This window comes from Hyla sarda, unplaced genomic scaffold (assembly GCF_029499605.1).
Source record: "Hyla sarda isolate aHylSar1 unplaced genomic scaffold, aHylSar1.hap1 scaffold_688, whole genome shotgun sequence".
NCBI classification, from domain to species: Eukaryota; Metazoa; Chordata; class Amphibia; order Anura; family Hylidae; genus Hyla; species Hyla sarda.
This window is the reverse complement of record NW_026610705.1, coordinates 1-139,940: the sequence shown is the minus strand read 5'-3', so window position 1 is coordinate 139,940 and position 139,940 is coordinate 1. Positions and strand designations below refer to the sequence as shown.

Genomic DNA, 139,940 nt, shown 5'->3' with positions numbered 1-139,940 from the left:
TAGTCAGCAGCAGCAGAAGTCCTGTGCCTGGACGCTCCAACAGCGGCCAGACACAAGCAGAAGCAGCAGAAGCAGCAGCAGCAGCACCACCTTTTGTTTTTTGGCTGCAGCAGCAAGGCCCACAGGGCTGGCTAGCTGGCTAGCCAGCAAGCAGGTAGCAATGAAAGTAGGAATCTTTCTTTTTAACCCTGTAAGGGGGTGGTGCACTGTACCCGAAGATACTGCCATATCGGGTCAATGCATAGGGCGACGGAAGCAAGCTTCGAAATCGGCCCCCGTTCTCAAAAATCCATTTAATATATGGTCCCCAGATAGGGGACGTATCAGATATTAAACTGATAAGAACAGATACTACACTTGATCTTAGCCAAAAGGCCGAGAAGCGATAACCGTGAAAGGGGCGGGCCCAACAAGGTCCCCTTCATGGGCACTATCACTGCTTGCTGTCAGGGAGGCTGCCAGACAATTTTCCATGCACACTCTGGGCTGGGCAGTCAACCACCAGTACACACAGCAGAACCTAAACCCATACCATTATTGCTAAGCAGCAAGACAGGGGCCCATTGCACTCCCACGGGGCCTTTTTAAATGCAATCCATAACCCGGATTTGCCAGGAACCCTTCTTACTCCTCCTACTTGCATGTGACACTGGGCTTAGGATCTGCATAGGAAACACACACACAAGCACACACCTACCTTTGTTGCCTGCAGATGCCTCCTTGGCTGTCCCCAAACGGTATCAAACCAACACCCACGGGAAGCTGTAAGCATAGAGGACATGCCTGCACCCCATTGGACTTACCTGTGTGGGTTAAATCCGGGTTATTTGACAACCTATGGCGGTGATGGTTCTGCTCAGGCAGAGCAGTGCTGATGCTCCTCATAAAGCTGTCGCTGCTGTGAAGGTTCTAGGTGACATCACAAATCCCTATGGTTACATACACAACAAAGCTGGGTTGTTGTTGTTTACACTCTGCAAGGCCTGTGGAAGTGAGTGACATCATAGCACTGTAGTTCTGAGGGTTCTAGATGGATGCAACAATCTCCTGTTGCTTCTATGAAGGCCATAATAGACGACATCACCAAACAGCTCCATAGTCACATACACAGCAAAGGAGAGATGTTGTTTACACCTAGTGATGTCAGTGGTATTGAGTGACATCACAGCACAGTGCTAAGGCTCCTGGGCCTGGACACAGCAGCGGCTGCAATATCTCAACGGAGAATACGTTTATATATATGTGTGTGTGTGCGCATATATATATATATATATATATATATATATATATATATATATTTGTCCGCCGAAATCACTTTTAAACCCATTTCCACCTTTTTTTCCCTTCTCTTCCTCTTACTTTTTTTTCACGTTTTTTTACGTTTTTCTCCTTTTCGCCTCTTTTCTGGGCGTATTATTCTTCTTTTTCTTCTTTTTTTTCGTCTAATGCATACCCCATCAGTGCAGCAATGCTTATTCAATACCGCCAGCAGATGGAGACACTGGGGGATAATTTTCTAAGGATTTATACTGATTTTTCCTGTCTGAATTTGTCGCACAGAAAGTTGCAGGCCAAATATGTGTGACATTTCTGCGACTTTAGCTTCTAGAGCATTTTTACAACATTATACATAGGTGCTGAATACATAAAAAGCGACTGTTCAGCGACAGACAAGTCGCATCGGCTGAAAGTAGGCCAGAATGTCAGTCCATGTTGGAGCAGGTTTAGATACAGTCTAAAGTATAGATCTCAAAGTCTGTGCACAGAATTTAGCAAGGGCCTCGCACCTTCTGATGCATCAGGTAGGTGCACAATAGCATAGCCTAACCCTCTGTACTTTGGTCTATATTGATGCGGGACATAGACAGCCAGCTGATGACCAATCCATTAGTGCAATGGATGGCTGGAAGCATTTGTCTTTGCCTTTGCAATACCACAGAAGCAATGCATGGTCAATGTACAGCAATGACACACCTGTGTGAACAGCCAGGAGACCCCCCCCCCCCCCATGTTATGTTACATAGTTACATAGTTAGTACGGTCGAAAAAAGACATATGTCCATCAAGTTCAACCAGGGAATTAAGGGGTAGGGGTGTGGCGCGATATTGGGGAAGGGATGAGATTTTATATTTCTTCATAAGCATTAATCTTATTTTGTCAATTAGGAACATTCAGCACCCACCCGCTATCAAGGCAGCTGCCTATCATGTCATGCCCTACCTGCACAGGTGTGCTGGCTACTCAAATGATTTAATTAAGGAGGCCATTTAGTCAGCAGCAGCAGAAGTCCTGTGCCTGGACGCTCCAACAGCGGCCAGACACAAGCAGAAGCAGCAGAAGCAGCAGCAGCAGCACCACCTTTTGTTTTTTGGCTGCAGCAGCAAGGCCCACAGGGCTGGCTAGCTGGCTAGCCAGCAAGCAGGTAGCAATGAAAGTAGGAATCTTTCTTTTTAACCCTGTAAGGGGGTGGTGCACTGTACCCGAAGATACTGCCATATCGGGTCAATGCATAGGGCGACGGAAGCAAGCTTCGAAATCGGCCCCCGTTCTCAAAAATCCATTTAATATATGGTCCCCAGATAGGGGACGTATCAGATATTAAACTGATAAGAACAGATACTACACTTGATCTTAGCCAAAAGGCCGAGAAGCGATAACCGTGAAAGGGGCGGGCCCAACAAGGTCCCCTTCATGGGCACTATCACTGCTTGCTGTCAGGGAGGCTGCCAGACAATTTTCCATGCACACTCTGGGCTGGGGGGCAGTCAACCACCAGTACACACAGCAGAACCTAAACCCATACCATTATTGCTAAGCAGCAAGACAGGGGCCCATTGCACTCCCACGGGGCCTTTTTAAATGCAATCCATAACCCGGATTTGCCAGGAACCCTTCTTACTCCTCCTACTTGCATGTGACACTGGGCTTAGGATCTGCATAGGAAACACACACACAAGCACACACCTACCTTTGTTGCCTGCAGATGCCTCCTTGGCTGTCCCCAAACGGTATCAAACCAACACCCACGGGAAGCTGTAAGCATAGAGGACATGCCTGCACCCCATTGGACTTACCTGTGTGGGTTAAATCCGGGTTATTTGACAACCTATGGCGGTGATGGTTCTGCTCAGGCAGAGCAGTGCTGATGCTCCTCATAAAGCTGTCGCTGCTGTGAAGGTTCTAGGTGACATCACAAATCCCTATGGTTACATACACAACAAAGCTGGGTTGTTGTTGTTTACACTCTGCAAGGCCTGTGGAAGTGAGTGACATCATAGCACTGTAGTTCTGAGGGTTCTAGATGGATGCAACAATCTCCTGTTGCTTCTATGAAGGCCATAATAGACGACATCACCAAACAGCTCCATAGTCACATACACAGCAAAGGAGAGATGTTGTTTACACCTAGTGATGTCAGTGGTATTGAGTGACATCACAGCACAGTGCTAAGGCTCCTGGGCCTGGACACAGCAGCGGCTGCAATATCTCAACGGAGAATACGTTTATATATATGTGTGTGTGTGCGCGTATATATATATATATATATATATATATATATATATATATATATATATATTTCTCCGCCGAAATCACTTTTAAACCCATTTCCACCTTTTTTTCCCTTCTCTTCCTCTTACTTTTTTTTCACGTTTTTTTACGTTTTTCTCCTTTTCGCCTCTTTTCTGGGCGTATTATTCTTCTTTTTCTTCTTTTTTTTCGTCTAATGCATACCCCATCAGTGCAGCAATGCTTATTCAATACCGCCAGCAGATGGAGACACTGGGGGATAATTTTCTAAGGATTTATACTGATTTTTCCTGTCTGAATTTGTCGCACAGAAAGTTGCAGGCCAAATATGTGTGACATTTCTGCGACTTTAGCTTCTAGAGCATTTTTACAACATTATACATAGGTGCTGAATACATAAAAAGCGACTGTTCAGCGACAGACAAGTCGCATCGGCTGAAAGTAGGCCAGAATGTCAGTCCATGTTGGAGCAGGTTTAGATACAGTCTAAAGTATAGATCTCAAAGTCTGTGCACAGAATTTAGCAAGGGCCTCGCACCTTCTGATGCATCAGGTAGGTGCACAATAGCATAGCCTAACCCTCTGTACTTTGGTCTATATTGATGCGGGACATAGACAGCCAGCTGATGACCAATCCATTAGTGCAATGGATGGCTGGAAGCATTTGTCTTTGCCTTTGCAATACCACAGAAGCAATGCATGGTCAATGTACAGCAATGACACACCTGTGTGAACAGCCAGGAGACCCCCCCCCCCCCCCCCCATGTTATGTTACATAGTTACATAGTTAGTACGGTCGAAAAAAGACATATGTCCATCAAGTTCAACCAGGGAATTAAGGGGTAGGGGTGTGGCGCGATATTGGGGAAGGGATGAGATTTTATATTTCTTCATAAGCATTAATCTTATTTTGTCAATTAGGAACATTCAGCACCCACCCGCTATCAAGGCAGCTGCCTATCATGTCATGCCCTACCTGCACAGGTGTGCTGGCTACTCAAATGATCCAATTAAGGAGGCCATTTAGTCAGCAGCAGCAGAAGTCCTGTGCCTGGACGCTCCAACAGCGGCCAGACACAAGCAGAAGCAGCAGAAGCAGCAGCAGCAGCACCACCTTTTGTTTTTTGGCTGCAGCAGCAAGGCCCACAGGGCTGGCTAGCTGGCTAGCCAGCAAGCAGGTAGCAATGAAAGTAGGAATCTTTCTTTTTAACCCTGTAAGGGGGTGGTGCACTGTACCCGAAGATACTGCCATATCGGGTCAATGCATAGGGCGACGGAAGCAAGCTTCGAAATCGGCCCCCGTTCTCAAAAATCCATTTAATATATGGTCCCCAGATAGGGGACGTATCAGATATTAAACTGATAAGAACAGATACTACACTTGATCTTAGCCAAAAGGCCGAGAAGCGATAACCGTGAAAGGGGCGGGCCCAACAAGGTCCCCTTCATGGGCACTATCACTGCTTGCTGTCAGGGAGGCTGCCAGACAATTTTCCATGCACACTCTGGGCTGGGGGGCAGTCAACCACCAGTACACACAGCAGAACCTAAACCCATACCATTATTGCTAAGCAGCAAGACAGGGGCCCATTGCACTCCCACGGGGCCTTTTTAAATGCAATCCATAACCCGGATTTGCCAGGAACCCTTCTTACTCCTCCTACTTGCATGTGACACTGGGCTTAGGATCTGCATAGGAAACACACACACAAGCACACACCTACCTTTGTTGCCTGCAGATGCCTCCTTGGCTGTCCCCAAACGGTATCAAACCAACACCCACGGGAAGCTGTAAGCATAGAGGACATGCCTGCACCCCATTGGACTTACCTGTGTGGGTTAAATCCGGGTTATTTGACAACCTATGGCGGTGATGGTTCTGCTCAGGCAGAGCAGTGCTGATGCTCCTCATAAAGCTGTCGCTGCTGTGAAGGTTCTAGGTGACATCACAAATCCCTATGGTTACATACACAACAAAGCTGGGTTGTTGTTGTTTACACTCTGCAAGGCCTGTGGAAGTGAGTGACATCATAGCACTGTAGTTCTGAGGGTTCTAGATGGATGCAACAATCTCCTGTTGCTTCTATGAAGGCCATAATAGACGACATCACCAAACAGCTCCATAGTCACATACACAGCAAAGGAGAGATGTTGTTTACACCTAGTGATGTCAGTGGTATTGAGTGACATCACAGCACAGTGCTAAGGCTCCTGGGCCTGGACACAGCAGCGGCTGCAATATCTCAACGGAGAATACGTTTATATATATGTGTGTGTGTGCGCGTATATATATATATATATATATATATATATATATATATATTTCTCCGCCGAAATCACTTTTAAACCCATTTCCACCTTTTTTTCCCTTCTCTTCCTCTTACTTTTTTTTCACGTTTTTTTACGTTTTTCTCCTTTTCGCCTCTTTTCTGGGCGTATTATTCTTCTTTTTCTTCTTTTTTTTCGTCTAATGCATACCCCATCAGTGCAGCAATGCTTATTCAATACCGCCAGCGGATGGAGACACTGGGGGATAATTTTCTAAGGATTTATACTGATTTTTCCTGTCTGAATTTGTCGCACAGAAAGTTGCAGGCCAAATATGTGTGACATTTCTGCGACTTTAGCTTCTAGAGCATTTTTACAACATTATACATAGGTGCTGAATACATAAAAAGCGACTGTTCAGCGACAGACAAGTCGCATCGGCTGAAAGTAGGCCAGAATGTCAGTCCATGTTGGAGCAGGTTTAGATACAGTCTAAAGTATAGATCTCAAAGTCTGTGCACAGAATTTAGCAAGGGCCTCGCACCTTCTGATGCATCAGGTAGGTGCACAATAGCATAGCCTAACCCTCTGTACTTTGGTCTATATTGATGCGGGACATAGACAGCCAGCTGATGACCAATCCATTAGTGCAATGGATGGCTGGAAGCATTTATCTTTGCCTTTGCAGTACCACAGAAGCAATGCATGGTCAATGTACAGCAATGACACACCTGTGTGAACAGCCAGGAGACCCCCCCCCCCCCCCCCCCCATGTTATGTTACATAGTTACATAGTTAGTACGGTCGAAAAAAGACATATGTCCATCAAGTTCAACCAGGGAATTAAGGGGTAGGGGTGTGGCGCGATATTGGGGAAGGGATGAGATTTTATATTTCTTCATAAGCATTAATCTTATTTTGTCAATTAGGAACATTCAGCACCCACCCGCTATCAAGGCAGATGCCTATCATGTCATGCCCTACCTGCACAGGTGTGCTGGCTACTCAAATGATCCAATTAAGGAGGCCATTTAGTCAGCAGCAGCAGAAGTCCTGTGCCTGGACGCTCCAACAGCGGCCAGACACAAGCAGAAGCAGCAGAAGCAGCAGCAGCAGCACCACCTTTTGTTTTTTGGCTGCAGCAGCAAGGCCCACAGGGCTGGCTAGCTGGCTAGCCAGCAAGCAGGTAGCAATGAAAGTAGGAATCTTTCTTTTTAACCCTGTAAGGGGGTGGTGCACTGTACCCGAAGATACTGCCATATCGGGTCAATGCATAGGGCGACGGAAGCAAGCTTCGAAATCGGCCCCCGTTCTCAAAAATCCATTTAATATATGGTCCCCAGATAGGGGACGTATCAGATATTAAACTGATAAGAACAGATACTACACTTGATCTTAGCCAAAAGGCCGAGAAGCGATAACCGTGAAAGGGGCGGGCCCAACAAGGTCCCCTTCATGGGCACTATCACTGCTTGCTGTCAGGGAGGCTGCCAGACAATTTTCCATGCACACTCTGGGCTGGGGGGCAGTCAACCACCAGTACACACAGCAGAACCTAAACCCATACCATTATTGCTAAGCAGCAAGACAGGGGCCCATTGCACTCCCACGGGGCCTTTTTAAATGCAATCCATAACCCGGATTTGCCAGGAACCCTTCTTACTCCTCCTACTTGCATGTGACACTGGGCTTAGGATCTGCATAGGAAACACACACACAAGCACACACCTACCTTTGTTGCCTGCAGATGCCTCCTTGGCTGTCCCCAAACGGTATCAAACCAACACCCACGGGAAGCTGTAAGCATAGAGGACATGCCTGCACCCCATTGGACTTACCTGTGTGGGTTAAATCCGGGTTATTTGACAACCTATGGCGGTGATGGTTCTGCTCAGGCAGAGCAGTGCTGATGCTCCTCATAAAGCTGTCGCTGCTGTGAAGGTTCTAGGTGACATCACAAATCCCTATGGTTACATACACAACAAAGCTGGGTTGTTGTTGTTTACACTCTGCAAGGCCTGTGGAAGTGAGTGACATCATAGCACTGTAGTTCTGAGGGTTCTAGATGGATGCAACAATCTCCTGTTGCTTCTATGAAGGCCATAATAGACGACATCACCAAACAGCTCCATAGTCACATACACAGCAAAGGAGAGATGTTGTTTACACCTAGTGATGTCAGTGGTATTGAGTGACATCACAGCACAGTGCTAAGGCTCCTGGGCCTGGACACAGCAGCGGCTGCAATATCTCAACGGAGAATACGTTTATATATATGTGTGTGTGTGCGCGTATATATATATATATATATATATATATATATATATATATATATATATATTCTCCGCCGAAATCACTTTTAAACCCATTTCCACCTTTTTTTCCCTTCTCTTCCTCTTACTTTTTTTTCACGTTTTTTTACGTTTTTCTCCTTTTCGCCTCTTTTCTGGGCGTATTATTCTTCTTTTTCTTCTTTTTTTTCGTCTAATGCATACCCCATCAGTGCAGCAATGCTTATTCAATACCGCCAGCGGATGGAGACACTGGGGGATAATTTTCTAAGGATTTATACTGATTTTTCCTGTCTGAATTTGTCGCACAGAAAGTTGCAGGCCAAATATGTGTGACATTTCTGCGACTTTAGCTTCTAGAGCATTTTTACAACATTATACATAGGTGCTGAATACATAAAAAGCGACTGTTCAGCGACAGACAAGTCGCATCGGCTGAAAGTAGGCCAGAATGTCAGTCCATGTTGGAGCAGGTTTAGATACAGTCTAAAGTATAGATCTCAAAGTCTGTGCACAGAATTTAGCAAGGGCCTCGCACCTTCTGATGCATCAGGTAGGTGCACAATAGCATAGCCTAACCCTCTGTACTTTGGTCTATATTGATGCGGGACATAGACAGCCAGCTGATGACCAATCCATTAGTGCAATGGATGGCTGGAAGCATTTGTCTTTGCCTTTGCAGTACCACAGAAGCAATGCATGGTCAATGTACAGCAATGACACACCTGTGTGAACAGCCAGGAGACCCCCCCCCCCCCCCCCATGTTATGTTACATAGTTACATAGTTAGTACGGTCGAAAAAAGACATATGTCCATCAAGTTCAACCAGGGAATTAAGGGGTAGGGGTGTGGCGCGATATTGGGGAAGGGATGAGATTTTATATTTCTTCATAAGCATTAATCTTATTTTGTCAATTAGGAACATTCAGCACCCACCCGCTATCAAGGCAGATGCCTATCATGTCATGCCCTACCTGCACAGGTGTGCTGGCTACTCAAATGATCCAATTAAGGAGGCCATTTAGTCAGCAGCAGCAGAAGTCCTGTGCCTGGACGCTCCAACAGCGGCCAGACACAAGCAGAAGCAGCAGAAGCAGCAGCAGCAGCACCACCTTTTGTTTTTTGGCTGCAGCAGCAAGGCCCACAGGGCTGGCTAGCTGGCTAGCCAGCAAGCAGGTAGCAATGAAAGTAGGAATCTTTCTTTTTAACCCTGTAAGGGGGTGGTGCACTGTACCCGAAGATACTGCCATATCGGGTCAATGCATAGGGCGACGGAAGCAAGCTTCGAAATCGGCCCCCGTTCTCAAAAATCCATTTAATATATGGTCCCCAGATAGGGGACGTATCAGATATTAAACTGATAAGAACAGATACTACACTTGATCTTAGCCAAAAGGCCGAGAAGCGATAACCGTGAAAGGGGCGGGCCCAACAAGGTCCCCTTCATGGGCACTATCACTGCTTGCTGTCAGGGAGGCTGCCAGACAATTTTCCATGCACACTCTGGGCTGGGGGGCAGTCAACCACCAGTACACACAGCAGAACCTAAACCCATACCATTATTGCTAAGCAGCAAGACAGGGGCCCATTGCACTCCCACGGGGCCTTTTTAAATGCAATCCATAACCCGGATTTGCCAGGAACCCTTCTTACTCCTCCTACTTGCATGTGACACTGGGCTTAGGATCTGCATAGGAAACACACACACAAGCACACACCTACCTTTGTTGCCTGCAGATGCCTCCTTGGCTGTCCCCAAACGGTATCAAACCAACACCCACGGGAAGCTGTAAGCATAGAGGACATGCCTGCACCCCATTGGACTTACCTGTGTGGGTTAAATCCGGGTTATTTGACAACCTATGGCGGTGATGGTTCTGCTCAGGCAGAGCAGTGCTGATGCTCCTCATAAAGCTGTCGCTGCTGTGAAGGTTCTAGGTGACATCACAAATCCCTATGGTTACATACACAACAAAGCTGGGTTGTTGTTGTTTACACTCTGCAAGGCCTGTGGAAGTGAGTGACATCATAGCACTGTAGTTCTGAGGGTTCTAGATGGATGCAACAATCTCCTGTTGCTTCTATGAAGGCCATAATAGACGACATCACCAAACAGCTCCATAGTCACATACACAGCAAAGGAGAGATGTTGTTTACACCTAGTGATGTCAGTGGTATTGAGTGACATCACAGCACAGTGCTAAGGCTCCTGGGCCTGGACACAGCAGCGGCTGCAATATCTCAACGGAGAATACGTTTATATATATGTGTGTGTGTGCGCGTATATATATATATATATATATATATATATATATATATATATATTTCTCCGCCGAAATCACTTTTAAACCCATTTCCACCTTTTTTTCCCTTCTCTTCCTCTTACTTTTTTTTCACGTTTTTTTACGTTTTTCTCCTTTTCGCCTCTTTTCTGGGCGTATTATTCTTCTTTTTCTTCTTTTTTTTCGTCTAATGCATACCCCATCAGTGCAGCAATGCTTATTCAATACCGCCAGCAGATGGAGACACTGGGGGATAATTTTCTAAGGATTTATACTGATTTTTCCTGTCTGAATTTGTCGCACAGAAAGTTGCAGGCCAAATATGTGTGACATTTCTGCGACTTTAGCTTCTAGAGCATTTTTACAACATTATACATAGGTGCTGAATACATAAAAAGCGACTGTTCAGCGACAGACAAGTCGCATCGGCTGAAAGTAGGCCAGAATGTCAGTCCATGTTGGAGCAGGTTTAGATACAGTCTAAAGTATAGATCTCAAAGTCTGTGCACAGAATTTAGCAAGGGCCTCGCACCTTCTGATGCATCAGGTAGGTGCACAATAGCATAGCCTAACCCTCTGTACTTTGGTCTATATTGATGCGGGACATAGACAGCCAGCTGATGACCAATCCATTAGTGCAATGGATGGCTGGAAGCATTTGTCTTTGCCTTTGCAATACCACAGAAGCAATGCATGGTCAATGTACAGCAATGACACACCTGTGTGAACAGCCAGGAGACCCCCCCCCCCCCCCCCCATGTTATGTTACATAGTTACATAGTTAGTACGGTCGAAAAAAGACATATGTCCATCAAGTTCAACCAGGGAATTAAGGGGTAGGGGTGTGGCGCGATATTGGGGAAGGGATGAGATTTTATATTTCTTCATAAGCATTAATCTTATTTTGTCAATTAGGAACATTCAGCACCCACCCGCTATCAAGGCAGCTGCCTATCATGTCATGCCCTACCTGCACAGGTGTGCTGGCTACTCAAATGATCCAATTAAGGAGGCCATTTAGTCAGCAGCAGCAGAAGTCCTGTGCCTGGACGCTCCAACAGCGGCCAGACACAAGCAGAAGCAGCAGAAGCAGCAGCAGCAGCACCACCTTTTGTTTTTTGGCTGCAGCAGCAAGGCCCACAGGGCTGGCTAGCTGGCTAGCCAGCAAGCAGGTAGCAATGAAAGTAGGAATCTTTTAACCCTGTAAGGGGGTGGTGCACTGTACCCGAAGATACTGCCATATCGGGTCAATGCATAGGGCAACGGAAGCAAGCTTCGAAATCGGCCCCCGTTCTCAAAAATCCATTTAATATATGGTCCCAGATAGGGGACGTATCAGATATTAAACTGATAAGAACAGATACTACACTTGATCTTAGCCAAAAGGCCGAGAAGCGATAACCGTGAAAGGGGCGGGCCCAACAAGGTCCCCTTCATGGGCACTATCACTGCTTGCTGTCAGGGAGGCTGCCAGACAATTTTCCATGCACACTCTGGGCTGGGGGGCAGTCAACCACCAGTACACACAGCAGAACCTAAACCCATACCATATTGCTAAGCAGCAAGACAGGGGCCCATTGCACTCCCACGGGGCCTTTTTTAAATGCAATCCATAACCCGGATTTGCCAGGAACCCTTCTTACTCCTCCTACTTGCATGTGACACTGGGCTTAGGATCTGCATAGGAAACACACACACAAGCACACACCTACCTTTGTTGCCTGCAGATGCCTCCTTGGCTGTCCCCAAACGGTATCAAACCAACACCCACGGGAAGCTGTAAGCATAGAGGACATGCCTGCACCCCATTGGACTTACCTGTGTGGGTTAAATCCGGGTTATTTGACAACCTATGGCGGTGATGGTTCTGCTCAGGCAGAGCAGTGCTGATGCTCCTCATAAAGCTGTCGCTGCTGTGAAGGTTCTAGGTGACATCACAAATCCCTATGGTTACATACACAACAAAGCTGGGTTGTTGTTGTTTACACTCTGCAAGGCCTGTGGAAGTGAGTGACATCATAGCACTGTAGTTCTGAGGGTTCTAGATGGATGCAACAATCTCCTGTTGCTTCTATGAAGGCCATAATAGACGACATCACCAAACAGCTCCATAGTCACATACACAGCAAAGGAGAGATGTTGTTTACACCTAGTGATGTCAGTGGTATTGAGTGACATCACAGCACAGTGCTAAGGCTCCTGGGCCTGGACACAGCAGCGGCTGCAATATCTCAACGGAGAATACGTTTATATATATGTGTGTGTGTGCGCGTATATATATAAATATATATATATATATATATATATATATATATATATATTTCCTCCGCCGAAATCACTTTTAAACCCATTTCCACCTTTTTTTCCCTTCTCTTCCTCTTACTTTTTTTTCACGTTTTTTTTACGTTTTTCTCCTTTTCGCCTCTTTTCTGGGCGTATTATTCTTCTTTTTCTTCTTTTTTTTCGTCTAATGCATACCCCATCAGTGCAGCAATGCTTATTCAATACCGCCAGCAGATGGAGACACTGGGGATAATTTTCTAAGGATTTATACTGATTTTTCCTGTCTGAATTTGTCGCACAGAAAGTTGCAGGCCAATATGTGTGACATTTCTGCGACTTTAGCTTCTAGAGCATTTTTACAACATTATACATAGGTGCTGAATACATAAAAAGCGACTGTTCAGCGACAGACACGTCGCATCGGCTGAAAGTAGGCCAGAATGTCAGTCCATGTTGGAGCAGGTTTAGATACAGTCTAAAGTATAGATTCTCAAAGTCTGTGCACAGAATTTAGCAAGGGCCTCGCACCTTCTGATGCATCAGGTAGGTGCACAATAGCATAGCCTAACCCTCTGTACTTTGGTCTATATTGATGCGGGACATAGACAGCCAGCTGATGACCAATCCATTAGTGCAATGGATGGCTGGAAGCATTTGTCTTTGCCTTTGCAATACCACAGAAGCAATGCATGGTCAATGTACAGCAATGACACACCTGTGTGAACAGCCAGGAGACCCCCCCCCCATGTTATGTTACATAGTTACATAGTTAGTACGGTCGAAAAAAGACATATGTCCATCAAGTTCAACCAGGGAATTAAGGGGTAGGGGTGTGGCGCGATATTGGGGAAGGGATGAGATTTTATATTTCTTCATAAGCATTAATCTTATTTTGTCAATTAGGAACATTCAGCACCCACCCGCTATCAGGCAGCTGCCTATCATGTCATGCCCTACCTGCACAGGTGTGCTGGCTACTCAAATGATCCAATTAAGGAGGCCATTTAGTCAGCAGCAGCAGAAGTCCTGTGCCTGGACGCTCCAACAGCGGCCAGACACAAGCAGAAGCAGCAGAAGCAGCAGCAGCAGCACCACCTTTTGTTTTTTGGCTGCAGCAGCAAGGCCCACAGGGCTGGCTAGCTGGCTAGCCAGCAAGCAGGTAGCAATGAAAGTAGGAATCTTTCTTTTTAACCCTGTAAGGGGGTGGTGCACTGTACCCGAAGATACTGCCATATCGGGTCAATGCATAGGGCGACGGAAGCAAGCTTCGAAATCGGCCCCCGTTCTCAAAATCCATTTAATATATGGTCCCCAGATAGGGGACGTATCAGATATTAAACTGATAAGAACAGATACTACACTTGATCTTAGCCAAAAGGCCGAGAAGCGATAACCGTGAAAGGGGCGGGCCCAACAAGGTCCCCTTCATGGGCACTATCACTGCTTGCTGTCAGGGAGGCTGCCAGACAATTTTCCATGCACACTCTGGGCTGGGGGGCAGTCAACCACCAGTACACACAGCAGAACCTAAACCCATACCATTATTGCTAAGCAGCAAGACAGGGGCCCATTGCACTCCCACGGGGCCTTTTTAAATGCAATCCATAACCCGGATTTGCCAGGAACCCTTCTTACTCCTCCTACTTGCATGTGACACTGGGCTTAGGATCTGCATAGGAAACACACACACAAGCACACACCTACCTTTGTTGCCTGCAGATGCCTCCTTGGCTGTCCCCAAACGGTATCAAACCAACACCCACGGGAAGCTGTAAGCATAGAGGACATGCCTGCACCCCATTGGACTTACCTGTGTGGGTTAAATCCGGGTTATTTGACAACCTATGGCGGTGATGGTTCTGCTCAGGCAGAGCAGTGCTGATGCTCCTCATAAAGCTGTCGCTGCTGTGAAGGTTCTAGGTGGACATCACAAATCCCTATGGTTACATACACAACAAAGCTGGGTTGTTGTTGTTTACACTCTGCAAGGCCTGTGGAAGTGAGTGACATCATAGCACTGTAGTTCTGAGGGTTCTAGATGGATGCAACAATCTCCTGTTGCTTCTATGAAGGCCATAATAGACGACATCACCAAACAGCTCCATAGTCACATACACAGCAAAGGAGAGATGTTGTTTACACCTAGTGATGTCAGTGGTATTGAGTGACATCACAGCACAGTGCTAAGGCTCCTGGGCCTGGACACAGCAGCGGCTGCAATATCTCAACGGAGAATACGTTTATATATATGTGTGTGTGTGCGCGTATATATATATATATATATATATATATATATATATATATATATATATATATTTCTCCGCCGAAATCACTTTTAAACCCATTTCCACCTTTTTTTCCCTCTCTTCCTCTTACTTTTTTTTCACGTTTTTTTAAGTTTTTCTCCTTTTCGCCTCTTTTCTGGGCGTATTATTCTTCTTTTTCTTCTTTTTTTTTCGTCTAATGCATACCCCCATCAGTGCAGCAATGCTTATTCAATACCGCCAGCAGATGGAGACACTGGGGGATAATTTTCTAAGGATTTATACTGATTTTTCCTGTCTGAATTTGTCCGCACAGAAAGTTGCAGGCCAAATATGTGTGACATTTCTGCGACTTTAGCTTCTAGAGCATTTTTACAACATTATACATAGGTGCTGAATACATAAAAAGCGACTGTTCAGCGACAGACAAGTCGCATCGGCTGAAAGTAGGCAGAATGTCAGTCCATGTTGGAGCAGGTTTAGATACAGTCTAAAGTATAGATCTCAAAGTCTGTGCACAGAATTTAGCAAGGGCCTCGCACCTTCTGATGCCTCAGGTAGGTGCACAATAGCATAGCCTAACCCTCTGTACTTTGGTCTATATTGATGCGGGACATAGACAGCCAGCTGATGACCAATCCATTAGTGCAATGGATGGCTGGAAGCATTTGTCTTTGCCTTTGCAATACCACAGAAGCAATGCATGGTCAATGTACAGCAATGACACACCTGTGTGAACAGCCAGGAGACCCCCCCCCCCCCCCATGTTATGTTACATAGTTACATAGTTAGTACGGTCGAAAAAAGACATATGTCCATCAAGTTCAACCAGGGAATTAAGGGGTAGGGGTGTGGCGCGATATTGGGGAAGGGATGAGATTTTATATTTCTTCATAAGCATTAATCTTATTTTGTCAATTAGGAACATTCAGCACCCACCCGCTATCAAGGCAGCTGCCTATCATGTCATGCCCTACCTGCACAGGTGTGCTGGCTACTCAAATGATCCAATTAAGGAGGCCATTTAGTCAGCAGCAGCAGAAGTCCTGTGCCTGGACGCTCCAACAGCGGCCAGACACAAGCAGAAGCAGCAGAAGCAGCAGCAGCAGCACCACCTTTTGTTTTTTGGCTGCAGCAGCAAGGCCCACAGGGCTGGCTAGCTGGCTAGCCAGCAAGCAGGTAGCAATGAAAGTAGGAATCTTTCTTTTTAACCCTGTAAGGGGGTGGTGCACTGTACCCGAAGATACTGCCATATCGGGTCAATGCATAGGGCGACGGAAGCAAGCTTCGAAATCGGCCCCCGTTCTCAAAAATCCATTTAATATATGGTCCCCAGATAGGGGACGTATCAGATATTAAACTGATAAGAACAGATACTACACTTGATCTTAAGCCAAAAGGCGAGAAGCGATAACCCGTGAAAGGGGCGGGCCCAACAAGGTCCCCTTCATGGGCACTATCACTGCTTGCTGTCAGGGAGGCTGCCAGACAATTTTCCATGCACACTCTGGGCTGGGGGGCAGTCAACCACCAGTACAACACAGCAGAACCTAAACCCATACCATTATTGCTAAGCAGCAAGACAGGGGCTCCATTGCACTCCCACGGGGGCCTTTTTAAATGCAATCCATAACCCGGATTTGCCAGGAACCCTTCTTACTCCTCCTACTTGCATGTGACACTGGCTTAGGATCTGCATAGGAAACACACACACAAGCACACACCTACCTTGTTGCCTGCAGATGCCTCCTTGGCTGTCCCCAAACGGTATCAAACCAACACCCACGGGAAGCTGTAAGCATAGAGGACATGCCTGCACCCCATTGGACTTACCTGTGTGGGTTAAATCCGGGTTATTTGACAACCTATGGCGGTGATGGTTCTGCTCAGGCAGAGCAGTGCTGATGCTCCTCATAAAGCTGTCGCTGCTGTGAAGGTTCTAGGTGACATCACAAATCCCTATGGTTACATACACAACAAAGCTGGGTTGTTGTTGTTTACACTCTGCAAGGCCTGTGGAAGTGAGTGACATCATAGCACTGTAGTTCTGAGGGTTCTAGATGGATGCAACAATCTCCTGTTGCTTCTATGAAGGCCATAATAGACGACATCACCAAACAGCTCCATAGTCACATACACAGCAAAGGAGAGATGTTGTTTACACCTAGTGATGTCAGTGGTATTGAGTGACATCACAGCACAGTGCTAAGGCTCCTGGGCCTGGACACAGCAGCGGCTGCAATATCTCAACGGAGAATACGTTTATATATATGTGTGTGTGTGCGCGTATATATATATATATATATATATATATATATATATATATATATATATATATTTCTCCGCCGAAATCACTTTTAAACCCATTTCCACCTTTTTTTCCCTTCTCTTCCTCTTACTTTTTTTTCACGTTTTTTTTACGTTTTTCTCCTTTTCGCCTCTTTTCTGGGCGTATTATTCTTCTTTTTCTTCTTTTTTTTCGTCTAATGCATACCCCATCAGTGCAGCAATGCTTATTCAATACCGCCAGCAGATGGAGACACTGGGGGATAATTTTCTAAGGATTTATACTGATTTTTCCTGTCTGAATTTGTCGCACAGAAAGTTGCAGGCCAAATATGTGTGACATTTCTGCGACTTTAGCTTCTAGAGCATTTTTACAACATTATACATAGGTGCTGAATACATAAAAAGCGACTGTTCAGCGACAGACAAGTCGCATCGGCTGAAAGTAGGCCAGAATGTCAGTCCATGTTGGAGCAGGTTTAGATACAGTCTAAAGTATAGATCTCAAAGTCTGTGCACAGAATTTAGCAAGGGCCTCGCACCTTCTGATGCATCAGGTAGGTGCACAATAGCATAGCCTAACCCCTCTGTACTTTGGTCTATATTGATGCGGGACATAGACAGCCAGCTGATGACCAATCCATTAGTGCAATGGATGGCTGGAAGCATTTGTCTTTGCCTTTGCAATACCACAGAAGCAATGCATGGTCAATGTACAGCAATGACACACCTGTGTGAACAGCCAGGAGACCCCCCCCCCCCCCCCCCATGTTATGTTACATAGTTACATAGTTAGTACGGTCGAAAAAAGACATATGTCCATCAAGTTCAACCAGGGAATTAAGGGGTAGGGGTGTGGCGCGATATTGGGGAAGGGATGAGATTTTATATTTCTTCATAAGCATTAATCTTATTTTGTCAATTAGGAACATTCAGCACCCACCCGCTATCAAGGCAGCTGCCTATCATGTCATGCCCTACCTGCACAGGTGTGCTGGCTACTCAAATGATCCAATTAAGGAGGCCATTTAGTCAGCAGCAGCAGAAGTCCTGTGCCTGGACGCTCCAACAGCGGCCAGACACAAGCAGAAGCAGCAGAAGCAGCAGCAGCAGCACCACCTTTTGTTTTTTGGCTGCAGCAGCAAGGCCCACAGGGCTGGCTAGCTGGCTAGCCAGCAAGCAGGTAGCAATGAAAGTAGGAATCTTTCTTTTTAACCCTGTAAGGGGGTGGTGCACTGTACCCGAAGATACTGCCATATCGGGTCAATGCATAGGGCGACGGAAGCAAGCTTCGAAATCGGCCCCCGTTCTCAAAAATCCATTTAATATATGGTCCCCAGATAGGGGACGTATCAGATATTAAACTGATAAGAACAGATACTACACTTGATCTTAGCCAAAAGGCCGAGAAGCGATAACCGTGAAAGGGGCGGGCCCAACAAGGTCCCCTTCATGGGCACTATCACTGCTTGCTGTCAGGGAGGCTGCCAGACAATTTTCCATGCACACTCTGGGCTGGGGGGCAGTCAACCACCAGTACACACAGCAGAACCTAAACCCATACCATTATTGCTAAGCAGCAAGACAGGGGCCCATTGCACTCCCACGGGGCCTTTTTAAATGCAATCCATAACCCGGATTTGCCAGGAACCCTTCTTACTCCTCCTACTTGCATGTGACACTGGGCTTAGGATCTGCATAGGAAACACACACACAAGCACACACCTACCTTTGTTGCCTGCAGATGCCTCCTTGGCTGTCCCCAAACGGTATCAAACCAACACCCACGGGAAGCTGTAAGCATAGAGGACATGCCTGCACCCCATTGGACTTACCTGTGTGGGTTAAATCCGGGTTATTTGACAACCTATGGCGGTGATGGTTCTGCTCAGGCAGAGCAGTGCTGATGCTCCTCATAAAGCTGTCGCTGCTGTGAAGGTTCTAGGTGACATCACAAATCCCTATGGTTACATACACAACAAAGCTGGGTTGTTGTTGTTTACACTCTGCAAGGCCTGTGGAAGTGAGTGACATCATAGCACTGTAGTTCTGAGGGTTCTAGATGGATGCAACAATCTCCTGTTGCTTCTATGAAGGCCATAATAGACGACATCACCAAACAGCTCCATAGTCACATACACAGCAAAGGAGAGATGTTGTTTACACCTAGTGATGTCAGTGGTATTGAGTGACATCACAGCACAGTGCTAAGGCTCCTGGGCCTGGACACAGCAGCGGCTGCAATATCTCAACGGAGAATACGTTTATATATATGTGTGTGTGTGCGCGTATATATATATATATATATATATATATATATATATATATATATATATATTTCTCCGCCGAAATCACTTTTAAACCCATTTCCACCTTTTTTTCCCTTCTCTTCCTCTTACTTTTTTTTCACGTTTTTTTACGTTTTTCTCCTTTTCGCCTCTTTTCTGGGCGTATTATTCTTCTTTTTCTTCTTTTTTTTCGTCTAATGCATACCCCATCAGTGCAGCAATGCTTATTCAATACCGCCAGCAGATGGAGACACTGGGGGATAATTTTCTAAGGATTTATACTGATTTTTCCTGTCTGAATTTGTCGCACAGAAAGTTGCAGGCCAAATATGTGTGACATTTCTGCGACTTTAGCTTCTAGAGCATTTTTACAACATTATACATAGGTGCTGAATACATAAAAAGCGACTGTTCAGCGACAGACAAGTCGCATCGGCTGAAAGTAGGCCAGAATGTCAGTCCATGTTGGAGCAGGTTTAGATACAGTCTAAAGTATAGATCTCAAAGTCTGTGCACAGAATTTAGCAAGGGCCTCGCACCTTCTGATGCATCAGGTAGGTGCACAATAGCATAGCCTAACCCTCTGTACTTTGGTCTATATTGATGCGGGACATAGACAGCCAGCTGATGACCAATCCATTAGTGCAATGGATGGCTGGAAGCATTTGTCTTTGCCTTTGCAATACCACAGAAGCAATGCATGGTCAATGTACAGCAATGACACACCTGTGTGAACAGCCAGGAGACCCCCCCCCCCCCCCCCCCCCCATGTTATGTTACATAGTTACATAGTTAGTACGGTCGAAAAAAGACATATGTCCATCAAGTTCAACCAGGGAATTAAGGGGTAGGGGTGTGGCGCGATATTGGGGAAGGGATGAGATTTTATATTTCTTCATAAGCATTAATCTTATTTTGTCAATTAGGAACATTCAGCACCCACCCGCTATCAAGGCAGCTGCCTATCATGTCATGCCCTACCTGCACAGGTGTGCTGGCTACTCAAATGATCCAATTAAGGAGGCCATTTAGTCAGCAGCAGCAGAAGTCCTGTGCCTGGACGCTCCAACAGCGGCCAGACACAAGCAGAAGCAGCAGAAGCAGCAGCAGCAGCACCACCTTTTGTTTTTTGGCTGCAGCAGCAAGGCCCACAGGGCTGGCTAGCTGGCTAGCCAGCAAGCAGGTAGCAATGAAAGTAGGAATCTTTCTTTTTAACCCTGTAAGGGGGTGGTGCACTGTACCCGAAGATACTGCCATATCGGGTCAATGCATAGGGCGACGGAAGCAAGCTTCGAAATCGGCCCCCGTTCTCAAAAATCCATTTAATATATGGTCCCCAGATAGGGGACGTATCAGATATTAAACTGATAAGAACAGATACTACACTTGATCTTAGCCAAAAGGCCGAGAAGCGATAACCGTGAAAGGGGCGGGCCCAACAAGGTCCCCTTCATGGGCACTATCACTGCTTGCTGTCAGGGAGGCTGCCAGACAATTTTCCATGCACACTCTGGGCTGGGGGGCAGTCAACCACCAGTACACACAGCAGAACCTAAACCCATACCATTATTGCTAAGCAGCAAGACAGGGGCCCATTGCACTCCCACGGGGCCTTTTTAAATGCAATCCATAACCCGGATTTGCCAGGAACCCTTCTTACTCCTCCTACTTGCATGTGACACTGGGCTTAGGATCTGCATAGGAAACACACACACAAGCACACACCTACCTTTGTTGCCTGCAGATGCCTCCTTGGCTGTCCCCAAACGGTATCAAACCAACACCCACGGGAAGCTGTAAGCATAGAGGACATGCCTGCACCCCATTGGACTTACCTGTGTGGGTTAAATCCGGGTTATTTGACAACCTATGGCGGTGATGGTTCTGCTCAGGCAGAGCAGTGCTGATGCTCCTCATAAAGCTGTCGCTGCTGTGAAGGTTCTAGGTGACATCACAAATCCCTATGGTTACATACACAACAAAGCTGGGTTGTTGTTGTTTACACTCTGCAAGGCCTGTGGAAGTGAGTGACATCATAGCACTGTAGTTCTGAGGGTTCTAGATGGATGCAACAATCTCCTGTTGCTTCTATGAAGGCCATAATAGACGACATCACCAAACAGCTCCATAGTCACATACACAGCAAAGGAGAGATGTTGTTTACACCTAGTGATGTCAGTGGTATTGAGTGACATCACAGCACAGTGCTAAGGCTCCTGGGCCTGGACACAGCAGCGGCTGCAATATCTCAACGGAGAATACGTTTATATATATGTGTGTGTGTGCGCGTATATATATATATATATATATATATATATATATATATATATTTCTCCGCCGAAATCACTTTTAAACCCATTTCCACCTTTTTTTCCCTTCTCTTCCTCTTACTTTTTTTTCACGTTTTTTTACGTTTTTCTCCTTTTCGCCTCTTTTCTGGGCGTATTATTCTTCTTTTTCTTCTTTTTTTTCGTCTAATGCATACCCCATCAGTGCAGCAATGCTTATTCAATACCGCCAGCAGATGGAGACACTGGGGGATAATTTTCTAAGGATTTATACTGATTTTTCCTGTCTGAATTTGTCGCACAGAAAGTTGCAGGCCAAATATGTGTGACATTTCTGCGACTTTAGCTTCTAGAGCATTTTTACAACATTATACATAGGTGCTGAATACATAAAAAGCGACTGTTCAGCGACAGACAAGTCGCATCGGCTGAAAGTAGGCCAGAATGTCAGTCCATGTTGGAGCAGGTTTAGATACAGTCTAAAGTATAGATCTCAAAGTCTGTGCACAGAATTTAGCAAGGGCCTCGCACCTTCTGATGCATCAGGTAGGTGCACAATAGCATAGCCTAACCCTCTGTACTTTGGTCTATATTGATGCGGGACATAGACAGCCAGCTGATGACCAATCCATTAGTGCAATGGATGGCTGGAAGCATTTGTCTTTGCCTTTGCAATACCACAGAAGCAATGCATGGTCAATGTACAGCAATGACACACCTGTGTGAACAGCCAGGAGACCCCCCCCCCCCCCCCCCCCCATGTTATGTTACATAGTTACATAGTTAGTACGGTCGAAAAAAGACATATGTCCATCAAGTTCAACCAGGGAATTAAGGGGTAGGGGTGTGGCGCGATATTGGGGAAGGGATGAGATTTTATATTTCTTCATAAGCATTAATCTTATTTTGTCAATTAGGAACATTCAGCACCCACCCGCTATCAAGGCAGCTGCCTATCATGTCATGCCCTACCTGCACAGGTGTGCTGGCTACTCAAATGATCCAATTAAGGAGGCCATTTAGTCAGCAGCAGCAGAAGTCCTGTGCCTGGACGCTCCAACAGCGGCCAGACACAAGCAGAAGCAGCAGAAGCAGCAGCAGCAGCACCACCTTTTGTTTTTTGGCTGCAGCAGCAAGGCCCACAGGGCTGGCTAGCTGGCTAGCCAGCAAGCAGGTAGCAATGAAAGTAGGAATCTTTCTTTTTAACCCTGTAAGGGGGTGGTGCACTGTACCCGAAGATACTGCCATATCGGGTCAATGCATAGGGCGACGGAAGCAAGCTTCGAAATCGGCCCCCGTTCTCAAAAATCCATTTAATATATGGTCCCCAGATAGGGGACGTATCAGATATTAAACTGATAAGAACAGATACTACACTTGATCTTAGCCAAAAGGCCGAGAAGCGATAACCGTGAAAGGGGCGGGCCCAACAAGGTCCCCTTCATGGGCACTATCACTGCTTGCTGTCAGGGAGGCTGCCAGACAATTTTCCATGCACACTCTGGGCTGGGGGGCAGTCAACCACCAGTACACACAGCAGAACCTAAACCCATACCATTATTGCTAAGCAGCAAGACAGGGGCCCATTGCACTCCCACGGGGCCTTTTTAAATGCAATCCATAACCCGGATTTGCCAGGAACCCTTCTTACTCCTCCTACTTGCATGTGACACTGGGCTTAGGATCTGCATAGGAAACACACACACAAGCACACACCTACCTTTGTTGCCTGCAGATGCCTCCTTGGCTGTCCCCAAACGGTATCAAACCAACACCCACGGGAAGCTGTAAGCATAGAGGACATGCCTGCACCCCATTGGACTTACCTGTGTGGGTTAAATCCGGGTTATTTGACAACCTATGGCGGTGATGGTTCTGCTCAGGCAGAGCAGTGCTGATGCTCCTCATAAAGCTGTCGCTGCTGTGAAGGTTCTAGGTGACATCACAAATCCCTATGGTTACATACACAACAAAGCTGGGTTGTTGTTGTTTACACTCTGCAAGGCCTGTGGAAGTGAGTGACATCATAGCACTGTAGTTCTGAGGGTTCTAGATGGATGCAACAATCTCCTGTTGCTTCTATGAAGGCCATAATAGACGACATCACCAAACAGCTCCATAGTCACATACACAGCAAAGGAGAGATGTTGTTTACACCTAGTGATGTCAGTGGTATTGAGTGACATCACAGCACAGTGCTAAGGCTCCTGGGCCTGGACACAGCAGCGGCTGCAATATCTCAACGGAGAATACTGTCACGATGCCGGCTGGCAGGTAGTGGATCCTCTGTGCCAGAGAGGGATTGGCGTGGACCGTGCTAGAGGATCGGTTCTAAGTCACTACTGGTTTTCACCAGAGCCCGCCGCAAAGCGGGATGGTCTTGCTGCGGCGGTAGTGACCAGGTCGTATCCCCTAGCAACGGCTCAACCTCTCTGGCTGCTGAAGATAGGCGCGGTACAAGGGAGTAGACAGAAGCAAGGTCGGACGTAGCAGAAGGTCGGGGCAGGCAGCAAGGATCGTAGTCAGGGGCAACGGCAGAAGGTCTGGAATCACAGGCAAGGAACACACAAGGAACGCTTTCACTGGCACTAGGGCAACAAGATCCGGCGAGGGAGTGAAGGGGAAGTGAGGTGATATAGGGAAGTGCACAGGTGTAAACACTAATTGGAACCACTGCACCAATCAGCGGTGCAGTGGCCCTTTAAATCGCAAAGACCCGGCGCGCGCGCGCCCTAGGGAGCGGGGCCGCGCGCGCCGGGACAGAACTGACGGGGAGCGAGTAAGGTACGGGAGCCGGGGTGCGCATCGCGAGCGGGCGCTACCCGCATCGCGAATCGCATCCCGGCCGGAGGTGGTAACGCAGCGCCCCGGGTCCGTGGAACCGACCGGGGCGCTGCAGTGAGGGAAGTGTAGCGAGCGCTCCGGGGAGGAGCGGGGACCCGGAGCGCTCGGCGTAACAGTACCCCCCCCCTTGGGTCTCCCCCTCTTCTTGGGGCCTGAGAACCTGAGGATCAGACTTTTGTCCAGGATATTGTCCTCAGGTTCCCAGGACCTCTCTTCTGGACCACAACCCTCCCAATCCACTAAAAAAAAAGTTCTTCCCCTGACCTTTTTAGAGGCCAAAATCTCTTTGACAGAGAAGATGTCCGAGGAGCCGGAAACAGGAGTGGGAGGAACAGATTTAGGAGAAAAACGGTTGAGGATGAGAGGTTTAAGAAGAGAGACGTGAAAGGCATTAGGGATACGAAGAGAAGGAGGAAGAAGAAGTTTGTAAGAGACAGGATTAATTTGACACAAAACTTTAAAAGGACCAAGATAGCGTGGTCCCAACTTATAGCTCGGGACACGGAAACGGACATATTTAGCGGAGAGCCATACCTTGTCTCCAGGGGAAAAAATGGGAGGAGCTCTTCTTTTCTTATCTGCGAATCTCTTCATGCGAGAAGAAGCCTGTAAGAGAGAATTTTGGGTCTCTTTCCATATGGTGGAAAGATCACGAGAAATTTCATCCACAGCGGGCAGACCAGAGGGCAAGGGGGTAGGGAGGGGGGGAAGAGGGTGACGGCCGTACACCACGAAAAACGGAGATTTGGAGGAAGATTCAGAGATTCTGAAATTATACGAGAATTCGGCCCAAGGTAGAAGATCTGCCCAGTCATCCTGGCGGGAGGAAACAAAATGTCGTAAATAGTCACCCAAGATCTGGTTAATTCTCTCTACTTGTCCATTGGATTGAGGATGGTATGCAGAAGAAAAATTTAATTTAATCTTGAGTTGTTTACAGAGAGCCCTCCAGAATTTAGACACAAATTGGACGCCTCTATCCGAGACGATCTGTGTAGGCAACCCGTGAAGACGAAAAATGTGTACAAAAAATTGTTTAGCCAACTGAGGCGCTGAAGGAAGACCAGGAAGAGGGATGAAATGTGCCATTTTGGAGAATCGATCAACGACCACCCAAATAACAGTGTTGCCATGGGATGGGGGTAAGTCAGTAATAAAATCCATACCAATCAGAGACCAAGGTTGTTCGGGGACAGGTAGAGGATGAAGAAAACCAGCGGGCTTCTGGCGAGGAGTCTTATCCCGGGCACAGATAGTGCAGGCTCGCACAAAGTCCACCACATCAGTCTCTAGAGTCGGCCACCAATAGAAGCGAGAGATGAGTTGCACAGATTTCTTGATGCCCGCATGACCTGCGAGATGGGAGGAGTGACCCCATTTGAGGATCCCAAGGCGTTGGCGTGGAGAAACAAAGGTCTTTCCTGGAGGAGTTTGCCTGATGGAGGCTGGAGAAGTGGAAATCAGGCAGTCAGGAGGAATGATGTGTTGAGGAGAGAGTTCAATTTCAGAGGCATCTGAGGAACGAGAGAGAGCATCGGCCCTAATGTTTTTATCAGCAGGCCGAAAGTGAATTTCAAAATTAAATCGGGCAAAGAACAGAGACCACCTGGCCTGACGAGGATTCAGCCGTTGGGCAGACTGGAGGTAGGAGAGGTTCTTGTGATCGGTGTAAATAATAACTGGAAATCTTGATCCCTCCAGCAGATGCCTCCATTCCTCAAGTGCTAATTTAATGGCTAGAAGCTCTCGATCCCCGATGGAGTAGTTCCTCTCCGCCGGAGAGAAGGTCCTGGAAAAAAAACCACAAGTAACAGCATGCCCGGAAGAGTTTTTTTGTAGAAGGACAGCTCCAGCTCCCACTGAGGAGGCATCAACCTCCAATAGGAAGGGTTTAGATGGGTCAGGTCTGGAGAGCACGGGAGCCGAAGAAAAGGCAGACTTGAGTCGTTTAAAGGCGTCTTCCGCTTGAGGAGGCCAAGACTTGGGATCGGCATTTTTTTTTGTTAAAGCCACAATAGGAGCCACAATGGTAGAAAAATGTGGAATAAATTGCCTGTAATAATTGGCGAACCCCAAAAAACGTTGGATGGCACGGAGTCCGGAGGGGCGTGGCCAATCTAAGACGGCAGAGAGTTTATCTGGGTCCATTTGTAGTCCCTGGCCAGAGACCAAGTATCCTAGAAAAGGAAGAGATTGGCATTCAAACAGACATTTCTCTATTTTGGCATAGAGTTGATTATCACGAAGTCTCTGAAGAACCATACGGACATGCTGGCGGTGTTCTTCAAGATTGGCAGAAAAAATCAGGATATCGTCCAGATATACAACAACACAGGAGTATAGTAGATCACGAAAAATTTCATTAACAAAGTCTTGGAAGACGGCAGGGGCGTTGCATAGACCAAAGGGCATGACCAGATACTCAAAGTGTCCATCTCTGGTGTTAAATGCCGTTTTCCATTCATCCCCCTCTCTGATGCGGATGAGATTATAAGCACCTCTTAAGTCCAGTTTGGTAAAAATATGGGCACCTTGGAGACGATCAAAGAGTTCAGAGATGAGGGGTAGGGGGTAGCGGTTCTTAACCGTGATTTTATTAAGACCGCGGTAGTCAATGCAAGGACGTAGAGAGCCATCTTTTTTGGACACAAAGAAAAATCCGGCTCCGGCAGGAGAGGAGGATTTACGGATAAAGCCCTTTTTTAAATTTTCTTGGACGTATTCAGACATGGCAAGAGTCTCTGGGACGGACAGAGGATAGATTCTGCCCCGGGGTGGAGTAGTGCCCGGGAGGAGGTCAATGGGACAATCATAAGGCCTGTGAGGAGGTAGAGTCTCAGCTTGTTTTTTGCAAAAAACGTCCGCAAAGTCCATATAGGCCTTAGGGAGACCGGTTACATGAGGAAGCACAGGGACACGGCAAGGTTTACTGGGAACTGGTTTTAAGCAGTCCTTGGAACAAGAGGGCCCCCAACTCTTGATCTCCCCAGTGGACCAATCCAGGATTGGGGAATGGAGTTGAAGCCAGGGAAGTCCAAGAAGGATTTCAGAAGTGCAATTGGGGAGGACCAACAGTTCAATCCTCTCGTGATGAGATCCGATGCACATTAGAAGGGGCTCCGTGCGGAAACGTATAGTACAGTCCAATCTTTCATTGTTTACACAATTGATGTAGAGGGGTCTGGCGAGACTGGTCACCGGGATGTTGAACCTGTTGACGAGAGAGGCTAAGATGAAATTTCCTGCAGATCCAGAGTCCAAGAAGGCCACAGCAGAGAAGGAGAAGGCAGAGGCAGACATCCGCACAGGCACAGTAAGACGTGGAGAAGCAGAGTAGACATCAAGGACTGTCTCACCATTGTGCGGAGTCAGCGGACGTCTTTCCAGGCGGGGAGGACGGATAGGACAATCCTTCAGGAAGTGTTCGGTACTAGCACAGTACAGGCAGAGATTCTCCATGCGGCGTCGTGTCCTCTCTTGGGGTGTCAGGCGAGACCGGTCGACCTGCATAGCCTCCACGGCGGGAGGCACAGGAACAGATTGCAGGGGACCAGAGGAGAGAGGAGCCGGGGAGAAGAAACGCCTCGTGCGAACAGAGTCCATATCCTGGCGGAGCTCCTGACGCCGTTCGGAAAAACGCATGTCAATGCGAGTGGCAAGATGGATGAGTTCATGTAGGTTAGCAGGGATTTCTCGTGCGGCCAGAACATCTTTAATGTTGCTGGATAGGCCTTTTTTAAAGGTCGCGCAGAGTGCCTCATTATTCCAGGATAATTCTGAAGCAAGGGTACGGAACTGTACGGCATACTCGCCAACGGAAGAATTACCCTGGACCAGGTTCAACAGGGCAGTCTCAGCAGAAGAGGCTCGGGCAGGTTCCTCAAAGACACTTCGAATTTCCGAGAGGAAGGAGTGTACAGAGGCAGTGACGGGGTCATTGCGGTCCCAGAGCGGTGTGGCCCAAGCCAGGGCTTTTCCAGACAGCAGGCTGACTACGAAAGCCACCTTAGACCTTTCAGTGGGGAACTGGTCCGACATCATCTCCAAGTGTAATGAACATTGGGAAAGAAAGCCACGGCAAAACTTAGAGTCCCCATCAAATTTATCCGGCAAGGATAGTCGTATTCCAGAAGCGGCCACTCGCTGCGGAGGAGGTACAGGAGCTGGCGGAGGAGATGATTGCTGGAGCTGTGGTAGTAACTGTTGTAGCATAACAGTCAGTTGAGACAGCTGTTGGCCTTGTTGCGCAATCTGTTGTGACTGCTGGGCGACCACCGTGGTGAGGTCAGCGACAACTGGCAGAGGAACTTCAGCGGGATCCATGGCCGGATCTACTGTCACGATGCCGGCTGGCAGGTAGTGGATCCTCTGTGCCAGAGAGGGATTGGCGTGGACCGTGCTAGAGGATCGGTTCTAAGTCACTACTGGTTTTCACCAGAGCCCGCCGCAAAGCGGGATGGTCTTGCTGCGGCGGTAGTGACCAGGTCGTATCCCCTAGCAACGGCTCAACCTCTCTGGCTGCTGAAGATAGGCGCGGTACAAGGGAGTAGACAGAAGCAAGGTCGGACGTAGCAGAAGGTCGGGGCAGGCAGCAAGGATCGTAGTCAGGGGCAACGGCAGAAGGTCTGGAATCACAGGCAAGGAACACACAAGGAACGCTTTCACTGGCACTAGGGCAACAAGATCCGGCGAGGGAGTGAAGGGGAAGTGAGGTGATATAGGGAAGTGCACAGGTGTAAACACTAATTGGAACCACTGCACCAATCAGCGGTGCAGTGGCCCTTTAAATCGCAAAGACCCGGCGCGCGCGCGCCCTAGGGAGCGGGGCCGCGCGCGCCGGGACAGAACTGACGGGGAGCGAGTAAGGTACGGGAGCCGGGGTGCGCATCGCGAGCGGGCGCTACCCGCATCGCGAATCGCATCCCGGCCGGAGGTGGTAACGCAGCGCCCCGGGTCCGTGGAACCGACCGGGGCGCTGCAGTGAGGGAAGTGTAGCGAGCGCTCCGGGGAGGAGCGGGGACCCGGAGCGCTCGGCGTAACAAATACGTTTATATATATGTGTGTGTGTGCGCGTATATATATATATATATATATATATATATTTCTCCGCCGAAATCACTTTTAAACCCATTTCCACCTTTTTTTCCCTTCTCTTCCTCTTACTTTTTTTTCACGTTTTTTTACGTTTTTCTCCTTTTCGCCTCTTTTCTGGGCGTATTATTCTTCTTTTTCTTCTTTTTTTTTCGTCTAATGCATACCCCATCAGTGCAGCAATGCTTATTCAATACCGCCAGCAGATGGAGACACTGGGGGATAATTTTCTAAGGATTTATACTGATTTTTCCTGTCTGAATTTGTCGCACAGAAAGTTGCAGGCCAAATATGTGTGACATTTCTGCGACTTTAGCTTCTAGAGCATTTTTACAACATTATACATAGGTGCTGAATACATAAAAAGCGACTGTTCAGCGACAGACAAGTCGCATCGGCTGAAAGTAGGCCAGAATGTCAGTCCATGTTGGAGCAGGTTTAGATACAGTCTAAAGTATAGATCTCAAAGTCTGTGCACAGAATTTAGCAAGGGCCTCGCACCTTCTGATGCATCAGGTAGGTGCACAATAGCATAGCCTAACCCTCTGTACTTTGGTCTATATTGATGCGGGACATAGACAGCCAGCTGATGACCAATCCATTAGTGCAATGGATGGCTGGAAGCATTTGTCTTTGCCTTTGCAATACCACAGAAGCAATGCATGGTCAATGTACAGCAATGACACACCTGTGTGAACAGCCAGGAGACCCCCCCCCCCCCCCCCCATGTTATGTTACATAGTTACATAGTTAGTACGGTCGAAAAAAGACATATGTCCATCAAGTTCAACCAGGGAATTAAGGGGTAGGGGTGTGGCGCGATATTGGGGAAGGGATGAGATTTTATATTTCTTCATAAGCATTAATCTTATTTTGTCAATTAGGAACATTCAGCACCCACCCGCTATCAAGGCAGCTGCCTATCATGTCATGCCCTACCTGCACAGGTGTGCTGGCTACTCAAATGATCCAATTAAGGAGGCCATTTAGTCAGCAGCAGCAGAAGTCCTGTGCCTGGACGCTCCAACAGCGGCCAGACACAAGCAGAAGCAGCAGAAGCAGCAGCAGCAGCACCACCTTTTGTTTTTTGGCTGCAGCAGCAAGGCCCACAGGGCTGGCTAGCTGGCTAGCCAGCAAGCAGGTAGCAATGAAAGTAGGAATCTTTCTTTTTAACCCTGTAAGGGGGTGGTGCACTGTACCCGAAGATACTGCCATATCGGGTCAATGCATAGGGCGACGGAAGCAAGCTTCGAAATCGGCCCCCGTTCTCAAAAATCCATTTAATATATGGTCCCCAGATAGGGGACGTATCAGATATTAAACTGATAAGAACAGATACTACACTTGATCTTAGCCAAAAGGCCGAGAAGCGATAACCGTGAAAGGGGCGGGCCCAACAAGGTCCCCTTCATGGGCACTATCACTGCTTGCTGTCAGGGAGGCTGCCAGACAATTTTCCATGCACACTCTGGGCTGGGGGGCAGTCAACCACCAGTACACACAGCAGAACCTAAACCCATACCATTATTGCTAAGCAGCAAGACAGGGGCCCATTGCACTCCCACGGGGCCTTTTTAAATGCAATCCATAACCCGGATTTGCCAGGAACCCTTCTTACTCCTCCTACTTGCATGTGACACTGGGCTTAGGATCTGCATAGGAAACACACACACAAGCACACACCTACCTTTGTTGCCTGCAGATGCCTCCTTGGCTGTCCCCAAACGGTATCAAACCAACACCCACGGGAAGCTGTAAGCATAGAGGACATGCCTGCACCCCATTGGACTTACCTGTGTGGGTTAAATCCGGGTTATTTGACAACCTATGGCGGTGATGGTTCTGCTCAGGCAGAGCAGTGCTGATGCTCCTCATAAAGCTGTCGCTGCTGTGAAGGTTCTAGGTGACATCACAAATCCCTATGGTTACATACACAACAAAGCTGGGTTGTTGTTGTTTACACTCTGCAAGGCCTGTGGAAGTGAGTGACATCATAGCACTGTAGTTCTGAGGGTTCTAGATGGATGCAACAATCTCCTGTTGCTTCTATGAAGGCCATAATAGACGACATCACCAAACAGCTCCATAGTCACATACACAGCAAAGGAGAGATGTTGTTTACACCTAGTGATGTCAGTGGTATTGAGTGACATCACAGCACAGTGCTAAGGCTCCTGGGCCTGGACACAGCAGCGGCTGCAATATCTCAACGGAGAATACGTTTATATATATGTGTGTGTGTGCGCGTATATATATATATATATATATATATATATATATATATATATTCTCCGCCGAAATCACTTTTAAACCCATTTCCACCTTTTTTTCCCTTCTCTTCCTCTTACTTTTTTTTCACGTTTTTTTACGTTTTTCTCCTTTTCGCCTCTTTTCTGGGCGTATTATTCTTCTTTTTCTTCTTTTTTTTTCGTCTAATGCATACCCCATCAGTGCAGCAATGCTTATTCAATACCGCCAGCAGATGGAGACACTGGGGGATAATTTTCTAAGGATTTATACTGATTTTTCCTGTCTGAATTTGTCGCACAGAAAGTTGCAGGCCAAATATGTGTGACATTTCTGCGACTTTAGCTTCTAGAGCATTTTTACAACATTATACATAGGTGCTGAATACATAAAAAGCGACTGTTCAGCGACAGACAAGTCGCATCGGCTGAAAGTAGGCCAGAATGTCAGTCCATGTTGGAGCAGGTTTAGATACAGTCTAAAGTATAGATCTCAAAGTCTGTGCACAGAATTTAGCAAGGGCCTCGCACCTTCTGATGCATCAGGTAGGTGCACAATAGCATAGCCTAACCCTCTGTACTTTGGTCTATATTGATGCGGGACATAGACAGCCAGCTGATGACCAATCCATTAGTGCAATGGATGGCTGGAAGCATTTGTCTTTGCCTTTACAATACCACAGAAGCAATGCATGGTCAATGTACAGCAATGACACACCTGTGTGAACAGCCAGGAGACCCCCCCCCCCCCCCCCATGTTATGTTACATAGTTACATAGTTAGTACGGTCGAAAAAAGACATATGTCCATCAAGTTCAACCAGGGAATTAAGGGGTAGGGGTGTGGCGCGATATTGGGGAAGGGATGAGATTTTATATTTCTTCATAAGCATTAATCTTATTTTGTCAATTAGGAACATTCAGCACCCACCCGCTATCAAGGCAGCTGCCTATCATGTCATGCCCTACCTGCACAGGTGTGCTGGCTACTCAAATGATCCAATTAAGGAGGCCATTTAGTCAGCAGCAGCAGAAGTCCTGTGCCTGGACGCTCCAACAGCGGCCAGACACAAGCAGAAGCAGCAGAAGCAGCAGCAGCAGCACCACCTTTTGTTTTTTGGCTGCAGCAGCAAGGCCCACAGGGCTGGCTAGCTGGCTAGCCAGCAAGCAGGTAGCAATGAAAGTAGGAATCTTTCTTTTTAACCCTGTAAGGGGGTGGTGCACTGTACCCGAAGATACTGCCATATCGGGTCAATGCATAGGGCGACGGAAGCAAGCTTCGAAATCGGCCCCCGTTCTCAAAAATCCATTTAATATATGGTCCCCAGATAGGGGACGTATCAGATATTAAACTGATAAGAACAGATACTACACTTGATCTTAGCCAAAAGGCCGAGAAGCGATAACCGTGAAAGGGGCGGGCCCAACAAGGTCCCCTTCATGGGCACTATCACTGCTTGCTGTCAGGGAGGCTGCCAGACAATTTTCCATGCACACTCTGGGCTGGGGGGCAGTCAACCACCAGTACACACAGCAGAACCTAAACCCATACCATTATTGCTAAGCAGCAAGACAGGGGCCCATTGCACTCCCACGGGGCCTTTTTAAATGCAATCCATAACCCGGATTTGCCAGGAACCCTTCTTACTCCTCCTACTTGCATGTGACACTGGGCTTAGGATCTGCATAGGAAACACACACACAAGCACACACCTACCTTTGTTGCCTGCAGATGCCTCCTTGGCTGTCCCCAAACGGTATCAAACCAACACCCACGGGAAGCTGTAAGCATAGAGGACATGCCTGCACCCCATTGGACTTACCTGTGTGGGTTAAATCCGGGTTATTTGACAACCTATGGCGGTGATGGTTCTGCTCAGGCAGAGCAGTGCTGATGCTCCTCATAAAGCTGTCGCTGCTGTGAAGGTTCTAGGTGACATCACAAATCCCTATGGTTACATACACAACAAAGCTGGGTTGTTGTTGTTTACACTCTGCAAGGCCTGTGGAAGTGAGTGACATCATAGCACTGTAGTTCTGAGGGTTCTAGATGGATGCAACAATCTCCTGTTGCTTCTATGAAGGCCATAATAGACGACATCACCAAACAGCTCCATAGTCACATACACAGCAAAGGAGAGATGTTGTTTACACCTAGTGATGTCAGTGGTATTGAGTGACATCACAGCACAGTGCTAAGGCTCCTGGGCCTGGACACAGCAGCGGCTGCAATATCTCAACGGAGAATACGTTTATATATATGTGTGTGTGTGCGCGTATATATATATATATATATATATATATATATATATATATATATATATTTCTCCGCCGAAATCACTTTTAAACCCATTTCCACCTTTTTTTCCCTTCTCTTCCTCTTACTTTTTTTTCACGTTTTTTTACGTTTTTCTCCTTTTCGCCTCTTTTCTGGGCGTATTATTCTTCTTTTTCTTCTTTTTTTTCGTCTAATGCATACCCCATCAGTGCAGCAATGCTTATTCAATACCGCCAGCAGATGGAGACACTGGGGGATAATTTTCTAAGGATTTATACTGATTTTTCCTGTCTGAATTTGTCGCACAGAAAGTTGCAGGCCAAATATGTGTGACATTTCTGCGACTTTAGCTTCTAGAGCATTTTTACAACATTATACATAGGTGCTGAATACATAAAAAGCGACTGTTCAGCGACAGACAAGTCGCATCGGCTGAAAGTAGGCCAGAATGTCAGTCCATGTTGGAGCAGGTTTAGATACAGTCTAAAGTATAGATCTCAAAGTCTGTGCACAGAATTTAGCAAGGGCCTCGCACCTTCTGATGCATCAGGTAGGTGCACAATAGCATAGCCTAACCCTCTGTACTTTGGTCTATATTGATGCGGGACATAGACAGCCAGCTGATGACCAATCCATTAGTGCAATGGATGGCTGGAAGCATTTGTCTTTGCCTTTGCAATACCACAGAAGCAATGCATGGTCAATGTACAGCAATGACACACCTGTGTGAACAGCCAGGAGACCCCCCCCCCCCCCCCCCCCATGTTATGTTACATAGTTACATAGTTAGTACGGTCGAAAAAAGACATATGTCCATCAAGTTCAACCAGGGAATTAAGGGGTAGGGGTGTGGCGCGATATTGGGGAAGGGATGAGATTTTATATTTCTTCATAAGCATTAATCTTATTTTGTCAATTAGGAACATTCAGCACCCACCCGCTATCAAGGCAGCTGCCTATCATGTCATGCCCTACCTGCACAGGTGTGCTGGCTACTCAAATGATCCAATTAAGGAGGCCATTTAGTCAGCAGCAGCAGAAGTCCTGTGCCTGGACGCTCCAACAGCGGCCAGACACAAGCAGAAGCAGCAGAAGCAGCAGCAGCAGCACCACCTTTTGTTTTTTGGCTGCAGCAGCAAGGCCCACAGGGCTGGCTAGCTGGCTAGCCAGCAAGCAGGTAGCAATGAAAGTAGGAATCTTTCTTTTTAACCCTGTAAGGGGGTGGTGCACTGTACCCGAAGATACTGCCATATCGGGTCAATGCATAGGGCGACGGAAGCAAGCTTCGAAATCGGCCCCCGTTCTCAAAAATCCATTTAATATATGGTCCCCAGATAGGGGACGTATCAGATATTAAACTGATAAGAACAGATACTACACTTGATCTTAGCCAAAAGGCCGAGAAGCGATAACCGTGAAAGGGGCGGGCCCAACAAGGTCCCCTTCATGGGCACTATCACTGCTTGCTGTCAGGGAGGCTGCCAGACAATTTTCCATGCACACTCTGGGCTGGGGGGCAGTCAACCACCAGTACACACAGCAGAACCTAAACCCATACCATTATTGCTAAGCAGCAAGACAGGGGCCCATTGCACTCCCACGGGGCCTTTTTAAATGCAATCCATAACCCGGATTTGCCAGGAACCCTTCTTACTCCTCCTACTTGCATGTGACACTGGGCTTAGGATCTGCATAGGAAACACACACACAAGCACACACCTACCTTTGTTGCCTGCAGATGCCTCCTTGGCTGTCCCCAAACGGTATCAAACCAACACCCACGGGAAGCTGTAAGCATAGAGGACATGCCTGCACCCCATTGGACTTACCTGTGTGGGTTAAATCCGGGTTATTTGACAACCTATGGCGGTGATGGTTCTGCTCAGGCAGAGCAGTGCTGATGCTCCTCATAAAGCTGTCGCTGCTGTGAAGGTTCTAGGTGACATCACAAATCCCTATGGTTACATACACAACAAAGCTGGGTTGTTGTTGTTTACACTCTGCAAGGCCTGTGGAAGTGAGTGACATCATAGCACTGTAGTTCTGAGGGTTCTAGATGGATGCAACAATCTCCTGTTGCTTCTATGAAGGCCATAATAGACGACATCACCAAACAGCTCCATAGTCACATACACAGCAAAGGAGAGATGTTGTTTACACCTAGTGATGTCAGTGGTATTGAGTGACATCACAGCACAGTGCTAAGGCTCCTGGGCCTGGACACAGCAGCGGCTGCAATATCTCAACGGAGAATACGTTTATATATATGTGTGTGTGTGCGCGTATATATATATATATATATATATATATATATATATATATATATATATATATATATATTTCTCCGCCGAAATCACTTTTAAACCCATTTCCACCTTTTTTTCCCTTCTCTTCCTCTTACTTTTTTTTCACGTTTTTTTACGTTTTTCTCCTTTTCGCCTCTTTTCTGGGCGTATTATTCTTCTTTTTCTTCTTTTTTTTCGTCTAATGCATACCCCATCAGTGCAGCAATGCTTATTCAATACCGCCAGCAGATGGAGACACTGGGGGATAATTTTCTAAGGATTTATACTGATTTTTCCTGTCTGAATTTGTTGCACAGAAAGTTGCAGGCCAAATATGTGTGACATTTCTGCGACTTTAGCTTCTAGAGCATTTTTACAACATTATACATAGGTGCTGAATACATAAAAAGCGACTGTTCAGCGACAGACAAGTCGCATCGGCTGAAAGTAGGCCAGAATGTCAGTCCATGTTGGAGCAGGTTTAGATACAGTCTAAAGTATAGATCTCAAAGTCTGTGCACAGAATTTAGCAAGGGCCTCGCACCTTCTGATGCATCAGGTAGGTGCACAATAGCATAGCCTAACCCTCTGTACTTTGGTCTATATTGATGCGGGACATAGACAGCCAGCTGATGACCAATCCATTAGTGCAATGGATGGCTGGAAGCATTTGTCTTTGCCTTTGCAATACCACAGAAGCAATGCATGGTCAATGTACAGCAATGACACACCTGTGTGAACAGCCAGGAGACCCCCCCCCCCATGTTATGTTACATAGTTACATAGTTAGTACGGTCGAAAAAAGACATATGTCCATCAAGTTCAACCAGGGAATTAAGGGGTAGGGGTGTGGCGCGATATTGGGGAAGGGATGAGATTTTATATTTCTTCATAAGCATTAATCTTATTTTGTCAATTAGGAACATTCAGCACCCACCCGCTATCAAGGCAGCTGCCTATCATGTCATGCCCTACCTGCACAGGTGTGCTGGCTACTCAAATGATCCAATTAAGGAGGCCATTTAGTCAGCAGCAGCAGAAGTCCTGTGCCTGGACGCTCCAACAGCGGCCAGACACAAGCAGAAGCAGCAGAAGCAGCAGCAGCAGCACCACCTTTTGTTTTTTGGCTGCAGCAGCAAGGCCCACAGGGCTGGCTAGCTGGCTAGCCAGCAAGCAGGTAGCAATGAAAGTAGGAATCTTTCTTTTTAACCCTGTAAGGGGGTGGTGCACTGTACCCGAAGATACTGCCATATCGGGTCAATGCATAGGGCGACGGAAGCAAGCTTCGAAATCGGCCCCCGTTCTCAAAAATCCATTTAATATATGGTCCCCAGATAGGGGACGTATCAGATATTAAACTGATAAGAACAGATTTTTTTGATTGAAAGAGCTTTATTTACCGTTCAGTCATTACAAGTCGTACAATAAATTACAGTCACACAAAGCATGATAGTACAATACACAGCAAAGGTTCCCTAAGCTATACATCGCACACCATGCTACTCTAACATTCAGCTCAATCCTGCAATATAAAGGCACAAGAGATCAAACAAAAACCAAATAATACAATCTGTGATCGGGGTAGGGGTGTGGGCGACTATGTGGGGGTAGGGAGGGGGCGGATCACAGGGCCAAACTGTTGGGCTGTATCTTCAGGGAGACATGGGAGAAGGAGAGGGGTCTTCACTCCTCTTCTTCCTCATCAACGGCCGAGCTGTCCAAGATGGAATAGTCTCTAAGCAGGTTCTTGATGAACCTGCGGCAGTCCCGGACGGACATGTTTTCCCTGTTGATCACGAGGCGGTTCCTGGCAAGCCACACTGCGTCCTTAAAACAGTTCATAAGGCGCCAGGCCTCCTGGATGGCCTCCACGTCGTGGGTCCCAGGGAACAGGCCGTAAAGCACCGAATGGTACGATAGGCAGCTCCTGGGCACTGAGTCTCTGAGTTCCTGTTCTAGGGCGTCCAACAGACCCTGTGCAAAGGGGCACTGCCAAAACACGTGGAAAGATGTTTCCTCCACGTAGGGGCAACGGGGGCAGTACCGGGTCTTGCACAGGTTGCGGGCATGCATGAATGACCTGAGAGAGAGACCTCCCATGACGGCCATCCACGACAAGTCCTTGTGTCCATTGGTAAGCCGCTTTGAGGCCACATTGTTCCAAACTGTCTCTGCAGTGGCTGCGGGGAGTCCCGGAACCAGCTCGGTCGAGTCCTTAGCTCGGATGAGCTTGTGGATTGTCTTTGGCTTCCATAGGTCTGGTTTCAGTCCTTCCAGCTGGTGCTCCCTCACAAACCGGACAACATCCCCATAGAACCAGGGAGTGTTCCAGTTGTAAGGGATGGAGCTGTCCCACTTGTCCCAGCCCAGCTGTCTCCAGAGGGGCATGAGAAGCAAGCGAGACATGGACCTGCCCGCTGAGCCAGTCTTTTCTACAAGAGTCCGCTGCACCGTGACACATGCAAAGGAGGCCCTCAGCAGAGCGGGGATGTCGGGTATTCCCTTCCCACCCTTGCGGGGTTCCTTGTACATCACGGTCCTCTTGACTCTGTCCATTTTGCCCCAGACGAAGCCAAACACTGTCCGGGTGATGGCCTTGCAAACGGTGGTATGGGGAGGCCAGGCCTGTGCGGTATATTGGAGCACAGGCAAAACTTCACTCCGCAGGACAAGTGCCTTGCCTTCCATCGTGAGCTTTCTGGAGCTCCACAGTCCGATCTTCGAGTTTATCCTTCCTAGTCGGTCTTGCCAAGACTTAAGGGCCGCTCCTTCCTTCCCGAACCAGACTCCAAGAATTTGAATGAAGTCCGGCTTAACGGTAAAGGGGAAGGGGGCGGAAGAAGCCAGGTGCCATTCCCCGAAGAGCATGGCCTCCGACTTCCCGCAGTTGACTTTTGCCCCCGAAGCTCTGCCGAAGTCCTCGCAGGTCTGGACGAGTGCAGTCACCGAACGCTGGTCAGCGCAGAAGACGGTCACGTCGTCCATGTAGAGCGAGCACTTGACCTCGTGGCGATCTGGTCCTGGTGCGGTGATCCCTCTGATCTCTCCATTCTGCCGGATAGTCTCAGCGAAGAGCTCTATAACACAAACAAAAAGGAGAGGTGAAAGAGGGCAGCCTTGTCTAACCCCTGAAAGAATGGAAAAGGGGTCAGTCTTCCAGCCGTTCACCAACACCGTGCTGTAAATGTCAAAATACATAACGTTAACAAAAGAGCAAAACATCTTCCCCAGACCCAGCCTGCGCAAAACCCTGTCCATGAATGCGTGGGAGACACGGTCGAACGCCTTCTCCTGATCTAAGCTGACCAGGGCGGCGCGGCCCCCGCGGTCCTGGATGTAATGGACCGTGTCTCTCACAAGGGCAAGGCTGTCGGCAATCCTGCGGCCAGGAATGCTGCAGGTCTGGTCCGGATGGACGATCTGCCCCATGACAGGTTTCAGCCTGTTGGCCAGCACCTTGGCGAGGATCTTGTAGTCCACGTTCAGGAGAGAGATGGGACGCCAGTTTTTCAGGTCACATCTCTCCCCCTTCCGCTTATACAAGATCGTGATCATCCCTTCCCTCAACGACGGAGGCATTCTGCCCCCCACCACCATCTCCTCGTACACCTCCAACAGGTCCGGACAGATCAGGTCACCCAGCGCTACGTAGAGCTCGGCCGGGAGACCGTCACTGCCCGGGGTCCTGCCGGGCTTAAAGGATCTAGCGGCAGAGAGCAGCTCCCCCACCGTCAAGGGATCGTCCATAGCCGCCGCACCTGCGGGATCAACAACGTTAGTGACACCTGACAGGAACCTCTCGGCGGCTTCGGGGTCGGATGACTTGGGGGCGTAGAGGTTGCTGTAGAAGTCGTGGACGACCCCCATCACTTCCTCCTTGCCGCTCCTCATGTGTCCGGTCTCATCTCGTAGCTCAGTCAGGGGCGTGTGGCCGGCATGGAGCTTCCTGAAAAAGAAAGAGTTACATTTCTCACCCTTCTCCAGGTTCTCCACCTTGGAACGAAAGACGATTCGCTTGGATTCCTCCTCAAAGTGCCTTTTCAAGCTCTTTTTGGTCTCCTCCAGCTCCTCCCTGACGTCCCAGCCACACTGGAGCAGGTCCTGCAGGGACCGCAGCTCGCGCTGCAGTTTCCTCAAGTCCCACTTCTTCGCACACGCCTGTTGTCTGCCTTTTGCCTGAAAGAAACAACGGAATTCGACTTTAACATATTCCCACCAATCGCTGATGCACTTGAACAGACATTTGTCATTTTGCCATACAAGGTACGCATCCCTAAGTTCCTCCATGACCTCCCTCTGCTCCAACAGGGCACAATTCAACTTCCAGGAGCCTGGGCCAGGTGGGAATCCATGGCCCAGAGTCCCCCGGAATCGAATGGCCCTGTGGTCAGAGAAGAAGCAGGGGACCATAGAGTACGACACCTTTCTGACTGCTCTCGAAGTGAAGATGAAGTCTATCCGAGAACGGAGCGAGCCATCGGGGCGGCTCCACGTATAGTTTACGGAGCCGTTCCCGATGGACCCGACAACGTCCTGCAAGGATGCCTCCGTCACCATCTCAATCAGCAGTTTAGACGTCACGTCCAGGTTGGCGGATGTGCCAGAACTGCGCCCGTCCACCTCAATGGGGCAGTTGAAGTCACCACCCAACACTACTGCCCTAGTGGTGGCGAGTTCAGCCCGCAGGGCCTGGAGAACCTCCAGTCGGACATCCCTCTCAGGGGAGGCGTACACGTTGATGAGCCGCACGGGCTCACCCGCCCAGGAACCGTCTGCGACAAGAAGTCTGCCACAGACGAGCTCCCGGACGGAATCAAGTGCAAAGTTACCTCCCCTGATCAGGATGGCCACCCCCGCAGACCTATTGTCGCCCCCACCAGACCAGTAGGAAGGGCCGTGAGGCCACTGCCTGGCCAGATGGTTGTAAGACCTAGAAGCAGACAAAGCACATTCCTGCAACATGTAAACATCACACCTCTGGGAATCTAAGAACGTAAGAACAGTCTGGAATCTAAACCAAGCTCTAATACTCCTCACATTAATGCAGAAGATGTTGAGATCAGCCATGGGAATAAAAAAAAAGAGAGGTTAGTTCTGATACTAGTTACCAGTCTGGTCGGACGGGTCCTCTTCTCTGGCGCCTGTCGGCTCGTGTGGCTTCTCGTAGCGCCCTTCCAAGAACTCGTCGTAGACCGTGTTGGACGGAGTGTCCAGGATTTTCTTAACCTCTGGGTCCTGCAGCAGCTCCTCCATAGATTGAGCTTGGACTGGCTCTGCTTGGACCTGCTCCACTTGGGCCTGCTCCATCACCTCCTCTCCTTCTGAAGCCTCAGGGCTCTCGCAGACCTGCTCCATCTCCTCCTCCTCATCTGAAGCTTGAGGGGTTTCGCAGGTCTCGATTATCTTTCTTTTGTGGGACTCTTCTGATACGTTGTCCCTTCCTTTCCTCTTCCTCTGTATGGTACCTGGGGGAGGAAGCACAGGAAAGTCCTCCGAAGGGCGGGCACCAGCAGCTGGAGGGGGGTTAGGTGCTGCTGGGCCAGGAGAGAAAGGAGGCTGGGTGGGGCGGGGGGCAGGAGAGAGTGCCCGGGCAGGGGAGGACGGGGCAGGGGTGGGCCGGGCAGGGGAGGACGGGGCAGGGGTGAGCCGGGCAGGGGAGGACGGGGCAGGGGTGGGCCGGGGTGGGGTACGGGGGGCAGGGGTGGGCCGGGGTGGGGTACGGGGGGCAGGGGTGGGGCGGGATGGGGCAGGAGGGGCGGGGGTGGGACGGGATGGGGCAGGAGGGGCAGGGGTGGGACGGGATGGGGCAGGAGGGGCAGGGGTGGGACGGGATGGGGCAGGGGTGGGGCGGGATGGGGCAGGAGATGGGGCGGGAGGGGCAGGGGATGGGGCGGGAGGGGCAGGGGAGGGGGGGGGGCGGGGCAGGGGTGGTGGCTTTCGCCTTCTTACCCTCCTTGGCCATCCGTGGTGTTGGCTCCGGAGCTGGGGCTGGCTTCGGTGCTCTCGCTGCCACAGATGCCCATGTTCTCTCCCTCTGGGGGCAGTCCTTGTAGCTGTGGGCTGCCAGTCCGCAGAGGTTGCAGGTCTTGCTCTTGGGGCAGTCCTTGGTCGTGTGACCTGTCACACGGCAATACCTGCAGGCATCCTCCGTACAGTCCTTGCCCTCGTGGCCCATCTTGCCACATCTCCTGCAGGTCTGCGGCATGTCCGGGTAGAAGACAAGTCCTGTGGAGTTGCCCAAGGAAAATGTCGTTGGCAGGTGCTGTAGTCCGTCTGGAGAAGCAGGGTTCTTGTTGAGTCTGACGACCACAGACCACTTGCAGGTCCAGTATCCGAGTGAGTTCAGGATGCGGGTGGGCTCCCTCACCACGGTGCAGAAGCGCTTCAGGAAGGTCGAGATGTCCGTGCCTGGGGTGTGTGGGTTCCGCATTGAGACCGTCACCCGCCTCTCCTCTCTTTGAATAAGGCAGTTGCCCACAAAGCGAGAGAAAGGGGATTCGGGACTCGCCGCTTTCACCACCTCCCAGTATCTTCTACAGGTCCCAATGGTGGCAAAGGTGATGTAGAAGATTCCCGAAAAGAAGGTTGCTATTCCCAGGGTGTCAGCCGTGGGGAAGCCTTGATCCGCCAGCATCTTCTTGCAGAACACGTCGTGGGACATGTCCGGCACCCTTCCGTCCACGGGCTTGAGCTTCAAGGCAACAGTCTGCCTCATCCAGGGCTCCAGGGTTGGAGCTTCCAGGTTAGGAATTCTGCCGCCCTTCTGCCTTGCCGTGGTGGAGGTTGAAGCTTGCTGTGGTTGGGGCTGGACCTCCAGGCCTTGCCCTGCAGCCTCCTGGGTGGACTTGCTGGTTGAGGCCATGGCTTCTTCCAGCAGGCTCTTTTCCGCTTCCTTGCTTGCTTGTGGAGAGAGGCTTCGCAAAGTCTTCTTTCCCGGGTGGGAGGAGCTATGCAGATCCGGTCCCGGTGGGAGGAGCTATGCAAATCCTTCTCCAGAGGCAGCGAGTTTCTTCGAAAAGATTCTGCGCCGCCTTCCTCTTCGCCGCTGTTCCGGAATTCACCGCCGATTCCCTTCTTCCAGGTTCTTCGTCGGCTTCTTCCGGAGCTGCAGTCTTCAAGATCTTCTCCTTCTTCAGATGTTCCGAGGCAGGCAGGAGACGATCTTCAGGTGGTATGCTCTAGAGAAATGCGGTTCTAATAAGAACGAAAAGTACTGCAATCGTACTACGCAAAATCTCTACCACAATGCTTGGAGTTCTTCAGACCGTAGCGATCATGGTATCTCCCCTGCCAGGTACTACACTTGATCTTAGCCAAAAGGCCGAGAAGCGATAACCGTGAAAGGGGCGGGCCCAACAAGGTGCCCTTCATGGGCACTATCACTGCTTGCTGTCAGGGAGGCTGCCAGACAATTTTCCATGCACACTCTGGGCTGGGGGGCAGTCAACCACCAGTACACACAGCAGAACCTAAACCCATACCATTATTGCTAAGCAGCAAGACAGGGGCCCATTGCACTCCCACGGGGCCTTTTTAAATGCAATCCATAACCCGGATTTGCCAGGAACCCTTCTTACTCCTCCTACTTGCATGTGACACTGGGCTTAGGATCTGCATAGGAAACACACACACAAGCACACACCTACCTTTGTTGCCTGCAGATGCCTCCTTGGCTGTCCCCAAACGGTATCAAACCAACACCCACGGGAAGCTGTAAGCATAGAGGACATGCCTGCACCCCATTGGACTTACCTGTGTGGGTTAAACCCGGGTTATTTGACAACCTATGGCGGTGATGGTTCTGCTCAGGCAGAGCAGTGCTGATGCTCCTCATAAAGCTGTCGCTGCTGTGAAGGTTCTAGGTGACATCACAAATCCCTATGGTTACATACACAACAAAGCTGGGTTGTTGTTGTTTACACTCTGCAAGGCCTGTGGAAGTGAGTGACATCATAGCACTGTAGTTCTGAGGGTTCTAGATGGATGCAACAATCTCCTGTTGCTTCTATGAAGGCCATAATAGACGACATCACCAAACAGCTCCATAGTCACATACACAGCAAAGGAGAGATGTTGTTTACACCTAGTGATGTCAGTGGTATTGAGTGACATCACAGCACAGTGCTAAGGCTCCTGGGCCTGGACACAGCAGCGGCTGCAATATCTCAACGGAGAATACGTTTATATATATGTGTGTGTGTGCGCGTATATATATATATATATATATATATATATATATATATATATTTCTCCGCCGAAATCACTTTTAAACCCATTTCCACCTTTTTTTCCCTTCTCTTCCTCTTACTTTTTTTTCACGTTTTTTTACGTTTTTCTCCTTTTCGCCTCTTTTCTGGGCGTATTATTCTTCTTTTTCTTCTTTTTTTTCGTCTAATGCATACCCCATCAGTGCAGCAATGCTTATTCAATACCGCCAGCAGATGGAGACACTGGGGGATAATTTTCTAAGGATTTATACTGATTTTTCCTGTCTGAATTTGTCGCACAGAAAGTTGCAGGCCAAATATGTGTGACATTTCTGCGACTTTAGCTTCTAGAGCATTTTTACAACATTATACATAGGTGCTGAATACATAAAAAGCGACTGTTCAGCGACAGACAAGTCGCATCGGCTGAAAGTAGGCCAGAATGTCAGTCCATGTTGGAGCAGGTTTAGATACAGTCTAAAGTATAGATCTCAAAGTCTGTGCACAGAATTTAGCAAGGGCCTCGCACCTTCTGATGCATCAGGTAGGTGCACAATAGCATAGCCTAACCCTCTGTACTTTGGTCTATATTGATGCGGGACATAGACAGCCAGCTGATGACCAATCCATTAGTGCAATGGATGGCTGGAAGCATTTGTCTTTGCCTTTGCAATACCACAGAAGCAATGCATGGTCAATGTACAGCAATGACACACCTGTGTGAACAGCCAGGAGACCCCCCCCCCCCCCCCCCCATGTTATGTTACATAGTTACATAGTTAGTACGGTCGAAAAAAGACATATGTCCATCAAGTTCAACCAGGGAATTAAGGGGTAGGGGTGTGGCGCGATATTGGGGAAGGGATGAGATTTTATATTTCTTCATAAGCATTAATCTTATTTTGTCAATTAGGAACATTCAGCACCCACCCGCTATCAAGGCAGCTGCCTATCATGTCATGCCCTACCTGCACAGGTGTGCTGGCTACTCAAATGATCCAATTAAGGAGGCCATTTAGTCAGCAGCAGCAGAAGTCCTGTGCCTGGACGCTCCAACAGCGGCCAGACACAAGCAGAAGCAGCAGAAGCAGCAGCAGCAGCACCACCTTTTGTTTTTTGGCTGCAGCAGCAAGGCCCACAGGGCTGGCTAGCTGGCTAGCCAGCAAGCAGGTAGCAATGAAAGTAGGAATCTTTCTTTTTAACCCTGTAAGGGGGTGGTGCACTGTACCCGAAGATACTGCCATATCGGGTCAATGCATAGGGCGACGGAAGCAAGCTTCGAAATCGGCCCCCGTTCTCAAAAATCCATTTAATATATGGTCCCCAGATAGGGGACGTATCAGATATTAAACTGATAAGAACAGATACTACACTTGATCTTAGCCAAAAGGCCGAGAAGCGATAACCGTGAAAGGGGCGGGCCCAACAAGGTCCCCTTCATGGGCACTATCACTGCTTGCTGTCAGGGAGGCTGCCAGACAATTTTCCATGCACACTCTGGGCTGGGGGGCAGTCAACCACCAGTACACACAGCAGAACCTAAACCCATACCATTATTGCTAAGCAGCAAGACAGGGGCCCATTGCACTCCCACGGGGCCTTTTTAAATGCAATCCATAACCCGGATTTGCCAGGAACCCTTCTTACTCCTCCTACTTGCATGTGACACTGGGCTTAGGATCTGCATAGGAAACACACACACAAGCACACACCTACCTTTGTTGCCTGCAGATGCCTCCTTGGCTGTCCCCAAACGGTATCAAACCAACACCCACGGGAAGCTGTAAGCATAGAGGACATGCCTGCACCCCATTGGACTTACCTGTGTGGGTTAAATCCGGGTTATTTGACAACCTATGGCGGTGATGGTTCTGCTCAGGCAGAGCAGTGCTGATGCTCCTCATAAAGCTGTCGCTGCTGTGAAGGTTCTAGGTGACATCACAAATCCCTATGGTTACATACACAACAAAGCTGGGTTGTTGTTGTTTACACTCTGCAAGGCCTGTGGAAGTGAGTGACATCATAGCACTGTAGTTCTGAGGGTTCTAGATGGATGCAACAATCTCCTGTTGCTTCTATGAAGGCCATAATAGACGACATCACCAAACAGCTCCATAGTCACATACACAGCAAAGGAGAGATGTTGTTTACACCTAGTGATGTCAGTGGTATTGAGTGACATCACAGCACAGTGCTAAGGCTCCTGGGCCTGGACACAGCAGCGGCTGCAATATCTCAACGGAGAATACGTTTATATATATGTGTGTGTGTGCGCGTATATATATATATATATATATATATATATATATATATATATATATTTCTCCGCCGAAATCACTTTTAAACCCATTTCCACCTTTTTTTCCCTTCTCTTCCTCTTACTTTTTTTTCACGTTTTTTTACGTTTTTCTCCTTTTCGCCTCTTTTCTGGGCGTATTATTCTTCTTTTTCTTCTTTTTTTCCGTCTAATGCATACCCCATCAGTGCAGCAATGCTTATTCAATACCGCCAGCAGATGGAGACACTGGGGGATAATTTTCTAAGGATTTATACTGATTTTTCCTGTCTGAATTTGTCGCACAGAAAGTTGCAGGCCAAATATGTGTGACATTTCTGCGACTTTAGCTTCTAGAGCATTTTTACAACATTATACATAGGTGCTGAATACATAAAAAGCGACTGTTCAGCGACAGACAAGTCGCATCGGCTGAAAGTAGGCCAGAATGTCAGTCCATGTTGGAGCAGGTTTAGATACAGTCTAAAGTATAGATCTCAAAGTCTGTGCACAGAATTTAGCAAGGGCCTCGCACCTTCTGATGCATCAGGTAGGTGCACAATAGCATAGCCTAACCCTCTGTACTTTGGTCTATATTGATGCGGGACATAGACAGCCAGCTGATGACCAATCCATTAGTGCAATGGATGGCTGGAAGCATTTGTCTTTGCCTTTGCAATACCACAGAAGCAATGCATGGTCAATGTACAGCAATGACACACCTGTGTGAACAGCCAGGAGACCCCCCCCCCCCCATGTTATGTTACATAGTTACATAGTTAGTACGGTCGAAAAAAGACATATGTCCATCAAGTTCAACCAGGGAATTAAGGGGTAGGGGTGTGGCGCGATATTGGGGAAGGGATGAGATTTTATATTTCTTCATAAGCATTAATCTTATTTTGTCAATTAGGAACATTCAGCACCCACCCGCTATCAAGGCAGCTGCCTATCATGTCATGCCCTACCTGCACAGGTGTGCTGGCTACTCAAATGATCCAATTAAGGAGGCCATTTAGTCAGCAGCAGCAGAAGTCCTGTGCCTGGACGCTCCAACAGCGGCCAGACACAAGCAGAAGCAGCAGAAGCAGCAGCAGCAGCACCACCTTTTGTTTTTTGGCTGCAGCAGCAAGGCCCACAGGGCTGGCTAGCTGGCTAGCCAGCAAGCAGGTAGCAATGAAAGTAGGAATCTTTCTTTTTAACCCTGTAAGGGGGTGGTGCACTGTACCCGAAGATACTGCCATATCGGGTCAATGCATAGGGCGACGGAAGCAAGCTTCGAAATCGGCCCCCGTTCTCAAAAATCCATTTAATATATGGTCCCCAGATAGGGGACGTATCAGATATTAAACTGATAAGAACAGATACTACACTTGATCTTAGCCAAAAGGCCGAGAAGCGATAACCGTGAAAGGGGCGGGCCCAACAAGGTCCCCTTCATGGGCACTATCACTGCTTGCTGTCAGGGAGGCTGCCAGACAATTTTCCATGCACACTCTGGGCTGGGGGGCAGTCAACCACCAGTACACACAGCAGAACCTAAACCCATACCATTATTGCTAAGCAGCAAGACAGGGGCCCATTGCACTCCCACGGGGCCTTTTTAAATGCAATCCATAACCCGGATTTGCCAGGAACCCTTCTTACTCCTCCTACTTGCATGTGACACTGGGCTTAGGATCTGCATAGGAAACACACACACAAGCACACACCTACCTTTGTTGCCTGCAGATGCCTCCTTGGCTGTCCCCAAACGGTATCAAACCAACACCCACGGGAAGCTGTAAGCATAGAGGACATGCCTGCACCCCATTGGACTTACCTGTGTGGGTTAAATCCGGGTTATTTGACAACCTATGGCGGTGATGGTTCTGCTCAGGCAGAGCAGTGCTGATGCTCCTCATAAAGCTGTCGCTGCTGTGAAGGTTCTAGGTGACATCACAAATCCCTATGGTTACATACACAACAAAGCTGGGTTGTTGTTGTTTACACTCTGCAAGGCCTGTGGAAGTGAGTGACATCATAGCACTGTAGTTCTGAGGGTTCTAGATGGATGCAACAATCTCCTGTTGCTTCTATGAAGGCCATAATAGACGACATCACCAAACAGCTCCATAGTCACATACACAGCAAAGGAGAGATGTTGTTTACACCTAGTGATGTCAGTGGTATTGAGTGACATCACAGCACAGTGCTAAGGCTCCTGGGCCTGGACACAGCAGCGGCTGCAATATCTCAACGGAGAATACGTTTATATATATGTGTGTGTGTGCGCGTATATATATATATATATATATATATATATATATATATATATATATTTCTCCGCCGAAATCACTTTTAAACCCATTTCCACCTTTTTTTCCCTTCTCTTCCTCTTACTTTTTTTTCACGTTTTTTTACGTTTTTCTCCTTTTCGCCTCTTTTCTGGGCGTATTATTCTTCTTTTTCTTCTTTTTTTTCGTCTAATGCATACCCCATCAGTGCAGCAATGCTTATTCAATACCGCCAGCAGATGGAGACACTGGGGGATAATTTTCTAAGGATTTATACTGATTTTTCCTGTCTGAATTTGTCGCACAGAAAGTTGCAGGCCAAATATGTGTGACATTTCTGCGACTTTAGCTTCTAGAGCATTTTTACAACATTATACATAGGTGCTGAATACATAAAAAGCGACTGTTCAGCGACAGACAAGTCGCATCGGCTGAAAGTAGGCCAGAATGTCAGTCCATGTTGGAGCAGGTTTAGATACAGTCTAAAGTATAGATCTCAAAGTCTGTGCACAGAATTTAGCAAGGGCCTCGCACCTTCTGATGCATCAGGTAGGTGCACAATAGCATAGCCTAACCCTCTGTACTTTGGTCTATATTGATGCGGGACATAGACAGCCAGCTGATGACCAATCCATTAGTGCAATGGATGGCTGGAAGCATTTGTCTTTGCCTTTGCAATACCACAGAAGCAATGCATGGTCAATGTACAGCAATGACACACCTGTGTGAACAGCCAGGAGACCCCCCCCCCCCCCCCATGTTATGTTACATAGTTACATAGTTAGTACGGTCGAAAAAAGACATATGTCCATCAAGTTCAACCAGGGAATTAAGGGGTAGGGGTGTGGCGCGATATTGGGGAAGGGCTGAGATTTTATATTTCTTCATAAGCATTAATCTTATTTTGTCAATTAGGAACATTCAGCACCCACCCGCTATCAAGGCAGCTGCCTATCATGTCATGCCCTACCTGCACAGGTGTGCTGGCTACTCAAATGATCCAATTAAGGAGGCCATTTAGTCAGCAGCAGCAGAAGTCCTGTGCCTGGACGCTCCAACAGCGGCCAGACACAAGCAGAAGCAGCAGAAGCAGAAGCAGCAGCAGCAGCACCACCTTTTGTTTTTTGGCTGCAGCAGCAAGGCCCACAGGGCTGGCTAGCTGGCTAGCCAGCAAGCAGGTAGCAATGAAAGTAGGAATCTTTCTTTTTAACCCTGTAAGGGGGTGGTGCACTGTACCCGAAGATACTGCCATATCGGGTCAATGCATAGGGCGACGGAAGCAAGCTTCGAAATCGGCCCCCGTTCTCAAAAATCCATTTAATATATGGTCCCCAGATAGGGGACGTATCAGATATTAAACTGATAAGAACAGATACTACACTTGATCTTAGCCAAAAGGCCGAGAAGCGATAACCGTGAAAGGGGCGGGCCCAACAAGGTCCCCTTCATGGGCACTATCACTGCTTGCTGTCAGGGAGGCTGCCAGACAATTTTCCATGCACACTCTGGGCTGGGGGGCAGTCAACCACCAGTACACACAGCAGAACCTAAACCCATACCATTATTGCTAAGCAGCAAGACAGGGGCCCATTGCACTCCCACGGGGCCTTTTTAAATGCAATCCATAACCCGGATTTGCCAGGAACCCTTCTTACTCCTCCTACTTGCATGTGACACTGGGCTTAGGATCTGCATAGGAAACACACACACAAGCACACACCTACCTTTGTTGCCTGCAGATGCCTCCTTGGCTGTCCCCAAACGGTATCAAACCAACACCCACGGGAAGCTGTAAGCATAGAGGACATGCCTGCACCCCATTGGACTTACCTGTGTGGGTTAAATCCGGGTTATTTGACAACCTATGGCGGTGATGGTTCTGCTCAGGCAGAGCAGTGCTGATGCTCCTCATAAAGCTGTCGCTGCTGTGAAGGTTCTAGGTGACATCACAAATCCCTATGGTTACATACACAACAAAGCTGGGTTGTTGTTGTTTACACTCTGCAAGGCCTGTGGAAGTGAGTGACATCATAGCACTGTAGTTCTGAGGGTTCTAGATGGATGCAACAATCTCCTGTTGCTTCTATGAAGGCCATAATAGACGACATCACCAAACAGCTCCATAGTCACATACACAGCAAAGGAGAGATGTTGTTTACACCTAGTGATGTCAGTGGTATTGAGTGACATCACAGCACAGTGCTAAGGCTCCTGGGCCTGGACACAGCAGCGGCTGCAATATCTCAACGGAGAATACGTTTATATATATGTGTGTGTGTGCGCGTATATATATATATATATATATATATATATATATATATCTCCGCCGAAATCACTTTTAAACCCATTTCCACCTTTTTTTCCCTTCTCTTCCTCTTACTTTTTTTTCACGTTTTTTTACGTTTTTCTCCTTTTCGCCTCTTTTCTGGGCGTATTATTCTTCTTTTTCTTCTTTTTTTCCGTCTAATGCATACCCCATCAGTGCAGCAATGCTTATTCAATACCGCCAGCAGATGGAGACACTGGGGGATAATTTTCTAAGGATTTATACTGATTTTTCCTGTCTGAATTTGTCGCACAGAAAGTTGCAGGCCAAATATGTGTGACATTTCTGCGACTTTAGCTTCTAGAGCATTTTTACAACATTATACATAGGTGCTGAATACATAAAAAGCGACTGTTCAGCGACAGACAAGTCGCATCGGCTGAAAGTAGGCCAGAATGTCAGTCCATGTTGGAGCAGGTTTAGATACAGTCTAAAGTATAGATCTCAAAGTCTGTGCACAGAATTTAGCAAGGGCCTCGCACCTTCTGATGCATCAGGTAGGTGCACAATAGCATAGCCTAACCCTCTGTACTTTGGTCTATATTGATGCGGGACATAGACAGCCAGCTGATGACCAATCCATTAGTGCAATGGATGGCTGGAAGCATTTGTCTTTGCCTTTGCAATACCACAGAAGCAATGCATGGTCAATGTACAGCAATGACACACCTGTGTGAACAGCCAGGAGACCCCCCCCCCCCCATGTTATGTTACATAGTTACATAGTTAGTACGGTCGAAAAAAGACATATGTCCATCAAGTTCAACCAGGGAATTAAGGGGTAGGGGTGTGGCGCGATATTGGGGAAGGGATGAGATTTTATATTTCTTCATAAGCATTAATCTTATTTTGTCAATTAGGAACATTCAGCACCCACCCGCTATCAAGGCAGCTGCCTATCATGTCATGCCCTACCTGCACAGGTGTGCTGGCTACTCAAATGATCCAATTAAGGAGGCCATTTAGTCAGCAGCAGCAGAAGTCCTGTGCCTGGACGCTCCAACAGCGGCCAGACACAAGCAGAAGCAGCAGAAGCAGCAGCAGCAGCACCACCTTTTGTTTTTTGGCTGCAGCAGCAAGGCCCACAGGGCTGGCTAGCTGGCTAGCCAGCAAGCAGGTAGCAATGAAAGTAGGAATCTTTCTTTTTAACCCTGTAAGGGGGTGGTGCACTGTACCCGAAGATACTGCCATATCGGGTCAATGCATAGGGCGACGGAAGCAAGCTTCGAAATCGGCCCCCGTTCTCAAAAATCCATTTAATATATGGTCCCCAGATAGGGGACGTATCAGATATTAAACTGATAAGAACAGATACTACACTTGATCTTAGCCAAAAGGCCGAGAAGCGATAACCGTGAAAGGGGCGGGCCCAACAAGGTCCCCTTCATGGGCACTATCACTGCTTGCTGTCAGGGAGGCTGCCAGACAATTTTCCATGCACACTCTGGGCTGGGGGGCAGTCAACCACCAGTACACACAGCAGAACCTAAACCCATACCATTATTGCTAAGCAGCAAGACAGGGGCCCATTGCACTCCCACGGGGCCTTTTTAAATGCAATCCATAACCCGGATTTGCCAGGAACCCTTCTTACTCCTCCTACTTGCATGTGACACTGGGCTTAGGATCTGCATAGGAAACACACACACAAGCACACACCTACCTTTGTTGCCTGCAGATGCCTCCTTGGCTGTCCCCAAACGGTATCAAACCAACACCCACGGGAAGCTGTAAGCATAGAGGACATGCCTGCACCCCATTGGACTTACCTGTGTGGGTTAAATCCGGGTTATTTGACAACCTATGGCGGTGATGGTTCTGCTCAGGCAGAGCAGTGCTGATGCTCCTCATAAAGCTGTCGCTGCTGTGAAGGTTCTAGGTGACATCACAAATCCCTATGGTTACATACACAACAAAGCTGGGTTGTTGTTGTTTACACTCTGCAAGGCCTGTGGAAGTGAGTGACATCATAGCACTGTAGTTCTGAGGGTTCTAGATGGATGCAACAATCTCCTGTTGCTTCTATGAAGGCCATAATAGACGACATCACCAAACAGCTCCATAGTCACATACACAGCAAAGGAGAGATGTTGTTTACACCTAGTGATGTCAGTGGTATTGAGTGACATCACAGCACAGTGCTAAGGCTCCTGGGCCTGGACACAGCAGCGGCTGCAATATCTCAACGGAGAATACGTTTATATATATGTGTGTGTGTGCGCGTATATATATATATATATATATATATATATATATATATATATATATTTCTCCGCCGAAATCACTTTTAAACCCATTTCCACCTTTTTTTCCCTTCTCTTCCTCTTACTTTTTTTTCACGTTTTTTTACGTTTTTCTCCTTTTCGCCTCTTTTCTGGGCGTATTATTCTTCTTTTTCTTCTTTTTTTTCGTCTAATGCATACCCCATCAGTGCAGCAATGCTTATTCAATACCGCCAGCAGATGGAGACACTGGGGGATAATTTTCTAAGGATTTATACTGATTTTTCCTGTCTGAATTTGTCGCACAGAAAGTTGCAGGCCAAATATGTGTGACATTTCTGCGACTTTAGCTTCTAGAGCATTTTTACAACATTATACATAGGTGCTGAATACATAAAAAGCGACTGTTCAGCGACAGACAAGTCGCATCGGCTGAAAGTAGGCCAGAATGTCAGTCCATGTTGGAGCAGGTTTAGATACAGTCTAAAGTATAGATCTCAAAGTCTGTGCACAGAATTTAGCAAGGGCCTCGCACCTTCTGATGCATCAGGTAGGTGCACAATAGCATAGCCTAACCCTCTGTACTTTGGTCTATATTGATGCGGGACATAGACAGCCAGCTGATGACCAATCCATTAGTGCAATGGATGGCTGGAAGCATTTGTCTTTGCCTTTGCAATACCACAGAAGCAATGCATGGTCAATGTACAGCAATGACACACCTGTGTGAACAGCCAGGAGACCCCCCCCCCCCCCCCCCCCCATGTTATGTTACATAGTTACATAGTTAGTACGGTCGAAAAAAGACATATGTCCATCAAGTTCAACCAGGGAATTAAGGGGTAGGGGTGTGGCGCGATATTGGGGAAGGGATGAGATTTTATATTTCTTCATAAGCATTAATCTTATTTTGTCAATTAGGAACATTCAGCACCCACCCGCTATCAAGGCAGCTGCCTATCATGTCATGCCCTACCTGCACAGGTGTGCTGGCTACTCAAATGATCCAATTAAGGAGGCCATTTAGTCAGCAGCAGCAGAAGTCCTGTGCCTGGACGCTCCAACAGCGGCCAGACACAAGCAGAAGCAGCAGAAGCAGAAGCAGCAGCAGCAGCACCACCTTTTGTTTTTTGGCTGCAGCAGCAAGGCCCACAGGGCTGGCTAGCTGGCTAGCCAGCAAGCAGGTAGCAATGAAAGTAGGAATCTTTCTTTTTAACCCTGTAAGGGGGTGGTGCACTGTACCCGAAGATACTGCCATATCGGGTCAATGCATAGGGCGACGGAAGCAAGCTTCGAAATCGGCCCCCGTTCTCAAAAATCCATTTAATATATGGTCCCCAGATAGGGGACGTATCAGATATTAAACTGATAAGAACAGATACTACACTTGATCTTAGCCAAAAGGCCGAGAAGCGATAACCGTGAAAGGGGCGGGCCCAACAAGGTCCCCTTCATGGGCACTATCACTGCTTGCTGTCAGGGAGGCTGCCAGACAATTTTCCATGCACACTCTGGGCTGGGGGGCAGTCAACCACCAGTACACACAGCAGAACCTAAACCCATACCATTATTGCTAAGCAGCAAGACAGGGGCCCATTGCACTCCCACGGGGCCTTTTTAAATGCAATCCATAACCCGGATTTGCCAGGAACCCTTCTTACTCCTCCTACTTGCATGTGACACTGGGCTTAGGATCTGCATAGGAAACACACACACAAGCACACACCTACCTTTGTTGCCTGCAGATGCCTCCTTGGCTGTCCCCAAACGGTATCAAACCAACACCCACGGGAAGCTGTAAGCATAGAGGACATGCCTGCACCCCATTGGACTTACCTGTGTGGGTTAAATCCGGGTTATTTGACAACCTATGGCGGTGATGGTTCTGCTCAGGCAGAGCAGTGCTGATGCTCCTCATAAAGCTGTCGCTGCTGTGAAGGTTCTAGGTGACATCACAAATCCCTATGGTTACATACACAACAAAGCTGGGTTGTTGTTGTTTACACTCTGCAAGGCCTGTGGAAGTGAGTGACATCATAGCACTGTAGTTCTGAGGGTTCTAGATGGATGCAACAATCTCCTGTTGCTTCTATGAAGGCCATAATAGACGACATCACCAAACAGCTCCATAGTCACATACACAGCAAAGGAGAGATGTTGTTTACACCTAGTGATGTCAGTGGTATTGAGTGACATCACAGCACAGTGCTAAGGCTCCTGGGCCTGGACACAGCAGCGGCTGCAATATCTCAACGGAGAATACGTTTATATATATGTGTGTGTGTGCGCGTATATATATATATATATATATATATATATATATATATATATATTTCTCCGCCGAAATCACTTTTAAACCCATTTCCACCTTTTTTTCCCTTCTCTTCCTCTTACTTTTTTTTCACGTTTTTTTACGTTTTTCTCCTTTTCGCCTCTTTTCTGGGCGTATTATTCTTCTTTTTCTTCTTTTTTTCCGTCTAATGCATACCCCATCAGTGCAGCAATGCTTATTCAATACCGCCAGCAGATGGAGACACTGGGGGATAATTTTCTAAGGATTTATACTGATTTTTCCTGTCTGAATTTGTCGCACAGAAAGTTGCAGGCCAAATATGTGTGACATTTCTGCGACTTTAGCTTCTAGAGCATTTTTACAACATTATACATAGGTGCTGAATACATAAAAAGCGACTGTTCAGCGACAGACAAGTCGCATCGGCTGAAAGTAGGCCAGAATGTCAGTCCATGTTGGAGCAGGTTTAGATACAGTCTAAAGTATAGATCTCAAAGTCTGTGCACAGAATTTAGCAAGGGCCTCGCACCTTCTGATGCATCAGGTAGGTGCACAATAGCATAGCCTAACCCTCTGTACTTTGGTCTATATTGATGCGGGACATAGACAGCCAGCTGATGACCAATCCATTAGTGCAATGGATGGCTGGAAGCATTTGTCTTTGCCTTTGCAATACCACAGAAGCAATGCATGGTCAATGTACAGCAATGACACACCTGTGTGAACAGCCAGGAGACCCCCCCCCCCCCATGTTATGTTACATAGTTACATAGTTAGTACGGTCGAAAAAAGACATATGTCCATCAAGTTCAACCAGGGAATTAAGGGGTAGGGGTGTGGCGCGATATTGGGGAAGGGATGAGATTTTATATTTCTTCATAAGCATTAATCTTATTTTGTCAATTAGGAACATTCAGCACCCACCCGCTATCAAGGCAGCTGCCTATCATGTCATGCCCTACCTGCACAGGTGTGCTGGCTACTCAAATGATCCAATTAAGGAGGCCATTTAGTCAGCAGCAGCAGAAGTCCTGTGCCTGGACGCTCCAACAGCGGCCAGACACAAGCAGAAGCAGCAGAAGCAGCAGCAGCAGCACCACCTTTTGTTTTTTGGCTGCAGCAGCAAGGCCCACAGGGCTGGCTAGCTGGCTAGCCAGCAAGCAGGTAGCAATGAAAGTAGGAATCTTTCTTTTTAACCCTGTAAGGGGGTGGTGCACTGTACCCGAAGATACTGCCATATCGGGTCAATGCATAGGGCGACGGAAGCAAGCTTCGAAATCGGCCCCCGTTCTCAAAAATCCATTTAATATATGGTCCCCAGATAGGGGACGTATCAGATATTAAACTGATAAGAACAGATACTACACTTGATCTTAGCCAAAAGGCCGAGAAGCGATAACCGTGAAAGGGGCGGGCCCAACAAGGTCCCCTTCATGGGCACTATCACTGCTTGCTGTCAGGGAGGCTGCCAGACAATTTTCCATGCACACTCTGGGCTGGGGGGCAGTCAACCACCAGTACACACAGCAGAACCTAAACCCATACCATTATTGCTAAGCAGCAAGACAGGGGCCCATTGCACTCCCACGGGGCCTTTTTAAATGCAATCCATAACCCGGATTTGCCAGGAACCCTTCTTACTCCTCCTACTTGCATGTGACACTGGGCTTAGGATCTGCATAGGAAACACACACACAAGCACACACCTACCTTTGTTGCCTGCAGATGCCTCCTTGGCTGTCCCCAAACGGTATCAAACCAACACCCACGGGAAGCTGTAAGCATAGAGGACATGCCTGCACCCCATTGGACTTACCTGTGTGGGTTAAATCCGGGTTATTTGACAACCTATGGCGGTGATGGTTCTGCTCAGGCAGAGCAGTGCTGATGCTCCTGATAAAGCTGTCGCTGCTGTGAAGGTTCTAGGTGACATCACAAATCCCTATGGTTACATACACAACAAAGCTGGGTTGTTGTTGTTTACACTCTGCAAGGCCTGTGGAAGTGAGTGACATCATAGCACTGTAGTTCTGAGGGTTCTAGATGGATGCAACAATCTCCTGTTGCTTCTATGAAGGCCATAATAGACGACATCACCAAACAGCTCCATAGTCACATACACAGCAAAGGAGAGATGTTGTTTACACCTAGTGATGTCAGTGGTATTGAGTGACATCACAGCACAGTGCTAAGGCTCCTGGGCCTGGACACAGCAGCGGCTGCAATATCTCAACGGAGAATACGTTTATATATATGTGTGTGTGTGCGCGTATATATATATATATATATATATATATATATATATATATATATATATATATATTTCTCCGCCGAAATCACTTTTAAACCCATTTCCACCTTTTTTTCCCTTCTCTTCCTCTTACTTTTTTTTCACGTTTTTTTACGTTTTTCTCCTTTTCGCCTCTTTTCTGGGCGTATTATTCTTCTTTTTCTTCTTTTTTTTCGTCTAATGCATACCCCATCAGTGCAGCAATGCTTATTCAATACCGCCAGCAGATGGAGACACTGGGGGATAATTTTCTAAGGATTTATACTGATTTTTCCTGTCTGAATTTGTCGCACAGAAAGTTGCAGGCCAAATATGTGTGACATTTCTGCGACTTTAGCTTCTAGAGCATTTTTACAACATTATACATAGGTGCTGAATACATAAAAAGCGACTGTTCAGCGACAGACAAGTCGCATCGGCTGAAAGTAGGCCAGAATGTCAGTCCATGTTGGAGCAGGTTTAGATACAGTCTAAAGTATAGATCTCAAAGTCTGTGCACAGAATTTAGCAAGGGCCTCGCACCTTCTGATGCATCAGGTAGGTGCACAATAGCATAGCCTAACCCTCTGTACTTTGGTCTATATTGATGCGGGACATAGACAGCCAGCTGATGACCAATCCATTAGTGCAATGGATGGCTGGAAGCATTTGTCTTTGCCTTTGCAATACCACAGAAGCAATGCATGGTCAATGTACAGCAATGACACACCTGTGTGAACAGCCAGGAGACCCCCCCCCCCCCCCATGTTATGTTACATAGTTACATAGTTAGTACGGTCGAAAAAAGACATATGTCCATCAAGTTCAACCAGGGAATTAAGGGGTAGGGGTGTGGCGCGATATTGGGGAAGGGATGAGATTTTATATTTCTTCATAAGCATTAATCTTATTTTGTCAATTAGGAACATTCAGCACCCACCCGCTATCAAGGCAGCTGCCTATCATGTCATGCCCTACCTGCACAGGTGTGCTGGCTACTCAAATGATCCAATTAAGGAGGCCATTTAGTCAGCAGCAGCAGAAGTCCTGTGCCTGGACGCTCCAACAGCGGCCAGACACAAGCAGAAGCAGCAGAAGCAGCAGCAGCAGCACCACCTTTTGTTTTTTGGCTGCAGCAGCAAGGCCCACAGGGCTGGCTAGCTGGCTAGCCAGCAAGCAGGTAGCAATGAAAGTAGGAATCTTTCTTTTTAACCCTGTAAGGGGGTGGTGCACTGTACCCGAAGATACTGCCATATCGGGTCAATGCATAGGGCGACGGAAGCAAGCTTCGAAATCGGCCCCCGTTCTCAAAAATCCATTTAATATATGGTCCCCAGATAGGGGACGTATCAGATATTAAACTGATAAGAACAGATACTACACTTGATCTTAGCCAAAAGGCCGAGAAGCGATAACCGTGAAAGGGGCGGGCCCAACAAGGTCCCCTTCATGGGCACTATCACTGCTTGCTGTCAGGGAGGCTGCCAGACAATTTTCCATGCACACTCTGGGCTGGGGGGCAGTCAACCACCAGTACACACAGCAGAACCTAAACCCATACCATTATTGCTAAGCAGCAAGACAGGGGCCCATTGCACTCCCACGGGGCCTTTTTAAATGCAATCCATAACCCGGATTTGCCAGGAACCCTTCTTACTCCTCCTACTTGCATGTGACACTGGGCTTAGGATCTGCATAGGAAACACACACACAAGCACACACCTACCTTTGTTGCCTGCAGATGCCTCCTTGGCTGTCCCCAAACGGTATCAAACCAACACCCACGGGAAGCTGTAAGCATAGAGGACATGCCTGTACCCCATTGGACTTACCTGTGTGGGTTAAATCCGGGTTATTTGACAACCTATGGCGGTGATGGTTCTGCTCAGGCAGAGCAGTGCTGATGCTCCTCATAAAGCTGTCGCTGCTGTGAAGGTTCTAGGTGACATCACAAATCCCTATGGTTACATACACAACAAAGCTGGGTTGTTGTTGTTTACACTCTGCAAGGCCTGTGGAAGTGAGTGACATCATAGCACTGTAGTTCTGAGGGTTCTAGATGGATGCAACAATCTCCTGTTGCTTCTATGAAGGCCATAATAGACGACATCACCAAACAGCTCCATAGTCACATACACAGCAAAGGAGAGATGTTGTTTACACCTAGTGATGTCAGTGGTATTGAGTGACATCACAGCACAGTGCTAAGGCTCCTGGGCCTGGACACAGCAGCGGCTGCAATATCTCAACGGAGAATACGTTTATATATATGTGTGTGTGTGCGCGTATATATATATATATATATATATATATATATATATTTCTCCGCCGAAATCACTTTTAAACCCATTTCCACCTTTTATTCCCTTCTCTTCCTCTTACTTTTTTTTCACGTTTTTTTACGTTTTTCTCCTTTTCGCCTCTTTTCTGGGCGTATTATTCTTCTTTTTCTTCTTTTTTTTCGTCTAATGCATACCCCATCAGTGCAGCAATGCTTATTCAATACCGCCAGCAGATGGAGACACTGGGGGATAATTTTCTAAGGATTTATACTGATTTTTCCTGTCTGAATTTGTCGCACAGAAAGTTGCAGGCCAAATATGTGTGACATTTCTGCGACTTTAGCTTCTAGAGCATTTTTACAACATTATACATAGGTGCTGAATACATAAAAAGCGACTGTTCAGCGACAGACAAGTCGCATCGGCTGAAAGTAGGCCAGAATGTCAGTCCATGTTGGAGCAGGTTTAGATACAGTCTAAAGTATAGATCTCAAAGTCTGTGCACAGAATTTAGCAAGGGCCTCGCACCTTCTGATGCATCAGGTAGGTGCACAATAGCATAGCCTAACCCTCTGTACTTTGGTCTATATTGATGCGGGACATAGACAGCCAGCTGATGACCAATCCATTAGTGCAATGGATGGCTGGAAGCATTTGTCTTTGCCTTTGCAATACCACAGAAGCAATGCATGGTCAATGTACAGCAATGACACACCTGTGTGAACAGCCAGGAGACCCCCCCCCCCCCCCCCATGTTATGTTACATAGTTACATAGTTAGTACGGTCGAAAAAAGACATATGTCCATCAAGTTCAACCAGGGAATTAAGGGGTAGGGGTGTGGCGCGATATTGGGGAAGGGATGAGATTTTATATTTCTTCATAAGCATTAATCTTATTTTGTCAATTAGGAACATTCAGCACCCACCCGCTATCAAGGCAGCTGCCTATCATGTCATGCCCTACCTGCACAGGTGTGCTGGCTACTCAAATGATCCAATTAAGGAGGCCATTTAGTCAGCAGCAGCAGAAGTCCTGTGCCTGGACGCTCCAACAGCGGCCAGACACAAGCAGAAGCAGCAGAAGCAGCAGCAGCAGCACCACCTTTTGTTTTTTGGCTGCAGCAGCAAGGCCCACAGGGCTGGCTAGCTGGCTAGCCAGCAAGCAGGTAGCAATGAAAGTAGGAATCTTTCTTTTTAACCCTGTAAGGGGGTGGTGCACTGTACCCGAAGATACTGCCATATCGGGTCAATGCATAGGGCGACGGAAGCAAGCTTCGAAATCGGCCCCCGTTCTCAAAAATCCATTTAATATATGGTCCCCAGATAGGGGACGTATCAGATATTAAACTGATAAGAACAGATACTACACTTGATCTTAGCCAAAAGGCCAAGAAGCGATAACCGTGAAAGGGGCGGGCCCAACAAGGTCCCCTTCATGGGCACTATCACTGCTTGCTGTCAGGGAGGCTGCCAGACAATTTTCCATGCACACTCTGGGCTGGGGGGCAGTCAACCACCAGTACACACAGCAGAACCTAAACCCATACCATTATTGCTAAGCAGCAAGACAGGGGCCCATTGCACTCCCACGGGGCCTTTTTAAATGCAATCCATAACCCGGATTTGCCAGGAACCCTTCTTACTCCTCCTACTTGCATGTGACACTGGGCTTAGGATCTGCATAGGAAACACACACACAAGCACACACCTACCTTTGTTGCCTGCAGATGCCTCCTTGGCTGTCCCCAAACGGTATCAAACCAACACCCACGGGAAGCTGTAAGCATAGAGGACATGCCTGCACCCCATTGGACTTACCTGTGTGGGTTAAATCCGGGTTATTTGACAACCTATGGCGGTGATGGTTCTGCTCAGGCAGAGCAGTGCTGATGCTCCTCATAAAGCTGTCGCTGCTGTGAAGGTTCTAGGTGACATCACAAATCCCTATGGTTACATACACAACAAAGCTGGGTTGTTGTTGTTTACACTCTGCAAGGCCTGTGGAAGTGAGTGACATCATAGCACTGTAGTTCTGAGGGTTCTAGATGGATGCAACAATCTCCTGTTGCTTCTATGAAGGCCATAATAGACGACATCACCAAACAGCTCCATAGTCACATACACAGCAAAGGAGAGATGTTGTTTACACCTAGTGATGTCAGTGGTATTGAGTGACATCACAGCACAGTGCTAAGGCTCCTGGGCCTGGACACAGCAGCGGCTGCAATATCTCAACGGAGAATACGTTTATATATATGTGTGTGTGTGCGCGTATATATATATATATATATATATATATATATATTTCTCCGCCGAAATCACTTTTAAACCCATTTCCACCTTTTTTTCCCTTCTCTTCCTCTTACTTTTTTTTCAAGTTTTTTTACGTTTTTCTCCTTTTCGCCTCTTTTCTGGGCGTATTATTCTTCTTTTTCTTCTTTTTTTTCGTCTAATGCATACCCCATCAGTGCAGCAATGCTTATTCAATACCGCCAGCAGATGGAGACACTGGGGGATAATTTTCTAAGGATTTATACTGATTTTTCCTGTCTGAATTTGTCGCACAGAAAGTTGCAGGCCAAATATGTGTGACATTTCTGCGACTTTAGCTTCTAGAGAATTTTTACAACATTATACATAGGTGCTGAATACATAAAAAGCGACTGTTCAGCGACAGACAAGTCGCATCGGCTGAAAGTAGGCCAGAATGTCAGTCCATGTTGGAGCAGGTTTAGATACAGTCTAAAGTATAGATCTCAAAGTCTGTGCACAGAATTTAGCAAGGGCCTCGCACCTTCTGATGCATCAGGTAGGTGCACAATAGCATAGCCTAACCCTCTGTACTTTGGTCTATATTGATGCGGGACATAGACAGCCAGCTGATGACCAATCCATTAGTGCAATGGATGGCTGGAAGCATTTGGCTTTGCCTTTGCAATACCACAGAAGCAATGCATGGTCAATGTACAGCAATGACACACCTGTGTGAACAGCCAGGAGACCCCCCCCCCCCCCCCCCCCCATGTTATGTTACATAGTTACATAGTTAGTACGGTCGAAAAAAGACATATGTCCATCAAGTTCAACCAGGGAATTAAGGGGTAGGGGTGTGGCGCGATATTGGGGAAGGGATGAGATTTTATATTTCTTCATAAGCATTAATCTTATTTTGTCAATTAGGAACATTCAGCACCCACCCGCTATCAAGGCAGCTGCCTATCATGTCATGCCCTACCTGCACAGGTGTGCTGGCTACTCAAATGATCCAATTAAGGAGGCCATTTAGTCAGCAGCAGCAGAAGTCCTGTGCCTGGACGCTCCAACAGCGGCCAGACACAAGCAGAAGCAGCAGAAGCAGCAGCAGCAGCACCACCTTTTGTTTTTTGGCTGCAGCAGCAAGGCCCACAGGGCTGGCTAGCTGGCTAGCCAGCAAGCAGGTAGCAATGAAAGTAGGAATCTTTCTTTTTAACCCTGTAAGGGGGTGGTGCACTGTACCCGAAGATACTGCCATATCGGGTCAATGCATAGGGCGACGGAAGCAAGCTTCGAAATCGGCCCCCGTTCTCAAAAATCCATTTAATATATGGTCCCCAGATAGGGGACGTATCAGATATTAAACTGATAAGAACAGATACTACACTTGATCTTAGCCAAAAGGCCGAGAAGCGATAACCGTGAAAGGGGCGGGCCCAACAAGGTCCCCTTCATGGGCACTATCACTGCTTGCTGTCAGGGAGGCTGCCATTCAATTTTCCATGCACACTCTGGGCTGGGGGGCAGTCAACCACCAGTACACACAGCAGAACCTAAACCCATACCATTATTGCTAAGCAGCAAGACAGGGGCCCATTGCACTCCCACGGGGCCTTTTTAAATGCAATCCATAACCCGGATTTGCCAGGAACCCTTCTTACTCCTCCTACTTGCATGTGACACTGGGCTTAGGATCTGCATAGGAAACACACACACAAGCACACACCTACCTTTGTTGCCTGCAGATGCCTCCTTGGCTGTCCCCAAACGGTATCAAACCAACACCCACGGGAAGCTGTAAGCATAGAGGACATGCCTGCACCCCATTGGACTTACCTGTGTGGGTTAAATCCGGGTTATTTGACAACCTATGGCGGTGATGGTTCTGCTCAGGCAGAGCAGTGCTGATGCTCCTCATAAAGCTGTCGCTGCTGTGAAGGTTCTAGGTGACATCACAAATCCCTATGGTTACATACACAACAAAGCTGGGTTGTTGTTGTTTACACTCTGCAAGGCCTGTGGAAGTGAGTGACATCATAGCACTGTAGTTCTGAGGGTTCTAGATGGATGCAACAATCTCCTGTTGCTTCTATGAAGGCCATAATAGACGACATCACCAAACAGCTCCATAGTCACATACACAGCAAAGGAGAGATGTTGTTTACACCTAGTGATGTCAGTGGTATTGAGTGACATCACAGCACAGTGCTAAGGCTCCTGGGCCTGGACACAGCAGCGGCTGCAATATCTCAACGGAGAATACGTTTATATATATGTGTGTGTGTGCGCGTATATATATATATATATATATATATATATATATATATATATATATATATATATCTCCGCCGAAATCACTTTTAAACCCATTTCCACCTTTTTTTCCCTTCTCTTCCTCTTACTTTTTTTTCACGTTTTTTTACGTTTTTCTCCTTTTCGCCTCTTTTCTGGGCGTATTATTCTTCTTTTTCTTCTTTTTTTTCGTCTAATGCATACGCCATCAGTGCAGCAATGCTTATTTAATACCGCCAGCAGATGGAGACACTGGGGGATAATTTTCTAAGGATTTATACTGATTTTTCCTGTCTGAATTTGTCGCACAGAAAGTTGCAGGCCAAATATGTGTGACATTTCTGCGACTTTAGCTTCTAGAGCATTTTTACAACATTATACATAGGTGCTGAATACATAAAAAGCGACTGTTCAGCGACAGACAAGTCGCATCGGCTGAAAGTAGGCCAGAATGTCAGTCCATGTTGGAGCAGGTTTAGATACAGTCTAAAGTATAGATCTCAAAGTCTGTGCACAGAATTTAGCAAGGGCCTCGCACCTTCTGATGCATCAGGTAGGTGCACAATAGCATAGCCTAACCCTCTGTACTTTGGTCTATATTGATGCGGGACATAGACAGCCAGCTGATGACCAATCCATTAGTGCAATGGATGTCTGGAAGCATTTGTCTTTGCCTTTGCAATACCACAGAAGCAATGCATGGTCAATGTACAGCAATGACACACCTGTGTGAACAGCCAGGAGACCCCCCCCCCCCCCCCCCCATGTTATGTTACATAGTTACATAGTTAGTACGGTCGAAAAAAGACATATGTCCATCAAGTTCAACCAGGGAATTAAGGGGTAGGGGTGTGGCGCGATATTGGGGAAGGGATGAGATTTTATATTTCTTCATAAGCATTAATCTTATTTTGTCAATTAGGAACATTCAGCACCCACCCGCTATCAAGGCAGCTGCCTATCATGTCATGCCCTACCTGCACAGGTGTGCTGGCTACTCAAATGATCCAATTAAGGAGGCCATTTAGTCAGCAGCAGCAGAAGTCCTGTGCCTGGACGCTCCAACAGCGGCCAGACACAAGCAGAAGCAGCAGAAGCAGCAGCAGCAGCACCACCTTTTGTTTTTTGGCTGCAGCAGCAAGGCCCACAGGGCTGGCTAGCTGGCTAGCCAGCAAGCAGGTAGCAATGAAAGTAGGAATCTTTCTTTTTAACCCTGTAAGGGGGTGGTGCACTGTACCCGAAGATACTGCCATATCGGGTCAATGCATAGGGCGACGGAAGCAAGCTTCGAAATCGGCCCCCGTTCTCAAAAATCCATTTAATATATGGTCCCCAGATAGGGGACGTATCAGATATTAAACTGATAAGAACAGATACTACACTTGATCTTAGCCAAAAGGCCGAGAAGCGATAACCGTGAAAGGGGCGGGCCCAACAAGGTCCCCTTCATGGGCACTATCACTGCTTGCTGTCAGGGAGGCTGCCAGACAATTTTCCATGCACACTCTGGGCTGGGGGGCAGTCAACCACCAGTACACACAGCAGAACCTAAACCCATACCATTATTGCTAAGCAGCAAGACAGGGGCCCATTGCACTCCCACGGGGCCTTTTTAAATGCAATCCATAACCCGGATTTGCCAGGAACCCTTCTTACTCCTCCTACTTGCATGTGACACTGGGCTTAGGATCTGCATAGGAAACACACACACAAGCACACACCTACCTTTGTTGCCTGCAGATGCCTCCTTGGCTGTCCCCAAACGGTATCAAACCAACACCCACGGGAAGCTGTAAGCATAGAGGACATGCCTGCACCCCATTGGACTTACCTGTGTGGGTTAAATCCGGGTTATTTGACAACCTATGGCGGTGATGGTTCTGCTCAGGCAGAGCAGTGCTGATGCTCCTCATAAAGCTGTCGCTGCTGTGAAGGTTCTAGGTGACATCACAAATCCCTATGGTTACATACACAACAAAGCTGGGTTGTTGTTGTTTACACTCTGCAAGGCCTGTGGAAGTGAGTGACATCATAGCACTGTAGTTCTGAGGGTTCTAGATGGATGCAACAATCTCCTGTTGCTTCTATGAAGGCCATAATAGACGACATCACCAAACAGCTCCATAGTCACATACACAGCAAAGGAGAGATGTTGTTTACACCTAGTGATGTCAGTGGTATTGAGTGACATCACAGCACAGTGCTAAGGCTCCTGGGCCTGGACACAGCAGCGGCTGCAATATCTCAACGGAGAATACGTTTATATATATGTGTGTGTGTGCGCGTATATATATATATATATATATATATATATATATATATATATATTTCTCCGCCGAAATCACTTTTAAACCCATTTCCACCTTTTTTTCCCTTCTCTTCCTCTTACTTTTTTTTCACGTTTTTTTACGTTTTTCTCCTTTTCGCCTCTTTTCTGGGCGTATTATTCTTCTTTTTCTTCTTTTTTTTCGTCTAATGCATACCCCATCAGTGCAGCAATGCTTATTCAATACCGCCAGCAGATGGAGACACTGGGGGATAATTTTCTAAGGATTTATACTGATTTTTCCTGTCTGAATTTGTCGCACAGAAAGTTGCAGGCCAAATATGTGTGACATTTCTGCGACTTTAGCTTCTAGAGCATTTTTACAACATTATACATAGGTGCTGAATACATAAAAAGCGACTGTTCAGCGACAGACAAGTCGCATCGGCTGAAAGTAGGCCAGAATGTCAGTCCATGTTGGAGCAGGTTTAGATACAGTCTAAAGTATAGATCTCAAAGTCTGTGCACAGAATTTAGCAAGGGCCTCGCACCTTCTGATGCATCAGGTAGGTGCACAATAGCATAGCCTAACCCTCTGTACTTTGGTCTATATTGATGCGGGACATAGACAGCCAGCTGATGACCAATCCATTAGTGCAATGGATGGCTGGAAGCATTTGTCTTTGCCTTTGCAATACCACAGAAGCAATGCATGGTCAATGTACAGCAATGACACACCTGTGTGAACAGCCAGGAGACCCCCCCCCCCCCCCCCCCCCATGTTATGTTACATAGTTACATAGTTAGTACGGTCGAAAAAAGACATATGTCCATCAAGTTCAACCAGGGAATTAAGGGGTAGGGGTGTGGCGCGATATTGGGGAAGGGATGAGATTTTATATTTCTTCATAAGCATTAATCTTATTTTGTCAATTAGGAACATTCAGCACCCACCCGCTATCAAGGCAGCTGCCTATCATGTCATGCCCTACCTGCACAGGTGTGCTGGCTACTCAAATGATCCAATTAAGGAGGCCATTTAGTCAGCAGCAGCAGAAGTCCTGTGCCTGGACGCTCCAACAGCGGCCAGACACAAGCAGAAGCAGCAGAAGCAGCAGCAGCAGCACCACCTTTTGTTTTTTGGCTGCAGCAGCAAGGCCCACAGGGCTGGCTAGCTGGCTAGCCAGCAAGCAGGTAGCAATGAAAGTAGGAATCTTTCTTTTTAACCCTGTAAGGGGGTGGTGCACTGTACCCGAAGATACTGCCATATCGGGTCAATGCATAGGGCGACGGAAGCAAGCTTCGAAATCGGCCCCCGTTCTCAAAAATCCATTTAATATATGGTCCCCAGATAGGGGACGTATCAGATATTAAACTGATAAGAACAGATACTACACTTGATATTAGCCAAAAGGCCGAGAAGCGATAACCGTGAAAGGGGCGGGCCCAACAAGGTCCCCTTCATGGGCACTATCACTGCTTGCTGTCAGGGAGGCTGCCAGACAATTTTCCATGCACACTCTGGGCTGGGGGGCAGTCAACCACCAGTACACACAGCAGAACCTAAACCCATACCATTATTGCTAAGCAGCAAGACAGGGGCCCATTGCACTCCCACGGGGCCTTTTTAAATGCAATCCATAACCCGGATTTGCCAGGAACCCTTCTTACTCCTCCTACTTGCATGTGACACTGGGCTTAGGATCTGCATAGGAAACACACACACAAGCACACACCTACCTTTGTTGCCTGCAGATGCCTCCTTGGCTGTCCCCAAACGGTATCAAACCAACACCCACGGGAAGCTGTAAGCATAGAGGACATGCCTGCACCCCATTGGACTTACCTGTGTGGGTTAAATCCGGGTTATTTGACAACCTATGGCGGTGATGGTTCTGCTCAGGCAGAGCAGTGCTGATGCTCCTCATAAAGCTGTCGCTGCTGTGAAGGTTCTAGGTGACATCACAAATCCCTATGGTTACATACACAACAAAGCTGGGTTGTTGTTGTTTACACTCTGCAAGGCCTGTGGAAGTGAGTGACATCATAGCACTGTAGTTCTGAGGGTTCTAGATGGATGCAACAATCTCCTGTTGCTTCTATGAAGGCCATAATAGACGACATCACCAAACAGCTCCATAGTCACATACACAGCAAAGGAGAGATGTTGTTTACACCTAGTGATGTCAGTGGTATTGAGTGACATCACAGCACAGTGCTAAGGCTCCTGGGCCTGGACACAGCAGCGGCTGCAATATCTCAACGGAGAATACGTTTATATATATGTGTGTGTGTGCGCGTATATATATATATATAATATATATATATATATATATATATTTCTCCGCCGAAATCACTTTTAAACCCATTTCCACCTTTTTTTCCCTTCTCTTCCTCTTACTTTTTTTTCACGTTTTTTTACGTTTTTCTCCTTTTCGCCTCTTTTCTGGGCGTATTATTCTTCTTTTTCTTCTTTTTTTTCGTCTAATGCATACCCCATCAGTGCAGCAATGCTTATTCAATACCGCCAGCAGATGGAGACACTGGGGGATAATTTTCTAAGGATTTATACTGATTTTTCCTGTCTGAATTTGTCGCACAGAAAGTTGCAGGCCAAATATGTGTGACATTTCTGCGACTTTAGCTTCTAGAGCATTTTTACAACATTATACATAGGTGCTGAATACATAAAAAGCGACTGTTCAGCGACAGACAAGTCGCATCGGCTGAAAGTAGGCCAGAATGTCAGTCCATGTTGGAGCAGGTTTAGATACAGTCTAAAGTATAGATCTCAAAGTCTGTGCACAGAATTTAGCAAGGGCCTCGCACCTTCTGATGCATCAGGTAGGTGCACAATAGCATAGCCTAACCCTCTGTACTTTGGTCTATATTGATGCGGGACATAGACAGCCAGCTGATGACCAATCCATTAGTGCAATGGATGGCTGGAAGCATTTGTCTTTGCCTTTGCAATACCACAGAAGCAATGCATGGTCAATGTACAGCAATGACACACCTGTGTGAACAGCCAGGAGACCCCCCCCATGTTATGTTACATAGTTACATAGTTAGTACGGTCGAAAAAAGACATATGTCCATCAAGTTCAACCAGGGAATTAAGGGGTAGGGGTGTGGCGCGATATTGGGGAAGGGATGAGATTTTATATTTCTTCATAAGCATTAATCTTATTTTGTCAATTAGGAACATTCAGCACCCACCCGCTATCAAGGCAGCTGCCTATCATGTCATGCCCTACCTGCACAGGTGTGCTGGCTACTCAAATGATCCAATTAAGGAGGCCATTTAGTCAGCAGCAGCAGAAGTCCTGTGCCTGGACGCTCCAACAGCGGCCAGACACAAGCAGAAGCAGCAGAAGCAGCAGCAGCAGCACCACCTTTTGTTTTTTGGCTGCAGCAGCAAGGCCCACAGGGCTGGCTAGCTGGCTAGCCAGCAAGCAGGTAGCAATGAAAGTAGGAATCTTTCTTTTTAACCCTGTAAGGGGGTGGTGCACTGTACCCGAAGATACTGCCATATCGGGTCAATGCATAGGGCGACGGAAGCAAGCTTCGAAATCGGCCCCCGTTCTCAAAAATCCATTTAATATATGGTCCCCAGATAGGGGACGTATCAGATATTAAACTGATAAGAACAGATACTACACTTGATCTTAGCCAAAAGGCCGAGAAGCGATAACCGTGAAAGGGGCGGGCCCAACAAGGTCCCCTTCATGGGCACTATCACTGCTTGCTGTCAGGGAGGCTGCCAGACAATTTTCCATGCACACTCTGGGCTGGGGGGCAGTCAACCACCAGTACACACAGCAGAACCTAAACCCATACCATTATTGCTAAGCAGCAAGACAGGGGCCCATTGCACTCCCACGGGGCCTTTTTAAATGCAATCCATAACCCGGATTTGCCAGGAACCCTTCTTACTCCTCCTACTTGCATGTGACACTGGGCTTAGGATCTGCATAGGAAACACACACACAAGCACACACCTACCTTTGTTGCCTGCAGATGCCTCCTTGGCTGTCCCCAAACGGTATCAAACCAACACCCACGGGAAGCTGTAAGCATAGAGGACATGCCTGCACCCCATTGGACTTACCTGTGTGGGTTAAATCCGGGTTATTTGACAACCTATGGCGGTGATGGTTCTGCTCAGGCAGAGCAGTGCTGATGCTCCTCATAAAGCTGTCGCTGCTGTGAAGGTTCTAGGTGACATCACAAATCCCTATGGTTACATACACAACAAAGCTGGGTTGTTGTTGTTTACACTCTGCAAGGCCTGTGGAAGTGAGTGACATCATAGCACTGTAGTTCTGAGGGTTCTAGATGGATGCAACAATCTCCTGTTGCTTCTATGAAGGCCATAATAGACGACATCACCAAACAGCTCCATAGTCACATACACAGCAAAGGAGAGATGTTGTTTACACCTAGTGATGTCAGTGGTATTGAGTGACATCACAGCACAGTGCTAAGGCTCCTGGGCCTGGACACAGCAGCGGCTGCAATATCTCAACGGAGAATACGTTTATATATATGTGTGTGTGTGCGCGTATATATATATATATATATATATATATATATATATATATATATATATTCTCCGCCGAAATCACTTTTAAACCCATTTCCACCTTTTTTTCCCTTCTCTTCCTCTTACTTTTTTTTCACGTTTTTTTACGTTTTTCTCCTTTTCGCCTCTTTTCTGGGCGTATTATTCTTCTTTTTCTTCTTTTTTTTCGTCTAATGCATACGCCATCAGTGCAGCAATGCTTATTTAATACCGCCAGCAGATGGAGACACTGGGGGATAATTTTCTAAGGATTTATACTGATTTTTCCTGTCTGAATTTGTCGCACAGAAAGTTGCAGGCCAAATATGTGTGACATTTCTGCGACTTTAGCTTCTAGAGCATTTTTACAACATTATACATAGGTGCTGAATACATAAAAAGCGACTGTTCAGCGACAGACAAGTCGCATCGGCTGAAAGTAGGCCAGAATGTCAGTCCATGTTGGAGCAGGTTTAGATACAGTCTAAAGTATAGATCTCAAAGTCTGTGCACAGAATTTAGCAAGGGCCTCGCACCTTCTGATGCATCAGGTAGGTGCACAATAGCATAGCCTAACCCTCTGTACTTTGGTCTATATTGATGCGGGACATAGACAGCCAGCTGATGACCAATCCATTAGTGCAATGGATGGCTGGAAGCATTTGTCTTTGCCTTTGCAATACCACAGAAGCAATGCATGGTCAATGTACAGCAATGACACACCTGTGTGAACAGCCAGGAGACCCCCCCCCCCCCCCCATGTTATGTTACATAGTTACATAGTTAGTACGGTCGAAAAAAGACATATGTCCATCAAGTTCAACCAGGGAATTAAGGGGTAGGGGTGTGGCGCGATATTGGGGAAGGGATGAGATTTTATATTTCTTCATAAGCATTAATCTTATTTTGTCAATTAGGAACATTCAGCACCCACCCGCTATCAAGGCAGCTGCCTATCATGTCATGCCCTACCTGCACAGGTGTGCTGGCTACTCAAATGATCCAATTAAGGAGGCCATTTAGTCAGCAGCAGCAGAAGTCCTGTGCCTGGACGCTCCAACAGCGGCCAGACACAAGCAGAAGCAGCAGAAGCAGCAGCAGCAGCACCACCTTTTGTTTTTTGGCTGCAGCAGCAAGGCCCACAGGGCTGGCTAGCTGGCTAGCCAGCAAGCAGGTAGCAATGAAAGTAGGAATCTTTCTTTTTAACCCTGTAAGGGGGTGGTGCACTGTACCCGAAGATACTGCCATATCGGGTCAATGCATAGGGCGACGGAAGCAAGCTTCGAAATCGGCCCCCGTTCTCAAAAATCCATTTAATATATGGTCCCCAGATAGGGGACGTATCAGATATTAAACTGATAAGAACAGATACTACACTTGATCTTAGCCAAAAGGCCGAGAAGCGATAACCGTGAAAGGGGCGGGCCCAACAAGGTCCCCTTCATGGGCACTATCACTGCTTGCTGTCAGGGAGGCTGCCAGACAATTTTCCATGCACACTCTGGGCTGGGGGGCAGTCAACCACCAGTACACACAGCAGAACCTAAACCCATACCATTATTGCTAAGCAGCAAGACAGGGGCCCATTGCACTCCCACGGGGCCTTTTTAAATGCAATCCATAACCCGGATTTGCCAGGAACCCTTCTTACTCCTCCTACTTGCATGTGACACTGGGCTTAGGATCTGCATAGGAAACACACACACAAGCACACACCTACCTTTGTTGCCTGCAGATGCCTCCTTGGCTGTCCCCAAACGGTATCAAACCAACACCCACGGGAAGCTGTAAGCATAGAGGACATGCCTGCACCCCATTGGACTTACCTGTGTGGGTTAAATCCGGGTTATTTGACAACCTATGGCGGTGATGGTTCTGCTCAGGCAGAGCAGTGCTGATGCTCCTCATAAAGCTGTCGCTGCTGTGAAGGTTCTAGGTGACATCACAAATCCCTATGGTTACATACACAACAAAGCTGGGTTGTTGTTGTTTACACTCTGCAAGGCCTGTGGAAGTGAGTGACATCATAGCACTGTAGTTCTGAGGGTTCTAGATGGATGCAACAATCTCCTGTTGCTTCTATGAAGGCCATAATAGACGACATCACCAAACAGCTCCATAGTCACATACACAGCAAAGGAGAGATGTTGTTTACACCTAGTGATGTCAGTGGTATTGAGTGACATCACAGCACAGTGCTAAGGCTCCTGGGCCTGGACACAGCAGCGGCTGCAATATCTCAACGGAGAATACGTTTATATATATGTGTGTGTGTGCGCGTATATATATATATATATATATATATATATATATATATATATATATATTCTCCGCCGAAATCACTTTTAAACCCATTTCCACCTTTTTTTCCCTTCTCTTCCTCTTACTTTTTTTTCACGTTTTTTTACGTTTTTCTCCTTTTCGCCTCTTTTCTGGGCGTATTATTCTTCTTTTTCTTCTTTTTTTTCGTCTAATGCATACCCCATCAGTGCAGCAATGCTTATTCAATACCGCCAGCAGATGGAGACACTGGGGGATAATTTTCTAAGGATTTATACTGATTTTTCCTGTCTGAATTTGTCGCACAGAAAGTTGCAGGCCAAATATGTGTGACATTTCTGCGACTTTAGCTTCTAGAGCATTTTTACAACATTATACATAGGTGCTGAATACATAAAAAGCGACTGTTCAGCGACAGACAAGTCGCATCGGCTGAAAGTAGGCCAGAATGTCAGTCCATGTTGGAGCAGGTTTAGATACAGTCTAAAGTATAGATCTCAAAGTCTGTGCACAGAATTTAGCAAGGGCCTCGCACCTTCTGATGCATCAGGTAGGTGCACAATAGCATAGCCTAACCCTCTGTACTTTGGTCTATATTGATGCGGGACATAGACAGCCAGCTGATGACCAATCCATTAGTGCAATGGATGGCTGGAAGCATTTGTCTTTGCCTTTGCAATACCACAGAAGCAATGCATGGTCAATGTACAGCAATGACACACCTGTGTGAACAGCCAGGAGACCCCCCCCCCCCCCCCCATGTTATGTTACATAGTTACATAGTTAGTACGGTCGAAAAAAGACATATGTCCATCAAGTTCAACCAGGGAATTAAGGGGTAGGGGTGTGGCGCGATATTGGGGAAGGGATGAGATTTTATATTTCTTCATAAGCATTAATCTTATTTTGTCAATTAGGAACATTCAGCACCCACCCGCTATCAAGGCAGCTGCCTATCATGTCATGCCCTACCTGCACAGGTGTGCTGGCTACTCAAATGATCCAATTAAGGAGGCCATTTAGTCAGCAGCAGCAGAAGTCCTGTGCCTGGACGCTCCAACAGCGGCCAGACACAAGCAGAAGCAGCAGAAGCAGCAGCAGCAGCACCACCTTTTGTTTTTTGGCTGCAGCAGCAAGGCCCACAGGGCTGGCTAGCTGGCTAGCCAGCAAGCAGGTAGCAATGAAAGTAGGAATCTTTCTTTTTAACCCTGTAAGGGGGTGGTGCACTGTACCCGAAGATACTGCCATATCGGGTCAATGCATAGGGCGACGGAAGCAAGCTTCGAAATCGGCCCCCGTTCTCAAAAATCCATTTAATATATGGTCCCCAGATAGGGGACGTATCAGATATTAAACTGATAAGAACAGATACTACACTTGATCTTAGCCAAAAGGCCGAGAAGCGATAACCGTGAAAGGGGCGGGCCCAACAAGGTCCCCTTCATGGGCACTATCACTGCTTGCTGTCAGGGAGGCTGCCAGACAATTTTCCATGCACACTCTGGGCTGGGGGGCAGTCAACCACCAGTACACACAGCAGAACCTAAACCCATACCATTATTGCTAAGCAGCAAGACAGGGGCCCATTGCACTCCCACGGGGCCTTTTTAAATGCAATCCATAACCCGGATTTGCCAGGAACCCTTCTTACTCCTCCTACTTGCATGTGACACTGGGCTTAGGATCTGCATAGGAAACACACACACAAGCACACACCTACCTTTGTTGCCTGCAGATGCCTCCTTGGCTGTCCCCAAACGGTATCAAACCAACACCCACGGGAAGCTGTAAGCATAGAGGACATGCCTGCACCCCATTGGACTTACCTGTGTGGGTTAAATCCGGGTTATTTGACAACCTATGGCGGTGATGGTTCTGCTCAGGCAGAGCAGTGCTGATGCTCCTCATAAAGCTGTCGCTGCTGTGAAGGTTCTAGGTGACATCACAAATCCCTATGGTTACATACACAACAAAGCTGGGTTGTTGTTGTTTACACTCTGCAAGGCCTGTGGAAGTGAGTGACATCATAGCACTGTAGTTCTGAGGGTTCTAGATGGATGCAACAATCTCCTGTTGCTTCTATGAAGGCCATAATAGACGACATCACCAAACAGCTCCATAGTCACATACACAGCAAAGGAGAGATGTTGTTTACACCTAGTGATGTCAGTGGTATTGAGTGACATCACAGCACAGTGCTAAGGCTCCTGGGCCTGGACACAGCAGCGGCTGCAATATCTCAACGGAGAATACGTTTATATATATGTGTGTGTGTGCGCGTATATATATATATATATATATATATATATATATATTTCTCCGCCGAAATCACTTTTAAACCCATTTCCACCTTTTTTTCCCTTCTCTTCCTCTTACTTTTTTTTCACGTTTTTTTACGTTTTTCTCCTTTTCGCCTCTTTTCTGGGCGTATTATTCTTCTTTTTCTTCTTTTTTTTCGTCTAATGCATACCCCATCAGTGCAGCAATGCTTATTCAATACCGCCAGCAGATGGAGACACTGGGGGATAATTTTCTAAGGATTTATACTGATTTTTCCTGTCTGAATTTGTCGCACAGAAAGTTGCAGGCCAAATATGTGTGACATTTCTGCGACTTTAGCTTCTAGAGCATTTTTACAACATTATACATAGGTGCTGAATACATAAAAAGCGACTGTTCAGCGACAGACAAGTCGCATCGGCTGAAAGTAGGCCAGAATGTCAGTCCATGTTGGAGCAGGTTTAGATACAGTCTAAAGTATAGATCTCAAAGTCTGTGCACAGAATTTAGCAAGGGCCTCGCACCTTCTGATGCATCAGGTAGGTGCACAATAGCATAGCCTAACCCTCTGTACTTTGGTCTATATTGATGCGGGACATAGACAGCCAGCTGATGACCAATCCATTAGTGCAATGGATGGCTGGAAGCATTTGTCTTTGCCTTTGCAATACCACAGAAGCAATGCATGGTCAATGTACAGCAATGACACACCTGTGTGAACAGCCAGGAGACCCCCCCCCCCCATGTTATGTTACATAGTTACATAGTTAGTACGGTCGAAAAAAGACATATGTCCATCAAGTTCAACCAGGGAATTAAGGGGTAGGGGTGTGGCGCGATATTGGGGAAGGGATGAGATTTTATATTTCTTCATAAGCATTAATCTTATTTTGTCAATTAGGAACATTCAGCACCCACCCGCTATCAAGGCGGCTGCCTATCATGTCATGCCCTACCTGCACAGGTGTGCTGGCTACTCAAATGATCCAATTAAGGAGGCCATTTAGTCAGCAGCAGCAGAAGTCCTGTGCCTGGACGCTCCAACAGCGGCCAGACACAAGCAGAAGCAGCAGAAGCAGCAGCAGCAGCACCACCTTTTGTTTTTTGGCTGCAGCAGCAAGGCCCACAGGGCTGGCTAGCTGGCTAGCCAGCAAGCAGGTAGCAATGAAAGTAGGAATCTTTCTTTTTAACCCTGTAAGGGGGTGGTGCACTGTACCCGAAGATACTGCCATATCGGGTCAATGCATAGGGCGACGGAAGCAAGCTTCGAAATCGGCCCCCGTTCTCAAAAATCCATTTAATATATGGTCCCCAGATAGGGGACGTATCAGATATTAAACTGATAAGAACAGATACTACACTTGATCTTAGCCAAAAGGCCGAGAAGCGATAACCGTGAAAGGGGCGGGCCCAACAAGGTCCCCTTCATGGGCACTATCACTGCTTGCTGTCAGGGAGGCTGCCAGACAATTTTCCATGCACACTCTGGGCTGGGGGGCAGTCAACCACCAGTACACACAGCAGAACCTAAACCCATACCATTATTGCTAAGCAGCAAGACAGGGGCCCATTGCACTCCCACGGGGCCTTTTTAAATGCAATCCATAACCCGGATTTGCCAGGAACCCTTCTTACTCCTCCTACTTGCATGTGACACTGGGCTTAGGATCTGCATAGGAAACACACACACAAGCACACACCTACCTTTGTTGCCTGCAGATGCCTCCTTGGCTGTCCCCAAACGGTATCAAACCAACACCCACGGGAAGCTGTAAGCATAGAGGACATGCCTGCACCCCATTGGACTTACCTGTGTGGGTTAAATCCGGGTTATTTGACAACCTATGGCGGTGATGGTTCTGCTCAGGCAGAGCAGTGTTGATGCTCCTCATAAAGCTGTCGCTGCTGTGAAGGTTCTAGGTGACATCACAAATCCCTATGGTTACATACACAACAAAGCTGGGTTGTTGTTGTTTACACTCTGCAAGGCCTGTGGAAGTGAGTGACATCATAGCACTGTAGTTCTGAGGGTTCTAGATGGATGCAACAATCTCCTGTTGCTTCTATGAAGGCCATAATAGACGACATCACCAAACAGCTCCATAGTCACATACACAGCAAAGGAGAGATGTTGTTTACACCTAGTGATGTCAGTGGTATTGAGTGACATCACAGCACAGTGCTAAGGCTCCTGGGCCTGGACACAGCAGCGGCTGCAATATCTCAACGGAGAATACGTTTATATATATGTGTGTGTGTGCGCGTATATATATATATATATATATATATATATATATATATATATATTTCTCCGCCGAAATCACTTTTAAACCCATTTCCACCTTTTTTTCCCTTCTCTTCCTCTTACTTTTTTTTCACGTTTTTTTACGTTTTTCTCCTTTTCGCCTCTTTTCTGGGCGTATTATTCTTCTTTTTCTTCTTTTTTTTCGTCTAATGCATACCCCATCAGTGCAGCAATGCTTATTCAATACCGCCAGCAGATGGAGACACTGGGGGATAATTTTCTAAGGATTTATACTGATTTTTCCTGTCTGAATTTGTCGCACAGAAAGTTGCAGGCCAAATATGTGTGACATTTCTGCGACTTTAGCTTCTAGAGCATTTTTACAACATTATACATAGGTGCTGAATACATAAAAAGCGACTGTTCAGCGACAGACAAGTCGCATCGGCTGAAAGTAGGCCAGAATGTCAGTCCATGTTGGAGCAGGTTTAGATACAGTCTAAAGTATAGATCTCAAAGTCTGTGCACAGAATTTAGCAAGGGCCTCGCACCTTCTGATGCATCAGGTAGGTGCACAATAGCATAGCCTAACCCTCTGTACTTTGGTCTATATTGATGCGGGACATAGACAGCCAGCTGTCCATTAGTGCAATGGATGGCTGGAAGCATTTGTCTTTGCCTTTGCAATACCACAGAAGCAATGCATGGTCAATGTACAGCAATGACACACCTGTGTGAACAGCCAGGAGACCCCCCCCCCCCCCCCCATGTTATGTTACATAGTTACATAGTTAGTACGGTCGAAAAAAGACATATGTCCATCAAGTTCAACCAGGGAATTAAGGGGTAGGGGTGTGGCGCGATATTGGGGAAGGGATGAGATTTTATATTTCTTCATAAGCATTAATCTTATTTTGTCAATTAGGAACATTCAGCACCCACCCGCTATCAAGGCAGCTGCCTATCATGTCATGCCCTACCTGCACAGGTGTGCTGGCTACTCAAATGATCCAATTAAGGAGGCCATTTAGTCAGCAGCAGCAGAAGTCCTGTGCCTGGACGCTCCAACAGCGGCCAGACACAAGCAGAAGCAGCAGAAGCAGCAGCAGCAGCACCACCTTTTGTTTTTTGGCTGCAGCAGCAAGGCCCACAGGGCTGGCTAGCTGGCTAGCCAGCAAGCAGGTAGCAATGAAAGTAGGAATCTTTCTTTTTAACCCTGTAAGGGGGTGGTGCACTGTACCCGAAGATACTGCCATATCGGGTCAATGCATAGGGCGACGGAAGCAAGCTTCGAAATCGGCCCCCGTTCTCAAAAATCCATTTAATATATGGTCCCCAGATAGGGGACGTATCAGATATTAAACTGATAAGAACAGATACTACACTTGATCTTAGCCAAAAGGCCGAGAAGCGATAACCGTGAAAGGGGCGGGCCCAACAAGGTCCCCTTCATGGGCACTATCACTGCTTGCTGTCAGGGAGGCTGCCAGACAATTTTCCATGCACACTCTGGGCTGGGGGGCAGTCAACCACCAGTACACACAGCAGAACCTAAACCCATACCATTATTGCTAAGCAGCAAGACAGGGGCCCATTGCACTCCCACGGGGCCTTTTTAAATGCAATCCATAACCCGGATTTGCCAGGAACCCTTCTTACTCCTCCTACTTGCATGTGACACTGGGCTTAGGATCTGCATAGGAAACACACACACAAGCACACACCTACCTTTGTTGCCTGCAGATGCCTCCTTGGCTGTCCCCAAACGGTATCAAACCAACACCCACGGGAAGCTGTAAGCATAGAGGACATGCCTGCACCCCATTGGACTTACCTGTGTGGGTTAAATCCGGGTTATTTGACAACCTATGGCGGTGATGGTTCTGCTCAGGCAGAGCAGTGCTGATGCTCCTCATAAAGCTGTCGCTGCTGTGAAGGTTCTAGGTGACATCACAAATCCCTATGGTTACATACACAACAAAGCTGGGTTGTTGTTGTTTACACTCTGCAAGGCCTGTGGAAGTGAGTGACATCATAGCACTGTAGTTCTGAGGGTTCTAGATGGATGCAACAATCTCCTGTTGCTTCTATGAAGGCCATAATAGACGACATCACCAAACAGCTCCATAGTCACATACACAGCAAAGGAGAGATGTTGTTTACACCTAGTGATGTCAGTGGTATTGAGTGACATCACAGCACAGTGCTAAGGCTCCTGGGCCTGGACACAGCAGCGGCTGCAATATCTCAACGGAGAATACGTTTATATATATGTGTGTGTGCGCGTATATATATATATATATATATATATATATATATATATATATATTTCTCCGCCGAAATCACTTTTAAACCCATTTCCACCTTTTTTTCCCTTCTCTTCCTCTTACTTTTTTTTCACGTTTTTTTACGTTTTTCTCCTTTTCGCCTCTTTTCTGGGCGTATTATTCTTCTTTTTCTTCTTTTTTTTCGTCTAATGCATACCCCATCAGTGCAGCAATGCTTATTCAATACCGCCAGCAGATGGAGACACTGGGGGATAATTTTCTAAGGATTTATACTGATTTTTCCTGTCTGAATTTGTCGCACAGAAAGTTGCAGGCCAAATATGTGTGACATTTCTGCGACTTTAGCTTCTAGAGCATTTTTACAACATTATACATAAGTGCTGAATACATAAAAAGCGACTGTTCAGCGACAGACAAGTCGCATCGGCTGAAAGTAGGCCAGAATGTCAGTCCATGTTGGAGCAGGTTTAGATACAGTCTAAAGTATAGATCTCAAAGTCTGTGCACAGAATTTAGCAAGGGCCTCGCACCTTCTGATGCATCAGGTAGGTGCACAATAGCATAGCCTAACCCTCTGTACTTTGGTCTATATTGATGCGGGACATAGACAGCCAGCTGATGACCAATCCATTAGTGCAATGGATGGCTGGAAGCATTTGTCTTTGCCTTTGCAATACCACAGAAGCAATGCATGGTCAATGTACAGCAATGACACACCTGTGTGAACAGCCAGGAGACCCCCCCCCCCCCCCATGTTATGTTACATAGTTACATAGTTAGTACGGTCGAAAAAAGACATATGTCCATCAAGTTCAACCAGGGAATTAAGGGGTAGGGGTGTGGCGCGATATTGGGGAAGGGATGAGATTTTATATTTCTTCATAAGCATTAATCTTATTTTGTCAATTAGGAACATTCAGCACCCACCCGCTATCAAGGCAGCTGCCTATCATGTCATGCCCTACCTGCACAGGTGTGCTGGCTACTCAAATGATCCAATTAAGGAGGCCATTTAGTCAGCAGCAGCAGAAGTCCTGTGCCTGGACGCTCCAACAGCGGCCAGACACAAGCAGAAGCAGCAGAAGCAGCAGCAGCAGCACCACCTTTTGTTTTTTGGCTGCAGCAGCAAGGCCCACAGGGCTGGCTAGCTGGCTAGCCAGCAAGCAGGTAGCAATGAAAGTAGGAATCTTTCTTTTTAACCCTGTAAGGGGGTGGTGCACTGTACCCGAAGATACTGCCATATCGGGTCAATGCATAGGGCGACGGAAGCAAGCTTCGAAATCGGCCCCCGTTCTCAAAAATCCATTTAATATATGGTCCCCAGATAGGGGACGTATCAGATATTAAACTGATAAGAACAGATACTACACTTGATCTTAGCCAAAAGGCCGAGAAGCGATAACCGTGAAAGGGGCGGGCCCAACAAGGTCCCCTTCATGGGCACTATCACTGCTTGCTGTCAGGGAGGCTGCCAGACAATTTTCCATGCACACTCTGGGCTGGGGGGCAGTCAACCACCAGTACACACAGCAGAACCTAAACCCATACCATTATTGCTAAGCAGCAAGACAGGGGCCCATTGCACTCCCACGGGGCCTTTTTAAATGCAATCCATAACCCGGATTTGCCAGGAACCCTTCTTACTCCTCCTACTTGCATGTGACACTGGGCTTAGGATCTGCATAGGAAACACACACACAAGCACACACCTACCTTTGTTGCCTGCAGATGCCTCCTTGGCTGTCCCCAAACGGTATCAAACCAACACCCACGGGAAGCTGTAAGCATAGAGGACATGCCTGCACCCCATTGGACTTACCTGTGTGGGTTAAATCCGGGTTATTTGACAACCTATGGCGGTGATGGTTCTGCTCAGGCAGAGCAGTGCTGATGCTCCTCATAAAGCTGTCGCTGCTGTGAAGGTTCTAGGTGACATCACAAATCCCTATGGTTACATACACAACAAAGCTGGGTTGTTGTTGTTTACACTCTGCAAGGCCTGTGGAAGTGAGTGACATCATAGCACTGTAGTTCTGAGGGTTCTAGATGGATGCAACAATCTCCTGTTGCTTCTATGAAGGCCATAATAGACAACATCACCAAACAGCTCCATAGTCACATACACAGCAAAGGAGAGATGTTGTTTACACCTAGTGATGTCAGTGGTATTGAGTGACATCACAGCACAGTGCTAAGGCTCCTGGGCCTGGACACAGCAGCGGCTGCAATATCTCAACGGAGAATACGTTTATATATATGTGTGTGTGTGCGCGTATATATATATATATATATATATATATATATATATATATATATATATATTTCTCCGCCGAAATCACTTTTAAACCCATTTCCACCTTTTTTTCCCTTCTCTTCCTCTTACTTTTTTTTCACGTTTTTTTACGTTTTTCTCCTTTTCGCCTCTTTTCTGGGCGTATTATTCTTCTTTTTCTTCTTTTTTTTCGTCTAATGCATACCCCATCAGTGCAGCAATGCTTATTCAATACCGCCAGCAGATGGAGACACTGGGGGATAATTTTCTAAGGATTTATACTGATTTTTCCTGTCTGAATTTGTCGCACAGAAAGTTGCAGGCCAAATATGTGTGACATTTCTGCGACTTTAGCTTCTAGAGCATTTTTACAACATTATACATAGGTGCTGAATACATAAAAAGCGACTGTTCAGCGACAGACAAGTCGCATCGGCTGAAAGTAGGCCAGAATGTCAGTCCATGTTGGAGCAGGTTTAGATACAGTCTAAAGTATAGATCTCAAAGTCTGTGCACAGAATTTAGCAAGGGCCTCGCACCTTCTGATGCATCAGGTAGGTGCACAATAGCATAGCCTAACCCTCTGTACTTTGGTCTATATTGATGCGGGACATAGACAGCCAGCTGATGACCAATCCATTAGTGCAATGGATGGCTGGAAGCATTTGTCTTTGCCTTTGCAATACCACAGAAGCAATGCATGGTCAATGTACAGCAATGACACACCTGTGTGAACAGCCAGGAGACCCCCCCCCCCCCCCCCCCATGTTATGTTACATAGTTACATAGTTAGTACGGTCGAAAAAAGACATATGTCCATCAAGTTCAACCAGGGAATTAAGGGGTAGGGGTGTGGCGCGATATTGGGGAAGGGATGAGATTTTATATTTCTTCATAAGCATTAATCTTATTTTGTCAATTAGGAACATTCAGCACCCACCCGCTATCAAGGCAGCTGCCTATCATGTCATGCCCTACCTGCACAGGTGTGCTGGCTACTCAAATGATCCAATTAAGGAGGCCATTTAGTCAGCAGCAGCAGAAGTCCTGTGCCTGGACGCTCCAACAGCGGCCAGACACAAGCAGAAGCAGCAGAAGCAGCAGCAGCAGCACCACCTTTTGTTTTTTGGCTGCAGCAGCAAGGCCCACAGGGCTGGCTAGCTGGCTAGCCAGCAAGCAGGTAGCAATGAAAGTAGGAATCTTTCTTTTTAACCCTGTAAGGGGGTGGTGCACTGTACCCGAAGATACTGCCATATCGGGTCAATGCATAGGGCGACGGAAGCAAGCTTCGAAATCGGCCCCCGTTCTCAAAAATCCATTTAATATATGGTCCCCAGATAGGGGACGTATCAGATATTAAACTGATAAGAACAGATACTACACTTGATCTTAGCCAAAAGGCCGAGAAGCGATAACCGTGAAAGGGGCGGGCCCAACAAGGTCCCCTTCATGGGCACTATCACTGCTTGCTGTCAGGGAGGCTGCCAGACAATTTTCCATGCACACTCTGGGCTGGGGGGCAGTCAACCACCAGTACACACAGCAGAACCTAAACCCATACCATTATTGCTAAGCAGCAAGACAGGGGCCCATTGCACTCCCACGGGGCCTTTTTAAATGCAATCCATAACCCGGATTTGCCAGGAACCCTTCTTACTCCTCCTACTTGCATGTGACACTGGGCTTAGGATCTGCATAGGAAACACACACACAAGCACACACCTACCTTTGTTGCCTGCAGATGCCTCCTTGGCTGTCCCCAAACGGTATCAAACCAACACCCACGGGAAGCTGTAAGCATAGAGGACATGCCTGCACCCCATTGGACTTACCTGTGTGGGTTAAATCCGGGTTATTTGACAACCTATGGCGGTGATGGTTCTGCTCAGGCAGAGCAGTGCTGATGCTCCTCATAAAGCTGTCGCTGCTGTGAAGGTTCTAGGTGACATCACAAATCCCTATGGTTACATACACAACAAAGCTGGGTTGTTGTTGTTTACACTCTGCAAGGCCTGTGGAAGTGAGTGACATCATAGCACTGTAGTTCTGAGGGTTCTAGATGGATGCAACAATCTCCTGTTGCTTCTATGAAGGCCATAATAGACGACATCACCAAACAGCTCCATAGTCACATACACAGCAAAGGAGAGATGTTGTTTACACCTAGTGATGTCAGTGGTATTGAGTGACATCACAGCACAGTGCTAAGGCTCCTGGGCCTGGACACAGCAGCGGCTGCAATATCTCAACGGAGAATACGTTTATATATATGTGTGTGTGTGCGCGTATATATATATATATATATATATATATATATATATATATATATATTTCTCCGCCGAAATCACTTTTAAACCCATTTCCACCTTTTTTTCCCTTCTCTTCCTCTTACTTTTTTTTCACGTTTTTTTACGTTTTTCTCCTTTTCGCCTCTTTTCTGGGCGTATTATTCTTCTTTTTCTTCTTTTTTTTCGTCTAATGCATACCCCATCAGTGCAGCAATGCTTATTCAATACCGCCAGCAGATGGAGACACTGGGAGATAATTTTCTAAGGATTTATACTGATTTTTCCTGTCTGAATTTGTCGCACAGAAAGTTGCAGGCCAAATATGTGTGACATTTCTGCGACTTTAGCTTCTAGAGCATTTTTACAACATTATACATAGGTGCTGAATACATAAAAAGCGACTGTTCAGCGACAGACAAGTCGCATCGGCTGAAAGTAGGCCAGAATGTCAGTCCATGTTGGAGCAGGTTTAGATACAGTCTAAAGTATAGATCTCAAAGTCTGTGCACAGAATTTAGCAAGGGCCTCGCACCTTCTGATGCATCAGGTAGGTGCACAATAGCATAGCCTAACCCTCTGTACTTTGGTCTATATTGATGCGGGACATAGACAGCCAGCTGATGACCAATCCATTAGTGCAATGGATGGCTGGAAGCATTTGTCTTTGCCTTTGCAATACCACAGAAGCAATGCATGGTCAATGTACAGCAATGACACACCTGTGTGAACAGCCAGGAGACCCCCCCCCCCCCCCCCCCATGTTATGTTACATAGTTACATAGTTAGTACGGTCGAAAAAAGACATATGTCCATCAAGTTCAACCAGGGAATTAAGGGGTAGGGGTGTGGCGCGATATTGGGGAAGGGATGAGATTTTATATTTCTTCATAAGCATTAATCTTATTTTGTCAATTAGGAACATTCAGCACCCACCCGCTATCAAGGCAGCTGCCTATCATGTCATGCCCTACCTGCACAGGTGTGCTGGCTACTCAAATGATCCAATTAAGGAGGCCATTTAGTCAGCAGCAGCAGAAGTCCTGTGCCTGGACGCTCCAACAGCGGCCAGACACAAGCAGAAGCAGCAGAAGCAGCAGCAGCAGCACCACCTTTTGTTTTTTGGCTGCAGCAGCAAGGCCCACAGGGCTGGCTAGCTGGCTAGCCAGCAAGCAGGTAGCAATGAAAGTAGGAATCTTTCTTTTTAACCCTGTAAGGGGGTGGTGCACTGTACCCGAAGATACTGCCATATCGGGTCAATGCATAGGGCGACGGAAGCAAGCTTCGAAATCGGCCCCCGTTCTCAAAAATCCATTTAATATATGGTCCCCAGATAGGGGACGTATCAGATATTAAACTGATAAGAACAGATACTACACTTGATCTTAGCCAAAAGGCCGAGAAGCGATAACCGTGAAAGGGGCGGGCCCAACAAGGTCCCCTTCATGGGCACTATCACTGCTTGCTGTCAGGGAGGCTGCCAGACAATTTTCCATGCACACTCTGGGCTGGGGGGCAGTCAACCACCAGTACACACAGCAGAACCTAAACCCATACCATTATTGCTAAGCAGCAAGACAGGGGCCCATTGCACTCCCACGGGGCCTTTTTAAATGCAATCCATAACCCGGATTTGCCAGGAACCCTTCTTACTCCTCCTACTTGCATGTGACACTGGGCTTAGGATCTGCATAGGAAACACACACACAAGCACACACCTACCTTTGTTGCCTGCAGATGCCTCCTTGGCTGTCCCCAAACGGTATCAAACCAACACCCACGGGAAGCTGTAAGCATAGAGGACATGCCTGCACCCCATTGGACTTACCTGTGTGGGTTAAATCCGGGTTATTTGACAACCTATGGCGGTGATGGTTCTGCTCAGGCAGAGCAGTGCTGATGCTCCTCATAAAGCTGTCGCTGCTGTGAAGGTTCTAGGTGACATCACAAATCCCTATGGTTACATACACAACAAAGCTGGGTTGTTGTTGTTTACACTCTGCAAGGCCTGTGGAAGTGAGTGACATCATAGCACTGTAGTTCTGAGGGTTCTAGATGGATGCAACAATCTCCTGTTGCTTCTATGAAGGCCATAATAGACGACATCACCAAACAGCTCCATAGTCACATACACAGCAAAGGAGAGATGTTGTTTACACCTAGTGATGTCAGTGGTATTGAGTGACATCACAGCACAGTGCTAAGGCTCCTGGGCCTGGACACAGCAGCGGCTGCAATATCTCAACGGAGAATACGTTTATATATATGTGTGTGTGTGCGCGTATATATACATATATATATATATATATATATATATATATATATATATATATTCTCCGCCGAAATCACTTTTAAACCCATTTCCACCTTTTTTTCCCTTCTCTTCCTCTTACTTTTTTTTCACGTTTTTTTACGTTTTTCTCCTTTTCGCCTCTTTTCTGGGCGTATTATTCTTCTTTTTCTTCTTTTTTTTCGTCTAATGCATACCCCATCAGTGCAGCAATGCTTATTCAATACCGCCAGCAGATGGAGACACTGGGGGATAATTTTCTAAGGATTTATACTGATTTTTCCTGTCTGAATTTGTCGCACAGAAAGTTGCAGGCCAAATATGTGTGACATTTCTGCGACTTTAGCTTCTAGAGCATTTTTACAACATTATACATAGGTGCTGAATACATAAAAAGCGACTGTTCAGCGACAGACAAGTCGCATCGGCTGAAAGTAGGCCAGAATGTCAGTCCATGTTGGAGCAGGTTTAGATACAGTCTAAAGTATAGATCTCAAAGTCTGTGCACAGAATTTAGCAAGGGCCTCGCACCTTCTGATGCATCAGGTAGGTGCACAATAGCATAGCCTAACCCTCTGTACTTTGGTCTATATTGATGCGGGACATAGACAGCCAGCTGATGACCAATCCATTAGTGCAATGGATGGCTGGAAGCATTTGTCTTTGCCTTTGCAATACCACAGAAGCAATGCATGGTCAATGTACAGCAATGACACACCTGTGTGAACAGCCAGGAGACCCCCCCCCCCCCCCCATGTTATGTTACATAGTTACATAGTTAGTACGGTCGAAAAAAGACATATGTCCATCAAGTTCAACCAGGGAATTAAGGGGTAGGGGTGTGGCGCGATATTGGGGAAGGGATGAGATTTTATATTTCTTCATAAGCATTAATCTTATTTTGTCAATTAGGAACATTCAGCACCCACCCGCTATCAAGGCAGCTGCCTATCATGTCATGCCCTACCTGCACAGGTGTGCTGGCTACTCAAATGATCCAATTAAGGAGGCCATTTAGTCAGCAGCAGCAGAAGTCCTGTGCCTGGACGCTCCAACAGCGGCCAGACACAAGCAGAAGCAGCAGAAGCAGCAGCAGCAGCACCACCTTTTGTTTTTTGGCTGCAGCAGCAAGGCCCACAGGGCTGGCTAGCTGGCTAGCCAGCAAGCAGGTAGCAATGAAAGTAGGAATCTTTCTTTTTAACCCTGTAAGGGGGTGGTGCACTGTACCCGAAGATACTGCCATATCGGGTCAATGCATAGGGCGACGGAAGCAAGCTTCGAAATCGGCCCCCGTTCTCAAAAATCCATTTAATATATGGTCCCCAGATAGGGGACGTATCAGATATTAAACTGATAAGAACAGATACTACACTTGATCTTAGCCAAAAGGCCGAGAAGCGATAACCGTGAAAGGGGCGGGCCCAACAAGGTCCCCTTCATGGGCACTATCACTGCTTGCTGTCAGGGAGGCTGCCAGACAATTTTCCATGCACACTCTGGGCTGGGGGGCAGTCAACCACCAGTACACACAGCAGAACCTAAACCCATACCATTATTGCTAAGCAGCAAGACAGGGGCCCATTGCACTCCCACGGGGCCTTTTTAAATGCAATCCATAACCCGGATTTGCCAGGAACCCTTCTTACTCCTCCTACTTGCATGTGACACTGGGCTTAGGATCTGCATAGGAAACACACACACAAGCACACACCTACCTTTGTTGCCTGCAGATGCCTCCTTGGCTGTCCCCAAACGGTATCAAACCAACACCCACGGGAAGCTGTAAGCATAGAGGACATGCCTGCACCCCATTGGACTTACCTGTGTGGGTTAAATCCGGGTTATTTGACAACCTATGGCGGTGATGGTTCTGCTCAGGCAGAGCAGTGCTGATGCTCCTCATAAAGCTGTCGCTGCTGTGAAGGTTCTAGGTGACATCACAAATCCCTATGGTTACATACACAACAAAGCTGGGTTGTTGTTGTTTACACTCTGCAAGGCCTGTGGAAGTGAGTGACATCATAGCACTGTAGTTCTGAGGGTTCTAGATGGATGCAACAATCTCCTGTTGCTTCTATGAAGGCCATAATAGACGACATCACCAAACAGCTCCATAGTCACATACACAGCAAAGGAGAGATGTTGTTTACACCTAGTGATGTCAGTGGTATTGAGTGACATCACAGCACAGTGCTAAGGCTCCTGGGCCTGGACACAGCAGCGGCTGCAATATCTCAACGGAGAATACGTTTATATATATGTGTGTGTGTGCGCGTATATATATATATATATATATATATATATATATATATATATATATATATATCTCCGCCGAAATCACTTTTAAACCCATTTCCACCTTTTTTTCCCTTCTCTTCCTCTTACTTTTTTTTCACGTTTTTTTACGTTTTTCTCCTTTTCGCCTCTTTTCTGGGCGTATTATTCTTCTTTTTCTTCTTTTTTTTCGTCTAATGCATACCCCATCAGTGCAGCAATGCTTATTCAATACCGCCAGCAGATGGAGACACTGGGGGATAATTTTCTAAGGATTTATACTGATTTTTCCTGTCTGAATTTGTCGCACAGAAAGTTGCAGGCCAAATATGTGTGACATTTCTGCGACTTTAGCTTCTAGAGCATTTTTACAACATTATACATAGGTGCTGAATACATAAAAAGCGACTGTTCAGCGACAGACAAGTCGCATCGGCTGAAAGTAGGCCAGAATGTCAGTCCATGTTGGAGCAGGTTTAGATACAGTCTAAAGTATAGATCTCAAAGTCTGTGCACAGAATTTAGCAAGGGCCTCGCACCTTCTGATGCATCAGGTAGGTGCACAATAGCATAGCCTAACCCTCTGTACTTTGGTCTATATTGATGCGGGACATAGACAGCCAGCTGATGACCAATCCATTAGTGCAATGGATGGCTGGAAGCATTTGTCTTTGCCTTTGCAATACCACAGAAGCAATGCATGGTCAATGTACAGCAATGACACACCTGTGTGAACAGCCAGGAGACCCCCCCCCCCCCCCCCCCATGTTATGTTACATAGTTACATAGTTAGTACGGTCGAAAAAAGACATATGTCCATCAAGTTCAACCAGGGAATTAAGGGGTAGGGGTGTGGCGCGATATTGGGGAAGGGATGAGATTTTATATTTCTTCATAAGCATTAATCTTATTTTGTCAATTAGGAACATTCAGCACCCACCCGCTATCAAGGCAGCTGCCTATCATGTCATGCCCTACCTGCACAGGTGTGCTGGCTACTCAAATGATCCAATTAAGGAGGCCATTTAGTCAGCAGCAGCAGAAGTCCTGTGCCTGGACGCTCCAACAGCGGCCAGACACAAGCAGAAGCAGCAGAAGCAGCAGCAGCAGCACCACCTTTTGTTTTTTGGCTGCAGCAGCAAGGCCCACAGGGCTGGCTAGCTGGCTAGCCAGCAAGCAGGTAGCAATGAAAGTAGGAATCTTTCTTTTTAACCCTGTAAGGGGGTGGTGCACTGTACCCGAAGATACTGCCATATCGGGTCAATGCATAGGGCGACGGAAGCAAGCTTCGAAATCGGCCCCCGTTCTCAAAAATCCATTTAATATATGGTCCCCAGATAGGGGACGTATCAGATATTAAACTGATAAGAACAGATACTACACTTGATCTTAGCCAAAAGGCCGAGAAGCGATAACCGTGAAAGGGGCGGGCCCAACAAGGTCCCCTTCATGGGCACTATCACTGCTTGCTGTCAGGGAGGCTGCCAGACAATTTTCCATGCACACTCTGGGCTGGGGGGCAGTCAACCACCAGTACACACAGCAGAACCTAAACCCATACCATTATTGCTAAGCAGCAAGACAGGGGCCCATTGCACTCCCACGGGGCCTTTTTAAATGCAATCCATAACCCGGATTTGCCAGGAACCCTTCTTACTCCTCCTACTTGCATGTGACACTGGGCTTAGGATCTGCATAGGAAACACACACACAAGCACACACCTACCTTTGTTGCCTGCAGATGCCTCCTTGGCTGTCCCCAAACGGTATCAAACCAACACCCACGGGAAGCTGTAAGCATAGAGGACATGCCTGCACCCCATTGGACTTACCTGTGTGGGTTAAATCCGGGTTATTTGACAACCTATGGCGGTGATGGTTCTGCTCAGGCAGAGCAGTGCTGATGCTCCTCATAAAGCTGTCGCTGCTGTGAAGGTTCTAGGTGACATCACAAATCCCTATGGTTACATACACAACAAAGCTGGGTTGTTGTTGTTTACACTCTGCAAGGCCTGTGGAAGTGAGTGACATCATAGCACTGTAGTTCTGAGGGTTCTAGATGGATGCAACAATCTCCTGTTGCTTCTATGAAGGCCATAATAGACGACATCACCAAACAGCTCCATAGTCACATACACAGCAAAGGAGAGATGTTGTTTACACCTAGTGATGTCAGTGGTATTGAGTGACATCACAGCACAGTGCTAAGGCTCCTGGGCCTGGACACAGCAGCGGCTGCAATATCTCAACGGAGAATACGTTTATATATATGTGTGTGTGTGCGCGTATATATATATATATATATATATATATATATATATATATATATATTTCTCCGCCGAAATCACTTTTAAACCCATTTCCACCTTTTTTTCCCTTCTCTTCCTCTTACTTTTTTTTCACGTTTTTTTACGTTTTTCTCCTTTTCGCCTCTTTTCTGGGCGTATTATTCTTCTTTTTCTTCTTTTTTTTCGTCTAATGCATACCCCATCAGTGCAGCAATGCTTATTCAATACCGCCAGCAGATGGAGACACTGGGGGATAATTTTCTAAGGATTTATACTGATTTTTCCTGTCTGAATTTGTCGCACAGAAAGTTGCAGGCCAAATATGTGTGACATTTCTGCGACTTTAGCTTCTAGAGCATTTTTACAACATTATACATAGGTGCTGAATACATAAAAAGCGACTGTTCAGCGACAGACAAGTCGCATCGGCTGAAAGTAGGCCAGAATGTCAGTCCATGTTGGAGCAGGTTTAGATACAGTCTAAAGTATAGATCTCAAAGTCTGTGCACAGAATTTAGCAAGGGCCTCGCACCTTCTGATGCATCAGGTAGGTGCACAATAGCATAGCCTAACCCTCTGTACTTTGGTCTATATTGATGCGGGACATAGACAGCCAGCTGATGACCAATCCATTAGTGCAATGGATGGCTGGAAGCATTTGTTTTTGCCTTTGCAATACCACAGAAGCAATGCATGGTCAATGTACAGCAATGACACACCTGTGTGAACAGCCAGGAGACCCCCCCCCCCCCCCATGTTATGTTACATAGTTACATAGTTAGTACGGTCGAAAAAAGACATATGTCCATCAAGTTCAACCAGGGAATTAAGGGGTAGGGGTGTGGCGCGATATTGGGGAAGGGATGAGATTTTATATTTCTTCATAAGCATTAATCTTATTTTGTCAATTAGGAACATTCAGCACCCACCCGCTATCAAGGCAGCTGCCTATCATGTCATGCCCTACCTGCACAGGTGTGCTGGCTACTCAAATGATCCAATTAAGGAGGCCATTTAGTCAGCAGCAGCAGAAGTCCTGTGCCTGGACGCTCCAACAGCGGCCAGACACAAGCAGAAGCAGCAGAAGCAGCAGCAGCAGCACCACCTTTTGTTTTTTGGCTGCAGCAGCAAGGCCCACAGGGCTGGCTAGCTGGCTAGCCAGCAAGCAGGTAGCAATGAAAGTAGGAATCTTTCTTTTTAACCCTGTAAGGGGGTGGTGCACTGTACCCGAAGATACTGCCATATCGGGTCAATGCATAGGGCGACGGAAGCAAGCTTCGAAATCGGCCCCCGTTCTCAAAAATCCATTTAATATATGGTCCCCAGATAGGGGACGTATCAGATATTAAACTGATAAGAACAGATACTACACTTGATCTTAGCCAAAAGGCCGAGAAGCGATAACCGTGAAAGGGGCGGGCCCAACAAGGTCCCCTTCATGGGCACTATCACTGCTTGCTGTCAGGGAGGCTGCCAGACAATTTTCCATGCACACTCTGGGCTGGGGGGCAGTCAACCACCAGTACACACAGCAGAACCTAAACCCATACCATTATTGCTAAGCAGCAAGACAGGGGCCCATTGCACTCCCACGGGGCCTTTTTAAATGCAATCCATAACCCGGATTTGCCAGGAACCCTTCTTACTCCTCCTACTTGCATGTGACACTGGGCTTAGGATCTGCATAGGAAACACACACACAAGCACACACCTACCTTTGTTGCCTGCAGATGCCTCCTTGGCTGTCCCCAAACGGTATCAAACCAACACCCACGGGAAGCTGTAAGCATAGAGGACATGCCTGCACCCCATTGGACTTACCTGTGTGGGTTAAATCCGGGTTATTTGACAACCTATGGCGGTGATGGTTCTGCTCAGGCAGAGCAGTGCTGATGCTCCTCATAAAGCTGTCGCTGCTGTGAAGGTTCTAGGTGACATCACAAATCCCTATGGTTACATACACAACAAAGCTGGGTTGTTGTTGTTTACACTCTGCAAGGCCTGTGGAAGTGAGTGACATCATAGCACTGTAGTTCTGAGGGTTCTAGATGGATGCAACAATCTCCTGTTGCTTCTATGAAGGCCATAATAGACGACATCACCAAACAGCTCCATAGTCACATACACAGCAAAGGAGAGATGTTGTTTACACCTAGTGATGTCAGTGGTATTGAGTGACATCACAGCACAGTGCTAAGGCTCCTGGGCCTGGACACAGCAGCGGCTGCAATATCTCAACGGAGAATACGTTTATATATATGTGTGTGTGTGCGCGTATATATATATATATATATATATATATATATATATATATATATATTTCTCCGCCGAAATCACTTTTAAACCCATTTCCACCTTTTTTTCCCTTCTCTTCCTCTTACTTTTTTTTCACGTTTTTTTACGTTTTTCTCCTTTTCGCCTCTTTTCTGGGCGTATTATTCTTCTTTTTCTTCTTTTTTTTCGTCTAATGCATACCCCATCAGTGCAGCAATGCTTATTCAATACCGCCAGCAGATGGAGACACTGGGGGATAATTTTCTAAGGATTTATACTGATTTTTCCTGTCTGAATTTGTCGCACAGAAAGTTGCAGGCCAAATATGTGTGACATTTCTGCGACTTTAGCTTCTAGAGCATTTTTACAACATTATACATAGGTGCTGAATACATAAAAAGCGACTGTTCAGCGACAGACAAGTCGCATCGGCTGAAAGTAGGCCAGAATGTCAGTCCATGTTGGAGCAGGTTTAGATACAGTCTAAAGTATAGATCTCAAAGTCTGTGCACAGAATTTAGCAAGGGCCTCGCACCTTCTGATGCATCAGGTAGGTGCACAATAGCATAGCCTAACCCTCTGTACTTTGGTCTATATTGATGCGGGACATAGACAGCCAGCTGATGACCAATCCATTAGTGCAATGGATGGCTGGAAGCATTTGTCTTTGCCTTTGCAATACCACAGAAGCAATGCATGGTCAATGTACAGCAATGACACACCTGTGTGAACAGCCAGGAGACCCCCCCCCCCCCCCCCCCCCCATGTTATGTTACATAGTTACATAGTTAGTACGGTCGAAAAAAGACATATGTCCATCAAGTTCAACCAGGGAATTAAGGGGTAGGGGTGTGGCGCGATATTGGGGAAGGGATGAGATTTTATATTTCTTCATAAGCATTAATCTTATTTTGTCAATTAGGAACATTCAGCACCCACCCGCTATCAAGGCAGCTGCCTATCATGTCATGCCCTACCTGCACAGGTGTGCTGGCTACTCAAATGATCCAATTAAGGAGGCCATTTAGTCAGCAGCAGCAGAAGTCCTGTGCCTGGACGCTCCAACAGCGGCCAGACACAAGCAGAAGCAGCAGAAGCAGCAGCAGCAGCACCACCTTTTGTTTTTTGGCTGCAGCAGCAAGGCCCACAGGGCTGGCTAGCTGGCTAGCCAGCAAGCAGGTAGCAATGAAAGTAGGAATCTTTCTTTTTAACCCTGTAAGGGGGTGGTGCACTGTACCCGAAGATACTGCCATATCGGGTCAATGCATAGGGCGACGGAAGCAAGCTTCGAAATCGGCCCCCGTTCTCAAAAATCCATTTAATATATGGTCCCCAGATAGGGGACGTATCAGATATTAAACTGATAAGAACAGATACTACACTTGATCTTAGCCAAAAGGCCGAGAAGCGATAACCGTGAAAGGGGCGGGCCCAACAAGGTCCCCTTCATGGGCACTATCACTGCTTGCTGTCAGGGAGGCTGCCAGACAATTTTCCATGCACACTCTGGGCTGGGGGGCAGTCAACCACCAGTACACACAGCAGAACCTAAACCCATACCATTATTGCTAAGCAGCAAGACAGGGGCCCATTGCACTCCCACGGGGCCTTTTTAAATGCAATCCATAACCCGGATTTGCCAGGAACCCTTCTTACTCCTCCTACTTGCATGTGACACTGGGCTTAGGATCTGCATAGGAAACACACACACAAGCACACACCTACCTTTGTTGCCTGCAGATGCCTCCTTGGCTGTCCCCAAACGGTATCAAACCAACACCCACGGGAAGCTGTAAGCATAGAGGACATGCCTGCACCCCATTGGACTTACCTGTGTGGGTTAAATCCGGGTTATTTGACAACCTATGGCGGTGATGGTTCTGCTCAGGCAGAGCAGTGCTGATGCTCCTCATAAAGCTGTCGCTGCTGTGAAGGTTCTAGGTGACATCACAAATCCCTATGGTTACATACACAACAAAGCTGGGTTGTTGTTGTTTACACTCTGCAAGGCCTGTGGAAGTGAGTGACATCATAGCACTGTAGTTCTGAGGGTTCTAGATGGATGCAACAATCTCCTGTTGCTTCTATGAAGGCCATAATAGACGACATCACCAAACAGCTCCATAGTCACATACACAGCAAAGGAGAGATGTTGTTTACACCTAGTGATGTCAGTGGTATTGAGTGACATCACAGCACAGTGCTAAGGCTCCTGGGCCTGGACACAGCAGCGGCTGCAATATCTCAACGGAGAATACGTTTATATATATGTGTGTGTGTGCGCGTATATATATATATATATATATATATATATATATATATATATATATTTCTCCGCCGAAATCACTTTTAAACCCATTTCCACCTTTTTTTCCCTTCTCTTCCTCTTACTTTTTTTTCACGTTTTTTTACGTTTTTCTCCTTTTCGCCTCTTTTCTGGGCGTATTATTCTTCTTTTTCTTCTTTTTTTTCGTCTAATGCATACCCCATCAGTGCAGCAATGCTTATTCAATACCGCCAGCAGATGGAGACACTGGGGGATAATTTTCTAAGGATTTATACTGATTTTTCCTGTCTGAATTTGTCGCACAGAAAGTTGCAGGCCAAATATGTGTGACATTTCTGCGACTTTAGCTTCTAGAGCATTTTTACAACATTATACATAGGTGCTGAATACATAAAAAGCGACTGTTCAGCGACAGACAAGTCGCATCGGCTGAAAGTAGGCCAGAATGTCAGTCCATGTTGGAGCAGGTTTAGATACAGTCTAAAGTATAGATCTCAAAGTCTGTGCACAGAATTTAGCAAGGGCCTCGCACCTTCTGATGCATCAGGTAGGTGCACAATAGCATAGCCTAACCCTCTGTACTTTGGTCTATATTGATGCGGGACATAGACAGCCAGCTGATGACCAATCCATTAGTGCAATGGATGGCTGGAAGCATTTGTCTTTGCCTTTGCAATACCACAGAAGCAATGCATGGTCAATGTACAGCAATGACACACCTGTGTGAACAGCCAGGAGACCCCCCCCCCCCCCCCCCCATGTTATGTTACATAGTTACATAGTTAGTACGGTCGAAAAAAGACATATGTCCATCAAGTTCAACCAGGGAATTAAGGGGTAGGGGTGTGGCGCGATATTGGGGAAGGGATGAGATTTTATATTTCTTCATAAGCATTAATCTTATTTTGTCAATTAGGAACATTCAGCACCCACCCGCTATCAAGGCAGCTGCCTATCATGTCATGCCCTACCTGCACAGGTGTGCTGGCTACTCAAATGATCCAATTAAGGAGGCCATTTAGTCAGCAGCAGCAGAAGTCCTGTGCCTGGACGCTCCAACAGCGGCCAGACACAAGCAGAAGCAGCAGAAGCAGCAGCAGCAGCACCACCTTTTGTTTTTTGGCTGCAGCAGCAAGGCCCACAGGGCTGGCTAGCTGGCTAGCCAGCAAGCAGGTAGCAATGAAAGTAGGAATCTTTCTTTTTAACCCTGTAAGGGGGTGGTGCACTGTACCCGAAGATACTGCCATATCGGGTCAATGCATAGGGCGACGGAAGCAAGCTTCGAAATCGGCCCCCGTTCTCAAAAATCCATTTAATATATGGTCCCCAGATAGGGGACGTATCAGATATTAAACTGATAAGAACAGATACTACACTTGATCTTAGCCAAAAGGCCGAGAAGCGATAACCGTGAAAGGGGCGGGCCCAACAAGGTCCCCTTCATGGGCACTATCACTGCTTGCTGTCAGGGAGGCTGCCAGACAATTTTCCATGCACACTCTGGGCTGGGGGGCAGTCAACCACCAGTACACACAGCAGAACCTAAACCCATACCATTATTGCTAAGCAGCAAGACAGGGGCCCATTGCACTCCCACGGGGCCTTTTTAAATGCAATCCATAACCCGGATTTGCCAGGAACCCTTCTTACTCCTCCTACTTGCATGTGACACTGGGCTTAGGATCTGCATAGGAAACACACACACAAGCACACACCTACCTTTGTTGCCTGCAGATGCCTCCTTGGCTGTCCCCAAACGGTATCAAACCAACACCCACGGGAAGCTGTAAGCATAGAGGACATGCCTGCACCCCATTGGACTTACCTGTGTGGGTTAAATCCGGGTTATTTGACAACCTATGGCGGTGATGGTTCTGCTCAGGCAGAGCAGTGCTGATGCTCCTCATAAAGCTGTCGCTGCTGTGAAGGTTCTAGGTGACATCACAAATCCCTATGGTTACATACACAACAAAGCTGGGTTGTTGTTGTTTACACTCTGCAAGGCCTGTGGAAGTGAGTGACATCATAGCACTGTAGTTCTGAGGGTTCTAGATGGATGCAACAATCTCCTGTTGCTTCTATGAAGGCCATAATAGACGACATCACCAAACAGCTCCATAGTCACATACACAGCAAAGGAGAGATGTTGTTTACACCTAGTGATGTCAGTGGTATTGAGTGACATCACAGCACAGTGCTAAGGCTCCTGGGCCTGGACACAGCAGCGGCTGCAATATCTCAACGGAGAATACGTTTATATATATGTGTGTGTGTGCGCGTATATATATATATATATATATATATATATATATATATATATATTTCTCCGCCGAAATCACTTTTAAACCCATTTCCACCTTTTTTTCCCTTCTCTTCCTCTTACTTTTTTTTCACGTTTTTTTACGTTTTTCTCCTTTTCGCCTCTTTTCTGGGCGTATTATTCTTCTTTTTCTTCTTTTTTTTCGTCTAATGCATACCCCATCAGTGCAGCAATGCTTATTCAATACCGCCAGCAGATGGAGACACTGGGGGATAATTTTCTAAGGATTTATACTGATTTTTCCTGTCTGAATTTGTCGCACAGAAAGTTGCAGGCCAAATATGTGTGACATTTCTGCGACTTTAGCTTCTAGAGCATTTTTACAACATTATACATAGGTGCTGAATACATAAAAAGCGACTGTTCAGCGACAGACAAGTCGCATCGGCTGAAAGTAGGCCAGAATGTCAGTCCATGTTGGAGCAGGTTTAGATACAGTCTAAAGTATAGATCTCAAAGTCTGTGCACAGAATTTAGCAAGGGCCTCGCACCTTCTGATGCATCAGGTAGGTGCACAATAGCATAGCCTAACCCTCTGTACTTTGGTCTATATTGATGCGGGACATAGACAGCCAGCTGATGACCAATCCATTAGTGCAATGGATGGCTGGAAGCATTTGTCTTTGCCTTTGCAATACCACAGAAGCAATGCATGGTCAATGTACAGCAATGACACACCTGTGTGAACAGCCAGGAGACCCCCCCCCCCCCCCCCCCCATGTTATGTTACATAGTTACATAGTTAGTACGGTCGAAAAAAGACATATGTCCATCAAGTTCAACCAGGGAATTAAGGGGTAGGGGTGTGGCGCGATATTGGGGAAGGGATGAGATTTTATATTTCTTCATAAGCATTAATCTTATTTTGTCAATTAGGAACATTCAGCACCCACCCGCTATCAAGGCAGCTGCCTATCATGTCATGCCCTACCTGCACAGGTGTGCTGGCTACTCAAATGATCCAATTAAGGAGGCCATTTAGTCAGCAGCAGCAGAAGTCCTGTGCCTGGACGCTCCAACAGCGGCCAGACACAAGCAGAAGCAGCAGAAGCAGCAGCAGCAGCACCACCTTTTGTTTTTTGGCTGCAGCAGCAAGGCCCACAGGGCTGGCTAGCTGGCTAGCCAGCAAGCAGGTAGCAATGAAAGTAGGAATCTTTCTTTTTAACCCTGTAAGGGGGTGGTGCACTGTACCCGAAGATACTGCCATATCGGGTCAATGCATAGGGCGACGGAAGCAAGCTTCGAAATCGGCCCCCGTTCTCAAAAATCCATTTAATATATGGTCCCCAGATAGGGGACGTATCAGATATTAAACTGATAAGAACAGATACTACACTTGATCTTAGCCAAAAGGCCGAGAAGCGATAACCGTGAAAGGGGCGGGCCCAACAAGGTCCCCTTCATGGGCACTATCACTGCTTGCTGTCAGGGAGGCTGCCAGACAATTTTCCATGCACACTCTGGGCTGGGGGGCAGTCAACCACCAGTACACACAGCAGAACCTAAACCCATACCATTATTGCTAAGCAGCAAGACAGGGGCCCATTGCACTCCCACGGGGCCTTTTTAAATGCAATCCATAACCCGGATTTGCCAGGAACCCTTCTTACTCCTCCTACTTGCATGTGACACTGGGCTTAGGATCTGCATAGGAAACACACACACAAGCACACACCTACCTTTGTTGCCTGCAGATGCCTCCTTGGCTGTCCCCAAACGGTATCAAACCAACACCCACGGGAAGCTGTAAGCATAGAGGACATGCCTGCACCCCATTGGACTTACCTGTGTGGGTTAAATCCGGGTTATTTGACAACCTATGGCGGTGATGGTTCTGCTCAGGCAGAGCAGTGCTGATGCTCCTCATAAAGCTGTCGCTGCTGTGAAGGTTCTAGGTGACATCACAAATCCCTATGGTTACATACACAACAAAGCTGGGTTGTTGTTGTTTACACTCTGCAAGGCCTGTGGAAGTGAGTGACATCATAGCACTGTAGTTCTGAGGGTTCTAGATGGATGCAACAATCTCCTGTTGCTTCTATGAAGGCCATAATAGACGACATCACCAAACAGCTCCATAGTCACATACACAGCAAAGGAGAGATGTTGTTTACACCTAGTGATGTCAGTGGTATTGAGTGACATCACAGCACAGTGCTAAGGCTCCTGGGCCTGGACACAGCAGCGGCTGCAATATCTCAACGGAGAATACGTTTATATATATGTGTGTGTGTGCGCGTATATATATATATATATATATATATATATATATATATATATATTTCTCCGCCGAAATCACTTTTAAACCCATTTCCACCTTTTTTTCCCTTCTCTTCCTCTTACTTTTTTTTCACGTTTTTTTACGTTTTTCTCCTTTTCGCCTCTTTTCTGGGCGTATTATTCTTCTTTTTCTTCTTTTTTTTCGTCTAATGCATACCCCATCAGTGCAGCAATGCTTATTCAATACCGCCAGCAGATGGAGACACTGGGGGATAATTTTCTAAGGATTTATACTGATTTTTCCTGTCTGAATTTGTCGCACAGAAAGTTGCAGGCCAAATATGTGTGACATTTCTGCGACTTTAGCTTCTAGAGCATTTTTACAACATTATACATAGGTGCTGAATACATAAAAAGCGACTGTTCAGCGACAGACAAGTCGCATCGGCTGAAAGTAGGCCAGAATGTCAGTCCATGTTGGAGCAGGTTTAGATACAGTCTAAAGTATAGATCTCAAAGTCTGTGCACAGAATTTAGCAAGGGCCTCGCACCTTCTGATGCATCAGGTAGGTGCACAATAGCATAGCCTAACCCTCTGTACTTTGGTCTATATTGATGCGGGACATAGACAGCCAGCTGATGACCAATCCATTAGTGCAATGGATGGCTGGAAGCATTTGTCTTTGCCTTTGCAATACCACAGAAGCAATGCATGGTCAATGTACAGCAATGACACACCTGTGTGAACAGCCAGGAGACCCCCCCCCCCCCCATGTTATGTTACATAGTTACATAGTTAGTACGGTCGAAAAAAGACATATGTCCATCAAGTTCAACCAGGGAATTAAGGGGTAGGGGTGTGGCGCGATATTGGGGAAGGGATGAGATTTTATATTTCTTCATAAGCATTAATCTTATTTTGTCAATTAGGAACATTCAGCACCCACCCGCTATCAAGGCAGCTGCCTATCATGTCATGCCCTACCTGCACAGGTGTGCTGGCTACTAAAATGATCCAATTAAGGAGGCCATTTAGTCAGCAGCAGCAGAAGTCCTGTGCCTGGACGCTCCAACAGCGGCCAGACACAAGCAGAAGCAGCAGAAGCAGCAGCAGCAGCACCACCTTTTGTTTTTTGGCTGCAGCAGCAAGGCCCACAGGGCTGGCTAGCTGGCTAGCCAGCAAGCAGGTAGCAATGAAAGTAGGAATCTTTCTTTTTAACCCTGTAAGGGGGTGGTGCACTGTACCCGAAGATACTGCCATATCGGGTCAATGCATAGGGCGACGGAAGCAAGCTTCGAAATCGGCCCCCGTTCTCAAAAATCCATTTAATATATGGTCCCCAGATAGGGGACGTATCAGATATTAAACTGATAAGAACAGATACTACACTTGATCTTAGCCAAAAGGCCGAGAAGCGATAACCGTGAAAGGGGCGGGCCCAACAAGGTCCCCTTCATGGGCACTATCACTGCTTGCTGTCAGGGAGGCTGCCAGACAATTTTCCATGCACACTCTGGGCTGGGGGGCAGTCAACCACCAGTACACACAGCAGAACCTAAACCCATACCATTATTGCTAAGCAGCAAGACAGGGGCCCATTGCACTCCCACGGGGGCTTTTTAAATGCAATCCATAACCCGGATTTGCCAGGAACCCTTCTTACTCCTCCTACTTGCATGTGACACTGGGCTTAGGATCTGCATAGGAAACACACACACAAGCACACACCTACCTTTGTTGCCTGCAGATGCCTCCTTGGCTGTCCCCAAACGGTATCAAACCAACACCCACGGGAAGCTGTAAGCATAGAGGACATGCCTGCACCCCATTGGACTTACCTGTGTGGGTTAAATCCGGGTTATTTGACAACCTATGGCGGTGATGGTTCTGCTCAGGCAGAGCAGTGCTGATGCTCCTCATAAAGCTGTCGCTGCTGTGAAGGTTCTAGGTGACATCACAAATCCCTATGGTTACATACACAACAAAGCTGGGTTGTTGTTGTTTACACTCTGCAAGGCCTGTGGAAGTGAGTGACATCATAGCACTGTAGTTCTGAGGGTTCTAGATGGATGCAACAATCTCCTGTTGCTTCTATGAAGGCCATAATAGACGACATCACCAAACAGCTCCATAGTCACATACACAGCAAAGGAGAGATGTTGTTTACACCTAGTGATGTCAGTGGTATTGAGTGACATCACAGCACAGTGCTAAGGCTCCTGGGCCTGGACACAGCAGCGGCTGCAATATCTCAACGGAGAATACGTTTATATATATGTGTGTGTGTGCGCGTATATATATATATATATATATATATATATATATATATATATTTCTCCGCCGAAATCACTTTTAAACCCATTTCCACCTTTTTTTCCCTTCTCTTCCTCTTACTTTTTTTTCACGTTTTTTTACGTTTTTCTCCTTTTCGCCTCTTTTCTGGGCGTATTATTCTTCTTTTTCTTCTTTTTTTTCGTCTAATGCATACCCCATCAGTGCAGCAATGCTTATTCAATACCGCCAGCAGATGGAGACACTGGGGGATAATTTTCTAAGGATTTATACTGATTTTTCCTGTCTGAATTTGTCGCACAGAAAGTTGCAGGCCAAATATGTGTGACATTTCTGCGACTTTAGCTTCTAGAGCATTTTTACAACATTATACATAGGTGCTGAATACATAAAAAGCGACTGTTCAGCGACAGACAAGTCGCATCGGCTGAAAGTAGGCCAGAATGTCAGTCCATGTTGGAGCAGGTTTAGATACAGTCTAAAGTATAGATCTCAAAGTCTGTGCACAGAATTTAGCAAGGGCCTCGCACCTTCTGATGCATCAGGTAGGTGCACAATAGCATAGCCTAACCCTCTGTACTTTGGTCTATATTGATGCGGGACATAGACAGCCAGCTGATGACCAATCCATTAGTGCAATGGATGGCTGGAAGCATTTGTCTTTGCCTTTGCAATACCACAGAAGCAATGCATGGTCAATGTACAGCAATGACACACCTGTGTGAACAGCCAGGAGACCCCCCCCCCCCCATGTTATGTTACATAGTTACATAGTTAGTACGGTCGAAAAAAGACATATGTCCATCAAGTTCAACCAGGGAATTAAGGGGTAGGGGTGTGGCGCGATATTGGGGAAGGGATGAGATTTTATATTTCTTCATAAGCATTAATCTTATTTTGTCAATTAGGAACATTCAGCACCCACCCGCTATCAAGGCAGCTGCCTATCATGTCATGCCCTACCTGCACAGGTGTGCTGGCTACTAAAATGATCCAATTAAGGAGGCCATTTAGTCAGCAGCAGCAGAAGTCCTGTGCCTGGACGCTCCAACAGCGGCCAGACACAAGCAGAAGCAGCAGAAGCAGCAGCAGCAGCACCACCTTTTGTTTTTTGGCTGCAGCAGCAAGGCCCACAGGGCTGGCTAGCTGGCTAGCCAGCAAGCAGGTAGCAATGAAAGTAGGAATCTTTCTTTTTAACCCTGTAAGGGGGTGGTGCACTGTACCCGAAGATACTGCCATATCGGGTCAATGCATAGGGCGACGGAAGCAAGCTTCGAAATCGGCCCCCGTTCTCAAAAATCCATTTAATATATGGTCCCCAGATAGGGGACGTATCAGATATTAAACTGATAAGAACAGATACTACACTTGATCTTAGCCAAAAGGCCGAGAAGCGATAACCGTGAAAGGGGCGGGCCCAACAAGGTCCCCTTCATGGGCACTATCACTGCTTGCTGTCAGGGAGGCTGCCAGACAATTTTCCATGCACACTCTGGGCTGGGGGGCAGTCAACCACCAGTACACACAGCAGAACCTAAACCCATACCATTATTGCTAAGCAGCAAGACAGGGGCCCATTGCACTCCCACGGGGGCTTTTTAAATGCAATCCATAACCCGGATTTGCCAGGAACCCTTCTTACTCCTCCTACTTGCATGTGACACTGGGCTTAGGATCTGCATAGGAAACACACACACAAGCACACACCTACCTTTGTTGCCTGCAGATGCCTCCTTGGCTGTCCCCAAACGGTATCAAACCAACACCCACGGGAAGCTGTAAGCATAGAGGACATGCCTGCACCCCATTGGACTTACCTGTGTGGGTTAAATCCGGGTTATTTGACAACCTATGGCGGTGATGGTTCTGCTCAGGCAGAGCAGTGCTGATGCTCCTCATAAAGCTGTCGCTGCTGTGAAGGTTCTAGGTGACATCACAAATCCCTATGGTTACATACACAACAAAGCTGGGTTGTTGTTGTTTACACTCTGCAAGGCCTGTGGAAGTGAGTGACATCATAGCACTGTAGTTCTGAGGGTTCTAGATGGATGCAACAATCTCCTGTTGCTTCTATGAAGGCCATAATAGACGACATCACCAAACAGCTCCATAGTCACATACACAGCAAAGGAGAGATGTTGTTTACACCTAGTGATGTCAGTGGTATTGAGTGACATCACAGCACAGTGCTAAGGCTCCTGGGCCTGGACACAGCAGCGGCTGCAATATCTCAACGGAGAATACGTTTATATATATGTGTGTGTGTGCGCGTATATATATATATATATATATATATATATATATATATATATATATATATATATATTTCTCCGCCGAAATCACTTTTAAACCCATTTCCACCTTTTTTTCCCTTCTCTTCCTCTTACTTTTTTTTCACGTTTTTTTACGTTTTTCTCCTTTTCGCCTCTTTTCTGGGCGTATTATTCTTCTTTTTCTTCTTTTTTTTCGTCTAATGCATACCCCATCAGTGCAGCAATGCTTATTCAATACCGCCAGCAGATGGAGACACTGGGGGATAATTTTCTAAGGATTTATACTGATTTTTCCTGTCTGAATTTGTCGCACAGAAAGTTGCAGGCCAAATATGTGTGACATTTCTGCGACTTTAGCTTCTAGAGCATTTTTACAACATTATACATAGGTGCTGAATACATAAAAAGCGACTGTTCAGCGACAGACAAGTCGCATCGGCTGAAAGTAGGCCAGAATGTCAGTCCATGTTGGAGCAGGTTTAGATACAGTCTAAAGTATAGATCTCAAAGTCTGTGCACAGAATTTAGCAAGGGCCTCGCACCTTCTGATGCATCAGGTAGGTGCACAATAGCATAGCCTAACCCTCTGTACTTTGGTCTATATTGATGCGGGACATAGACAGCCAGCTGATGACCAATCCATTAGTGCAATGGATGGCTGGAAGCATTTGTCTTTGCCTTTGCAATACCACAGAAGCAATGCATGGTCAATGTACAGCAATGACACACCTGTGTGAACAGCCAGGAGACCCCCCCATGTTATGTTACATAGTTACATAGTTAGTACGGTCGAAAAAAGACATATGTCCATCAAGTTCAACCAGGGAATTAAGGGGTAGGGGTGTGGCGCGATATTGGGGAAGGGATGAGATTTTATATTTCTTCATAAGCATTAATCTTATTTTGTCAATTAGGAACATTCAGCACCCACCCGCTATCAAGGCAGCTGCCTATCATGTCATGCCCTACCTGCACAGGTGTGCTGGCTACTCAAATGATCCAATTAAGGAGGCCATTTATTCAGCAGCAGCAGAAGTCCTGTGCCTGGACGCTCCAACAGCGGCCAGACACAAGCAGAAGCAGCAGAAGCAGCAGCAGCAGCACCACCTTTTGTTTTTTGGCTGCAGCAGCAAGGCCCACAGGGCTGGCTAGCTGGCTAGCCAGCAAGCAGGTAGCAATGAAAGTAGGAATCTTTCTTTTTAACCCTGTAAGGGGGTGGTGCACTGTACCCGAAGATACTGCCATATCGGGTCAATGCATAGGGCGACGGAAGCAAGCTTCGAAATCGGCCCCCGTTCTCAAAAATCCATTTAATATATGGTCCCCAGATAGGGGACGTATCAGATATTAAACTGATAAGAACAGATACTACACTTGATCTTAGCCAAAAGGCCGAGAAGCGATAACCGTGAAAGGGGCGGGCCCAACAAGGTCCCCTTCATGGGCACTATCACTGCTTGCTGTCAGGGAGGCTGCCAGACAATTTTCCATGCACACTCTGGGCTGGGGGGCAGTCAACCACCAGTACACACAGCAGAACCTAAACCCATACCATTATTGCTAAGCAGCAAGACAGGGGCCCATTGCACTCCCACGGGGCCTTTTTAAATGCAATCCATAACCCGGATTTGCCAGGAACCCTTCTTACTCCTCCTACTTGCATGTGACACTGGGCTTAGGATCTGCATAGGAAACACACACACAAGCACACACCTACCTTTGTTGCCTGCAGATGCCTCCTTGGCTGTCCCCAAACGGTATCAAACCAACACCCACGGGAAGCTGTAAGCATAGAGGACATGCCTGCACCCCATTGGACTTACCTGTGTGGGTTAAATCCGGGTTATTTGACAACCTATGGCGGTGATGGTTCTGCTCAGGCAGAGCAGTGCTGATGCTCCTCATAAAGCTGTCGCTGCTGTGAAGGTTCTAGGTGACATCACAAATCCCTATGGTTACATACACAACAAAGCTGGGTTGTTGTTGTTTACACTCTGCAAGGCCTGTGGAAGTGAGTGACATCATAGCACTGTAGTTCTGAGGGTTCTAGATGGATGCAACAATCTCCTGTTGCTTCTATGAAGGCCATAATAGACGACATCACCAAACAGCTCCATAGTCACATACACAGCAAAGGAGAGATGTTGTTTACACCTAGTGATGTCAGTGGTATTGAGTGACATCACAGCACAGTGCTAAGGCTCCTGGGCCTGGACACAGCAGCGGCTGCAATATCTCAACGGAGAATACGTTTATATATATGTGTGTGTGTGCGCGTACATATATATATATATATATATATATATATATATATATATATATTTCTCCGCCGAAATCACTTTTAAACCCATTTCCACCTTTTTTTCCCTTCTCTTCCTCTTACTTTTTTTTCACGTTTTTTTACGTTTTTCTCCTTTTCGCCTCTTTTCTGGGCGTATTATTCTTCTTTTTCTTCTTTTTTTTCGTCTAATGCATACCCCATCAGTGCAGCAATGCTTATTCAATACCGCCAGCAGATGGAGACACTGGGGGATAATTTTCTAAGGATTTATACTGATTTTTCCTGTCTGAATTTGTCGCACAGAAAGTTGCAGGCCAAATATGTGTGACATTTCTGCGACTTTAGCTTCTAGAGCATTTTTACAACATTATACATAGGTGCTGAATACATAAAAAGCGACTGTTCAGCGACAGACAAGTCGCATCGGCTGAAAGTAGGCCAGAATGTCAGTCCATGTTGGAGCAGGTTTAGATACAGTCTAAAGTATAGATCTCAAAGTCTGTGCACAGAATTTAGCAAGGGCCTCGCACCTTGTGATGCATCAGGTAGGTGCACAATAGCATAGCCTAACCCTCTGTACTTTGGTCTATATTGATGCGGGACATAGACAGCCAGCTGATGACCAATCCATTAGTGCAATGGATGGCTGGAAGCATTTGTCTTTGCCTTTGCAATACCACAGAAGCAATGCATGGTCAATGTACAGCAATGACACACCTGTGTGAACAGCCAGGAGACCCCCCCCCCCCCCCCATGTTATGTGTTACATAGTTACATAGTTAGTACGGTCGAAAAAAGACATATGTCCATCAAGTTCAACCAGGGAATTAAGGGGTAGGGGTGTGGCGCGATATTGGGGAAGGGATGAGATTTTATATTTCTTCATAAGCATTAATCTTATTTTGTCAATTAGGAACATTCAGCACCCACCCGCTATCAAGGCAGCTGCCTATCATGTCATGCCCTACCTGCACAGGTGTGCTGGCTACTCAAATGATCCAATTAAGGAGGCCATTTAGTCAGCAGCAGCAGAAGTCCTGTGCCTGGACGCTCCAACAGCGGCCAGACACAAGCAGAAGCAGCAGAAGCAGCAGCAGCAGCACCACCTTTTGTTTTTTGGCTGCAGCAGCAAGGCCCACAGGGCTGGCTAGCTGGCTAGCCAGCAAGCAGGTAGCAATGAAAGTAGGAATCTTTCTTTTTAACCCTGTAAGGGGGTGGTGCACTGTACCCGAAGATACTGCCATATCGGGTCAATGCATAGGGCGACGGAAGCAAGCTTCGAAATCGGCCCCCGTTCTCAAAAATCCATTTAATATATGGTCCCCAGATAGGGGACGTATCAGATATTAAACTGATAAGAACAGATACTACACTTGATCTTAGCCAAAAGGCCGAGAAGCGATAACCGTGAAAGGGGCGGGCCCAACAAGGTCCCCTTCATGGGCACTATCACTGCTTGCTGTCAGGGAGGCTGCCAGACAATTTTCCATGCACACTCTGGGCTGGGGGGCAGTCAACCACCAGTACACACAGCAGAACCTAAACCCATACCATTATTGCTAAGCAGCAAGACAGGGGCCCATTGCACTCCCACGGGGCCTTTTTAAATGCAATCCATAACCCGGATTTGCCAGGAACCCTTCTTACTCCTCCTACTTGCATGTGACACTGGGCTTAGGATCTGCATAGGAAACACACACACAAGCACACACCTACCTTTGTTGCCTGCAGATGCCTCCTTGGCTGTCCCCAAACGGTATCAAACCAACACCCACGGGAAGCTGTAAGCATAGAGGACATGCCTGCACCCCATTGGACTTACCTGTGTGGGTTAAATCCGGGTTATTTGACAACCTATGGCGGTGATGGTTCTGCTCAGGCAGAGCAGTGCTGATGCTCCTCATAAAGCTGTCGCTGCTGTGAAGGTTCTAGGTGACATCACAAATCCCTATGGTTACATACACAACAAAGCTGGGTTGTTGTTGTTTACACTCTGCAAGGCCTGTGGAAGTGAGTGACATCATAGCACTGTAGTTCTGAGGGTTCTAGATGGATGCAACAATCTCCTGTTGCTTCTATGAAGGCCATAATAGACGACATCACCAAACAGCTCCATAGTCACATACACAGCAAAGGAGAGATGTTGTTTACACCTAGTGATGTCAGTGGTATTGAGTGACATCACAGCACAGTGCTAAGGCTCCTGGGCCTGGACACAGCAGCGGCTGCAATATCTCAACGGAGAATACGTTTATATATATGTGTGTGTGTGCGCGTATATATATATATATATATATATATATATATATATATATATATATTCTCCGCCGAAATCACTTTTAAACCCATTTCCACCTTTTTTTCCCTTCTCTTCCTCTTACTTTTTTTTCACGTTTTTTTACGTTTTTCTCCTTTTCGCCTCTTTTCTGGGCGTATTATTCTTCTTTTTCTTCTTTTTTTTCGTCTAATGCATACCCCATCAGTGCAGCAATGCTTATTCAATACCGCCAGCAGATGGAGACACTGGGGGATAATTTTCTAAGGATTTATACTGATTTTTCCTGTCTGAATTTGTCGCACAGAAAGTTGCAGGCCAAATATGTGTGACATTTCTGCGACTTTAGCTTCTAGAGCATTTTTACAACATTATACATAGGTGCTGAATACATAAAAAGCGACTGTTCAGCGACAGACAAGTCGCATCGGCTGAAAGTAGGCCAGAATGTCAGTCCATGTTGGAGCAGGTTTAGATACAGTCTAAAGTATAGATCTCAAAGTCTGTGCACAGAATTTAGCAAGGGCCTCGCACCTTCTGATGCATCAGGTAGGTGCACAATAGCATAGCCTAACCCTCTGTACTTTGGTCTATATTGATGCGGGACATAGACAGCCAGCTGATGACCAATCCATTAGTGCAATGGATGGCTGGAAGCATTTGTCTTTGCCTTTGCAATACCACAGAAGCAATGCATGGTCAATGTACAGCAATGACACACCTGTGTGAACAGCCAGGAGACCCCCCCATGTTATGTTACATAGTTACATAGTTAGTACGGTCGAAAAAAGACATATGTCCATCAAGTTCAACCAGGGAATTAAGGGGTAGGGGTGTGGCGCGATATTGGGGAAGGGATGAGATTTTATATTTCTTCATAAGCATTAATCTTATTTTGTCAATTAGGAACATTCAGCACCCACCCGCTATCAAGGCAGCTGCCTATCATGTCATGCCCTACCTGCACAGGTGTGCTGGCTACTCAAATGATCCAATTAAGGAGGCCATTTATTCAGCAGCAGCAGAAGTCCTGTGCCTGGACGCTCCAACAGCGGCCAGACACAAGCAGAAGCAGCAGAAGCAGCAGCAGCAGCACCACCTTTTGTTTTTTGGCTGCAGCAGCAAGGCCCACAGGGCTGGCTAGCTGGCTAGCCAGCAAGCAGGTAGCAATGAAAGTAGGAATCTTTCTTTTTAACCCTGTAAGGGGGTGGTGCACTGTACCCGAAGATACTGCCATATCGGGTCAATGCATAGGGCGACGGAAGCAAGCTTCGAAATCGGCCCCCGTTCTCAAAAATCCATTTAATATATGGTCCCCAGATAGGGGACGTATCAGATATTAAACTGATAAGAACAGATACTACACTTGATCTTAGCCAAAAGGCCGAGAAGCGATAACCGTGAAAGGGGCGGGCCCAACAAGGTCCCCTTCATGGGCACTATCACTGCTTGCTGTCAGGGAGGCTGCCAGACAATTTTCCATGCACACTCTGGGCTGGGGGGCAGTCAACCACCAGTACACACAGCAGAACCTAAACCCATACCATTATTGCTAAGCAGCAAGACAGGGGCCCATTGCACTCCCACGGGGCCTTTTTAAATGCAATCCATAACCCGGATTTGCCAGGAACCCTTCTTACTCCTCCTACTTGCATGTGACACTGGGCTTAGGATCTGCATAGGAAACACACACACAAGCACACACCTACCTTTGTTGCCTGCAGATGCCTCCTTGGCTGTCCCCAAACGGTATCAAACCAACACCCACGGGAAGCTGTAAGCATAGAGGACATGCCTGCACCCCATTGGACTTACCTGTGTGGGTTAAATCCGGGTTATTTGACAACCTATGGCGGTGATGGTTCTGCTCAGGCAGAGCAGTGCTGATGCTCCTCATAAAGCTGTCGCTGCTGTGAAGGTTCTAGGTGACATCACAAATCCCTATGGTTACATACACAACAAAGCTGGGTTGTTGTTGTTTACACTCTGCAAGGCCTGTGGAAGTGAGTGACATCATAGCACTGTAGTTCTGAGGGTTCTAGATGGATGCAACAATCTCCTGTTGCTTCTATGAAGGCCATAATAGACGACATCACCAAACAGCTCCATAGTCACATACACAGCAAAGGAGAGATGTTGTTTACACCTAGTGATGTCAGTGGTATTGAGTGACATCACAGCACAGTGCTAAGGCTCCTGGGCCTGGACACAGCAGCGGCTGCAATATCTCAACGGAGAATACGTTTATATATATGTGTGTGTGTGCGCGTATATATATATATATATATATATATATATATATATATATATATATTTCTCCGCCGAAATCACTTTTAAACCCATTTCCACCTTTTTTTCCCTTCTCTTCCTCTTACTTTTTTTTCACGTTTTTTTACGTTTTTCTCCTTTTCGCCTCTTTTCTGGGCGTATTATTCTTCTTTTTCTTCTTTTTTTTCGTCTAATGCATACCCCATCAGTGCAGCAATGCTTATTCAATACCGCCAGCAGATGGAGACACTGGGGGATAATTTTCTAAGGATTTATACTGATTTTTCCTGTCTGAATTTGTCGCACAGAAAGTTGCAGGCCAAATATGTGTGACATTTCTGCGACTTTAGCTTCTAGAGCATTTTTACAACATTATACATAGGTGCTGAATACATAAAAAGCGACTGTTCAGCGACAGACAAGTCGCATCGGCTGAAAGTAGGCCAGAATGTCAGTCCATGTTGGAGCAGGTTTAGATACAGTCTAAAGTATAGATCTCAAAGTCTGTGCACAGAATTTAGCAAGGGCCTCGCACCTTCTGATGCATCAGGTAGGTGCACAATAGCATAGCCTAACCCTCTGTACTTTGGTCTATATTGATGCGGGACATAGACAGCCAGCTGATGACCAATCCATTAGTGCAATGGATGGCTGGAAGCATTTGTCTTTGCCTTTGCAATACCACAGAAGCAATGCATGGTCAATGTACAGCAATGACACACCTGTGTGAACAGCCAGGAGACCCCCCCCCCCCCCCCCATGTTATGTTACATAGTTACATAGTTAGTACGGTCGAAAAAAGACATATGTCCATCAAGTTCAACCAGGGAATTAAGGGGTAGGGGTGTGGCGCGATATTGGGGAAGGGATGAGATTTTATATTTCTTCATAAGCATTAATCTTATTTTGTCAATTAGGAACATTCAGCACCCACCCGCTATCAAGGCAGCTGCCTATCATGTCATGCCCTACCTGCACAGGTGTGCTGGCTACTCAAATGATCCAATTAAGGAGGCCATTTAGTCAGCAGCAGCAGAAGTCCTGTGCCTGGACGCTCCAACAGCGGCCAGACACAAGCAGAAGCAGCAGAAGCAGCAGCAGCAGCACCACCTTTTGTTTTTTGGCTGCAGCAGCAAGGCCCACAGGGCTGGCTAGCTGGCTAGCCAGCAAGCAGGTAGCAATGAAAGTAGGAATCTTTCTTTTTAACCCTGTAAGGGGGTGGTGCACTGTACCCGAAGATACTGCCATATCGGGTCAATGCATAGGGCGACGGAAGCAAGCTTCGAAATCGGCCCCCGTTCTCAAAAATCCATTTAATATATGGTCCCCAGATAGGGGACGTATCAGATATTAAACTGATAAGAACAGATACTACACTTGATCTTAGCCAAAAGGCCGAGAAGCGATAACCGTGAAAGGGGCGGGCCCAACAAGGTCCCCTTCATGGGCACTATCACTGCTTGCTGTCAGGGAGGCTGCCAGACAATTTTCCATGCACACTCTGGGCTGGGGGGCAGTCAACCACCAGTACACACAGCAGAACCTAAACCCATACCATTATTGCTAAGCAGCAAGACAGGGGCCCATTGCACTCCCACGGGGCCTTTTTAAATGCAATCCATAACCCGGATTTGCCAGGAACCCTTCTTACTCCTCCTACTTGCATGTGACACTGGGCTTAGGATCTGCATAGGAAACACACACACAAGCACACACCTACCTTTGTTGCCTGCAGATGCCTCCTTGGCTGTCCCCAAACGGTATCAAACCAACACCCACGGGAAGCTGTAAGCATAGAGGACATGCCTGCACCCCATTGGACTTACCTGTGTGGGTTAAATCCGGGTTATTTGACAACCTATGGCGGTGATGGTTCTGCTCAGGCAGAGCAGTGCTGATGCTCCTCATAAAGCTGTCGCTGCTGTGAAGGTTCTAGGTGACATCACAAATCCCTATGGTTACATACACAACAAAGCTGGGTTGTTGTTGTTTACACTCTGCAAGGCCTGTGGAAGTGAGTGACATCATAGCACTGTAGTTCTGAGGGTTCTAGATGGATGCAACAATCTCCTGTTGCTTCTATGAAGGCCATAATAGACGACATCACCAAACAGCTCCATAGTCACATACACAGCAAAGGAGAGATGTTGTTTACACCTAGTGATGTCAGTGGTATTGAGTGACATCACAGCACAGTGCTAAGGCTCCTGGGCCTGGACACAGCAGCGGCTGCAATATCTCAACGGAGAATACGTTTATATATATGTGTGTGTGTGCGCGTATATATATATATATATATATATATATATATATATATATATATATTTCTCCGCCGAAATCACTTTTAAACCCATTTCCACCTTTTTTTCCCTTCTCTTCCTCTTACTTTTTTTTCACGTTTTTTTACGTTTTTCTCCTTTTCGCCTCTTTTCTGGGCGTATTATTCTTCTTTTTCTTCTTTTTTTTCGTCTAATGCATACCCCATCAGTGCAGCAATGCTTATTCAATACCGCCAGCAGATGGAGACACTGGGGGATAATTTTCTAAGGATTTATACTGATTTTTCCTGTCTGAATTTGTCGCACAGAAAGTTGCAGGCCAAATATGTGTGACATTTCTGCGACTTTAGCTTCTAGAGCATTTTTACAACATTATACATAGGTGCTGAATACATAAAAAGCGACTGTTCAGCGACAGACAAGTCGCATCGGCTGAAAGTAGGCCAGAATGTCAGTCCATGTTGGAGCAGGTTTAGATACAGTCTAAAGTATAGATCTCAAAGTCTGTGCACAGAATTTAGCAAGGGCCTCGCACCTTCTGATGCATCAGGTAGGTGCACAATAGCATAGCCTAACCCTCTGTACTTTGGTCTATATTGATGCGGGACATAGACAGCCAGCTGATGACCAATCCATTAGTGCAATGGATGGCTGGAAGCATTTGTCTTTGCCTTTGCAATACCACAGAAGCAATGCATGGTCAATGTACAGCAATGACACACCTGTGTGAACAGCCAGGAGACCCCCCCCCCCCCCCCATGTTATGTTACATAGTTACATAGTTAGTACGGTCGAAAAAAGACATATGTCCATCAAGTTCAACCAGGGAATTAAGGGGTAGGGGTGTGGCGCGATATTGGGGAAGGGATGAGATTTTATATTTCTTCATAAGCATTAATCTTATTTTGTCAATTAGGAACATTCAGCACCCACCCGCTATCAAGGCAGCTGCCTATCATGTCATGCCCTACCTGCACAGGTGTGCTGGCTACTCAAATGATCCAATTAAGGAGGCCATTTAGTCAGCAGCAGCAGAAGTCCTGTGCCTGGACGCTCCAACAGCGGCCAGACACAAGCAGAAGCAGCAGAAGCAGCACCACCTTTTGTTTTTTGGCTGCAGCAGCAAGGCCCACAGGGCTGGCTAGCTGGCTAGCCAGCAAGCAGGTAGCAATGAAAGTAGGAATCTTTCTTTTTAACCCTGTAAGGGGGTGGTGCACTGTACCCGAAGATACTGCCATATCGGGTCAATGCATAGGGCGACGGAAGCAAGCTTCGAAATCGGCCCCCGTTCTCAAAAATCCATTTAATATATGGTCCCCAGATAGGGGACGTATCAGATATTAAACTGATAAGAACAGATACTACACTTGATCTTAGCCAAAAGGCCGAGAAGCGATAACCGTGAAAGGGGCGGGCCCAACAAGGTCCCCTTCATGGGCACTATCACTGCTTGCTGTCAGGGAGGCTGCCAGACAATTTTCCATGCACACTCTGGGCTGGGGGGCAGTCAACCACCAGTACACACAGCAGAACCTAAACCCATACCATTATTGCTAAGCAGCAAGACAGGGGCCCATTGCACTCCCACGGGGCCTTTTTAAATGCAATCCATAACCCGGATTTGCCAGGAACCCTTCTTACTCCTCCTACTTGCATGTGACACTGGGCTTAGGATCTGCATAGGAAACACACACACAAGCACACACCTACCTTTGTTGCCTGCAGATGCCTCCTTGGCTGTCCCCAAACGGTATCAAACCAACACCCACGGGAAGCTGTAAGCATAGAGGACATGCCTGCACCCCATTGGACTTACCTGTGTGGGTTAAATCCGGGTTATTTGACAACCTATGGCGGTGATGGTTCTGCTCAGGCAGAGCAGTGCTGATGCTCCTCATAAAGCTGTCGCTGCTGTGAAGGTTCTAGGTGACATCACAAATCCCTATGGTTACATACACAACAAAGCTGGGTTGTTGTTGTTTACACTCTGCAAGGCCTGTGGAAGTGAGTGACATCATAGCACTGTAGTTCTGAGGGTTCTAGATGGATGCAACAATCTCCTGTTGCTTCTATGAAGGCCATAATAGACGACATCACCAAACAGCTCCATAGTCACATACACAGCAAAGGAGAGATGTTGTTTACACCTAGTGATGTCAGTGGTATTGAGTGACATCACAGCACAGTGCTAAGGCTCCTGGGCCTGGACACAGCAGCGGCTGCAATATCTCAACGGAGAATACGTTTATATATATGTGTGTGTGTGCGCGTATATATATATATATATATATATATATATATATATATATATATATATATCTCCGCCGAAATCACTTTTAAACCCATTTCCACCTTTTTTTCCCTTCTCTTCCTCTTACTTTTTTTTCACGTTTTTTTACGTTTTTCTCCTTTTCGCCTCTTTTCTGGGCGTATTATTCTTCTTTTTCTTCTTTTTTTTCGTCTAATGCATACCCCATCAGTGCAGCAATGCTTATTCAATACCGCCAGCAGATGGAGACACTGGGGGATAATTTTCTAAGGATTTATACTGATTTTTCCTGTCTGAATTTGTCGCACAGAAAGTTGCAGGCCAAATATGTGTGACATTTCTGCGACTTTAGCTTCTAGAGCATTTTTACAACATTATACATAGGTGCTGAATACATAAAAAGCGACTGTTCAGCGACAGACAAGTCGCATCGGCTGAAAGTAGGCCAGAATGTCAGTCCATGTTGGAGCAGGTTTAGATACAGTCTAAAGTATAGATCTCAAAGTCTGTGCACAGAATTTAGCAAGGGCCTCGCACCTTCTGATGCATCAGGTAGGTGCACAATAGCATAGCCTAACCCTCTGTACTTTGGTCTATATTGATGCGGGACATAGACAGCCAGCTGATGACCAATCCATTAGTGCAATGGATGGCTGGAAGCATTTGTCTTTGCCTTTGCAATACCACAGAAGCAATGCATGGTCAATGTACAGCAATGACACACCTGTGTGAACAGCCAGGAGACCCCCCCCCCCCCCCCCCCATGTTATGTTACATAGTTACATAGTTAGTACGGTCGAAAAAAGACATATGTCCATCAAGTTCAACCAGGGAATTAAGGGGTAGGGGTGTGGCGCGATATTGGGGAAGGGATGAGATTTTATATTTCTTCATAAGCATTAATCTTATTTTGTCAATTAGGAACATTCAGCACCCACCCGCTATCAAGGCAGCTGCCTATCATGTCATGCCCTACCTGCACAGGTGTGCTGGCTACTCAAATGATCCAATTAAGGAGGCCATTTAGTCAGCAGCAGCAGAAGTCCTGTGCCTGGACGCTCCAACAGCGGCCAGACACAAGCAGAAGCAGCAGAAGCAGCAGCAGCAGCACCACCTTTTGTTTTTTGGCTGCAGCAGCAAGGCCCACAGGGCTGGCTAGCTGGCTAGCCAGCAAGCAGGTAGCAATGAAAGTAGGAATCTTTCTTTTTAACCCTGTAAGGGGGTGGTGCACTGTACCCGAAGATACTGCCATATCGGGTCAATGCATAGGGCGACGGAAGCAAGCTTCGAAATCGGCCCCCGTTCTCAAAAATCCATTTAATATATGGTCCCCAGATAGGGGACGTATCAGATATTAAACTGATAAGAACAGATACTACACTTGATCTTAGCCAAAAGGCCGAGAAGCGATAACCGTGAAAGGGGCGGGCCCAACAAGGTCCCCTTCATGGGCACTATCACTGCTTGCTGTCAGGGAGGCTGCCAGACAATTTTCCATGCACACTCTGGGCTGGGGGGCAGTCAACCACCAGTACACACAGCAGAACCTAAACCCATACCATTATTGCTAAGCAGCAAGACAGGGGCCCATTGCACTCCCACGGGGCCTTTTTAAATGCAATCCATAACCCGGATTTGCCAGGAACCCTTCTTACTCCTCCTACTTGCATGTGACACTGGGCTTAGGATCTGCATAGGAAACACACACACAAGCACACACCTACCTTTGTTGCCTGCAGATGCCTCCTTGGCTGTCCCCAAACGGTATCAAACCAACACCCACGGGAAGCTGTAAGCATAGAGGACATGCCTGCACCCCATTGGACTTACCTGTGTGGGTTAAATCCGGGTTATTTGACAACCTATGGCGGTGATGGTTCTGCTCAGGCAGAGCAGCTGATGCTCCTCATAAAGCTGTCGCTGCTGTGAAGGTTCTAGGTGACATCACAAATCCCTATGGTTACATACACAACAAAGCTGGGTTGTTGTTGTTTACACTCTGCAAGGCCTGTGGAAGTGAGTGACATCATAGCACTGTAGTTCTGAGGGTTCTAGATGGATGCAACAATCTCCTGTTGCTTCTATGAAGGCCATAATAGACGACATCACCAAACAGCTCCATAGTCACATACACAGCAAAGGAGAGATGTTGTTTACACCTAGTGATGTCAGTGGTATTGAGTGACATCACAGCACAGTGCTAAGGCTCCTGGGCCTGGACACAGCAGCGGCTGCAATATCTCAACGGAGAATACGTTTATATATATGTGTGTGTGTGCGCGTATATATATATATATATATATATATATATATATCATATATATATATATTTCTCCGCCGAAATCACTTTTAAACCCATTTCCACCTTTTTTTCCCTTCTCTTCCTCTTACTTTTTTTCGTTTTTTTACGTTTTTCTCCTTTTCGCCTCTTTTCTGGGCGTATTATTCTTCTTTTTCTTCTTTTTTTTTCGTCTAATGCATACCCCATCAGTGCAGCAATGCTTATTCAATACCGCCAGCAGATGGAGACACTGGGGGATAATTTTCTAAGGATTTATACTGATTTTTCCTGTCTGAATTTGTCGCACAGAAAGTTGCAGGCCAAATATGTGTGACATTTCTGCGACTTTAGCTTCTAGAGCATTTTTACAACATTATACATAGGTGCTGAATACATAAAAAGCGACTGTTCAGCGACAGACAAGTCGCATCGGCTGAAAGTAGGCCAGAATGTCAGTCCATGTTGGAGCAGGTTTAGATACAGTCTAAAGTATAGATCTCAAAGTCTGTGCACAGAATTTAGCAAGGGCCTCGCACCTTCTGATGCATCAGGTAGGTGCACAATAGCATAGCCTAACCCTCTGTACTTTGGTCTATATTGATGCGGGACATAGACAGCCAGCTGATGACCAATCCATTAGTGCAATGGATGGCTGGAAGCATTTGTCTTTGCCTTTGCAATACCACAGAAGCAATGCATGGTCAATGTACAGCAATGACACACCTGTGTGAACAGCCAGGAGACCCCCCCCCCCCCCCCCCCATGTTATGTTACATAGTTACATAGTTAGTACGGTCGAAAAAAGACATATGTCCATCAAGTTCAACCAGGGAATTAAGGGGTAGGGGTGTGGCGCGATATTGGGGAAGGGATGAGATTTTATATTTCTTCATAAGCATTAATCTTATTTTGTCAATTAGGAACATTCAGCACCCACCCGCTATCAAGGCAGCTGCCTATCATGTCATGCCCTACCTGCACAGGTGTGCTGGCTACTCAAATGATCCAATTAAGGAGGCCATTTAGTCAGCAGCAGCAGAAGTCCTGTGCCTGGACGCTCCAACAGCGGCCAGACACAAGCAGAAGCAGCAGAAGCAGCAGCAGCAGCACCACCTTTTGTTTTTTGGCTGCAGCAGCAAGGCCCACAGGGCTGGCTAGCTGGCTAGCCAGCAAGCAGGTAGCAATGAAAGTAGGAATCTTTCTTTTTAACCCTGTAAGGGGGTGGTGCACTGTACCCGAAGATACTGCCATATCGGGTCAATGCATAGGGCGACGGAAGCAAGCTTCGAAATCGGCCCCCGTTCTCAAAAATCCATTTAATATATGGTCCCCAGATAGGGGACGTATCAGATATTAAACTGATAAGAACAGATACTACACTTGATCTTAGCCAAAAGGCCGAGAAGCGATAACCGTGAAAGGGGCGGGCCCAACAAGGTCCCCTTCATGGGCACTATCACTGCTTGCTGTCAGGGAGGCTGCCAGACAATTTTCCATGCACACTCTGGGCTGGGGGGCAGTCAACCACCAGTACACACAGCAGAACCTAAACCCATACCATTATTGCTAAGCAGCAAGACAGGGGCCCATTGCACTCCCACGGGGCCTTTTTAAATGCAATCCATAACCCGGATTTGCCAGGAACCCTTCTTACTCCTCCTACTTGCATGTGACACTGGGCTTAGGATCTGCATAGGAAACACACACACAAGCACACACCTACCTTTGTTGCCTGCAGATGCCTCCTTGGCTGTCCCCAAACGGTATCAAACCAACACCCACGGGAAGCTGTAAGCATAGAGGACATGCCTGCACCCCATTGGACTTACCTGTGTGGGTTAAATCCGGGTTATTTGACAACCTATGGCGGTGATGGTTCTGCTCAGGCAGAGCAGTGCTGATGCTCCTCATAAAGCTGTCGCTGCTGTGAAGGTTCTAGGTGACATCACAAATCCCTATGGTTACATACACAACAAAGCTGGGTTGTTGTTGTTTACACTCTGCAAGGCCTGTGGAAGTGAGTGACATCATAGCACTGTAGTTCTGAGGGTTCTAGATGGATGCAACAATCTCCTGTTGCTTCTATGAAGGCCATAATAGACGACATCACCAAACAGCTCCATAGTCACATACACAGCAAAGGAGAGATGTTGTTTACACCTAGTGATGTCAGTGGTATTGAGTGACATCACAGCACAGTGCTAAGGCTCCTGGGCCTGGACACAGCAGCGGCTGCAATATCTCAACGGAGAATACGTTTATATATATGTGTGTGTGTGCGCGTATATATATATATATATATATATATATATATATATATATATATATATATTTCTCCGCCGAAATCACTTTTAAACCCATTTCCACCTTTTTTTCCCTTCTCTTCCTCTTACTTTTTTTTCACGTTTTTTTACGTTTTTCTCCTTTTCGCCTCTTTTCTGGGCGTATTATTCTTCTTTTTCTTCTTTTTTTTTCGTCTAATGCATACCCCATCAGTGCAGCAATGCTTATTCAATACCGCCAGCAGATGGAGACACTGGGGGATAATTTTCTAAGGATTTATACTGATTTTTCCTGTCTGAATTTGTCGCACAGAAAGTTGCAGGCCAAATATGTGTGACATTTCTGCGACTTTAGCTTCTAGAGCATTTTTACAACATTATACATAGGTGCTGAATACATAAAAAGCGACTGTTCAGCGACAGACAAGTCGCATCGGCTGAAAGTAGGCCAGAATGTCAGTCCATGTTGGAGCAGGTTTAGATACAGTCTAAAGTATAGATCTCAAAGTCTGTGCACAGAATTTAGCAAGGGCCTCGCACCTTCTGATGCATCAGGTAGGTGCACAATAGCATAGCCTAACCCTCTGTACTTTGGTCTATATTGATGCGGGACATAGACAGCCAGCTGATGACCAATCCATTAGTGCAATGGATGGCTGGAAGCATTTGTCTTTGCCTTTGCAATACCACAGAAGCAATGCATGGTCAATGTACAGCAATGACACACCTGTGTGAACAGCCAGGAGACCCCCCCCCCCCCCCCCATGTTATGTTACATAGTTAGTACGGTCGAAAAAAGACATATGTCCATCAAGTTCAACCAGGGAATTAAGGGGTAGGGGTGTGGCGCGATATTGGGGAAGGGATGAGATTTTATATTTCTTCATAAGCATTAATCTTATTTTGTCAATTAGGAACATTCAGCACCCACCCGCTATCAAGGCAGCTGCCTATCATGTCATGCCCTACCTGCACAGGTGTGCTGGCTACTCAAATGATCCAATTAAGGAGGCCATTTAGTCAGCAGCAGCAGAAGTCCTGTGCCTGGACGCTCCAACAGCGGCCAGACACAAGCAGAAGCAGCAGAAGCAGCAGCAGCAGCACCACCTTTTGTTTTTTGGCTGCAGCAGCAAGGCCCACAGGGCTGGCTAGCTGGCTAGCCAGCAAGCAGGTAGCAATGAAAGTAGGAATCTTTCTTTTTAACCCTGTAAGGGGGTGGTGCACTGTACCCGAAGATACTGCCATATCGGGTCAATGCATAGGGCGACGGAAGCAAGCTTCGAAATCGGCCCCCGTTCTCAAAAATCCATTTAATATATGGTCCCCAGATAGGGGACGTATCAGATATTAAACTGATAAGAACAGATACTACACTTGATCTTAGCCAAAAGGCCGAGAAGCGATAACCGTGAAAGGGGCGGGCCCAACAAGGTCCCCTTCATGGGCACTATCACTGCTTGCTGTCAGGGAGGCTGCCAGACAATTTTCCATGCACACTCTGGGCTGGGGGGCAGTCAACCACCAGTACACACAGCAGAACCTAAACCCATACCATTATTGCTAAGCAGCAAGACAGGGGCCCATTGCACTCCCACGGGGCCTTTTTAAATGCAATCCATAACCCGGATTTGCCAGGAACCCTTCTTACTCCTCCTACTTGCATGTGACACTGGGCTTAGGATCTGCATAGGAAACACACACACAAGCACACACCTACCTTTGTTGCCTGCAGATGCCTCCTTGGCTGTCCCCAAATGGTATCAAACCAACACCCACGGGAAGCTGTAAGCATAGAGGACATGCCTGCACCCCATTGGACTTACCTGTGTGGGTTAAATCCGGGTTATTTGACAACCTATGGCGGTGATGGTTCTGCTCAGGCAGAGCAGTGCTGATGCTCCTCATAAAGCTGTCGCTGCTGTGAAGGTTCTAGGTGACATCACAAATCCCTATGGTTACATACACAACAAAGCTGGGTTGTTGTTGTTTACACTCTGCAAGGCCTGTGGAAGTGAGTGACATCATAGCACTGTAGTTCTGAGGGTTCTAGATGGATGCAACAATCTCCTGTTGCTTCTATGAAGGCCATAATAGACGACATCACCAAACAGCTCCATAGTCACATACACAGCAAAGGAGAGATGTTGTTTACACCTAGTGATGTCAGTGGTATTGAGTGACATCACAGCACAGTGCTAAGGCTCCTGGGCCTGGACACAGCAGCGGCTGCAATATCTCAACGGAGAATACGTTTATATATATGTGTGTGTGTGCGCGTATATATATATATATATATATATATATATATATATATATATATATTTCTCCGCCGAAATCACTTTTAAACCCATTTCCACCTTTTTTTCCCTTCTCTTCCTCTTACTTTTTTTTCACGTTTTTTTACGTTTTTCTCCTTTTCGCCTCTTTTCTGGGCGTATTATTCTTCTTTTTCTTCTTTTTTTTCGTCTAATGCATACCCCATCAGTGCAGCAATGCTTATTCAATACCGCCAGCAGATGGAGACACTGGGGGATAATTTTCTAAGGATTTATACTGATTTTTCCTGTCTGAATTTGTCGCACAGAAAGTTGCAGGCCAAATATGTGTGACATTTCTGCGACTTTAGCTTCTAGAGCATTTTTACAACATTATACATAGGTGCTGAATACATAAAAAGCGACTGTTCAGCGACAGACAAGTCGCATCGGCTGAAAGTAGGCCAGAATGTCAGTCCATGTTGGAGCAGGTTTAGATACAGTCTAAAGTATAGATCTCAAAGTCTGTGCACAGAATTTAGCAAGGGCCTCGCACCTTCTGATGCATCAGGTAGGTGCACAATAGCATAGCCTAACCCTCTGTACTTTGGTCTATATTGATGCGGGACATAGACAGCCAGCTGATGACCAATCCATTAGTGCAATGGATGGCTGGAAGCATTTGTCTTTGCCTTTACAATACCACAGAAGCAATGCATGGTCAATGTACAGCAATGACACACCTGTGTGAACAGCCAGGAGACCCCCCCCCCCCCCCCATGTTATGTTACATAGTTACATAGTTAGTACGGTCGAAAAAAGACATATGTCCATCAAGTTCAACCAGGGAATTAAGGGGTAGGGGTGTGGCGCGATATTGGGGAAGGGATGAGATTTTATATTTCTTCATAAGCATTAATCTTATTTTGTCAATTAGGAACATTCAGCACCCACCCGCTATCAAGGCAGCTGCCTATCATGTCATGCCCTACCTGCACAGGTGTGCTGGCTACTCAAATGATCCAATTAAGGAGGCCATTTAGTCAGCAGCAGCAGAAGTCCTGTGCCTGGACGCTCCAACAGCGGCCAGACACAAGCAGAAGCAGCAGAAGCAGCAGCAGCAGCACCACCTTTTGTTTTTTGGCTGCAGCAGCAAGGCCCACAGGGCTGGCTAGCTGGCTAGCCAGCAAGCAGGTAGCAATGAAAGTAGGAATCTTTCTTTTTAACCCTGTAAGGGGGTGGTGCACTGTACCCGAAGATACTGCCATATCGGGTCAATGCATAGGGCGACGGAAGCAAGCTTCGAAATCGGCCCCCGTTCTCAAAAATCCATTTAATATATGGTCCCCAGATAGGGGACGTATCAGATATTAAACTGATAAGAACAGATACTACACTTGATCTTAGCCAAAAGGCCGAGAAGCGATAACCGTGAAAGGGGCGGGCCCAACAAGGTCCCCTTCATGGGCACTATCACTGCTTGCTGTCAGGGAGGCTGCCAGACAATTTTCCATGCACACTCTGGGCTGGGGGGCAGTCAACCACCAGTACACACAGCAGAACCTAAACCCATACCATTATTGCTAAGCAGCAAGACAGGGGCCCATTGCACTCCCACGGGGCCTTTTTAAATGCAATCCATAACCCGGATTTGCCAGGAACCCTTCTTACTCCTCCTACTTGCATGTGACACTGGGCTTAGGATCTGCATAGGAAACACACACACAAGCACACACCTACCTTTGTTGCCTGCAGATGCCTCCTTGGCTGTCCCCAAACGGTATCAAACCAACACCCACGGGAAGCTGTAAGCATAGAGGACATGCCTGCACCCCATTGGACTTACCTGTGTGGGTTAAATCCGGGTTATTTGACAACCTATGGCGGTGATGGTTCTGCTCAGGCAGAGCAGTGCTGATGCTCCTCATAAAGCTGTCGCTGCTGTGAAGGTTCTAGGTGACATCACAAATCCCTATGGTTACATACACAACAAAGCTGGGTTGTTGTTGTTTACACTCTGCAAGGCCTGTGGAAGTGAGTGACATCATAGCACTGTAGTTCTGAGGGTTCTAGATGGATGCAACAATCTCCTGTTGCTTCTATGAAGGCCATAATAGACGACATCACCAAACAGCTCCATAGTCACATACACAGCAAAGGAGAGATGTTGTTTACACCTAGTGATGTCAGTGGTATTGAGTGACATCACAGCACAGTGCTAAGGCTCCTGGGCCTGGACACAGCAGCGGCTGCAATATCTCAACGGAGAATACGTTTATATATATGTGTGTGTGTGCGCGTATATATATATATATATATATATATATATATATATATATATATATTTCTCCGCCGAAATCACTTTTAAACCCATTTCCACCTTTTTTTCCCTTCTCTTCCTCTTACTTTTTTTTCACGTTTTTTTACGTTTTTCTCCTTTTCGCCTCTTTTCTGGGCGTATTATTCTTCTTTTTCTTCTTTTTTTTCGTCTAATGCATACCCCATCAGTGCAGCAATGCTTATTCAATACCGCCAGCAGATGGAGACACTGGGGGATAATTTTCTAAGGATTTATACTGATTTTTCCTGTCTGAATTTGTCGCACAGAAAGTTGCAGGCCAAATATGTGTGACATTTCTGCGACTTTAGCTTCTAGAGCATTTTTACAACATTATACATAGGTGCTGAATACATAAAAAGCGACTGTTCAGCGACAGACAAGTCGCATCGGCTGAAAGTAGGCCAGAATGTCAGTCCATGTTGGAGCAGGTTTAGATACAGTCTAAAGTATAGATCTCAAAGTCTGTGCACAGAATTTAGCAAGGGCCTCGCACCTTCTGATGCATCAGGTAGGTGCACAATAGCATAGCCTAACCCTCTGTACTTTGGTCTATATTGATGCGGGACATAGACAGCCAGCTGATGACCAATCCATTAGTGCAATGGATGGCTGGAAGCATTTGTCTTTGCCTTTGCAATACCACAGAAGCAATGCATGGTCAATGTACAGCAATGACACACCTGTGTGAACAGCCAGGAGACCCCCCCCCCCCCCCCCCCCCATGTTATGTTACATAGTTACATAGTTAGTACGGTCGAAAAAAGACATATGTCCATCAAGTTCAACCAGGGAATTAAGGGGTAGGGGTGTGGCGCGATATTGGGGAAGGGATGAGATTTTATATTTCTTCATAAGCATTAATCTTATTTTGTCAATTAGGAACATTCAGCACCCACCCGCTATCAAGGCAGCTGCCTATCATGTCATGCCCTACCTGCACAGGTGTGCTGGCTACTCAAATGATCCAATTAAGGAGGCCATTTAGTCAGCAGCAGCAGAAGTCCTGTGCCTGGACGCTCCAACAGCGGCCAGACACAAGCAGAAGCAGCAGAAGCAGCAGCAGCAGCACCACCTTTTGTTTTTTGGCTGCAGCAGCAAGGCCCACAGGGCTGGCTAGCTGGCTAGCCAGCAAGCAGGTAGCAATGAAAGTAGGAATCTTTCTTTTTAACCCTGTAAGGGGGTGGTGCACTGTACCCGAAGATACTGCCATATCGGGTCAATACATAGGGCGACGGAAGCAAGCTTCGAAATCGGCCCCCGTTCTCAAAAATCCATTTAATATATGGTCCCCAGATAGGGGACGTATCAGATATTAAACTGATAAGAACAGATACTACACTTGATCTTAGCCAAAAGGCCGAGAAGCGATAACCGTGAAAGGGGCGGGCCCAACAAGGTCCCCTTCATGGGCACTATCACTGCTTGCTGTCAGGGAGGCTGCCAGACAATTTTCCATGCACACTCTGGGCTGGGGGGCAGTCAACCACCAGTACACACAGCAGAACCTAAACCCATACCATTATTGCTAAGCAGCAAGACAGGGGCCCATTGCACTCCCACGGGGCCTTTTTAAATGCAATCCATAACCCGGATTTGCCAGGAACCCTTCTTACTCCTCCTACTTGCATGTGACACTGGGCTTAGGATCTGCATAGGAAACACACACACAAGCACACACCTACCTTTGTTGCCTGCAGATGCCTCCTTGGCTGTCCCCAAACGGTATCAAACCAACACCCACGGGAAGCTGTAAGCATAGAGGACATGCCTGCACCCCATTGGACTTACCTGTGTGGGTTAAATCCGGGTTATTTGACAACCTATGGCGGTGATGGTTCTGCTCAGGCAGAGCAGTGCTGATGCTCCTCATAAAGCTGTCGCTGCTGTGAAGGTTCTAGGTGACATCACAAATCCCTTTGGTTACATACACAACAAAGCTGGGTTGTTGTTGTTTACACTCTGCAAGGCCTGTGGAAGTGAGTGACATCATAGCACTGTAGTTCTGAGGGTTCAAGATGGATGCAACAATCTCCTGTTGCTTCTATGAAGGCCGTAATAGACGACATCACCAAACAGCTCCATAGTCACATACACAGCAAAGGAGAGATGTTGTTTACACCTAGTGATGTCAGTGGTATTGAGTGACATCACAGCACAGTGCTAAGGCTCCTGGGCCTGGACACAGCAGCGGCTGCAATATCTCAACGGAGAATACGTTTATATCTATGTGTGTGTGTGCGCATATATATATATATATATATATATATATATATATATATATTTCTCCGCCGAAATCACTTTTAAACCCATTTCCACCTTTTTTTCCCTTCTCTTCCTCTTACTTTTTTTTCACGTTTTTTTACGTTTTTCTCCTTTTCGCCTCTTTTCTGGGCGTATTATTCTTCTTTTTCTTCTTTTTTTTCGTCTAATGCATACCCCATCAGTGCAGCAATGCTTATTCAATACCGCCAGCAGATGGAGACACTGGGGGATAATTTTCTAAGGATTTATACTGATTTTTCCTGTCTGAATTTGTCGCACAGAAAGTTGCAGGCCAAATATGTGTGACATTTCTGCGACTTTAGCTTCTAGAGCATTTTTACAACATTATACATAGGTGCTGAATACATAAAAAGCGACTGTTCAGCGACAGACAAGTCGCATCGGCTGAAAGTAGGCCAGAATGTCAGTCCATGTTGGAGCAGGTTTAGATACAGTCTAAAGCATAGATCTCAAAGTCTGTGCACAGAATTTAGCAAGGGCCTCGCACCTTCTGATGCATCAGGTAGGTGCACAATAGCATAGCCTAACCCTCTGTACTTTGGTCTATATTGATGCGGGACATAGACAGCCAGCTGATGACCAATCCATTAGTGCAATGGATGGCTGGAAGCATTTGTCTTTGCCTTTGCAATACCACAGAAGCAATGCATGGTCAATGTACAGCAATGACACACCTGTGTGAACAGCCAGGAGACCCCCCCCCCCCCCCATGTTATGTTACATAGTTACATAGTTAGTACGGTCGAAAAAAGACATATGTCCATCACGTTCAACCAGGGAATTAAGGGGTAGGGGTGTGGCGCGATATTGGGGAAGGGATGAGATTTTATATTTCTTCATAAGCATTAATCTTATTTTGTCAATTAGGAACATTCAGCACCCACCCGCTATCAAGGCAGCTGCCTATCATGTCATGCCCTACCTGCACAGGTGTGCTGGCTACTCAAATGATCCAATTAAGGAGGCCATTTAGTCAGCAGCAGCAGAAGTCCTGTGCCTGGACGCTCCAACAGGGGCCAGACACAAGCAGAAGCAGAAGCAGCAGAAGCAGCACCACCTTTTGTTTTTTGGCTGCAGCAGCAGCAAGGCCCACAGGGCTGGCTAGCTGGCTAGCCAGCAAGCAGGTAGCAATGAAAGTAGGAATCTTTCTTTTTAACCCTGTAAGGGGGTGGTGCACTGTACCCGAAGATACTGCCATATCGGGTCAATGCATAGGGCGACGGAAGCAAGCTTCGAAATCGGCCCCCGTTCTCAAAAATCCATTTAATATATGGTCCCCAGATAGGGGACGTATCAGATATTAAACTGATAAGAACAGATACTACACTTGATCTTAGCCAAAAGGCCGAGAAGCGATAACCGTGAAAGGGGCGGGCCCAACAAGGTCCCCTTCATGGGCACTATCACTGCTTGCTGTCAGGGAGGCTGCCAGACAATTTTCCATGCACACTCTGGGCTGGGGGGCAGTCAACCACCAGTACACACAGCAGAACCTAAACCCATACCATTATTGCTAAGCAGCAAGACAGGGGCCCATTGCACTCCCACGGGGCCTTTTTAAATGCAATCCATAACCCGGATTTGCCAGGAACCCTTCTTACTCCTCCTACTTGCATGTGACACTGGGCTTAGGATCTGCATAGGAAACACACACACAAGCACACACCTACCTTTGTTGCCTGCAGATGCCTCCTTGGCTGTCCCCAAACGGTATCAAACCAACACCCACGGGAAGCTGTAAGCATAGAGGACATGCCTGCACCCCATTGGACTTACCTGTGTGGGTTAAATCCGGGTTATTTGACAACCTATGGCGGTGATGGTTCTGCTCAGGCAGAGCAGTGCTGATGCTCCTCATAAAGCTGTCGCTGCTGTGAAGGTTCTAGGTGACATCACAAATCCCTTTGGTTACATACACAACAAAGCTGGGTTGTTGTTGTTTACACTCTGCAAGGCCTGTGGAAGTGAGTGACATCATAGCACTGTAGTTCTGAGGGTTCAAGATGGATGCAACAATCTCCTGTTGCTTCTATGAAGGCCGTAATAGACGACATCACCAAACAGCTCCATAGTCACATACACAGCAAAGGAGAGATGTTGTTTACACCTAGTGATGTCAGTGGTATTGAGTGACATCACAGCACAGTGCTAAGGCTCCTGGGCCTGGACACAGCAGCGGCTGCAATATCTCAACGGAGAATACGTTTATATCTATGTGTGTGTGTGCGCATATATATATATATATATATATATATATATATATATATATATATATATATATATTTCTCCGCCGAAATCACTTTTAAACCCATTTCCACCTTTTTTTCCCTTCTCTTCCTCTTACTTTTTTTTCACGTTTTTTTACGTTTTTCTCCTTTTCGCCTCTTTTCTGGGCGTATTATTCTTCTTTTTCTTCTTTTTTTTCGTCTAATGCATACCCCATCAGTGCAGCAATGCTTATTCAATACCGCCAGCAGATGGAGACACTGGGGGATAATTTTCTAAGGATTTATACTGATTTTTCCTGTCTGAATTTGTCGCACAGAAAGTTGCAGGCCAAATATGTGTGACATTTCTGCGACTTTAGCTTCTAGAGCATTTTTACAACATTATACATAGGTGCTGAATACATAAAAAGCGACTGTTCAGCGACAGACAAGTCGCATCGGCTGAAAGTAGGCCAGAATGTCAGTCCATGTTGGAGCAGGTTTAGATACAGTCTAAAGCATAGATCTCAAAGTCTGTGCACAGAATTTAGCAAGGGCCTCGCACCTTCTGATGCATCAGGTAGGTGCACAATAGCATAGCCTAACCCTCTGTACTTTGGTCTATATTGATGCGGGACATAGACAGCCAGCTGATGACCAATCCATTAGTGCAATGGATGGCTGGAAGCATTTGTCTTTGCCTTTGCAATACCACAGAAGCAATGCATGGTCAATGTACAGCAATGACACACCTGTGTGAACAGCCAGGAGACCCCCCCCCCCCCCCCCATGTTATGTTACATAGTTACATAGTTAGTACGGTCGAAAAAAGACATATGTCCATCACGTTCAACCAGGGAATTAAGGGGTAGGGGTGTGGCGCGATATTGGGGAAGGGATGATATTTTATATTTCTTCATAAGCATTAATCTTATTTTGTCAATTAGGAACATTCAGCACCCACCCGCTATCAAGGCAGCTGCCTATCATGTCATGCCCTACCTGCACAGGTGTGCTGGCTACTCAAATGATCCAATTAAGGAGGCCATTTAGTCAGCAGCAGCAGAAGTCCTGTGCCTGGACGCTCCAACAGGGGCCAGACACAAGCAGAAGCAGAAGCAGCAGAAGCAGCAGCAGCACCACCTTTTGTTTTTTGGCTGCAGCAGCAGCAAGGCCCACAGGGCTGGCTAGCTGGCTAGCCAGCAAGCAGGTAGCAATGAAAGTAGGAATCTTTCTTTTTAACCCTGTAAGGGGGTGGTGCACTGTACCCGAAGATACTGCCATATCGGGTCAATGCATAGGGCGACGGAAGCAAGCTTCGAAATCGGCCCCCGTTCTCAAAAATCCATTTAATATATGGTCCCCAGATAGGGGACGTATCAGATATTAAACTGATAAGAACAGATACTACACTTGATCTTAGCCAAAAGGCCGAGAAGCGATAACCGTGAAAGGGGCGGGCCCAACAAGGTCCCCTTCATGGGCACTATCACTGCTTGCTGTCAGGGAGGCTGCCAGACAATTTTCCATGCACACTCTGGGCTGGGGGGCAGTCAACCACCAGTACACACAGCAGAACCTAAACCCATACCATTATTGCTAAGCAGCAAGACAGGGGCCCATTGCACTCCCACGGGGCCTTTTTAAATGCAATCCATAACCCGGATTTGCCAGGAACCCTTCTTACTCCTCCTACTTGCATGTGACACTGGGCTTAGGATCTGCATAGGAAACACACACACAAGCACACACCTACCTTTGTTGCCTGCAGATGCCTCCTTGGCTGTCCCCAAACGGTATCAAACCAACACCCACGGGAAGCTGTAAGCATAGAGGACATGCCTGCACCCCATTGGACTTACCTGTGTGGGTTAAATCCGGGTTATTTGACAACCTATGGCGGTGATGGTTCTGCTCAGGCAGAGCAGTGCTGATGCTCCTCATAAAGCTGTCGCTGCTGTGAAGGTTCTAGGTGACATCACAAATCCCTTTGGTTACATACACAACAAAGCTGGGTTGTTGTTGTTTACACTCTGCAAGGCCTGTGGAAGTGAGTGACATCATAGCACTGTAGTTCTGAGGGTTCAAGATGGATGCAACAATCTCCTGTTGCTTCTATGAAGGCCGTAATAGACGACATCACCAAACAGCTCCATAGTCACATACACAGCAAAGGAGAGATGTTGTTTACACCTAGTGATGTCAGTGGTATTGAGTGACATCACAGCACAGTGCTAAGGCTCCTGGGCCTGGACACAGCAGCGGCTGCAATATCTCAACGGAGAATACGTTTATATCTATGTGTGTGTGTGCGCATATATATATATATATATATATATATATATATATATATATATATATTTCTCCGCCGAAATCACTTTTAAACCCATTTCCACCTTTTTTTCCCTTCTCTTCCTCTTACTTTTTTTTCACGTTTTTTTACGTTTTTCTCCTTTTCGCCTCTTTTCTGGGCGTATTATTCTTCTTTTTCTTCTTTTTTTTCGTCTAATGCATACCCCATCAGTGCAGCAATGCTTATTCAATACCGCCAGCAGATGGAGACACTGGGGGATAATTTTCTAAGGATTTATACTGATTTTTCCTGTCTGAATTTGTCGCACAGAAAGTTGCAGGCCAAATATGTGTGACATTTCTGCGACTTTAGCTTCTAGAGCATTTTTACAACATTATACATAGGTGCTGAATACATAAAAAGCGACTGTTCAGCGACAGACAAGTTGCATCGGCTGAAAGTAGGCCAGAATGTCAGTCCATGTTGGAGCAGGTTTAGATACAGTCTAAAGCATAGATCTCAAAGTCTGTGCACAGAATTTAGCAAGGGCCTCGCACCTTCTGATGCATCAGGTAGGTGCACAATAGCATAGCCTAACCCTCTGTACTTTGGTCTATATTGATGCGGGACATAGACAGCCAGCTGATGACCAATCCATTAGTGCAATGGATGGCTGGAAGCATTTGTCTTTGCCTTTGCAATACCACAGAAGCAATGCATGGTCAATGTACAGCAATGACACACCTGTGTGAACAGCCAGGAGACCCCCCCCCCCCCCATGTTATGTTACATAGTTACATAGTTAGTACGGTCGAAAAAAGACATATGTCCATCACGTTCAACCAGGGAATTAAGGGGTAGGGGTGTGGCGCGATATTGGGGAAGGGATGAGATTTTATATTTCTTCATAAGCATTAATCTTATTTTGTCAATTAGGAACATTCAGCACCCACCCGCTATCAAGGCAGCTGCCTATCATGTCATGCCCTACCTGCACAGGTGTGCTGGCTACTCAAATGATCCAATTAAGGAGGCCATTTAGTCAGCAGCAGCAGAAGTCCTGTGCCTGGACGCTCCAACAGGGGCCAGACACAAGCAGAAGCAGAAGCAGCAGAAGCAGCAGCAGCACCACCTTTTGTTTTTTGGCTGCAGCAGCAGCAAGGCCCACAGGGCTGGCTAGCTGGCTAGCCAGCAAGCAGGTAGCAATGAAAGTAGGAATCTTTCTTTTTAACCCTGTAAGGGGGTGGTGCACTGTACCCGAAGATACTGCCATATCGGGTCAATGCATAGGGCGACGGAAGCAAGCTTCGAAATCGGCCCCCGTTCTCAAAAATCCATTTAATATATGGTCCCCAGATAGGGGACGTATCAGATATTAAACTGATAAGAACAGATACTACACTTGATCTTAGCCAAAAGGCCGAGAAGCGATAACCGTGAAAGGGGCGGGCCCAACAAGGTCCCCTTCATGGGCACTATCACTGCTTGCTGTCAGGGAGGCTGCCAGACAATTTTCCATGCACACTCTGGGCTGGGGGGCAGTCAACCACCAGTACACACAGCAGAACCTAAACCCATACCATTATTGCTAAGCAGCAAGACAGGGGCCCATTGCACTCCCACGGGGCCTTTTTAAATGCAATCCATAACCCGGATTTGCCAGGAACCCTTCTTACTCCTCCTACTTGCATGTGACACTGGGCTTAGGATCTGCATAGGAAACACACACACAAGCACACACCTACCTTTGTTGCCTGCAGATGCCTCCTTGGCTGTCCCCAAACGGTATCAAACCAACACCCACGGGAAGCTGTAAGCATAGAGGACATGCCTGCACCCCATTGGACTTACCTGTGTGGGTTAAATCCGGGTTATTTGACAACCTATGGCGGTGATGGTTCTGCTCAGAGCAGAGCAGTGCTGATGCTCCTCATAAAGCTGTCGCTGCTGTGAAGGTTCTAGGTGACATCACAAATCCCTTTGGTTACATACACAACAAAGCTGGGTTGTTGTTGTTTACACTCTGCAAGGCCTGTGGAAGTGAGTGACATCATAGCACTGTAGTTCTGAGGGTTCAAGATGGATGCAACAATCTCCTGTTGCTTCTATGAAGGCCGTAATAGACGACATCACCAAACAGCTCCATAGTCACATACACAGCAAAGGAGAGATGTTGTTTACACCTAGTGATGTCAGTGGTATTGAGTGACATCACAGCACAGTGCTAAGGCTCCTGGGCCTGGACACAGCAGCGGCTGCAATATCTCAACGGAGAATACGTTTATATCTATGTGTGTGTGTGCGCATATATATATATATATATATATATATATATATATATATATATATATTTCTCCGCCGAAATCACTTTTAAACCCATTTCCACCTTTTTTTCCCTTCTCTTCCTCTTACTTTTTTTTCACGTTTTTTTACGTTTTTCTCCTTTTCGCCTCTTTTCTGGGCGTATTATTCTTCTTTTTCTTCTTTTTTTTCGTCTAATGCATACCCCATCAGTGCAGCAATGCTTATTCAATACCGCCAGCAGATGGAGACACTGGGGGATAATTTTCTAAGGATTTATACTGATTTTTCCTGTCTGAATTTGTCGCACAGAAAGTTGCAGGCCAAATATGTGTGACATTTCTGCGACTTTAGCTTCTAGAGCATTTTTACAACATTATACATAGGTGCTGAATACATAAAAAGCGACTGTTCAGCGACAGACAAGTCGCATCGGCTGAAAGTAGGCCAGAATGTCAGTCCATGTTGGAGCAGGTTTAGATACAGTCTAAAGCATAGATCTCAAAGTCTGTGCACAGAATTTAGCAAGGGCCTCGCACCTTCTGATGCATCAGGTAGGTGCACAATAGCATAGCCTAACCCTCTGTACTTTGGTCTATATTGATGCGGGACATAGACAGCCAGCTGATGACCAATCCATTAGTGCAATGGATGGCTGGAAGCATTTGTCTTTGCCTTTGCAATACCACAGAAGCAATGCATGGTCAATGTACAGCAATGACACACCTGTGTGAACAGCCAGGAGACCCCCCCCCCCCCCCCCCATGTTATGTTACATAGTTACATAGTTAGTACGGTCGAAAAAAGACATATGTCCATCACGTTCAACCAGGGAATTAAGGGGTAGGGGTGTGGCGCGATATTGGGGAAGGGATGAGATTTTATATTTCTTCATAAGCATTAATCTTATTTTGTCAATTAGGAACATTCAGCACCCACCCGCTATCAAGGCAGCTGCCTATCATGTCATGCCCTACCTGCACAGGTGTGCTGGCTACTCAAATGATCCAATTAAGGAGGCCATTTAGTCAGCAGCAGCAGAAGTCCTGTGCCTGGACGCTCCAACAGGGGCCAGACACAAGCAGAAGCAGAAGCAGCAGAAGCAGCAGCAGCACCACCTTTTGTTTTTTGGCTGCAGCAGCAGCAAGGCCCACAGGGCTGGCTAGCTGGCTAGCCAGCAAGCAGGTAGCAATGAAAGTAGGAATCTTTCTTTTTAACCCTGTAAGGGGGTGGTGCACTGTACCCGAAGATACTGCCATATCGGGTCAATGCATAGGGCGACGGAAGCAAGCTTCGAAATCGGCCCCCGTTCTCAAAAATCCATTTAATATATGGTCCCCAGATAGGGGACGTATCAGATATTAAACTGATAAGAACAGATACTACACTTGATCTTAGCCAAAAGGCCGAGAAGCGATAACCGTGAAAGGGGCGGGCCCAACAAGGTCCCCTTCATGGGCACTATCACTGCTTGCTGTCAGGGAGGCTGCCAGACAATTTTCCATGCACACTCTGGGCTGGGGGGCAGTCAACCACCAGTACACACAGCAGAACCTAAACCCATACCATTATTGCTAAGCAGCAAGACAGGGGCCCATTGCACTCCCACGGGGCCTTTTTAAATGCAATCCATAACCCGGATTTGCCAGGAACCCTTCTTACTCCTCCTACTTGCATGTGACACTGGGCTTAGGATCTGCATAGGAAACACACACACAAGCACACACCTACCTTTGTTGCCTGCAGATGCCTCCTTGGCTGTCCCCAAACGGTATCAAACCAACACCCACGGGAAGCTGTAAGCATAGAGGACATGCCTGCACCCCATTGGACTTACCTGTGTGGGTTAAATCCGGGTTATTTGACAACCTATGGCGGTGATGGTTCTGCTCAGGCAGAGCAGTGCTGATGCTCCTCATAAAGCTGTCGCTGCTGTGAAGGTTCTAGGTGACATCACAAATCCCTTTGGTTACATACACAACAAAGCTGGGTTGTTGTTGTTTACACTCTGCAAGGCCTGTGGAAGTGAGTGACATCATAGCACTGTAGTTCTGAGGGTTCAAGATGGATGCAACAATCTCCTGTTGCTTCTATGAAGGCCGTAATAGACGACATCACCAAACAGCTCCATAGTCACATACACAGCAAAGGAGAGATGTTGTTTACACCTAGTGATGTCAGTGGTATTGAGTGACATCACAGCACAGTGCTAAGGCTCCTGGGCCTGGACACAGCAGCGGCTGCACATATCTCAACGGAGAATACGTTTATATCTATGTGTGTGTGTGCGCGTATATATATATATATATATATATATATATATATATATATATATATATTTCTCCGCCGAAATCACTTTTAAACCCATTTCCACCTTTTTTTCCCTTCTCTTCCTCTTACTTTTTTTTCACGTTTTTTTACGTTTTTCTCCTTTTCGCCTCTTTTCTGGGCGTATTATTCTTCTTTTTCTTCTTTTTTTTCGTCTAATGCATACCCCATCAGTGCAGCAATGCTTATTCAATACCGCCAGCAGATGGAGACACTGGGGGATAATTTTCTAAGGATTTATACTGATTTTTCCTGTCTGAATTTGTCGCACAGAAAGTTGCAGGCCAAATATGTGTGACATTTCTGCGACTTTAGCTTCTAGAGCATTTTTACAACATTATACATAGGTGCTGAATACATAAAAAGCGACTGTTCAGCGACAGACAAGTCGCATCGGCTGAAAGTAGGCCAGAATGTCAGTCCATGTTGGAGCAGGTTTAGATACAGTCTAAAGCATAGATCTCAAAGTCTGTGCACAGAATTTAGCAAGGGCCTCGCACCTTCTGATGCATCAGGTAGGTGCACAATAGCATAGCCTAACCCTCTGTACTTTGGTCTATATTGATGCGGGACATAGACAGCCAGCTGATGACCAATCCATTAGTGCAATGGATGGCTGGAAGCATTTGTCTTTGCCTTTGCAATACCACAGAAGCAATGCATGGTCAATGTACAGCAATGACACACCTGTGTGAACAGCCAGGAGACCCCCCCCCCCCCCCCATGTTATGTTACATAGTTACATAGTTAGTACGGTCGAAAAAAGACATATGTCCATCACGTTCAACCAGGGAATTAAGGGGTAGGGGTGTGGCGCGATATTGGGGAAGGGATGAGATTTTATATTTCTTCATAAGCATTAATCTTATTTTGTCAATTAGGAACATTCAGCACCCACCCGCTATCAAGGCAGCTGCCTATCATGTCATGCCCTACCTGCACAGGTGTGCTGGCTACTCAAATGATCCAATTAAGGAGGCCATTTAGTCAGCAGCAGCAGAAGTCCTGTGCCTGGACGCTCCAACAGGGGCCAGACACAAGCAGAAGCAGAAGCAGCAGAAGCAGCAGCAGCACCACCTTTTGTTTTTTGGCTGCAGCAGCAGCAAGGCCCACAGGGCTGGCTAGCTGGCTAGCCAGCAAGCAGGTAGCAATGAAAGTAGGAATCTTTCTTTTTAACCCTGTAAGGGGGTGGTGCACTGTACCCGAAGATACTGCCATATCGGGTCAATGCATAGGGCGACGGAAGCAAGCTTCGAAATCGGCCCCCGTTCTCAAAAATCCATTTAATATATGGTCCCCAGATAGGGGACGTATCAGATATTAAACTGATAAGAACAGATACTACACTTGATCTTAGCCAAAAGGCCGAGAAGCGATAACCGTGAAAGGGGCGGGCCCAACAAGGTCCCCTTCATGGGCACTATCACTGCTTGCTGTCAGGGAGGCTGCCAGACAATTTTCCATGCACACTCTGGGCTGGGGGGCAGTCAACCACCAGTACACACAGCAGAACCTAAACCCATACCATTATTGCTAAGCAGCAAGACAGGGGCCCATTGCACTCCCACGGGGCCTTTTTAAATGCAATCCATAACCCGGATTTGCCAGGAACCCTTCTTACTCCTCCTACTTGCATGTGACACTGGGCTTAGGATCTGCATAGGAAACACACACACAAGCACACACCTACCTTTGTTGCCTGCAGATGCCTCCTTGGCTGTCCCCAAACGGTATCAAACCAACACCCACGGGAAGCTGTAAGCATAGAGGACATGCCTG

At 46.8% G+C, this 139,940-nt stretch overlaps 56 non-coding genes and 2 pseudogenes across 56 annotated transcripts; all 58 read right to left on the bottom strand.

Annotated features, from left to right (window-relative positions):
* Positions 1-196: 196 nt before the first annotated feature.
* LOC130343716 (U2 spliceosomal RNA) lies at positions 197-387 on the bottom strand. The gene has a single exon (XR_008882991.1). It is a non-coding gene; the product is annotated as a U2 spliceosomal RNA (small nuclear RNA).
* A 2,078-nt stretch (positions 388-2,465) lies between these two features.
* LOC130343715 (U2 spliceosomal RNA) lies at positions 2,466-2,656 on the bottom strand. The gene has a single exon (XR_008882990.1). It is a non-coding gene; the product is annotated as a U2 spliceosomal RNA (small nuclear RNA).
* Positions 2,657-4,749: 2,093 nt separating this feature from the next.
* LOC130343714 (U2 spliceosomal RNA) lies at positions 4,750-4,940 on the bottom strand. Its single transcript, XR_008882989.1, has one exon. It is a non-coding gene; the product is annotated as a U2 spliceosomal RNA (small nuclear RNA).
* Positions 4,941-7,025: 2,085 nt separating this feature from the next.
* LOC130343713 (U2 spliceosomal RNA) lies at positions 7,026-7,216 on the bottom strand. Its single transcript, XR_008882988.1, has one exon. It is a non-coding gene; the product is annotated as a U2 spliceosomal RNA (small nuclear RNA).
* A 2,091-nt stretch (positions 7,217-9,307) lies between these two features.
* Positions 9,308-9,498, bottom strand: LOC130343712 (U2 spliceosomal RNA). The gene has a single exon (XR_008882987.1). It is a non-coding gene; the product is annotated as a U2 spliceosomal RNA (small nuclear RNA).
* Positions 9,499-11,580: 2,082 nt separating this feature from the next.
* LOC130343661 (U2 spliceosomal RNA) lies at positions 11,581-11,770 on the bottom strand. The gene has a single exon (XR_008882942.1). It is a non-coding gene; the product is annotated as a U2 spliceosomal RNA (small nuclear RNA).
* Positions 11,771-13,855: 2,085 nt separating this feature from the next.
* LOC130343659 (U2 spliceosomal RNA) lies at positions 13,856-14,045 on the bottom strand. Its single transcript, XR_008882940.1, has one exon. It is a non-coding gene; the product is annotated as a U2 spliceosomal RNA (small nuclear RNA).
* A 2,094-nt stretch (positions 14,046-16,139) lies between these two features.
* LOC130343664 (U2 spliceosomal RNA) lies at positions 16,140-16,330 on the bottom strand. Its single transcript, XR_008882944.1, has one exon. It is a non-coding gene; the product is annotated as a U2 spliceosomal RNA (small nuclear RNA).
* A 2,099-nt stretch (positions 16,331-18,429) lies between these two features.
* On the bottom strand, positions 18,430-18,620 carry LOC130343710 (U2 spliceosomal RNA). The gene has a single exon (XR_008882985.1). It is a non-coding gene; the product is annotated as a U2 spliceosomal RNA (small nuclear RNA).
* A 2,097-nt stretch (positions 18,621-20,717) lies between these two features.
* LOC130343709 (U2 spliceosomal RNA) lies at positions 20,718-20,908 on the bottom strand. Its single transcript, XR_008882984.1, has one exon. It is a non-coding gene; the product is annotated as a U2 spliceosomal RNA (small nuclear RNA).
* Positions 20,909-22,996: 2,088 nt separating this feature from the next.
* LOC130343708 (U2 spliceosomal RNA) lies at positions 22,997-23,187 on the bottom strand. Its single transcript, XR_008882983.1, has one exon. It is a non-coding gene; the product is annotated as a U2 spliceosomal RNA (small nuclear RNA).
* A 7,711-nt stretch (positions 23,188-30,898) lies between these two features.
* LOC130343706 (U2 spliceosomal RNA) lies at positions 30,899-31,089 on the bottom strand. Its single transcript, XR_008882982.1, has one exon. It is a non-coding gene; the product is annotated as a U2 spliceosomal RNA (small nuclear RNA).
* Positions 31,090-33,173: 2,084 nt separating this feature from the next.
* On the bottom strand, positions 33,174-33,364 carry LOC130343705 (U2 spliceosomal RNA). Its single transcript, XR_008882981.1, has one exon. It is a non-coding gene; the product is annotated as a U2 spliceosomal RNA (small nuclear RNA).
* Positions 33,365-35,457: 2,093 nt separating this feature from the next.
* On the bottom strand, positions 35,458-35,648 carry LOC130343704 (U2 spliceosomal RNA). The gene has a single exon (XR_008882980.1). It is a non-coding gene; the product is annotated as a U2 spliceosomal RNA (small nuclear RNA).
* A 2,094-nt stretch (positions 35,649-37,742) lies between these two features.
* On the bottom strand, positions 37,743-37,915 carry LOC130343665 (U2 spliceosomal RNA; annotated as a pseudogene).
* Positions 37,916-43,709: 5,794 nt separating this feature from the next.
* LOC130343666 (U2 spliceosomal RNA) lies at positions 43,710-43,856 on the bottom strand (annotated as a pseudogene).
* A 2,086-nt stretch (positions 43,857-45,942) lies between these two features.
* Positions 45,943-46,133, bottom strand: LOC130343703 (U2 spliceosomal RNA). Its single transcript, XR_008882979.1, has one exon. It is a non-coding gene; the product is annotated as a U2 spliceosomal RNA (small nuclear RNA).
* Positions 46,134-48,217: 2,084 nt separating this feature from the next.
* Positions 48,218-48,408, bottom strand: LOC130343702 (U2 spliceosomal RNA). The gene has a single exon (XR_008882978.1). It is a non-coding gene; the product is annotated as a U2 spliceosomal RNA (small nuclear RNA).
* A 2,093-nt stretch (positions 48,409-50,501) lies between these two features.
* LOC130343701 (U2 spliceosomal RNA) lies at positions 50,502-50,692 on the bottom strand. Its single transcript, XR_008882977.1, has one exon. It is a non-coding gene; the product is annotated as a U2 spliceosomal RNA (small nuclear RNA).
* A 2,074-nt stretch (positions 50,693-52,766) lies between these two features.
* On the bottom strand, positions 52,767-52,957 carry LOC130343700 (U2 spliceosomal RNA). The gene has a single exon (XR_008882976.1). It is a non-coding gene; the product is annotated as a U2 spliceosomal RNA (small nuclear RNA).
* Positions 52,958-55,055: 2,098 nt separating this feature from the next.
* LOC130343698 (U2 spliceosomal RNA) lies at positions 55,056-55,246 on the bottom strand. The gene has a single exon (XR_008882974.1). It is a non-coding gene; the product is annotated as a U2 spliceosomal RNA (small nuclear RNA).
* A 2,082-nt stretch (positions 55,247-57,328) lies between these two features.
* On the bottom strand, positions 57,329-57,519 carry LOC130343697 (U2 spliceosomal RNA). The gene has a single exon (XR_008882973.1). It is a non-coding gene; the product is annotated as a U2 spliceosomal RNA (small nuclear RNA).
* Positions 57,520-59,613: 2,094 nt separating this feature from the next.
* Positions 59,614-59,804, bottom strand: LOC130343695 (U2 spliceosomal RNA). Its single transcript, XR_008882972.1, has one exon. It is a non-coding gene; the product is annotated as a U2 spliceosomal RNA (small nuclear RNA).
* Positions 59,805-61,882: 2,078 nt separating this feature from the next.
* Positions 61,883-62,073, bottom strand: LOC130343654 (U2 spliceosomal RNA). Its single transcript, XR_008882936.1, has one exon. It is a non-coding gene; the product is annotated as a U2 spliceosomal RNA (small nuclear RNA).
* A 2,080-nt stretch (positions 62,074-64,153) lies between these two features.
* Positions 64,154-64,344, bottom strand: LOC130343694 (U2 spliceosomal RNA). The gene has a single exon (XR_008882971.1). It is a non-coding gene; the product is annotated as a U2 spliceosomal RNA (small nuclear RNA).
* Positions 64,345-66,440: 2,096 nt separating this feature from the next.
* LOC130343693 (U2 spliceosomal RNA) lies at positions 66,441-66,631 on the bottom strand. Its single transcript, XR_008882970.1, has one exon. It is a non-coding gene; the product is annotated as a U2 spliceosomal RNA (small nuclear RNA).
* Positions 66,632-68,721: 2,090 nt separating this feature from the next.
* Positions 68,722-68,912, bottom strand: LOC130343660 (U2 spliceosomal RNA). The gene has a single exon (XR_008882941.1). It is a non-coding gene; the product is annotated as a U2 spliceosomal RNA (small nuclear RNA).
* A 2,074-nt stretch (positions 68,913-70,986) lies between these two features.
* On the bottom strand, positions 70,987-71,177 carry LOC130343692 (U2 spliceosomal RNA). Its single transcript, XR_008882969.1, has one exon. It is a non-coding gene; the product is annotated as a U2 spliceosomal RNA (small nuclear RNA).
* Positions 71,178-73,265: 2,088 nt separating this feature from the next.
* LOC130343691 (U2 spliceosomal RNA) lies at positions 73,266-73,456 on the bottom strand. Its single transcript, XR_008882968.1, has one exon. It is a non-coding gene; the product is annotated as a U2 spliceosomal RNA (small nuclear RNA).
* Positions 73,457-75,545: 2,089 nt separating this feature from the next.
* Positions 75,546-75,736, bottom strand: LOC130343690 (U2 spliceosomal RNA). The gene has a single exon (XR_008882967.1). It is a non-coding gene; the product is annotated as a U2 spliceosomal RNA (small nuclear RNA).
* Positions 75,737-77,809: 2,073 nt separating this feature from the next.
* LOC130343689 (U2 spliceosomal RNA) lies at positions 77,810-78,000 on the bottom strand. Its single transcript, XR_008882966.1, has one exon. It is a non-coding gene; the product is annotated as a U2 spliceosomal RNA (small nuclear RNA).
* A 2,078-nt stretch (positions 78,001-80,078) lies between these two features.
* Positions 80,079-80,269, bottom strand: LOC130343688 (U2 spliceosomal RNA). The gene has a single exon (XR_008882965.1). It is a non-coding gene; the product is annotated as a U2 spliceosomal RNA (small nuclear RNA).
* Positions 80,270-82,351: 2,082 nt separating this feature from the next.
* Positions 82,352-82,542, bottom strand: LOC130343686 (U2 spliceosomal RNA). Its single transcript, XR_008882963.1, has one exon. It is a non-coding gene; the product is annotated as a U2 spliceosomal RNA (small nuclear RNA).
* A 2,094-nt stretch (positions 82,543-84,636) lies between these two features.
* Positions 84,637-84,827, bottom strand: LOC130343684 (U2 spliceosomal RNA). Its single transcript, XR_008882962.1, has one exon. It is a non-coding gene; the product is annotated as a U2 spliceosomal RNA (small nuclear RNA).
* Positions 84,828-86,917: 2,090 nt separating this feature from the next.
* Positions 86,918-87,108, bottom strand: LOC130343683 (U2 spliceosomal RNA). The gene has a single exon (XR_008882961.1). It is a non-coding gene; the product is annotated as a U2 spliceosomal RNA (small nuclear RNA).
* Positions 87,109-89,200: 2,092 nt separating this feature from the next.
* Positions 89,201-89,391, bottom strand: LOC130343682 (U2 spliceosomal RNA). The gene has a single exon (XR_008882960.1). It is a non-coding gene; the product is annotated as a U2 spliceosomal RNA (small nuclear RNA).
* Positions 89,392-91,485: 2,094 nt separating this feature from the next.
* LOC130343681 (U2 spliceosomal RNA) lies at positions 91,486-91,676 on the bottom strand. The gene has a single exon (XR_008882959.1). It is a non-coding gene; the product is annotated as a U2 spliceosomal RNA (small nuclear RNA).
* Positions 91,677-93,762: 2,086 nt separating this feature from the next.
* Positions 93,763-93,953, bottom strand: LOC130343680 (U2 spliceosomal RNA). Its single transcript, XR_008882958.1, has one exon. It is a non-coding gene; the product is annotated as a U2 spliceosomal RNA (small nuclear RNA).
* A 2,093-nt stretch (positions 93,954-96,046) lies between these two features.
* On the bottom strand, positions 96,047-96,237 carry LOC130343679 (U2 spliceosomal RNA). Its single transcript, XR_008882957.1, has one exon. It is a non-coding gene; the product is annotated as a U2 spliceosomal RNA (small nuclear RNA).
* A 2,090-nt stretch (positions 96,238-98,327) lies between these two features.
* Positions 98,328-98,518, bottom strand: LOC130343678 (U2 spliceosomal RNA). Its single transcript, XR_008882956.1, has one exon. It is a non-coding gene; the product is annotated as a U2 spliceosomal RNA (small nuclear RNA).
* A 2,089-nt stretch (positions 98,519-100,607) lies between these two features.
* Positions 100,608-100,798, bottom strand: LOC130343677 (U2 spliceosomal RNA). The gene has a single exon (XR_008882955.1). It is a non-coding gene; the product is annotated as a U2 spliceosomal RNA (small nuclear RNA).
* Positions 100,799-102,881: 2,083 nt separating this feature from the next.
* LOC130343676 (U2 spliceosomal RNA) lies at positions 102,882-103,072 on the bottom strand. Its single transcript, XR_008882954.1, has one exon. It is a non-coding gene; the product is annotated as a U2 spliceosomal RNA (small nuclear RNA).
* A 2,080-nt stretch (positions 103,073-105,152) lies between these two features.
* LOC130343673 (U2 spliceosomal RNA) lies at positions 105,153-105,343 on the bottom strand. The gene has a single exon (XR_008882952.1). It is a non-coding gene; the product is annotated as a U2 spliceosomal RNA (small nuclear RNA).
* A 2,088-nt stretch (positions 105,344-107,431) lies between these two features.
* Positions 107,432-107,622, bottom strand: LOC130343672 (U2 spliceosomal RNA). Its single transcript, XR_008882951.1, has one exon. It is a non-coding gene; the product is annotated as a U2 spliceosomal RNA (small nuclear RNA).
* A 2,089-nt stretch (positions 107,623-109,711) lies between these two features.
* Positions 109,712-109,902, bottom strand: LOC130343671 (U2 spliceosomal RNA). The gene has a single exon (XR_008882950.1). It is a non-coding gene; the product is annotated as a U2 spliceosomal RNA (small nuclear RNA).
* A 2,077-nt stretch (positions 109,903-111,979) lies between these two features.
* LOC130343670 (U2 spliceosomal RNA) lies at positions 111,980-112,170 on the bottom strand. The gene has a single exon (XR_008882949.1). It is a non-coding gene; the product is annotated as a U2 spliceosomal RNA (small nuclear RNA).
* Positions 112,171-114,258: 2,088 nt separating this feature from the next.
* LOC130343669 (U2 spliceosomal RNA) lies at positions 114,259-114,449 on the bottom strand. The gene has a single exon (XR_008882948.1). It is a non-coding gene; the product is annotated as a U2 spliceosomal RNA (small nuclear RNA).
* A 2,078-nt stretch (positions 114,450-116,527) lies between these two features.
* On the bottom strand, positions 116,528-116,718 carry LOC130343668 (U2 spliceosomal RNA). The gene has a single exon (XR_008882947.1). It is a non-coding gene; the product is annotated as a U2 spliceosomal RNA (small nuclear RNA).
* A 2,092-nt stretch (positions 116,719-118,810) lies between these two features.
* LOC130343667 (U2 spliceosomal RNA) lies at positions 118,811-119,001 on the bottom strand. The gene has a single exon (XR_008882945.1). It is a non-coding gene; the product is annotated as a U2 spliceosomal RNA (small nuclear RNA).
* Positions 119,002-121,090: 2,089 nt separating this feature from the next.
* LOC130343662 (U2 spliceosomal RNA) lies at positions 121,091-121,281 on the bottom strand. Its single transcript, XR_008882943.1, has one exon. It is a non-coding gene; the product is annotated as a U2 spliceosomal RNA (small nuclear RNA).
* Positions 121,282-123,366: 2,085 nt separating this feature from the next.
* Positions 123,367-123,557, bottom strand: LOC130343649 (U2 spliceosomal RNA). Its single transcript, XR_008882932.1, has one exon. It is a non-coding gene; the product is annotated as a U2 spliceosomal RNA (small nuclear RNA).
* A 2,087-nt stretch (positions 123,558-125,644) lies between these two features.
* On the bottom strand, positions 125,645-125,835 carry LOC130343637 (U2 spliceosomal RNA). Its single transcript, XR_008882921.1, has one exon. It is a non-coding gene; the product is annotated as a U2 spliceosomal RNA (small nuclear RNA).
* A 2,092-nt stretch (positions 125,836-127,927) lies between these two features.
* Positions 127,928-128,118, bottom strand: LOC130343658 (U2 spliceosomal RNA). The gene has a single exon (XR_008882939.1). It is a non-coding gene; the product is annotated as a U2 spliceosomal RNA (small nuclear RNA).
* A 2,080-nt stretch (positions 128,119-130,198) lies between these two features.
* LOC130343711 (U2 spliceosomal RNA) lies at positions 130,199-130,389 on the bottom strand. Its single transcript, XR_008882986.1, has one exon. It is a non-coding gene; the product is annotated as a U2 spliceosomal RNA (small nuclear RNA).
* Positions 130,390-132,491: 2,102 nt separating this feature from the next.
* Positions 132,492-132,682, bottom strand: LOC130343699 (U2 spliceosomal RNA). The gene has a single exon (XR_008882975.1). It is a non-coding gene; the product is annotated as a U2 spliceosomal RNA (small nuclear RNA).
* A 2,091-nt stretch (positions 132,683-134,773) lies between these two features.
* Positions 134,774-134,964, bottom strand: LOC130343687 (U2 spliceosomal RNA). The gene has a single exon (XR_008882964.1). It is a non-coding gene; the product is annotated as a U2 spliceosomal RNA (small nuclear RNA).
* Positions 134,965-137,060: 2,096 nt separating this feature from the next.
* Positions 137,061-137,251, bottom strand: LOC130343675 (U2 spliceosomal RNA). The gene has a single exon (XR_008882953.1). It is a non-coding gene; the product is annotated as a U2 spliceosomal RNA (small nuclear RNA).
* Positions 137,252-139,347: 2,096 nt separating this feature from the next.
* LOC130343631 (U2 spliceosomal RNA) lies at positions 139,348-139,538 on the bottom strand. The gene has a single exon (XR_008882915.1). It is a non-coding gene; the product is annotated as a U2 spliceosomal RNA (small nuclear RNA).
* Between the last annotated feature and the right edge of the window lie 402 nt (positions 139,539-139,940).